Source organism: Arachis ipaensis, chromosome B2, assembly GCF_059453495.1.
Source record: "Arachis ipaensis isolate K30076 ecotype BB chromosome B2, ASM5945349v1, whole genome shotgun sequence".
NCBI classification, from domain to species: domain Eukaryota; kingdom Viridiplantae; phylum Streptophyta; class Magnoliopsida; order Fabales; family Fabaceae; genus Arachis; species Arachis ipaensis.
The window spans coordinates 9393088-9501828 of record NC_142437.1 but is presented as its reverse complement, the minus strand read 5'-3'; the positions used below and the strand labels follow the sequence as shown (position 1 = coordinate 9501828).

General features: G+C 33.0%; 8 protein-coding genes and 1 pseudogene across 9 annotated transcripts; 4 read left to right on the top strand and 5 right to left on the bottom strand.

The window, feature by feature from the left end:
* The first annotated feature begins 10231 nt into the window (after positions 1–10231).
* On the top strand, positions 10232–11149 carry LOC107626776 (uncharacterized). Its single transcript, XM_088505618.1, has one exon. It carries the CDS (start codon positions 10232–10234, stop codon positions 11147–11149), a length of 918 nt encoding a protein of 305 aa, XP_088361744.1.
* A 323-nt stretch (positions 11150–11472) lies between these two features.
* LOC148572993 (uncharacterized) lies at positions 11473–12000 on the top strand. Its single transcript, XM_088505617.1, has one exon. The coding sequence runs from the start codon at positions 11473–11475 to the stop codon at positions 11998–12000; it is 528 nt and encodes a 175-aa protein (XP_088361743.1).
* A 4294-nt stretch (positions 12001–16294) lies between these two features.
* On the bottom strand, positions 16295–17901 carry LOC107626775 (uncharacterized). The gene is made up of 5 exons (XM_016329677.1): positions 17698–17901; positions 17197–17412; positions 16983–17069; positions 16791–16891; positions 16295–16616 (listed from the first exon to the last, which is right to left on the bottom strand). The coding sequence occupies exons 1-5, from the start codon at positions 17899–17901 to the stop codon at positions 16295–16297; spliced, it is 930 nt and encodes a 309-aa protein (XP_016185163.1).
* A 406-nt stretch (positions 17902–18307) lies between these two features.
* LOC107626774 (uncharacterized) lies at positions 18308–20949 on the top strand. The gene is made up of 4 exons (XM_016329675.1): positions 18308–19617; positions 19734–20030; positions 20127–20223; positions 20323–20949. Exons 1-4 carry the CDS (start codon positions 18308–18310, stop codon positions 20947–20949), a joined length of 2331 nt encoding a protein of 776 aa, XP_016185161.1.
* Positions 20950–29989: 9040 nt separating this feature from the next.
* On the bottom strand, positions 29990–30840 carry LOC107626773 (uncharacterized). The gene has a single exon (XM_016329674.3). The coding sequence runs from the start codon at positions 30761–30763 to the stop codon at positions 30065–30067; it is 699 nt and encodes a 232-aa protein (XP_016185160.2). The 5' UTR covers positions 30764–30840; the 3' UTR covers positions 29990–30064.
* A 16284-nt stretch (positions 30841–47124) lies between these two features.
* On the bottom strand, positions 47125–50989 carry LOC107604856 (chaperone protein dnaJ A6). The gene is made up of 8 exons (XM_016306561.3): positions 50502–50989; positions 49568–49745; positions 49146–49314; positions 48912–49050; positions 48332–48465; positions 48108–48250; positions 47753–47951; positions 47125–47654 (listed from the first exon to the last, which is right to left on the bottom strand). Exons 2-8 carry the CDS (start codon positions 49721–49723, stop codon positions 47329–47331), a joined length of 1266 nt encoding a protein of 421 aa, XP_016162047.1. The 5' UTR covers positions 49724–49745; positions 50502–50989; the 3' UTR covers positions 47125–47328.
* Positions 50990–54230: 3241 nt separating this feature from the next.
* On the top strand, positions 54231–55484 carry LOC148572992 (uncharacterized). The gene has a single exon (XM_088505616.1). It carries the CDS (start codon positions 54231–54233, stop codon positions 55482–55484), a length of 1254 nt encoding a protein of 417 aa, XP_088361742.1.
* Positions 55485–62485: 7001 nt separating this feature from the next.
* Positions 62486–64125, bottom strand: LOC107624808 (hydroquinone glucosyltransferase pseudogene; annotated as a pseudogene). Its single transcript, XR_015905119.1, has one exon. The product of XR_015905119.1 is annotated as a hydroquinone glucosyltransferase pseudogene (transcript).
* Positions 64126–103725: 39600 nt separating this feature from the next.
* On the bottom strand, positions 103726–105621 carry LOC107628160 (hydroquinone glucosyltransferase). The gene has a single exon (XM_016330955.3). It carries the CDS (start codon positions 105583–105585, stop codon positions 104140–104142), a length of 1446 nt encoding a protein of 481 aa, XP_016186441.1. The 5' UTR covers positions 105586–105621; the 3' UTR covers positions 103726–104139.
* Positions 105622–108741: the final 3120 nt, after the last annotated feature.

Here is a 108741-nt window from a genome sequence, read left to right as displayed (position 1 = left end):
AAATGATAATGCGGGTTCTTTTCATTGGGAATGGTGATATATATCTCAAGGATAATGAACTAAAATTCCATAGCCATATGAATGAATTGAACACGATGAATCACGTGGTCATCACAGCATTATATCAATATTCGTAAGGAAAGGTTATTGCGTATCGTAGAATTCTCCACTTGCAAGATTTTCCTTTTCCTTTTGTTCTTTTTCTCTTGACTATTAAATACGAGAAAACATTTTTAATTGCAAATAAGTTGAACTTTGTAGAAAGTAATACCACTATCATAGCACTTTTCTAGTTTAGTAAGGAATTTAGGATGTTTTAGACCATCTCCAGTAAGAAACTCATTCCAGTTTTTATTTATGGTTCACCTGTCATATAAAGTAATTTCAGATCAGTTTTTGCGCCATAAACAGTAAATAAGAACTCAAAACATCTCTCTCTTCTCCATTAGAAAGAACTAACTTTAGTCTTTATTATGGTCCTACTTAATTAATAATTTAAAGTAATTAAAATTAATATAATTACTATTTTTTTACAATAATATTATTTAAATTTATAAATTCAAAAATAATTTATTATTAAAAAATATTAATATTAATTTATTAATAATAACAATAACATAATAACGACTAATTTTTAACGATTAATTTTGCAATGGCTAATTTTGTAATATGATTAATATTTTTAAATTTATAAATAAAAATAAATAATTCAAACAAAAATTATTTTATAATGTAAAAACGTTTAAATTTATTTTTTTATGTAAATAAATTTAATTAATTATAATTTAAATAATTAATATAAATTGTTAATTAAATAAAAATATAATTATTTAAATAATATTAATTATGATTTAATATAATTATTTAAATAATAATTAATTACTAATTATAATAAATATTATAATTAATAATTAATTAATTATTATTTAATTAATTATAATTTAATTATCATTTGCAATCACAAGTCCCTCTGACGAGGAATTCTTCTTCCTTCGATCCATGAGCAGAGACGTTACTCTCTTTCTCTCTAACAGTTGAGACTTTATTGTGTCAGAAAAAAAAATGGAACCTTGAAAAATTAATGCATTGGAGATGCTCTTAAGTCATATATATAGTACTAGTATATTTTTAACATTTTCACATATATACATTTTTCACAGTATTTTTGAGCAGGTCTAGCTTTAATTATAACATTTTACTATGCTTTTTTATTTGAATAATATTTTTACAATTTTATTGTTCAGATATCGTTGAGTTTTGACATATATACAGGCATATATTGTGATACAGAGCTGGAGCATCAGATGCAAAATCTGATGTTAACAATGCATGCAATTATCTGATGAGATTGATTGTATTGATTTGCAGCCGATCTTTTTGGATCCTACAAAGATTTAACAACTAATATATATCACAATAATGTTTACAAAAGAATAAAACATAAAAAAGCTTGAAAAATAAAGTATGGGCGAGTTATTTATTTATTTATTTAATGGTGTGTGTAATCCTCGATGAACCTGTGATGATTGAGAGGAATTGAAAGAAAGTGCCGAGAGCATTGATAAAGAACAAGAGAGAAGAACTGAAGTAAAACATTAGAGAAATGATTAAGTAAAGGATGATACACTGGTGAATTGACTGAGACTATTTAATAATGTAGCCACATTTCCTAATAGCTACCTAACTGTATTTGAGGTAGTTATAACAGATTAGGAAATCAGTTATAACAGAAACAATAGTTTAACCCAAATAGAAAAACGACTACAATTAACTCTATTCATCTAACACCCCTGAAACTAAGGTCAGGGTTTGTCACAGACCCTCACACTTTGTTTGGATAGATAGTGAAAAAAAAAATGAGAGAAAAATAAATAGAAAAAAAAAAGGTGAATTTTTTATGTTTTGTTTGAATAAAGAAAAAATAGATGAAAAGAAAATAGAATTTTTTTTTTTTTGGATAAAAAAAATAAAAAAAGAAAAAATCATAATAGAATAAAATTATTTTAATATCTTTATCTACATTATATGTAAATTAAAGTGTGTATTATATGTAAAATATTGGTGACTATAATAAATCTATCTTTATCATAAAATAAAGTATAAATATTTTATTTATTTATTTTTCATTATATTTTATAAATATTATAAAATATTACAATTTTATATATTTGATTTAAATTACTTATCTAATACATATAATATTTAAATGTGAATTTCTATTATAATAATATATTAAAATTAATTTTATATTAATAATTGTTAATAATAATATAACTAATGATATTATTGAAAGGGATAAGTATTGTTTTGATCCCTAAAGTTAAGGGTCAGAATCGAAATCGTTCTCAACATAATTTTTTATTTAGAATCATCCTTAATGTTTTATTTCATATTAAAATCGTCTTTTTTAATAAAATTTTTAATTTTATTACTAAATTACCCCTATTCTAATAAATAAAAAAAATTATAAAATAAAAAAAAACAAAAGAACGCGAGGGGGGAGGGAGGGGAAAAGGGGAAAGGCGCGAGGGGGGAGGAAAATGGGAAAGTGAGAGGGGGAGGGGGGGAGGGGGGACAGCGCCGGCGAAGCTTGGAGTCGCCGAAAGAAAGAAAAAAGGAGAGAGGGGCTGTGACGGGGGAGAAGAGAAGAGGGAAAGGAGATGCGCCGGCGCTACTAGGGCTCGCCGCCGCCGTCGCATCGTCATCGGGCTTTGGAGGGAGACCACGCCGCTGAGCTGTCGGGGAAGCGCCGGTGGTTCTGCTTCGGCTTCTGCATCTGCTCCTTCTTCTGCATCTGCATCTGCTTCTGATATGCTTTTGTATCTGCATCTGCTTCTTCTTCTGCATCTGCATTTTCTTTTGCTTCTGCATTTGCTTTCTGCTTCTGATTCTGCTTCTGATTCTGATTTTGTGTGTTGATTTTGTTGTTGAATTTGATGTTGTTGATTCTGAATTTGATGTTGTTGAATTGGGTACTTGTTGAATTTGATGTTGTTTTTGCTTTTGAATTTGATTCTGATTCTGATTATTAGTATTTGATGGGAGTAAGGGAGGTGGTGGTGGTGGAGTAAGGGAGATGCTGGTGGTGGTAACTGGTAAAGGTGTTGGTAATGGTAAAGGATATTTTTGTCAGTAAAAAGTTAAAAGGACAATTTTAATACGAAAAAAACGTTAAAGATGATTCTAAATCAAAAATTACGTTGGGAACGGTTTCGATTCTGACCCTCAACGTTAAGAATTAAAACAATACTTATCCCTTATTAAAAATACATAAAAAAAATTCCTTATCTTTTTCCTTATCAAAAATTTTTTTTAGTGAGTCCCACACAAACATTTTTCTTTCTTACTATTTTTTTTGATATCCAAACAAAAGAAAATGGATCTTTTCATCCATTTTCTTTTCACTTTTTTTTTTCTTTCTTTTCATTTTCTCTCAAACCAAACAATACCTTAATTTGCTTCTAAACTTATGAAAGAGATTTAGAGACAATAGTTTAGTTAGCATACCATCAATTTGATCTAATGTTGGAATATGAACAACATAAAAGAGCTTCTTAGCCACTAAAATCTAACAAAATGAAGATCAATCTCCACATATTTACACATACTGTGGAGAGTTGGATTAGCAACTAGTAGACACAAACTTTGATTATCGCAATAATAAGTCGTTGGTGAAACCAATTGTAGTATGTTAAGTTCCTTCAAAAGCTGCGGCAAGCCCATAATTTCAGTTTTGGGCAGTTGCAATTGACTTGTATTTTACCTTTGTAGTGCTACGACTGAGTTTTTGGTCTGTTTATTCTTCTTCTAAGATATCAAATTACTCTCAAGATACACACAAAATCTAATTATAAACTTCCTATCATTCAAGTTTCCAGCCCAGTTCGTATCTGCAAATGCAAAAAATCTGAAATCAGGCGACTTAGAAAACAACAAATCATAAAAAACTGTCTTTTAGATATCTCATTCTCTTTAACACTTTTTCAGTGTTGTAACGTTTGGACCGTGCATATATTGGGACGCTTTCCTAACAACAAAGGCCAAGTTAGGACAAGTGAATCTGCAGCTGACAATTTCAAGCTTGAAACATAGGAGTATACATTGGTGAAGCTTCCTAACTGCATTTGAGGCAGTTATAATAGATTATTAGGAAATTAGTTATAAAAAAAAACAAAATAGCTTAATCGGAATAAAAAAAATTATTACAACTAACTCTATTCATCTAACACTACTATTAAAAATAAATAAAAAATTTAATTATTCTGTTGGTATGTATAATTTCACTAAATTTATAATTAGATTTTTATATATATTTTTTAATTAAATTCTTAAACTATTTTAAATTTTTTAATTAAGTTCCTGCGTGCAAAAAATTTTTGGTTAATAGAATATTCTATTTTTAAATTAAAAATATCATGAGTAATTAGTAAATGAACTCCGCTAGGAAGACAATGAGAAATCTTAATAATGTGAACAATGAGCTTCGAATTTGGCCCAATACAAGAAAAAAAAGAAACCCAAACAATTATTTCAAAAAAGTAACCATCTCAATTCTAATTTACCAAAGGAATTCATCCAAACACTTTCTTCCCCCCAAACCGTCTGACACCCCCATCCTCTCATCAATCATCCCACCTTTCTGGTTGTTAGAAGTTCCCTCACCGGCCATCATCGTCCACCCCCTATAGCCCCTCCCCCGTCATCGTCGTGGAATCGTTATCAAACAACCATCCACGTAGTTATTAAAATAATCATCTGGCTACCTAGTGAAATGACCATCTATCATTGGTTAATTGTATATACTTAAACTGAATCAAACAAAATAACCATCCAATTAAAAATTAAAATAACCATCTACATACCTAATGAATTGAACATCCAGCACATTTGCGGGATAGATCGGAGAGAGTCGACGTCGACGTATCGACGCATGGAGACAAGGGAGGAGATCCGGCGACGGAGCAGCCACACAACGACAACTTTAGCTAGGCGAGATTGTAAATCTGTTCCGTGGGCTTCGAACCCAAACGCGCAGCGGCCAAAGATGGAAGAGGAGAAGGAGTTGAATCGGTGGGAGGAAGGGCGGCGCACAAACGGCACAATGGGAGGTGGCGGCCTGCGGTGCGGCCTGCACGGCCGGCGTGTTGGTGGGTTGCGCAAGGGACGCAATGTGCGCGAGGGACGCCGGCTGCCGGGGGGCTGCACTACCGCCGTGTTGGGAGGCTGCACGAATCACTCTTTGTGCGTGAAGGGAGTGCTCGGACATCCACGATGAACAGGGCAACTAGTGTTCCTAGCGGCGACGGACCGGTGAGAAGGGAAGAGACCGGACGACAAGAAGATTCTGAAGAAGTGAAATCACATACGGAGAAGGCGTTGCGATATATGTAAGTGCTATTGTTGTAAATCCTTATTTTTTTAAATTCAAAATGAAAAATTATTAAAAATTAATTAAATTAATTATCATTAAATCTTAATTTTTTTTACCCTTATTATACCGATTGTACACTAAATTTATTGTTTTCATATACTTTTCCTTTGTAAAGTTTCCAAAATTTGACCCTTTTCTCTTTTAAAATGACAAAATAACCCTGCCTCTTTACTCTCCTCCTTCTCACTCTTACTCCGCTGCCATTGTTACCCCTTCTTTACACCCTTTTCTTCCACCTCCAATATCATCACAACCACGCCCCATTTCCTCCCATGGACGCATCCTTCCACCGCCGCAAGGACAAGATCGTCGTCATTGTTAGTGCCAATGGCTCGGGCAAATCTCGTCTCACTCTCGCCCTTGCCTCCCTCTGCTTCTCCTTCTTCAAACTCATCAACTCTGACAAATTTGACATAAGCTGTTGGTTTTCCTTATTTTTTTTTCTTCTTTCAGTTATTAACCAAATTGACAATAACTGCTGGCTGAATTTTTACATCACTCGGTTCTTCATTTTTCAAGTTGTATGTCTTTCTTTTCTTTTTCTTTTTTCTCGGACTGTGCATTTCTCCTTTTGTATAAAGAGTTGCTACCATCAGATGAATCAGAAAGTGTAATCAATCATATCAAAAACACTAATGCGTAAAATTGGGTCTTGATTAGGGGTATTGGCATTGGTATGTTGCATTCCTTATTGGCACATAGATTTGTTTTATTAAACTTGTTTTTGATTTATTTTTGCTGTGAAGGTTATGTTATTTACTGAATGTGGCGTGTAGTGTAGCATTTTTTATTATTGTGTTTTGCTTATTAGCCAAACATTCCTGAAAATAGTTGGCTTGAATCCGTGTTTACAAGATATGAGAAAAAAATAGAGAAGGAAAAAAAGTTAGGGAGAAGTGAGGAGAGTTAGAACTCTATTGAAAATGAATGATTTGTAAAGAGTAAATGATGAGTATATTGATAAATTTATTTATTTTTAATTATTTTTATAAACTGTTAAGATAGAGCTAATTAAAAAAAAATTAATTCAAGAATCTAATTAAAAAAATATATATAAAAACTTAATTAAAAATTTGATTAAATTAGAAAGACCAAATTTGTTATAAAAAAAGGACTTAATTAAAAAAATTGGTTTAAGAACTTAATTTAAAAAATATATATAAAAACATAATTAAAATTTGATAAAATTATAAAAATCAATAAAATAATTAAACTTAAAAAAGAGATAAAAAATTTGAACAATAAAAATTTGATTATTCTTAACTATCTTGCCGCTTAGTAATAGAAATCAAATAAAAAATAAAAATATAAAAAATTAATCATTAATTAACTATTGAATATACGAAGTATTTATAAAAAAAAGTATTATTAATAATGTTTGATTATTTTGATATAAAATATTAATTATTTTGTTGAAAAATGTATGAAATAATATGTAGAGAAAATGATAAATAAGTTCCTGACCTTTTTTTCGCGGACATTTTCGTCTTCGAAAAATGAAAAATACATCCATGTCCCTGATCTCTGTAAAACGTAGACAAATTAATCCTTCCGTTGAATTCACTTTGTTGGACCCGACGGAAAACTCTGACATGACAAACGTGAAGTTGACCTGTCCGTGACGGAACGACACGTGGCTTTGAGTTTTTTGAAAACATGACATATTAGACCCAGACACGAAAACGATGTCGTTTCACTACCTCCTTCTCTATCTTCTTCATTTCCCAATTCCCAATTTCCACCCCCACATAAAAATCTCATTTCCTATCTCCTTCTCTCTCCATGGACCCATCCTTGATCCCTCCACCAGCAGGTCCAGCCACCAACACCCTCCCCATGCCAACCATGAACCATCCCCGCCACCGTGCCCTTCCTCCCCGAACAGATCATGCTCATTGCTTTATAAACACCTTTCAGGCCCCAAACATTTTCACAACAATAATAGCATCAATCCCAAACACAATAATGGCAAGCACCAGTACCATCTCCATGTTCCTTCTTTCCATAGTTCTGTTGATATGGGTGTCTTTTGTAGTATTTTCAGAGAAGTGCAGCCCACACGAAAAAAAAATCCTCCTCCAAGTGAAGTAAGAATTCGGCAACCCATCCATGCTCTCGTCCTGGAACGTTTTCATCGACTGCTGCACCAGCACCTGAGAAGGCATCGAATGCACCATCGAATGCGCCTGCATCTTAATTTTTGAAATGCCCTACCTAAAAGGCCAAATTCCTCCCCAAATCTCAAAGCCCTTTCTCCAGGAGCCGAACAACCACTCTCCTCTGCCGCCAGCCACCACTGGAACGAACGCTGCTCCAGCCACCCTCCCTACGCCAAGGTCAGCTCAATTTCGCTAATTCCTCAGAGCAAAACCCTGGGTTTGGTCCTCTAACAGTTTTGATATTGTTATTGTTGTTGTTGGTGACGCTACCGACCCTAACCCCTTTCCTTCTGGGTCCTCCAGGCCCAGGGGCCGCCCTCGTAAGGCCCAGGTTCAGCCCCAGCCCCAATCACAGCTCCCTCAGCTTGAGGCACACCCTCAGTCACAGCTGGCTGGAAATGTTAATGTTAATGCCCCTCAGCGGCAGTAGAATGCTGAGCCTGTGTGGGCCGCGCTAGGGCTTGCAGATGAGCCTGCGGTGCAGCCTGGCTCGGAGTTGAAGAAGAGGCTGGGTCGTCCGAAGAAGAATGAGGTTGCACCAGGGACTGCGGGGACGCAAACCCGAGCCTGAGTATTGTATAAGGGGGTTAAAGTGTGTTTAGAGGGAAGGTAATGAAACGGCGTCGTTTTTGTGTCTAGGGACTAATATATCCTGTTTTCAAAAGCTTAAAGCCACATGTCATTCTGTCACGGACATGTCAGTTTCACGTTTGCCATGTTAGAGTTTTTTGTTGAGTCTAACGGAATAAATTCAACGAAAGAATTAATTTATTCATATTTTATAGAAGTCAAAAATATAAATATATTTTTATTCTTTAATGACGAAAATGACTACAAAAAAAAATCAAGAATCTATTTATCTTTATATATAAGTAGGTAATGGTTTATTTAGAAAATTGCTTTTTCTATTTGCGGAACGTTATTGAGTAAATAAATGTACGGAATAAAATGAAATATTAGACCTATCATAATAATAAAGAAAGGTGTATATCATCGCCACTAATTAAAAACTATACCCTACTAATCCTATCTCAATGCTAAATTTTAGCTTCGATTGCAACATCTAGATGAACAAATATAATATTATATATTCCCTCACCCCGTTGAAGCATATCTTCCTCGATCAACATTTCATTGTGATTTGTGAAGTTTGATATGCATGTACTTGAGAACAAATAAAACCCCCAACACATGAATATATATACTTGCGACTTGCGACTATATTATGTGTACATTAAAATCAATCTTTAAATTTAATTATTAGTATAAAATATATATTAAAAAATAAATATATATTAAAAATAAATTAAATTACATATATATTTATTAAATATATTAGTGAGTAATTTGAGTGTATGATTAATATTTTTATTATACTTGTGCTACGGGTTACTGACTTACATATACTCTCAATGACTCAATGCAACTATATATATCGTCAATAATAATAAAAAAAAAATTAATTAACAGTTGAAGGCATGTGTCTCCGCCAATTTGGAGGAAATCCCTTTCAAATAATGTGTTGATTTCAGAAGTAATAATACAGTAATCAACAAGTCTAATAATGTTCCTTTCATACCTATTCACACTTTTTAAATTGGTTCAAATAATTAATAGTTCCTAGATTTGTCATATATTAGTCAATTATTATATCACCCATTCAATAATATCATCATTATGGTAGTTAATTACGTACTAGCTATAGTGTACTAGTAATATGTTTTGCTTTCATAATCATAATCATGTTCATACTCATACGAGAAAAAGAGTAGTATATAATTCCAATCAATAATTTGACCCCACAGGACCATTAATTTTAGAGCTCAATTGTCTGTCTTTAGTTTATGTCCGCTTCTTTGCAAGTTTAATTTTATTTTAGTACTAATTAATTATCCGAAAATGTTTGGTAACAAAAAAAAATCAGCCAAAATAATCATAATTTGCTTTGTTTAGTATTTATTAATTATTGTAATAATTAATTAATGCTAAATAAAGTAAATTTTAGCTGTTTTTTTTTGTCTACTTAACATTACCCTTAATTATCTGCAGGTTAATCTTAAACTCTAGCCTAGTTTTATTTATATATAGCTTATAATATTTCTCTATCGTATGACCCGAAAATATATAGTAAAATATAAATACCCTTTGTTTGTTAGCATGGCGATTATTTTTCTAATCAAATTAAAATTTATTATGACCGGAAAAGCTGGGATTAATCATCATTATCGTACTATGAATTCCCAATATCCCAAACTGACCTAGAAAACATAATGGCCAATGACAAAGCAATTCGTGTATGTTCAATTAAATCATTAATTGAATAATGTATAGATTCCATTACATTATATATAGGGCAATTTACGTTATTAAATTATTTCATCCTCAATATTACGTAAATGTATTGTTTTCAAATTCAATACGCAAATGCATTGTTTCACTATTTTATATAAATCGCTACTGACAGCAGCGGTTTATGTGTGTGAATGTGTGAGTGTAAACCGCTGCTGGCAGCAGCGGTTTACGTGTGTGTGTGAGTGTAAACCGCTATTGGCAGTAGCGGTTTACGTGTAGTGTGCTGAATGGGACTACCTATATAAACCATGGAGGGGCCAAATGTGGAGAGGTAGAGTGTTATTCACAAATGGATGGGGAGGATAGTTTTGTGGCTCTGGTTCACTGCTCTGGAAAAATTCAAAAGAGCAAAAGGCATGGTGTAAAATTCATAGATAGAGAACCGCTTAGTGTTTTTATCCGATCGTCGAATACGTTGGCAGAGATTAAGTTAAGCATATTACGGAAGCTCGGTACCTGTGGGACGAAGTGGGTAAAAAATTTATTTTACAAGATTCCCATTGCCGTTGTGTCAACTGGTGTGAGATATGAGACCTTCGTGATTGGGTCGGATGAAGACTTGCAGGTCTTGTTTCACTGTAGGCGTAGTTTTCCGGAGGTGAGGATACCTGAGCTGCTTGCGAAGTTGGAAGATGGTGTGGATAGCTCTGGGGCATCGGCACCTAATCCTCAGTCGACCCCAGCTGGTGGTGCATCAACATCGATGCCTGTGGTAGCAGCGGCAGTTCCGAATGCTGAGTCCGAATATGCTGGGGCTGTTCATGCATATATTGCTCCTGTTGTTCCTGATTTTGAATGCGATGCCGGACCGGATCGAGTTGAGAATGCACTGTTTGACGATGATTCGGATGCGGAGCCTGTCGATATTGGTGGGGACAGTGATGATGATATTCCAAGAGGTGGACGTTCAACCCATGGAGGTTCCGGTTCTGGAACACAAGAGTACCCTCCCCACCTCCCTTCTTTGAACTTGGAAGCCATCGGCCAACAGCAGAATGTAGATGCAACATTCGATGGGCAGGAGATGCATGATGGGACACCTATGACTGAATTTCAGATTGGCCAATCTTTCCAGAGTAAAGAGGAAGCCGTGTTGAGTGTAAAAGATTACAGTATTCGGCATGGAGTTGAGTACAAGGTTATGGAGTCCGACAACCTGAAATACAAGGGAGATGCAAGGAGTTTGGTAACGGGTGCACGTGGTTAATTCGGATAGTCATGCGGAAAAAGAAGAGCACATGGGAAGTTAGGAGGTACAACGGTCCGCACACGTGTATGGCCACATCGATATCAAGCGACCACAAGCAGCTTGATTATCATGTCATCTGTGCGAGAATCTATCCATTGGTTCGAGCTGATGCGTCGGTGTCGATTAAGGTGTTGCAAGAGGCAACAGAGGCGACTTATGGATTCAGGCCTAGTTATCGGAAGGTGTGGTTGGCGAAGCAGAAGGCAGTAGCGCAAATATATGGCGATTGGGGGGAGTCATATGCTGATCAGCCTCGGTAGATCCTTGGGGTCACATGCACGATGGAAGGTTCCGTTGCTCTACTGAAGACGTCCCCGGTTAGGGTGGGTGACCAAGTTGATGAAGATAGAGTCTACTTTCATCGGATGTTTTGGACATTCCCTCCGTGTATTGAGGCATTCCGCCACTGTAAGCCACTCGTAAGCATCGACGGAACACACCTCTATGGCAAGTATGGCGGGACATTGTTGTTGGCGATCGCTCAGGATGGTAACTCAAATATTTTGCCTGTTGCGTTTGCACTCGTGGAATGGGAAAATGCAGAGTCTTGGTCATACTTTCTTTCGAACCTTAGAAGGCATGTCACTCCACAGCAAGGTATTCTCGTGATCTCTGATAGACACAACGGCATCAAGGCTGCACTAGAGTCCCCTGATAGTGGTTGGCAACCTCCCCATGCTTATCGGGCATTTTGTATTCGGCATGTTGCTGCAAATTTTGCCCTCACTTTCAAGGGACAGGATGCGAGGAGGTGGCTGGTAAATGCCGTGTATGCGTCTCAGGACGCCACCTCTCAACGAACGCACTAACCAGTGGCTCATCCAACCAGAACCATTGGCTGTTTAGCCTGGCCAAATGGTACAATCCAGCCCTCTCTAAATACGGGATGATCCTTTCATGCATGGACATATTCTGTTGCCGTCTCACACTGTATATACACCTAGTGGGCTGCACAAAACAACAAAGAAATACAAAGTCCAATTAAATTCTCCTATCCTTAAAAAAATTCTCATATCTAACCGGATACAAATATCTTAAACCATCAACAAATTCTCCTATATAAAAAAAAAATTCCCTAGTCACGATAGGAAAAATAACAACACACATACTTTAATAAATAACAGCCAGAAATGTTAAAATATTATAAAACTTTAAAATTTAAAACTTCATATCATACAAATACCCTAACCAAACTAAAATAATTCACTAACATCAACTATCCCTAAACCCTAAACTAAACCAACACCATGTAGCATAACATTCATTGAAAGGATTTGAAATTCAGCTAATTAGTCATATTTATAACTTAACAAGAAAAACTCAAAATACTAAACCAAAACCAGTGAACTAACATCCTAGCATGCGAAGCCTAATTTCAAACTAGTGGGAACAATCTATAAATTCTAATTCGTCTACCTAACCTACCATTTTTCTGACTAACATATGCAAAGCCTAGAAAAAAATAAATGTTAACTAACCTCGTCACCAATAGAACCGGCAATATGCGCAACACCGTTCAGTCGGTACAGGGTCCTGCTTGCCATGATAACTCGCCAGAAGTCGCCGCTGAGATACCTCGGACCCGCTCACAACTTGCTCTGACCTCTCTCTAGAATTTTCTCTCTCTAAAAAACTCCACAAACCATCTAAATTCATAATCCGCGGCTACAACCACGGTTTATATAGGCAAAACACTACACGTAAACCGCTACTACCAGTAGCGGTTTACACTCACACACACACGTAAACCGCTGCTGGCAGCAGCGGTTTACACTCACACACTCACACACATAAACCGCGGTTGGTTGTAGCGGTTTATGCACACCTATATATATAAGGGCAGTAGCGGTTTATATAAAATAGTGAAACAATGCATTTGCGTAATATTGAGGGTGAAACAATTTAATAACGTAAATTGCCCTTATATATATATATTAGTAAAAATTCGTACCTAGTTGTCTTCATGTGAAATTGATATTCGAGAATCATTAGATAACAATCTAGTTAAATATGTTAAATTATCTAATAATTTTTTATTATCAATTTTACATAAAAACAACTGCATGTAAATTTTTACTTTATATTTTTTATAGTAAATTAATTATTAATTTTTTTAGTTAATATCAGTTAATTTTTTAAATTATTTTTATTCTAAATTTAAGTTTTTAATTATAAATTTTAAATTTTAAATTTTAAATTATAATTTTAAACTGTAAAATATTTAAAAAAACATAAAAATTAAAAGATAATTTTATAATAAGAAATTAATTAAAAGTTAATTTCTTATGCTTATTTATAAAATAAGATTCTTCCCAGTTTCTCTCTCTTTTCTCTCGTCTGCGCATAGGTGAGGTCATTTAGCACTTTTTATTTTAGTGGGTTTGAATAACTTAATTAATAGGAAAAAACAGTGCCCCAAATGCTCATTTTCACTTTCTTTTACATATTTTTTTTCTTTAGTTAGATGATGTTGTCGCCTTCTTTGGGTACCTACATGTGTGTCTATCCAGAATGATAAATTTCTTATAACTAATTATGATGCAAAAAAGTGATGCTATCTGGATCCTTCTGGGTATATAATTATATATGAACAACATGTTGTTGGTTTAAAATTTAAATACTATATATATTAAGCCAAGTGATAAGGACATAATTATGTCTACGAAGCATTTACTCTTTGTGTTATATATATATCTTTCCAACCAAAAGTTAAAGAAAAAATATTAATAATAAAAGAAAAAGAGAAACAATTAAAATTCTTTATTAGGTCATGCGCTTTCTATCAAATGCGTCAATCCTTTATCAAAGAGAATCTGAACAATATGACACATTCACAATATTACTTAGTTAATTACTTGGTTTCTGATGATTATGAGTGATTGATCTCATAATTGATAATGACATATAAGCTGTGTTTAGAAGAAAGAGTAGGACAGAGAAATAAAAACTAAAAAATTAAAATTAAAATATATCTTAATATTTTATTAAAAAAAAGAATTAAATTTAAAATTTGAAAAATTAGATGAAAATAATTTTAAAGATAAATGTCATTAAAATTTTAATTTGTGTCCAAAAAATTTTAGTTCTTTTCATTTTTATTTTTTAAAAATATTAAAAAAACCGAAATTTAATTTTTTGAAATCAAAATTTTAATTTTAATCTCTCACTCTTAAATACAATACTGAATTTTAATCACTCAATATCAATTCTAATCCCTGTTTCTAAATGCTACCATAGTAATCATACATTAGTTTGAAATTCTGAATAATTAACAATGTATTGATTAACTTCAAAAAGATTAGGTTATATAGGACATCATATATATAATAGTTGATTTGAAAGGCCAGTAATTATGGCATCGAAGATCAGAAAAATCCCTAGTTAAATATGGAATTTGGATGATGTATGTATGTATGTATATTATAGAAGATTAAAAACTTAAAATCCAATAAAAAGATGTTATATATCTAAAAGGTAATAATGGTATCTATTTATGAAGTACGGATATTTCGTTCAGTTGTTGTGCCTGCGTGTTAGACACATTTTGAACACATTTTGGACACGATACTTATCGACACTCGTTCGATACGCGTGTCTGTCGTGTCCAACTTACCGTGTCTTAATAAAAAAAATTCTTGTCAGATACACATAAATATCATCACGTGTCAACATATCCAGCCTTATTATTAACATGTATTATTGAAATAAGTTTAAAAATAATATATATTATTATTTATTAAAATAAAAAATATTTTAAATATTTTATATAATTAAAAAAATATTAAAAATGATTAAAAAATTATTTTATATTTTAATATCAATAAAAAATTAAAATACTATTATTATTTATCTAAAAAATATTTATTTTAAAATTTGTATATCTGCGTATTTCGTGTTGTGTTATGTTCTGTGTCTATGTATCATAAGTATCTATTGAGGGTCCAAATCAATTTTTCTGAAAAAGGAAGCTAAAAGTGTAAAACAATTTGCATTTTCAAAATATAAAAGATTATTTAATTTATAAAAAATTTACAAGGACATTAAGAAAAATAAAAAATGCTTTCTAACAAGTTGACATATCCAGATCCCCAAAACAAATGTTTTCATAGGGGACAAAAATCAACTAATAATATGCTAACAAAAAATTTTACATCCAAATAAAAGCTACACATCTGAAATTTATTCGGTATATTATTGACGAGCTTTTTATTATTTTTCAGAAAAAAAAAAAAAAAAGTTGATATGGATATATTCGATGTGCCTCCTCCTTTAAAACTGGCAACCATACTTACTATGCCACTTAGTCCACTTTGCAAGTGTCTCCCATGATGAACCATTTCACGAAACATAAATTACTTTTTGATATATTAAATATATAGAAATTACTTTTTCGAATAAAATGTTTTATTCGACTGCTGTTTTGTGAAAGAGACAATCCTCTGTTGGCATCATGAACGAGCATTTTTCCAAAGGATAACTTTGGTTCTTAATTTATTGAAAAATTGTTTAAGTGATTAATTTGTCGCTCACTTTCTCTTTTTTTTTTTCAATAAAACATTTTATTTGTCTGCAAAGAAAAAATGGGAGAAAAATCTTAAATTTAATCGGGCGCTACAACAAAAGCGCCACTTAGCGGCGGTTCCTAAAGCCGTTTAGTGGCGGTTTTACGAAACGCCGAAAGATGAGGCGCGGCTAAACGAATAGCGACAATTTTTTCCAACCGCTGGAATAACCGCCGCAGTATGCGGATGAAACAAGTTATCTCCCAATTTGTGGCGGTTTGTAATGCCAATGACCTGAAAACAGCGCAGTTTTGTGGTGGGTGATAATCGCCGCGAAATACTATTATTTTGCCTCTTTTAAAAAAATATGCTTATTAAACTTTAATTTTTTTTACTTTTCAATTAATTTAGAAAAATTACAACCAAGTAAAAGAGCTCAATTAACATAACAAACCAAATTAAATATGTGCAAACATAACATATATAATGGAATTATCTTAACATCATCCAAAATAAAGTAAGAATACTTAAGTTGAAGAAAATAAGCATAAAGCACTAAACCAACTAAAATGTAAAAGTATCTAAAAACATTGATTGAAATTCAAAATTTTTGTTGTGGGTCGTGATTGCCAGATGAAGATCCTGCATATGACGAGTCCGGTGTACCGCCCAAAAAAGCCAGCTCTGCAGCAACCTCAGTTGGCAAATTGCCTCCTTGCTGTTGGACTAGATATCCCAAGACCTTATGTATCGACTGTCTCTTTGCCTGCTCTTCTTCTAACTTAGCCGTCAATTCTGCAATCCTCCTCTCGTACTCTTCATTGGGCTCTGCATAACCCGACGGTTGTCCAGTAGTGTTACCAAAGACTTGGGTGGGACATGGTCCAGCACCTAGGGCACGAACTCGTCCTAGGTACTCCTTTCTGAGAACTTATGCTAGCGAATCATTTTGTGAAAGGTGCTTAGAGGATCCATCCTGCCTCTCAATATTCGCAATTGCTTCCTACAAATATACAACACATTGGACATGCATGAGTTAACAGTAGCACGATATATACAGTAAGCTAAGTTGCTTCAAATTTTCAATTATGACTTACACTAACAACACGCGCATCGGGATGGATATACGAGCATCTTTTTTCTTATGAGTCATGATAAACAACTCTCCTCTACCAACGTGCCTTCCTTGTTCTTTCTCCTATATCGTTGATATCGACACAATTTAGTAAACAACAACAACATACTTAGAAAGATTAATCAAAATCCTAATGCAAATAATGACTTATTACCACTTCGTCTTTTTTTCTTGCCAATGTTTTAGAGCCCCCAGTATGTGTGTAAAGTTGCTTACTCCGATTTAAAGCGTTCTGTTTACACTTTTTCAATGAACAAATAGCAGAACAAATGTAAATGAGAAAGAGATGTTGAATATAAAATGTAAGGGGAGTAATATGTATACACATGTATGTTTTTGTGGAAATAATTAAATATACCAAGGCTTACCTTTGTGTCTTCCTTCTGGCGATAGTCAATGAACTTTTTCCATTCATTTTCTTCTATTCCTTTCGGGTGATGCTTAAGATTTTCCTCATAAGTCCTTGTTTCTTTGTAATACCTATGATATAAGTGGTGCCTTGTATCCTTCCAGATCTTTCTTATCCTCTTCATAATATCGCGCTTTATTTTTCCTCCGGCATCGTCCTCAAACTGAAAGACCCGCTGCAATTAGTTGACATTGTCATTAACCAAGACCAACTAACAAGTATAAGACTGATAATTTGAAGAAATGCCACAACCATTACAGACTAACTTAAATTGTCAAAGTATGACACTCAGAAGAAGTACAAGCAGTCGCAATTACGTATAAATGAAAAGTGCTTAAATAATGATGTGAAAAACAAAATAAAAAAATTTTACCAACCATATAATTTACACATGCAAAAGACCTTACAAAAAAAAAATGAATACTAAAATTGATTAAATTTTAGAAGCTTAAAGTTGTACCTTAACCATGTCGTACGTATGTTCCTTCTTAGCTTTGCTCACATGCTTCCAACTGTCTAAGTGTATGGGGAACTGGGAATAATCCGCACCCAAACTCCCTAAGAAACCACTCAATAATCCTACTGCCTGACCAATCGGTTGCAGCTCTTTGTTAAATGGGAGTACTATCTTTGTATTGGAAGGGAGCGCTATAGCCTGCTTCATGCTCAGCCTAGAAACTTTTCTCACCAATAAAAAAATAAGAAACTTTTCCGAAGCCAGTGTATAAAGCCAGGAAGACAATAAGAAAGCTGGGTATTGAATACACCAAGATAGATGCTTGTCCAAATGATTGTATACTGTATCGAGGTGATGATGAGAACCTGACTAGGTGCAAGAAATGTGGGTGTTCAAGATGGAAGCAGAAGACTAAAAAGGGCTCTATTGTTAGGCTCAACGTACTAGTGAAGAGAAATGGAAAACCTATAGCAGCCAAGACTCTTCGTTACTTTTCCCTCATACCACGACTGTAGCGGTTATTCATGTGCAGCAAGACATCAAGTGATATGTTATGGCATAAACAGGCATCTAATAACGATGGTTTTCTTAGGCATCCAAGGGACGCTGAAGCATGGAAAAGTTTGATGCAAAGTATACTAATTTTTTGGCAGATCCGCGCAATGTTCGCCTAGCCTTGGCGAGCGATGGATTTAATCCCTTTGGGAATATGAGCACAAAGTACTCCATCTGGCCTGTGATTCTTATTCCGTATAATCAACCACCTTGGTTTTGCATGAAGCAGACATCTTTCATTCTATCCACGCTTATTCCTGGGCCGAAAATGCCAGGTAACGACATAGATGTTTATTTGCAGCCTTTGATAGATGAGTTAAAGCAATTATGGGATGGCGTTGAAACCTATGATGCCAAAGAGGGAAACACTTTCAAAATGTGTGCGGCACTGATGTGGACTATCAACGACTTTCCAGGATTAGGAAACCTATCTGGCTGGAATACGCACGGTGGGTTAGCATGTCCTACGTGTAAATTAGATGCTAAGCCACATCGGCTGAAAGATAGTCAAAAATGGTGTTTCATGGGCCATCGACGCTTTTTGAATCAGGGACACAAATATAGACTAGACCGGAATAGATTTGATGGGCAGGTTGAAGGTAGAGATCCACCAAAGAAGTTATCCGGAACAGATGTATTGAGGCAACAGTCTAATGTGCACATTTCATTTGGGAAGAGTTCAACTGTGACATCCAAAAAAAGACGCAATGGTCAGGATGCAGATGAAGATGACTCGCATTGGAAGAAGAAGAGTGTTTTCTTTGACCTCCCGTACTGGGAGGATCAGATGTTGCGTCATAACCTCGATATGATGCATATAGAAAAAAACGTGTGTGACAATGTGGTATTTACTATCTTAAACGATAGCGGCAAATCAAAAAACAATCGTAAAGCTCGCAAAGATTTACAATGCATGGGTATAAGGCCTAAATTATGGCCGGGGGAAGGTGGTAAATATTCTTCTCCAATATTTGCGATGTCGAATTCACAGAGGAATATATTCCTAAAGACTTTGCAGAATGTGGTCTTTCTAGATGGTTACTCTAGCAATGTTGCTCGTTGTGTTGATTTGCGACAGCGCAAGTTATCTGGGTCGAAAAGTCATGACTGTCATATTCTGATGGAACAATTACTCCTAATTTTGGTGAAGAATGCACTTCCGAGTCCGGTATCCAATGTGATTGCAAATTTGTCATCATTTTTTCGAGAACTTTGTGGGAAAGCCATAAACCCTATGCATCTTACTGAGCTTCGAAATCATGTTGTGCAAACTCTGTGTCAGATGAAAATGATTTTTTCTCCATCCTTCTTCACCGTCATGATTCACCTCACGGTGCATCTCGTTGATGGGTTACTCTTGGTGGACCAGTACATTATAGGTGGATGTATCTAATAGAAAGGTTAGCTTGTTGATAAACCCCTTTAGTACAGTCAGTTTAATTAATTGTGTATATACTGAGCGTTTTATTGTATCTATATAAAAGGTATTTGGGACATCTGAAGCAATATGTTCGTAATAGGGCACAACCAGAAGGTTCAATTGCAGAAGGTTATTTATCTGAGGAAATCCTGACTTTCTGTTCTAGGTATTTGGATAATATTGAGACTAGAATCAACCGACCACGGCGAGTTGATGTTCTTCATAATTCAGGGAAAAGTATGTTCCCAGCTATTGGAAAGGCATTAGGGGCTGTTTCGCATTTCAAACTCACTCCAATGGAAAAACATCAAGCTCATCGTCATGTGCTAGTCAACTGCGATGACGTGGTTCTGTTTGTTGTGTAAGTATATGCATGTATTTCTAAAACACCAATATAACTCTTTTGTCCGAGTGTCTAGTTGTAGTAATTTTCTTTTTTCCAACAAAGTACATTTAGGAAAAAGACAAAGCGAAGCTTGCGTCATCAGACAAGGTCGCAAGCTAAGATAGATAGTGTTGTCCATGCAGAATTTTCTCGGTGGTTCAAGCATGAGGTTGACAGAAAACTAACCTGACCAATTTGTTTTAAGCCTAGAATTAGTAATATATGAAAACCGATTTTAATATAAAGCATGAATGTTATGTGGTTCCAGGTTCCTATGGAAAGTACACTTCATTCGAAAGATCTGAAGTTGCTTGCGTGCGGTCCCATGAGTCAGGCAAGACGTTTTGGGACGTACAATGTTAACGGGTACAAGTTTAGAACTACCACAAAGAAAAACAGGATGAAAACACAAAATAGTGGAGTATATGTATCATCTAATACAAGAAGTTATGCAAGTATGCATGATAATAGAGTGGTTGTTGGTGGTGTTCCGTATTACGAAAAAATTGTAGACATAATTGAATTGAATTACAGCTGTTCCTTCACAGTGGTATTGTTCAAATGTGTTTGGGCTGATACCACTACCAGTAGAGACATCAAACAAGACCAGTTGGGGCTTACCAGCGTTAATTTCTCTCGTCCGATACACACTGGTAATCGTGAAGAAGATGAACCATACATATTGGCATCGGAAGCTCAGCTTGTATACTATATGGATGATGAAGTAGCCAAGGAATTGAGTGTTGTGGTTCATGTGAAACCAAGGGATTTGTATGACATGGGAGAAGAGAATGAAGAAGTTGAAGTTGGTTTTTCTCCACAGCCAGGGTTGAACATGTCAGCGGAAGGAGACATTGAAGATTTACTGTTGACGAGACGAGGGAGGAAGATATAGAAGACCTCATAGAAAATGCTTCAGAGAATTTCGATGATGTCGCGTAATGCTTGTATGAAGCATTTTAATGTAATTTAAAAATGATCTTTCTGTCATAAACTAAGTTAAATAAAGTCAGTGTTGTACGTCGTTTTTTTTGTTACAAATACTTGTGTAGTTTTTATTTGCAGTTAAATATTTATGTTATTGTGAATTCTCATGAGTAAAAGCAGACTTTTTGTTTCTTTCAACGATTTTAATACGGAAAAGTTAGTTTACGTTAAATCCTTATTCCTTCTACAGTTGTTGTTTTTCTTAAGGTTGCATTTTTGATAATCTTGCTATCTATTACGCAATATAATTTTACTAGTGTTACGTTTTGAAAATAATAGTGAACATAACATGACGGTGGAACAGGATCGATGAAAACTGAGGACTTTTCGTCATCCTCTGCAAGCACAACAATTGCTACAGAGCTTCTGTTTAAGAAAATTGCCCAAACTACTAACAAGGGTGATCGTAATTGTCAAAAATTTGTGTTTAGTTTTAATATTGTCTTAGCATATTGTAATTTGGTTTTTTTTTCTAAGTCAGTATTTAATAACTTCGGAGTTCTCAGTTTCTTCTATGAACACTCATTCTGTTATGTGCATGTTGATATTTTCAATCTTACCTGAATATTTTGGAGAAATAGTTCCTGACAGTTTAAATGGAGAAGAGTCTGATTCAGAAGACAATTTAGATTATATCTCTTCTGTCGCAGTCGACAGATCCACGCAGTTTGATCTGAATAAGGTTCTGGAAGAAGACGATGAAACTTTAGAAGACCAACAAGATAAACAAGATGATATATATGTTAAGAAAATGTGCTTTGATCTGAATAAAATGCCATGGTATGGAGATGAAATATCAGATCCTATAAAACGTGAAGCCCATAGATTCATAACATACAGAGTATTTTTCGCCAGGTCAATACGATGTTGGAGAGAAATTTTGATCTTTTATTATAACCATTACGCTGATTTCCTTAGTTTAATGATTTGGATCGCAGTTTTACATGTTTATTCTTGATTTATGTTTAGTAAGGCATAACTTCAAAGAGGCGTAACTTTGATTTATGCTCTCTATAACTTTATTTTAACTTTATAAATTCAGAGTTTGATTTTATTTTCTTCTTTTACATCCATGATTGAATGCAATTTTTAAATACCAATAACGTAATCAAGAAAATATTATTAGTAAATTTGTTCACGTGAGTTAACATATATAGTTTACAAGTAACTTGTGAATTTTTTTTCGTAAAACAGATGTAGAAAAAATGTTACGAGTTTAAGTAACAATGATTTAAACATATGTAGCTTCAGATAGTAGTCTTTACTTAACTAGATTATACCCAGATGGTTATTACTAGAGAGAACAATGCAATATGTGGTAATACACATCTTGCGCGGATTAAACGAAACCGCCACAAAATATAAAACATTAAATCACCCGGCGGACATATAGCAGCGGTTTTCAAAAAGACGCTGCGAAATGCAAACCTAATGGAAATATAGCGGCGGTTTGAAATAAACCGCCGCTAAATGTCGGCCTGATTGCAATCCCAACCCCTAACCACCGCAAATTGTCTTTTCGCGGCAGTTTAACATAACCGCCGCAAAATTTTTGCCGCTAAGTGACGCTTTTGTTGTAGTGGAGGTAAGGACTAAGGAGATAATTGGAATATTTTAAACTTAAATACTTATTTCACATTAAACATGGACCATAAATAAAGAGCATCATATATATGCTTTTCTTTTTTATACTCAGTATCGTATATGAAATTTTTGATACTATACATGCATTCATGAGTATATAGACATTAGAGATATAATTATTCATATATTTTTTATATTAATTTAAATATTTAAAAGAAGTAATATCATAATATATATAATATATATTGAAAAAAATTTCCTAATAAAAAAATTTAAATACAAATTTTAAAAAAATTCTTACAATAAAAATGTACAAAAATATAATCATTCATATATATATATATATATATATATACAACATATTATATTTGGGATGGCCATTATCATCTCTTAGCAAGTTGTATGAATTTTTTTAATTTAAACTTACTCAAGGTATATGTTGACCCAGAAAAATAACTAAAGACATATTGCTCATCATATAAATATATATATATATAAGTTTCAGTAGCAACATCGGATTTCTAGCTAACAACCAATCAAGAAGGAAGAAAGCTCGATTTCAATAGATCGGAGGCTAGGGCAAGGGCAAGGAAGGAGAAGGGAGGAGCTATGGCTAATCAGTCCATCCATCAAGCCTAGAGAAAGGAAGTATGCCAGTCGGCGAAAACATTAAAAGGGAATGGCGCTTCCAACGTTTAGATGTCGGAAGACCTTGACGTGAGTAGACCTTCTAAGATCCACCGCGTGACCTGTATGAACACAGCAAATTGACTCGCAGCTTCGAAAACAGGAAAGCGGAAACAAAGCTCAACAGAACTAGCCACACATCGACAGCTAACTCGATGATCTAGTGGCCAGTGCCAGAGAGTCGACTCGCTTTAGGTAGGAGTCCCCTGGCTTCCTTTCAGCGTTCACTTCCTTATCCCTATAAGTCGAGCTAGGGAAGGAAGTAGTGGGATAGAGTGAGTGAGAATTTCACTCCCAGGATAAGAGTCAGCTGTCCGGAGATCTTACCTGCATGTAAAATCCCATGCTATATATATATATATATATAATGCCTAAACATTTTGAATGGTCACGAGAATAATGCTTACATTCACAACAAAAAATTTCATGATTTAAAATTTCTTTTAAAATGATTCCAACCATTTCTAACTATGTACTTTAATAAACAAAGAAAATAATCAAAAAGAAAATCTCTAGAAAGAAAAAGGATGGTATATGTTAGAATATAATTAGAATCAATTATAATTATTTAACATATTTATATATTTATTATAAGATATTATGCTTTTATTACTTTAATTTTTCTAGCATCTATATATAGTCTTATATATTGTATTATTCTTAACCCACTCAATAATAGATAACCCTTTCTTCAGATTACTTTATTGTTTCTAACATGATATCAAGAGTATAGGTTTTTTTTTTCTCTATGGAAATTAGTTCATAGTCCTTTTGTTTTTTCTTTCGATAGTGTTCTTTGACCTTGATTTTTTATCCTTTTCCGACGCCTTAGTTCGTCACTGCCTTTACTACCGTCTTCGTCTCGTCGTCACGAGTTCAACGAGTCTAAAATCATTGCCAGCAATCACTGGACGTGCCTTCACGTGCTGCCTGAAGCTCGTTATTCGCTTTAGATTCTTTCTCCCTCCAAACGCCTCCAGCACCGTTGGATCCATACCCAAGATCAACGGTCTAGCAGTGTCTTACGTGTCACGCAACGGCATAACACACGGACCCATTTTCAACCCGTGTCCCTCTCGGCCCAGCCCGACCCGCCTCCAGACCCACGTGCCACATCCTCGCCACGTCAGCATTGACGTGTTTTCCTCCTCTAATTCGGCATTGCCATGTGTCCTCTTCTGCTGACATGGCTGCTGATGTGGCAGACTGTGGGACCCTTTCTAAGGTTTTTTTGGTGAGCTCTTTCCGATTCTTACCTACGTTTTATCGATTTCTATCCCGATTTTTCAGTTTCTTCTCTTTTTTGTCTTTGTTTCTGCTATTATGGAAAAATCATATATTTTTCAACCTACATACAGGAAGGATAAATTTTGCCGAAACTGTCATCATTTTGGTCACCTACTCCCAGACTGCCCCTCTGTTGAATGTCGAAAATGCAAGTAAAAAGAACATATTGGCTTCAATTTCCCAATATTATTTTGTCATTATTGCAAACTCTTGTGACATTTGATTACTACCTGTTTTACTCGCCCACCACGTCCTAATCAGACCAAGTATCATTCTCGTACCAACTTCTCTAAGACAGTGTCTGCTTTGCTGCTGCTACTGTTGCTACTAAATCTACCAATTCTACTTCTCTCAACCCATCTTCAGTCTCTCTATCTGCTATTGAGTTTCTTCTTAAGCAACTTCTCTCCTTTACTTGTAATACTCCTGCTGCTTTTTTCACTCCTCTAGGTAATTATAAATGGTATTTTGATTCTGGTTACTTTCATCACATATCTCATTTGCGTTATCTTTTCTCGACTTTCTCTACCACTACAAATGCACCTTCCGTCAACACTGTTGATGGTTCCCTCCTGCATGCGACACATAAAGGTTTTATTTCACAGTCAAATCTTAATCTCCCTGATACTTATTTTATTCCAAAATTAAACTTTAATCTTATTCCTGTTGGTCAACTTGTTAATCTCGGTTTTGATATCAATTTTTCTATTTCTGGTTGTCATGTGCAGGATCATCGGACAGGACAAATCATCGGGATTTGACATAAGGTCGAAAGGTTGTTTGAACTCGAGAACTTTCATATTCCTCCTATATCAAATCTCTGTATTGTTTCTTCTCCATCTACCATTCATTTGAGGCATCACTGTCTTGCCTACAGCTCCTTAGAAAAATTGCATCCTCTTGTGTCTAAGGGTGTTTTAGGTTAGGATAATAATGAGTCTTTTTATTGTATTTCTTCTCAAACTGCAAAACATCCAGCTTTATCTCTTTACAACAATCCGTCTCTTGCTTGCTCTCCTTTTGATCTTATCCACTCTGATATTTGGGGTCCCTCTCCTACCGCTTCTATGGGAAGGGTTAAATATTTGTAGTTTTTATTGATGATTATTCATGTTTTACTTGAGTTTATTTGATGACTAATTGCCATGAGTTGCCTTATATTTATATTAACTTTGCCACTATGATTAAAAATTTTTCAAAAGTTTTTTGACGCGATAATGCTATGGAATATCGTGACTCAAAACTTTTAAATTTTCTTGTTGAACAGGATACTTTGTCTGAGTTTTCTTACCCTAGTACGTCTCAACTAAATGGACGGGATGAATGCAAATACTGTCACATTCTTTACTCTGTTCATGCAATGCTTATTTCTTTTTCGTGTCCTGAGCGTACTTGGAGCGAAGCTGTTCTCACTGTTATCCATGTTATCAATAGACTTCCTTCTTCTATCCTTGGTAACCTTACTCTCTTTGAACGTCTTTATCATACTTCTCCAGATTGCAGTTCTCTTCGAATTTTTGGTTGTGTCTATTTTGTTCTTCTTCAGCCTCATGAACATAATAAACTTGAACCTCGAGCTCGCATGTGTTGTTTCCTTGGTTATGACACTGAACACAAGGATTATAGTTGTTGGGATCCTCTCTCTAGGCATATTCGTATATATTGTCATGTTGTATTCTGTGAGTATCACATGTTTTTTAGGTTCTCCTCATTTGAGTCAATTCCATCTACTCAGTCACCATTTTTCATTAACCCCAATGTTAATCTTTTTTCTAGTAATAATTCTACAGATTCTATCTCAAGTTATCCTTTCGAGCCTCCTACTCTTCTGCCTTCTTCATCTCCTGATGATCCAAGACTGGACGATGATTCTGCTCCTGCTGTCATACCTCCTCCCTCCAATCGTTCTTCTAGGGTATGAAATCTACCTCCTCATCTTCTTGATTTTCATTGTTTTTCTTTTACTCATTATCACCATGAACCTCAATCATTCCGAGAAGCCTCCACAAATCCAAATTCCGGGCAAGCAATGCAAACAAAAATTCAGGCACTTGAAAAAATACACACTTGGAATTTGGTTGATCCTCCTTTTGATCACGAAATTGTGGGTAGTAAATGGGTATACAAGATCAATACTCGCTCTGATGGTTCTATTGACCATTGTAAGGCACAATTGGTTGTTCAAGGATGTACGCAAGAGTATGGTATTGATTATAAAGAGGCTTTCGCTCCTGTTGCTTGTCTTACATCTGTTTGCACTCTCCTTGCCATTGCTACAGTAAAAAAATGGTCTCTTAGTCAGATGGATGCAAGGAATGCATTTCTTAATGAGAATTTAAAAAAGAAGGTCTATATGAAACTACCTCCGGGATATCTTTGTCCTTTTAGCAAAGTCTGTCTCCTTCGTAAGGCAATTTATGGTCTTAAGCAAACTTCTCGTGAATGGTTTGAAAAGTTCAACACCACTATATGCAATTTCGATTTCACTTGCAGCCCTCTTGGGAATGCTCTTTTTATTCGTAAAAGTGAACGTGAGATTGTTCTTCTACTTTTGTATGTTGATGACATGATCATTACTGGAAATGATGTTGATAGTATCTCTAATCTTAAATCATCCATTCACCACACTTTTAAGATGAAAGATTTTGATTCTCTCAATTATTTTCTTGGACTTGAAGTCATATCCTCAGATGACGGAATCTATCTCTTTCAAGCTAAGTATGCTTCTGATCTTCTTGTTCGTGCTGGAATTACAGATAGCCGCACTGAGTCTACTCCTCTTGAGCCTAATGTTCGGTTTACTCCTGTGGATGACACTGTTTTAGATAATCATACTCTTTATCGATAGTTAGTTGGAGGTCTCGTCTACTTGATTGTCACTCGACCAGACATCATCTATCTAGTTCATGTTCTTAACCAGTTCTTGTCAGCTTCTCGTACTACTCACTATGTTACCGTTCTTCGCATTCTTCGCTACATCAAAGGCACTTTGTTTCATGGTCTTCATTTTTCTGCTCATTTATCCTTAACCCTACAGGCATACTCAGATGCTGATTGGGCTGATGATCCCACTAATCGTCATTCTACTGCTGATTATTGTTTGTTTTTTTGTGACTCTCTCATTTTCTAGCAAGCCAAGAAACAAACGTTCACTGCTCGATCAAGCACCGAAGCTGAATATCATGCCCTCGCTGATACCACTGCTGAGGTTGTCTCGATTCATTGGCTTCTCGAAGACTTAGGTGCCCTTCAGTCATCCCCAACTGATGTTTATTATGACAACTGCAGTGCCATTTAGATTGCCCATAATGATATTTTTCATGAACGCACCAAACACATTGAGATTGATTATCATTTTGTCCGACAACGTCTTCTTATTGATGTTGTTTGTCTCATAGCTGTATGTTGGAACTCTATAAATTAGACTACTACTGATATCTTCACGAAGGTTCATCATCCTACTTATTTTCAAACTCTAGTGTTCAAACTCGAGATAGTATCTTTGGCTCCCACTTGAGTTTAAGAGGGATGTTAGAGTATAATTACGATCAATTAGTATCAATTATAATTATTTAACATATCTGTATATTTTTTATAAGATATTATGATTTTATTACTTTGATTCTTTTAACATCTATATATAATCTTATATATTATATTATTCTTAACCCATTCAATAATAAACAATCCTTTTTTTAGATTACTCTCTTATTTTTAACTTATATATTTGTTACAAATATTGAAAAAAATAGACTAAAGTAAAGAGTAATGACTTCAATTATAAAATTTTACCAAGATAATAATTTATACGACAATGTTAAGAAAAATTATTTTATTTAATATTTAATAAATTTTAATTATTTTTTATTAATTTATTTTGATTACCAAACATTTTGGTTTGTCGTAATACATCATCGTGTATTCAATGTTTATTGAATCGGCATATCGAAACCTAACATTGTAAAAACAATGTATCACATTTGGCTTTGACGACGTCAACGCATACTTTAATTTAAAATTTAATTACAAAATGATAGCAGCAAATCACCTCTATATGATTCTTATCGGTGTGCGCCGGCTAAAAATTAAAAATACATGAGCACCACCATTTTAAAGTAAGGTAGGGTATCGGAAAAGAAAAAAGTGAGATTCTTATAATATATATGTGACGTTCTATTTTAAAGTCTAGAAACATTTTTTCATGTTTATTTCATATTATGATTGATTAGCTTAGTTTATGTTAGTGGCTAATCATTAAACTAACATCACGCTTTAATCAGAGATAAAATGGATAATGATTCGGTAGCATATATAGAATTGACAAGTAAATTTTTAAAGGGCACCTCATCATCTTAGCTTCGTGAATTCTATATAATATTTGAAACGAAATAGAATAGTAAGTTACATATGCTCAAGCAGTATTAGATGTAAACCCAATCCAAAAAGTAAACATGGCCCGAAATTATTATGATATATATTTTCAATGGCACTTAGTTAGGAAGATAATAACTTAAAATTATTTTATTTTATTTAATATATATAATATTTATAGTTATATATTTATTATATTTAAAATTATTTAATTCTTTTAATAATAATTAAGAAATAAGATAACTTTAATTATTTTAGATTTATTTTTTATTATCTATTTTTTAAATATTTTTTTCTATTGGATGGTACAATGAATAAGAAACTTCTTTACATTTATGGAGTTGTAGTTTTGTAGATTTTATATAAATTTAAAAAATATTTCATTACCATGGTAAACCTTTTTTTTTCTCTTATGATATTATAATATTATAAAACTTGGGCTTTACATATATTCATATATAATGCATTCCTTAACGAAATAGTGACAATTCTGAAAAGTCTATTTATGATTGTCACTATTTATTATAATTTGTGACTATTTGTTATAATCTATTTTATTTGTATTCTAAAACACTAGAAATAATACTTTTTAAGATATTTTGTATTGCTAGAAATATATTATTGTTGGTATAAATGCTAAGTTACTAAGTCCAAAATAGTGACAAATCTAGAAAGTCTTCCCTACAAAGTTATTTTTAATAAAAAATAAAAAATTCATGAGAGAGAAAGAGAGAGATGGATGCTCGCCTAAGTAAGCTTGTTTGCTAATAACTATTTTGAATGATTTAAGAATTTATTTTTTAAAAAATTTAAATGAATAAAAAATATATAAATAATTAAATTAATTATTAATATAATATAACATATTAAAAATAAATTAAATTTAATATATATTTATAAATAAATATATAATAATTAATTTTACTGATTAATTTTAGTATGTAAATAATATTTTTTTGAATAATTATATCTTTGATGGATTTCATTTCTAGAACAAAATTGGACAACAGAACACAATAGAAAAAGAAAATCTAATTTTATTATTTATTTATTTAAATATAACAAGGTAAAAAAACCTAAGGTGCATGTAGGTATTAGTAGTTGTCGAAAGCGAAGAATAACAACGGATCCTCAATGCGGAACTGCCATGAAGATGAAGAAGACGATGAAGCATAGGAGCATAGTCCATCCTCATCAGCAGGAAAAAGATCTGGCAAGTCAAACAATGCGCCATCGTCATCACGTTCTTGTGATGAAGAAGAAGATGAAGAGGAGGAAGAAGAAGAAGGTGGTGGTTGATGAAACTGAAAGTCGGTGTCATTGGCGGCGATGGCAGCAGCAACCTGGATATCTTTAGGCGAAGTGGTTGCAGGGCGTGGAAGAAGAGATGCAAGTTGAGGGAAGTTGAGGAATGCGGAATCACCTTTGATCGCCAAGGCTGCCACGTCATGCGCTCTTGCCGCCATTTCGGCAGTTGGATACGTGCCTAACCATATTCTGTTTTTCTTTTTCGGTTGCCTTATTTCTGACACCCACTTCCCCCAGTTTCTCATCCTCACGCCCCTGTATGTCGCGTGCTTCTCACTCTCCCTACTACAACTACTACTGCTACTACTTCTCTCCCTCTTCTTCTTTGATTTTCCTCCTAATGGTTCTTCTTCTTCTGTTGATGAACTCGTCGTGCTTGTGTTGTTGTGTTCTACTTGATGAGGAGAAGGAGCATCATTACTACTGGTTTCCATGTTTTGATTTTGAAGATTATTAGAGATTGAGAGGGATAATGAGGCTTCCATGATGCCTTCGACTCTGATCTATATGTATAGATCGATATAGATCGATGTTTGTTTGGCTTTTTTTTCTTCTCAAAAGGAATACCATTTATACAAAGAGAGGGAGAGAGAGAGAGAGTGGGAAAAGAAAAAGATATAAAGAAAAAAAGAAAAAGAAAATAAAGAAGAAAAGAAAAAGGAATGCATATGTTATTGTAATTACCAAAGGATATGGGCTCCATTGAAAAAGAGACAACAGTGCTACATTCAGCTATTTTATTTCTTTCCCATGTGGCAATTTAATAAACTCAATAAAAATATCTTTATATAAAGATAATTAATTATATTAAATATATATTAAAATTAATTATTATATAAAATATATATTAAAATATAAAATGTATATTAAAAATAAATTAAATTATACATGTTTACATAAATATATAATTAATTAATTTTGATAATTAATTTTAATATATAATTAATATTTTTAAAATATAATAATTAAAAATTATTAAATAATTTAATATATTTAATTAAATTATTTAATATTTACGTAAAAACATCTTTAATCGAATAACTAATTATATTGGATGGTACTATTAACCTTTGTCCTTTGTGCTTTCGTCCCTAGTGTCTAAATTCTAACCATTATTCATATAATACATTATTTCCATTATTATTATTATTATTATTATCATATCCGTTCCGTTTCTATTTTCCATGTGTTTGCACAGTTTTCTCCTATTAAGAATGAACAACTCCTCATTGTGTGTTAGTTGATGTATAAGTGGTAGGCCCTTTAATTGGTAATATAATATATGTGAATTGATTTCAATCATGATTTTAATTACATGAATATAATGGTCTATGCATCATGATCTCTCTGACTTATATATATTTATCACACTCTTAGCTTGTGGCGGATCCAGCTAACCAGAGACCTGATAAATTCTTTTATTATTCGTCTAATACCAATACCTTCAACTTTATGTATGACTTATATAATGTATATAATATCTTCTTTTATTTATTTCTCTACCCTTGTTGGTTATGAATACATATATACCCTTTTAACTATAAAATATTCAATTATTAGTTAGCTTAGCATATATGTATAGATTACATTTAAAAAAGAAATTGAAAATGAAAGACAGATATTAAAAAATAAAAACTAAATTAAATTTATATATTATGTTTGTAATAAATCGAATTATGTCTAAATATTATTTTAATTTAAAATAAATATAAAAATTAAAAAATAGAATTAAAATTTAAAAAATATTATTAAAATTTTAATTTTCAATCTAAAAAATTTTAAATTCCTTTTAATTCTATTTTTTAAAGATATTAAAAAGACTAAAATTTTAATTTCAATTACTAACCACCAAACATAATAATAAATTTCAATCTTTCAATCTTAATTTTAGTTTCTAAAAACAAATACTACCATAATATCAATGCTCCCCTTCACCGAAAATTAAAAAACCATGAGCTCGTTGGTATGTCCTCTTCAACTTGACCAAATTGTATATATGTCTTAATTAACTAATTAATTAATATAATTAACCTACTGATCTGGCCTTCTGGTAGAGATAGTTCCAATTCCATATACATACACATAGACATACTTATTATTTAATTTAGGTACAGTTGTTATGCATGCGTAGCATAACCAATAGAATCAAGACTCTTGTCTTAGAATCTCTGGTTGAAATTAAATTCTTTCAAAAGAGGTATGCTTGGAGTTTCACCACTTGAGCCAACCCACGTGGCTTGGTTTTGGTACCAAGGGAAGAAGACAACAAATGCAACACACATTAATATCACTATTCCGTTCTAATAACTATAAAAACTCAAATTGTTCTAATCACGGTACAGCAACATGTATGTATCATATGCATATATCTCTATATAATTGTTAATAATAATTAATAATGTTTTTATTATTTAACTAAATATATGTGTGTATTATGCTGAAAGCCTACGAATAATATTGACAGAGCAAGGGTTTAGTTTGAGAGTGTTGAGAGGTGGATTTGCTTTCTAACACGAAACATGGCTGACATACACATGCTGCTGCTGCTGCACATGCTATTATTGTGGGCCAATCATTGCTCCAAGACCAGTTTTTATTCTCATATGGTCAACTATGATATGCGTTTAATCTCTTGATTTTTTTTTGTTACATTAAAAAATCGGTAATTATAAATAATTTATGTTAGTCAAATAATTAATTCACTCGTTCACTTAAGTAAATATTAAAAATTTAAATATCACATCGTATATATAATTATTTATTAGTCTATAATAAATTAAATTTTAAATAATAGAGGTTCAATATACAACAAACTAATCCTTAACTTACGACATATTATAAAAAAAATTAAAATATTAGTAATTACTCACATAAATTTGTCTTTATATGAAGACAATAAATAAAAATTATTATATGATTTAATATGTTTAGCTAAATTATTGTCTAACAATTTTTAATTATTATATTCAATAGTCATTTTAGAAAAAATGAAGGGTAAATTACTGAAATTGCACCCGAATAATTTATCACTTACAAAAATGCATCCGAATTTTATTATCAACAAAAATGTCTTTAAATAATTTAAAAACACGATAAAAATATCTAACATTAAATATGTATTTTTTCAAAAAAGCTTTAGAGATTCAATTTTGATGCGATTTTTTGTAAGCATAATTAAAAAAATAAGATATTTTTATTATTAAAATTTGGCGATTTTTCGCTAAGTATATATTTTTTTTGTGATTTTTAAAAATTATTATTGGTTGTTGACAAAAAACACCAAAAAAATATATACTTAGCGAAAAATCACCAAATTTTAAAGATAAAATATCTGATTTTTTTAATCATGTTTGCCAAAAATCATATAAAAATTTAATCTCTAAAGTAATTTTTTATAATACATATTTAATGTTTGGCATTTTTGTCCCATTTTAAAATTATTTGAGGATATTTTTGTCGATAACAAAATTATAACGTATTTTTGTCCGACAAAATTATTTGGGTGCATTTTGTGTGGTTTACCTAAAAATTAATGTATTTAAATCTATTTTACATCCAAATGTATTGAGTTTTTAATATATCAAAAATGAAAAAGATATTTTGTTTCTCATTATGCGTGTGTACCAAGAATTAAATTAGCGAGAAATCCATAATTAATGAGAAATTAGGTGGTGTGCTGGTAAAGAACTGTGGGAATTGAAGATGGACGGAGTATAAAGAACAAAATGCTAGGTGAAGATTTACCTAAATCAAAGTTTGTATATATGTACCTAATTAAAAATAATTTGGCTATGTGCAACAAAAGGGATAAGAAATGGGAAGGTGGAAGAATTTTAACTAAGCACAAGAAGTTAAGTAACTATGAAACGGCCTTTGACCATTTAATGGGGTAGGTTCAACAAGTGTATATCATTAACATAACTATAATTAATAAACGTGTGTGTGGATGGATAACTTCTAGTTTGTACTATATATGTTACTATGATTCCTTTTCGAGTTTAATTATTATGGAAGGTAGGGAAGGTAAATTCATGATCCTCTTATTAATTAATTGGTCCCCATTTTGGGTTCCATGCTACAATTAAGCTAAGGACTAAGGAGGAATAATATCCTATAATACCTTATTAATACCTAGCTAGCCACATTGATTTAACCTTAGCTCACATTAGGGATCAATCGACCTACATTTTAAAGAATTTCAATATCCAATTTATGATGATGATCTCATTTCATTTATGTCATCTTTAAAAGTACATCAAACTGAATGCTTTACTTGGTCGATCTTTTTGTTGTCATTATCTATATGCACTTTGTGTGGGTTCAACATGTATATTAGAGAAACATTATATATTGCATGTTTTCTTTGAAAACCTTACACTTCAAATAATCAAATTTAAGATTTTTAGAGGAAAGAAAGAAATGGAAGAGGGAAAATTTACAGCAATAATACATTCCCTTCGAGTTGATGGAAAAAAAAGGAACCGGTTATATTTTTAATATTTTTTCTAAAGTAAAAGTTTATTTTAAATTTGTTTAATTTTTATATAGATTTTTGTTTCTCATTTTATTTGTCTTATGTTATTTTTTCTCTTTTAGGTAGCGTTTGGTGGAGAGACAGAGATGGAAAGACTGAGACTGAGAGACAGAGACTAAGACACAGGAATTGAAATAAATTTCAGTATTTTGTTTGGTGCAAAATGGGAGACAGGAATTGAAACAAGAATGAAACTCTAATTTAATTTGCACAAAGGGTAAAATTGGAATTAATTAATTGAAATGAAAGTATTTTAGGTATAAAATGTTATTAAAGTTTCAGTCTCCATCTCTAAAAATTTTAGTCCCCTATATCCCTACTTTTTGGAGGTACTGAAATACTGAAATTTTAGAGACAGAGACAGAAATTTTAATATCAGTCTCTGAACTAACAAACACGATACTGAGTCTCAGTCTCTCAGTCTCTGTCTCAGTACCTCAAAACAAACGCTACCTTAGGATTTATCAAGGATTGAACTTTAAATCTTTTGGATATAAAGTTCTAATACCATGTCATGATACTATTTTTCTTAAAATTTAAAAAAAATTATATCTCTAACAGACTATAAAAAAATTAAAAAAATACAATTGTCCCTTTGTATAAAACCTTTTTTGGTTTTCCTTAAATAAAATTCAAAGTTCTCTTAATAATTTCAGTCTAATTATTAGTCCTTTTTTTTTAATTGAATCTTGTTTAATATTAATTTTTCCTAATATTTTTTTTTTTAATTTAGAAACAAAAATTATTTAGTCAAGTCAAACTCTTGAGGATACGTTAACACATATTAAATTTTTTTATATATATAATTATAAGTATATACTCAAATAGGTCCTAAAAAATTTTGCACCATATGTTTTTATTTTAAAAATTTGTATTATATTAAGGTTTTTGAAATTTATAAAAGTAAGGTATACAACTTTTTATTTAGATAAATCTTTAAAAATATATAACAAAAGAATATATATATATATATATTACTTTTAAAAAATTCAAAAATCTCAACATAATAATTTTTTTAGAAACAAAAACATTCAATGTGATATTTTTTAGGAACCTATTTAAATTATATTTTACTTATATATAATAATTTCCGCATTGTGAATCATCATCAATGGATTTAGCAAACAAGTAGGTGAGTTAAATCTGCACAAGATGCACGATGTAGAGATTTTCATATTTTATAATAATAGGAAACTTCTTTAATGATGCTTATACATAAGTAATATGAATTATGAAACTCTCCGCGTCCTAAAGATCTTCTAAGTAGTCATCGTACAACTAAACTTGCATTAATAATATTAGGATGTCTGTCCATTTCAAAATATCTATAAAAAGAAAGTATATATAGTGATTAAAATGATAAAGACATTTTTATATTGTACATATAACATTATATTAATTTAACTGCACAAAATTATTCTGTATAAATAAACACATATAATGAGTAAAATGACAAATAAATTTTTGACAGTTTACACTTTAGATAAATTAGTCTTAAAAAAAATTACATGTTATATATATTATATCAAAAATATATTAGGGATAAGTATTCAAATCAATAATCTTTCATTCATAAAAAAAAAGTCTTTAACCACTAAATCAACATCTTCAATTAAAAATTTAATATTTTTATTTATATAAAAATTAAATTTATTTAGTAATATATAAATACTAAACTATAATCCCAAAATCTCATCAGATTATTGAATATTGTATCTTTTTTTGACCCGTTGATAGTAGGATCGAATACCCGCGAATTGAAAATGGATAGGGTTAGGGTTAGCATATCATAAACTTACAAATAGGATATGGTTGAGTTTTAGTGAAAAAATCGACTTGCGAGTAAAATTAGGATTAGGTCTGAAGACTCTAAACTCTACCATACCCTACCTATTACCACTCCTAAATTACTAACACGAGCTGTATAATCATACAGTATTGTTTATCGAAGGAGTCAAATATAGTTTTAGTTCCTAATATTTGAGATAAATTTTAATTTTGTTCTTCACGTTTGAAACATTATATTTTTGTTCTAAACATTTTATGTCGTTTTATTTTAATTTTTTAGTCAAAATTTAAAAAATTCAAAAATATCATTTCCTCCGCTATTATTTTCTTTCAGGTAACTAACAAAAATTATAGTTATAGTAGTTATAGAGATGGTTCTAATGATTTAAGAGTGAAAATGACAGGAAAAAAATTAATAATAATAAAAAAAATAGTACTTTTGAATGGAAAAAAAAATTCATTTTATTCAAATAACTAAAATAAAAGAAATAAATTGTTTGGAATAAAAATTGAAAGTTCTAAATATTTGTGTTAGAGTATAATTAGGATCAATTAATATCAATTATAATTATTTAGCATATCTGTATATTTATTATAGGATATTACGCTTTTATTGTTTTGATTTTTCTAGCATCTATATATAACCTTATATATTCTATTATTGTGCAACCTACTCAATAATAGACAACCCTTTCTTCGATTACTCTCTTGTTTCTAATATGGTATTAAGAACATAGGTTATTTTTTTTCCATTGAAAAGCTCATAGTTCTTTGTTTTTCTTCTCCCGTCAATCTTTTGTCCTTGTTTTTGATCACCTTCCCGACATTTTTCTTCATCACCGACCATACCTCGTTGTTAGGAGTTCACAGAGCCTAGATGTGCTGCCCGTGCAGCTGCAAGATCGCTGTCTGCTTCCATCATTTTCCTTCTCATAGACGTATCCAGCATTGTTCAATCTTCAACAACGATCAACGGTCCAGCTTGTCCCATGTGTCGAGCCTCAAGCACCTCCCACCAACCCACGTTCAACCAGCATTTTGCCCGGCCCGCCCCGCTCGTTCACCCACGTGCCAAGTTACTATTGACGTGGCTTCACCCTCCGCTCAGACATCGCCACGTGTCATCCATCTGCTGACATGGCTGCTGATGTGGCAGACAGTGGGACCTATTCTAAGATTTTTTTAGTGAGCTTTTTTCGTTTTTGCTCTCCGTTTCTTCGATTTTTGATCTGATCTTCCAGTTTCTTCTCTCTTTCGTCTTTGTCTCTACTATTATAGAAAAATCGGATGTTTTTCAGCCTACAGACAAGAAGGGTAAATTTTTCTAAAATTGTCATCATTTTGGTCACCTACTCCCAGATTGTCCTTCTATTGAATGCCAAAAATACAAACAGAAAGGACACATTGTCTTCCATTGTCCAATATTATTTTGCCATTATTGCAAGCTCTCGGGACATTTGATTACTATCTGTCCTACTCACATTACATCCTGATCAGACCATGTATCATTTTTGTCCCAACTTCTTTAAGAATGTGTCTGCTTCTGCTGCTGCTGCTGCTACTAAATCTTTCAGCTCTATATCTTTCAACCCGTCTCCAGTCTCTTTATCTGATATTGTGTCTCTTCTTAAGCAACTTCTCTCCTTTTCTGGTAATACTCCTGCTACTTTTCTAATCCTCCAAGTAATTCTAAATGGTATTTTGATTTCGGTTGCTTTCATCATATGGCTGCTTTGTATCATCTTTTCTCGTTCTTATCTACCATTACAAATTCACCTTCGGTTAACACTGCTAATAGTTTCTTCTTGCATGCGACACATAAGGATTTTATTTCACAGTCAAATCTTCATCTCCCTGATACTTATTTTATTCCAAAATTAAAATTTAATTTTATTTATGTTGGTCAACTTGTTAATCTTGATTTTGATGTCAATTTTTTTATTTCTGATTGTCGTGTGCATGATCGTCGGACGGGACAAATCTTTAGGACTGGACGTAAGGTCGGAAGATTGTTTGAGCTCGAGAATCTTCATATTCCTCCTACATCAAATCTATGTGCTATTTTTTTCCATCTATCCTTCACTTATGGCATCACCGTCTTGCCCACAGCTCCTTAGAAAAATTGCGTCCTCTTGTGTCTAAGGGTGTTTTAGTTCAGGTTAATAATGAGTCTTTTGATTGCATTTATTGTCAAACTGCAAAACAACTAACTTTATCTTTTCACAATAATCAATCTCTTACTTGCTCTCCTTTTGATATTATCCACTTTGATATTTGGGGTCTCGCTCTCACCGCTTCTATGAGAGAGGCTCGATATTTTATGGTTTTTATTGATGATTATTCACGTTTTACTTGAGTTTATTTGATGACTAATTGCCATGAGTTGCCTCAGAATTATATTAATTTTGCCACTATGATTAAAACTCAGTTTTTCAAAGACATTAAAGTTTTTCGACGCGATAATGCTATGGAATGCCGTGACTCCAAACTTTTAAATTTTCTTGCTGAACATGGTACTTTGTCTGAGTTTTGTTGTCCTAGTATGTCTTAATTTGAATGCGAACACCATCACAATCTTGACTCTGTTCGTACAATGCTTATTTCTTCTTCGTGCCCTGAGCGTACTTGGGGGGAAGCTGTTCTCACTTTTATCCATGTTATCAATAGATTTTCTTCTTCTATCTTTGGTCACATTACTCTCTTTGAGCGTCTTTATCCTACTTCTCCATATTACAGCTCTTTTCGAGTTTTTGGTTGTATCTGTTTTGTTCTTCTTAATTCTCATGAACATAGTAAACTTAAACCTCGAGCTCGCATGTGTTGTTTCCTTAGTTGTGGCATTGAACACAAGGGTTATCATTGTTGGGATCTTATCTTCAGACATATTTGTATCTCTCGTCATATATTCTGAGAGCATCACATGTTTTCTAAGTTCTCCTCATTTGATTCTATTCCTTCTACTCAGTTACCGTTTTTTACTAACCCCAATGTATCTTTTTTTTTAGTGATAATTTTACAGGTTTATTTCAATTCACCCTCTCGAGCCTCCTACTCTTCCGCCTTCTTCATCTTCCAATGATTTCAGACCGGACGATGATCTTGCTCCTGCTGTCATGCCTCTTCCCTCCAATCGTTCTTCTAGGGTAAGAAATCTACCTCCTTATATTTTTTATTATCATTGATTTTTTACTATTCTTCATCACCATGAACATAAGTTGTTCCGAGAAGTCTCCACAAATTCAAATTGGCAACAAGCAATGCAGGAAGAAATCCAAGCACTTGAAAAAGCACACTTAGAACTTGGTTGATCCTCCTTTTGATCAAGACTCACTCTAATGGTTCTATTGACTGTTATAAGGCACGCTTTGTTGTTCAATGATGTACGCAAGAGTATGGTATTGATTATGAAGAGACCTTTGCTCCTATTGCTCGTTTCATATCTGTTTGCGCTCTCCTTGCCGTTGTTGCGGTCAGAAAATGGTCTCTCAATCAGATGGATGTGAAAAATGCATTTTTTAATAGGGATTTAAAAAATAATGTCTATATGAAACTATCCCCGGAATATTCTTGTTGTTCTAACAAAGTCTGTCTCCTTCATAAGGCACTTTATGGTCTTAAGCAACCTTCTCGTGAATGGTTTGAAAAGTTCAACAACACTATATGCAAAGCCCTCATCATGAGAATGCTCTCTTTATTCGTAAAAGTGAACATGGAGTTGTTCTTCTACTATTATATGTTGATGACATGATTTTTACTGGAGATGATGTTGATGATATCTCTGATCTTAAAGCATCCATTCACCACACTTTTAAGATAAAAGATCTTGATTCTCTCAGTTATTTTCTTGACCTTGAAGTCATATCCTCAGATGACGACATCTATCTCTCTCAAACTAATTATGCTTCTGATCTTCTTGCTCGAGCCGGAATTATAGATAGTGGCACTGAGTCTACTCCTCTTAAGGCTAATGTTTGGTTTACTCCTATGGATGACACTGTTTTGGATAATCCTACTCTTTATCGACTATTAGTTGAAGGTCTCGTCTACTTGACTATCACATGACCAGACATCGCCTATCCAGTTCTTGTGAGCTCCTCGTACTACTCATTATGTTGCAGTTCTTCGCATTCATGGTCTTTATTTTTTTGCCCATTCATCTTTAACCCTTCAAGCATACTCAGATGCTGATTGGATTGGTAATCCCACTGATCATCATTCTACTACTGGTTATTGTTTGTTTCTTGATGACTCTCTCATTTTCTGACGAGCCAAGAAACAAACGTTCACTGCTCGATCAAGCACTGAAGCTGAATACCATACTTTCGCTGACACCACTGCTAAGGTTGTTTCGATTTGTTGGCTTCTCGAAGACTTGGGTGCCCTGGCCCTCAATCATCCCCAACTGATGTTTATTGTGACAACCACAGTGCTATTTAGATTGCTCATAATGATGTTTTCATGAACGCACCAAACACATTGAGATTGATTGTCATTTTATATGGCAACGTCTCCTTGTTGATGCTGTTCGTCTTGTAGCTGTTGGGACTCTAGATCAGACTGTTGATATCTTCACGAAGGCTCATCATCCTATTCATTTTCGGACTCTAGTGTCCAAACTCAAAATGGTATTTTTAACTCCCACTTGAGTTTGAGGAGAGATGTTAGAGTATAATTAGGATCAATTGGCATTAATTATAATTATTTAGCATATTTGTATATTTATTATAGGATATTACGCTTTTATTGCTTTAATTCTTCTAGCAACTATATATAGCCTAATATATTGTATTATTGTGCAACTTACCCTTTTTCAGATTACTCTCTTGTTTCTAACCGTTGGGATGAAATTAAAATCTAACCAAAATATTAGAAACTAGAATAAAATTCTATTCTAATTGAATATATATATATATATATATAAAATTAAGGATTTTTAAATAAATAATATAATTATTTTATTTACCAAAATATATAATTTATAACATATTTACTAATTTATATCATATTGATTTATTTTGTTTACTGTGTAAATGAGATACATACATAATTATCTCGTTTACACTGTAAACAAGATATATGTATTATTATAAAAAAAAGTACGATTAAAATAATATCAATTTAATTTTTATTTTTAAATTAATCTAATTTTTAAAAGTTATATCTTAAAATTTATAAGACACAGAGACATACATATATATATAATATAAAGTATTTTTTAGATAAATTATAATGATATTTTGATATTTTATAGATATTAAAATATTAATTAATTTTTAAATTATTTTTATTATTTTATTTTATTATATAAAGTATTTAAAATATATTTTTATTTTAATAAATAATAATACATTCTATTTCTAAATTTATTCCAAGAATATATGTTAAGAATAAGTTTGGACACGCTGATACATGATAGTATTTAGGTGTGTCCAAACATGTGCGAAGAAGAATTTTTTATTTTTTATTAAGACAGGTTGAATACAGCAGACACGTGTGTTAGACGAGTGTCGATAAATGTCGTATTTAAAATATGTCCAATACCTGAATACGCTCAGCAAAATATCTGTACTTTGTAGATTAAGATCATTGCAACTACCTGAAAGAAGATAATATAAAAGAAAAGAATATTTTTTGAAGAAAAATTTTTAATTTTGATAAAATAATTAAAATAAAAAAATAAAAACTTTAAAATAAAAATAAATATTTTAAATATTAAAAATAAAATTAAAATTTAACTCAAATATTAAAGAGTGAAAACGTAACTTATCCTAAATTTTAAGTTTGTATAATTGTATATGTTAAAATAAAAAAAATTACCACCTTTCATTTTCTTATTCATTAATCAGTGATTCCTACTTTGTAAAACCATTATATTAATACTTATGCAATCACGTTGACCTTTTCTTGCACACTTTGAACATCTAAATTTAGGGGTAAACACGGGTAGCGAATATTTGATTACCCGTTCGAATTTGAACCAAATTAATTAAATTGATTTTGAAATCAATGGGTAATTGGGTCTAACTCGAATTAAACCGATAGTTATTTCTAATGATTGGTTCGGATATTGGTTCTAGAAGTATGGAATCCGAACCAACCCGTGAATCCGATCATATATTAATTAAATAAAAAAAATATTTTTATTACACTTTTGTATTTAACTTCTAATATATTTGGTATTTAATATGTTTGAATTTTAATGTGTTTAGTATTTAATATGTTTGAATTTTAATGTGTTTAGTTTTTACTTTTAATGTATTTGGTATTTAACATATTTTGATTATTTCTACTGATGTTACATGTTTATTGTACTTACTGAATTTTTAAGATAAAAATTTAGATTTTTTCATGAATTTTAAAGTCATCGAATACCCAATTATCCGAACCAAACCAATCCGTTTTTAATTGATTTGGTTTAATTTGAGTACATACACAAAAAAAACATAAATTTAAACCAAACCAAACCAATTATATTTTAATTAATTCGATTCTAATTTTTTCTTAAATCCAAACCAAACCGATCCGTACTCATCCTATCTAAATTTGATTATTCGCTTGGCCCAAACGCATCTAATCATCACAATCCTCCACAAAATTCTGATTTATATTATTTAACTCGTTTCTGATCCCATCTCCTAAATAATTTCCCCCTCTTTCAAAGTACGTACAAAAGACGCTCGTTATTAATTTGTTTTATTAGATGGATGTCTTTGATTTTACTTTCGTTTTTCTACGTACATAATAATTATGCTATTCCCACTATATATATAGAATACTTATTATATATGAATAATGTTACATATCCAATTTTTTATTAATTAATTTCAATTAAATAAATCTAATATAATAAAAATAATTTATAACTAATATTATTCTAAATCTTATTATTTAATTTTGTTAGATTTAATTTATAAAAAAATTTAGATGTATAACATTATTTTTTTAATTTAAATTTAATAAAAATTCTAAATAAGGCATTGGAATCCGAGAAATGCTTTCTTAAACTTTGCTTCATATGGAATTAACTCCTACTTTTTAGTAGTGTTGCAGCCCGCGTGGTGCACATGAAAAATAAAAAAGTAGTAAAACCAAATTTTGCAATGTTTATTTGTACAAGTATTAAAAATTAAAACAATATATAGCATATATAAAATCATATTTTTCTCTTTTCATTTCATCTTTTTCTTTTTAAACATTAAAAAAAAAAACACAAAACAGATCACAAACCAAACAAACCTTGAATTCTTTAATTTTTCAATATATTGAATTTTATAATACATTAAAATATTCAAACTTTCTACTTTAATTTAATTCTTTAAACTAATATTCTTAAGACACCTCTATTTATAATCGAAACATACATGTGTTAACAATGAAAATAAAAGTATGAACTATATTTTTCATTAGAATATTGTGGCACTATTCTCATGATTCTTGCACAAAAGCACCATTTATTAATTAATGTATAGATATTTTATTAAAAGTAGAAAAAAATAAAAAGCGCTCCTTTTTACATGTATTATGCATACACTAAAATGTTTGGAAATTATTTAAAATATGAACGATAATAATGTTAATAAAGACTATCGCCCATGGCAATATATATATATATATATATATATATATATATATATATATATATATATATATATATATATATATATATATATATATATATATTTCAACCCAATTATAATAGGAAAAATAGTCCAAAAAATAAGATTAATAATCAAATTCATTCTTGAAAGATCACCTATTTTTTAAATTAGTCTTTAAATATTTTTTTAGTCATATTAGTCCTTAAAAGATAAAACGTAAATCAAATTGATCATTTTGTTAGTTAGATGATAACGTGTCATTTTTTAAAAAATAAGTAATTTTTCAGCAACAAATTTGACTATTAACTCTAAAAAATATCCTACAACTCATTACACTATTTTCTTAGGCATTATGATCACGAATGACACAACGAATTATAAGATATTATAAACAAAATACCCAGGACAACTCATATTAATATACGTCTATCGGTCTATAGAATTTTGGTTATGCCAATCGTTATTTTCCAATACTTGCTTCAAACATTTCATTGCCATAAATACTTAATTTTTCTTTTAAATTATCACGCTCTCATACAATTTCATCCATTATTAATCCAATCTAATAGTGAATGAAATGTATGAGAGTTAATATATAATAATGTCTGATATTTCATGTATATATTCATAAGATAATTAATTACTGCCTGATATTTAGATAAGGTGGGATACTCGAACCACAATTCACCCAATAAAAATGCATAATTTACTTAGTAAATCAAATCAATATGATTTTATATCTTTGCATAGGTATCTTTATATATATAAATCGAAAAAGGCTTATTTGATTTAGTATGATTTTATTTTTGTTTTATTTTTTTAAATAAATCGAATTAGGAGAATTTGATTTAATATTTTATATAATAATTCGATTTTAGTTAATTCGATTTATATAAAAATGTTTTAAGATAAAATATGTAACTAATTCTAATTTTAGACATCTGCTTAATTTTTAATTCCATTTATTTTATTAAAATAAATCATCCTAAAAATAATATTTAAGATACAAAAAACTATTTAACTATTTTTAATAATATTTGTATATTTTTTATATACTAATTCGTCACGGATCTAAACTCCATTTAAAGGTTGTCGCTGATAAATAGGTTACTGCATGCACAAAACGGAATTCTAACTCCCCGATACTTAATTAAACGAGTTAGTGAGCTAACCACTAGACCAACTCCATTTGATTACATATGGTTATCATTTATTTATTCTTTTCTCCAAATGTATTCTATAAACTTGCTAGTTGCTATTCCACATTTACGCTGAAAGTGATGCGAACCAAAATATCTGTAAAAGATATAATTAATAAGCAGTAGTCATCAATATGACATTAGAAAAATATGACATTAGCTCCGCACATCTCGTTTATTTCTTTCACAGTGAGCAGGTTATTGCTGAAATGGTGCCTGTTTCAATGGCCGAAGTCATCAAACTTGGTTTGTAATAGTTTCAATTTCGTATTAGCTCTATAAAATGATTGATTAAGTAGATTATATGAGAGGATTTTTCTTCCTCTTACATATTGTAGCCTTGTAGGCTACTTAATTATGTAAAGTTAAATATGAATAATGAAAGTGGTATTACTCCCATAATATGGCGATAGTTTTTATCAACGCTTTCAAATTAACCAATTAATTTCACTTATTATATTTGTTTTAGATTTTTAGAAACGATTCTTAATTTTTTTTTCTTTTAATTGATATCATAAAATGTGCTCTCTCATTATATACGTGGGAGAAAAAAACATATAAGCGATATTGTATGGTAAAAAAATCATTTAACCACATCACTTAAAAGAAAAAAAAAATTGAAAAGACGTATTTCCCTAATTTTCTTATCTCTTATTTTTATAATGTGTTGTTATTATTACTATTATCATTATTAGAATTTAATTTTGATACACTAATAATATAAAATATTTTACAAAAACTTCCCGTTATATTTGTTTCTTTGGATGAAAATTCATAGTTATTGACTTATTTTTTTGGGGCTGTATATTTAACTTATTCTTCTGGAATTTAACGCAGGCTTAGGGTTCATCTACAGGGCTTGAAGGATACAACGGGCCACGCACTTAATGAAATATCATAATTATTATTACCCAACATTGAATGATCCATACATGGGCTTTAAGAGCTTGTGTTGGAAACCGATGAACTAAAATTTATTCAATAATCCCTACCAAAAAAAAAAAAAAATTTTTTCAATAATTAGAAAATTTTTTTTTCTTTGAAAGAAAAAAAAGTAATTTAAATTCCCTTGAGAGTTTTAATTTTCGCTTTTTTTTGTTTATAAATTAGACCAAAAAGAATTTAATTTTGAAATCAACTCTCACACTAAACAAATTTAATGTCAAATGTAAAAAATATCCATATTTACAATTGATTATTCTAATTTTATCCAACACCTATTTAGTCCTCCTTTTTCTCCTTGTAAAAAAAAAATATATAAATTTATTCCAAACTAAAAAATTGAATTCTAATGTGTTAAAATCATTCTAAATTATAAAATTAAGTTTAATAAATTCCATTCTTTAAAAAAATAAAATTCCTTTTCAAATTCAAATAGTTTCCAAACCGTCTCTAAATAATTGGTCCTTAGGATGACCAAAATGGTCTTATAAGTTTTGTTTAAATTTTCATGAAAATTAAAGAAAGCTTTTATTGCAAGAGAAAATAACACAATTAATAAATTTGGTTTCAAACACTAAGACAGGAAATTTTCATTTTGCCAAAAGCCGTCGTCATGTGATGTTCCAAGTTCCAACCTCCCCACACCCCCACACCCTTTTTCTCCCCATTCTCTCCCCCCTTGTTTTTCTGTCTCTTTTTCCATCCGGAAAATCACAGATAATTCCAAGAACCACTGGACCACTGTGAAGAAGAAATGCAACCAGGAACTGAAAACACCATTGCACAATAGCACGAAGGGATGTTTAATTTTGATATACTAAATATTACAAACAAAATCTAAATAAACCGTGGCAATCTTCTATGAGCTGTTGTGAATCAAATAACACCAAGCGGAGCCTACGGGTAAAAACTGGGATGCAGCAATAACTGCATTATGAAAACAGAAAGTAACCATGCAAGATGAAAAATAGGCAATAGCATGAACTGCACTACTGTTGAGCACATTGCACTCGAGGCATGGATTGCTCATCATCATCATCATCATATGCCTCGTGGTAGTGCTGTTGCTGCTTTCTTCTCATCTCATCCTTCATGTTGACATCATGTAACGTGGTCTCCTCACACTCATCCAGCTCCATATCTGTCAACTGCTTGCTGGATTTCTGAGGTAATATCGTCTCTAATAATCGGCATTGGTCAGGGGAAAGGAACCCTGAGTCTGGAAAATCCACATTGAACTTGATGTAAAGACGACCCTTCATGAAGGGCCTATTGTGTTGTGGCATTCCCTCATCATTTATGGCTTTTTGTTGGCCTACATTGCAGATTTTATAAGTTATTTGTGAATCAAAACTACATTCATAGAATGAAATTCCAGTGAAGCACAATCCCAAAATTATCTATAGATAGTACCTGGTTTGATGACTTCTCCAGGGTTGGATTTGATCAATAGTTGTCTCCCATCAAGATGGGTGACAGCAAACTGGAAGCCACAAAGAGCCTCGGTCAAGTTGAGACTGTGCTCAATATAGAGGTCATCATGCTCTCGTTTGAATCGTGGGTGCTCCTTCACTTGTAAGACAAACACAATGTCTCCTGTGATTGTGTCAGGCTGCAAAAGGTCCGCATACATTAATTTAAAAAACACCCATGGAGTGGACTATGATGATTAACTTTAGCCAATCTTACAAAGAATTAACATAGTATACAACTATACATAAGTAAAAGATAACGATATGCTTAATTCTGAACTGTAATTTCTACCTACCGCTTCATCAGCTTGACCTTCAAACACAATCTTCTGGCCCTGTTGCATCCCCTTCTCAACATGCACCTCAAGCACCTTCTTTTCTTGGGAGACCTTGTTTCCCTTGCACTGAGTGCATCTATCTCTCTCGCTAATGACCTCGCCTGCATGAATTGACAGATAAGGTATAGGAAGGTACAGCAAAAATCAAGTTAATGGAAAAAGTAAAATGAAGCTTCCATTACCACTTCCCCTGCATTCAGGACAGATGTGTTGCATTTGTTGAATCATGCCCAGTCCAATCTGCCTTGTTGTAATCTTCATACCAGTGCCTTGGCATCCATAACACCTACCAGCATTTCCACTTTTGGAACCCTTCCTGATTTATCAAAAATTGAAAGACAAATAATTGTCATCACTTATTAGCTATATGCCTTAGTATCAGTGAAATAAATAAAAAATATGAAGTAACTAAACCTAAATAAGAGTTCAATAAGTGTAAACAGCTTGACCACAACACAAAGGCTGTATGATAAATGTCTCTAGCATACTTTACCTAGTTTATCATGGTGGGATCAAATATTTAAGAGCTAGTCATTATGTAAGCAATAGAAAAATGATTTTTCACATGAATTGGATAAATAATTGAGTCAACGTCACCCAAGTAGATAATCATAACATTACAACAAAAGAAAACATGCACATGGTAAATTCTACAACAGAAATTTATTTATGGGAAAGAGAACAGAGAAATTATTCAAATGCGAAATTTAAGAGGGTATGATACAATGACATGAGGCACACAACATCAGTACAAGTGCATACCCTTTACATTTCGGGCACAATACATTTCTAGAAAGAGATAGTTTCTTTGTTGTGCCATTATAAACATCCTCCAAGGAAACCTTTAGAGAATGCACAACATCTTCACCATGCTTTTGTCTTCTACCTCGTGAGCTACCACCTATTAAGAGATATAGTAACAGTGAGCTTATCGGTGTTTACACATTAAAGATTTACAGATTAAAACAATAACTATTGTAAAAATGAACATCTTACCACCAAAGCTAGCTCCACCAAAAAATGATTCAAAAATATCAAATGGGTTATGGAATGAGCTTCCTCCTCCTCCCATTCCTTCCTTAAGGGCATCTTCACCATATTGATCATACAGTTCTCTCTTCTCCGGATCACTTAAAACTTCATAAGCTTGACCTAGCTCCTTGAACTGAAATAAGAACCGTATATTTTAGTATGAAACCAAAATAAATACAATGACAATGACAAAATCCACAATAGGTAATTTTTCAATGATTGAAATTTCAATCACAAAGGCTTCCACAAAATAATAAGTGAACAAGAAAAGGACTATAAATTGAAAATTTTAGCATGCTCAAGTTATCTGCTGATCTGCTTGAAAGAGAGATTAGGAACCTTGCTGTTAATACATGCCCTGGCATTAACAATACCAAGAGGCTTACCTTCTCAGGATCTCCACCTTTATCTGGATGATTCTTCATTGCAGCCTTTCTATAGGCCTTCTTGATTTCATCTTCATTAGCGTTTTTTGAAACACCGAGAACATCATAATATTTGGTGTTATCGCTGCTGCTCCTTCTTGCTCCACGCCCAAACATGATTGATGCACCTCAAAAGGCACTACACACACCCCCCAAAAAAACGAGGAATGAACGACAAGGTAAAAGTCAATAATGAAAATCTTCATATCATATATACATGCTGCACAGCAGTTCACTTTATCTTCTCTATAAATTTCACATTTACACGAGACACTAAGGAAAAACACCAATACACCTAAAACTGTAGCATGCATAGGTAGCATATTTTACTAACAGTTTTCATGGAACAAAAACTAACCGGCCCAATATCAATTAAGGAAATTCAATTCAAAACCGTCATAGCAGACTCTCAACCCACACGCTGAAATAAGACTGCCTTCTCAAATTCTTACTATCTGCGCAGTCAATTGACTCTAGAAACATCGACTGACGATTCCATAATAACGTATTCCTTTACCAGGGATCAAAGAGAGAATTTTTGTTTCCAATACCAAAAAGGGGAAAAGAAAAAGTAGTAACATTTAATCGAGAAATTGATCTAAGATGAACTAAAAACTGCATCACAAAGTTATCAAAACCTCGAAAGGAAAATTCATAGAAAAAAAAATTGATCGAAAAAGCCAACGCAAAGGTAAGAAAGTTCTCCCAGAAAGAGTTGACTGAAAGAGCTAAAGCTGGAAATTCGCAGAAAAAAAAGCCAAATGATAGGATCAATTTTCCAGTGGAGAGAACTCCACGATCGAAAGGCACAACAGAATTGGAACAGCGGACTGGATAGATCTATAAACCCTAGAAATCAAAGTAGAATTAATTGATAGATAGAGAGAGAACATACAGAACGGGAATTCGTTCGTGGCGGGTGTAACCGCTGCAGCTGGCGGTGGTTCTTGTTCGGGGGACAAAGAGAAACCCTCGAATCGAAGGAAAGAGAGAGTCTTCCTCTTTCTCTCTCTCTTAGTAGATAGCTTTAGCAGCAGTGGCAGTAACAGGTAGAGGTAGGAAGGGAAAGAGGAAAGGAAGGGTAAGGAGGTGGAACCGGTTTTGTTGGAGAATGGAAATTGATATTTACAGTGATACCCCCGGTAGAGAGGTGAGGTGGACCAATAACGAAAGAGGCAAAGAGCATTGGGAAGGAGATGGAGGGAAAATACAAAAATGTACTTGTATTTGTGTGTTGGGATGGTGTTCGATGTCAATTGCGGTGCTCAACTTGCTTCAGCTTTTGCTTCGCAAGCGCCTTCTCTTCTTCTGCGAAGGTGTCAGTCAGTTTTTTTTTTTGTTTTGGTCCCGCTAAGTGAGTTTCACTTGGTCGCCCTTGGCGGCGCTATTTTGGGCTTCATTAAACAATCCATGTAGTTGAGATAATGATCACAAGAGTCCATATTATCCCTTATCTCATTAGTCAGTTGTACGTAAGTTGTAATATGGGCCTTTTTTTGGTTGACATCAATCAATTCAGACCTAACAAAAATCAAGCTAATTCATAATAGTTTGACTCTACAAAAAATATGATAATTAATAAAATAAAAATGTATAAATTTTTGTGTGAAATTAATAATTAAAATTATTAAATAATTTAATATATTTTATTAAATTATTATTTAATAATTTTTAATTATTAATTTTATATTAATATAACTGCATATGGATGGTTACTCATTAATAAACATGATTTGGAGTTTTATGACTACGGTCAACAAAATAATAAAAAAAAGATAAGTACTGTTTTGATCTCTAAAGTTTAGGGCTAGAATCGAAATCGTCCCTCTTCTAATTTTAGATTTAAAATCATCCTTAATATTTTTTTTTTGTATTAAAATCGTCATTTTTATTAAAATTTTTAATTTAATTTCTAAACTACCCCTATTCCTATTTTAATAATAAAAGTTATAAAAAAAAAAAAAACAAAACCCGTGTTTGGGGAAGGGGGGAAGAAAACGCGTGGGTGGGGGGGTATACGAAGGTGCAGGGGCAGGGGCAGGGGAGGGGAAGGGAAGGGGGGAGGGGGATGGCGCCAGGGAGGGAGCAGTTCGCTGCTGCTCGCGTTGCTTCCGTCAGACCCTGTCGCCGTCGTTCGTGCTTCAGTCGCCGCCACCATCGCGTCGTTTGCATCGTGCCATCGTGAGTATAACCACGAAGAGAGATGGATCGCGAGTGAGGGGGTCACGGGCTTGGAGCCGCCGCGCCTTCATCACCACTGCGTCCTCGCCGCGCTGCCGCCGTCGTCCTCACCACGCTACCGGGGGTGGAGAGAGAAAGAAGGGGGAAGAAACAGGGAGGTCGCCGCCATGACCTCCTCGCCATCGTCGGCTTCCGCTTCGCTGCTGGTCGCCGCCTCGCCGCTGCTGCTCGCCGCCTCTGCTTCTTGCTTCGATTTCTGTTTCTGCTTCGTCTTATGCTTCTTCTGCTTCTTGATTTGTTGAATCTTTGATTTGTTGAATCATTGTTGGTTTTGAGTTGTTGGTTTTCTTGATTTCTGAATTTCTTGATTTCTGAATTGTTGTTTGCTGTTGATCTTGTTTGTTGTTTGCTGTGGTAGTGGTGGTGGTGGTGGTGGTGTTGGTGTTGGTGGTGCTGTGGTCGTGTTGGTATTGGTTGTAGCGATGACGATGGCGGTGGCGGTGGTGTTGGTGTTGGTGTTGGTGGTGGTGGTGGTGATGGTGGAGGAGGTAATTGTGTTGGTATTGATGAGGGTATTTTTGTCCAAAAAAATTATAAGGACGATTTTAATAAAAAAAACATTAAGGATGATTTTAAATTCAAAATTAGAAGAGGGACAATTTCGATTCTGGCCCTAAACTTTAGAGACCAAAACAGTATTTACCCCTAAAAAAAGTTTTCTTTTTTATTTCTAACAGTCTATAGAAAATAGACTATAGCTTTTATTACTTTTACAAAATAATAATTGTTTAATTTATAAAAAAAATGTTTAAAGGTTTGCATAAATTTTTTTATCCATTATTTTTAGTCATTATTCCGAACCTGATTTTCGAGTTCTAAATTAGAGCAACTACGAACTCAGTTATTCGAACTGAACCATCAATTCGTCTCAATAGCCACAAACTCCGAAGTAACATTTAAATTCAAGTACTTCACTTATCTTAACCAATAAGATAAGATAAGTTAATAATATAAACTATATAAAGGGAGTTACGAGTTTTTTCAGGTACGTTACACACTTCTAATTCTCACACACACCTTTAAGATCCATTCTGACTTGAACGTCAGAGTGTTTTTGCACGCAGGGACGGATCCAAATATATTGTCAGGAGAGGCCAATAACATATATAATATTAAAAATTATGCAAAAAATTATATAATGTAAGATGTATTACAAAAATATACCGATAGAGAATATATTTTAAAGTACAAAAAATATGTGTATACTTTTTACTAACGAAGTGGTCGATTCATTGTATCATAAAATTTATCGATAATAGAATCTGTGTCAAAATTTTCAACAATTTTCTTCTTAATATAATTAAGAGACAATTAGTAAGAAATTCATCTTTCATTTTATTTCTAAGTTATTTTTCACAATATTCATAGCTAAAAAAACCTCTCAATTGTAACAGTTGAAATAGAGAGAATTAATACAAAATGAATCAAGAAGGATGGTCACAAGAAGAAAAAAATCAACTTTATGCGATATAAAAAATTTTATTTAATTAAAAAATATTAGTAATAATATATTTTTCAGATTTTTTTAATATTGTTACTTACTTTTTAGATATTAAAAATCATTTATATTCAGGTTGGACTTGATTTTTATTTATACTAGACTAAATACTAAATAAATTTTTAAAAAAATTAAATCATACTTAATAACTTATTACTATTAATTTTTTTTTAAAAAAAAGCTGGGTACGAGGCCTCCACTAGCCCCCGTATGTCTGTCCTTATTTGCAGGTAGCACCCCCGCCGCTCCAGAAGTTCGATCCTGTCACCCCCTTGACCAACCAGTCTTTGATCCATCTCACAACCCGTACCAACAACTTCTTGCATAGTTATCAATTTAATTTTTTTAGTTTAGTAATCCAACAATATATTTTTAATTTACACTTTTAAACATTAATGACTAACTGTTGGTTAAAAATAATAAATTCTATTGGTCCTCTAATAACCTTTCTCATTTATAAATTATTAATATTTTTAAGGGTAAAATGCATATTTAAACTAAATGGAGTCCAAAATTATACAATTCACCCAAAAGAAGAAACGTTACATGGATCTCCCAAAAAGACATTTTTAAATAAATCGAATGAGTCCCATTCGAATTACCCATTCCAACACTAATTCGAATCTCACCAATTTGATTTACGCATGCATGGAATGTCCTATTAAATCGAATCACATTTATTCGAATTATGCACGCAAGGAGGTGCCTAGTAATTCGAAACAACCTGTTTCGATTTACACATAGAACTGTCCTCATATAATTCGAATTTGACTGATTCGAATTACCAAGAACATGTAAATCGAACAAGGTAAATTCGATTTACTTAGGCCCCAACGTATATAAATATGATGTGAACGTGAATTTCTCCAATGAGAGTGAAACACAATGGCTAGTGATGATAGGTTTTTAGTATTGGTGCACTACAGAGGGTTGATTAAGAAAAAAACACGCTCTGAAATTAAGTTTACTGATAAGAATTTCCTCAGTATTTTTCTGAAACCTACAACGAGTTTCGTTGAGTTCCTGAATTCATTAACCCAAAAACTGGGGTTGCAAGGCGTGAAACAGGTTGAGAAGTTTTTCTATCGCATTCCAATTTCAGTTTCGCGAGATGATATGAAATACGATTCGTTTGTCATAGGGAGTGATGATGATTTGGAGGTTCTGTTCCATTGTCATCGGCAGTTTTCCGAGGTGAGGACCCCTGAGCTGTTGGCCAAACGTGTAGATGTGGTCTCTAACTCAGGAGGTTCAAACCGGAATCCCCAAGCTCCAACAACGGCAACCTGTTCTAGTTTGAGGCTTGTTGGTGCCTCTTCATCCGTACCTATGATTGCACCTCAGGTAATGGTGGTTGTCTCCCCGTCTTTCACAGCTGATCTAAACCGCAGTGGTGACAGAGAAGTTGGTATTATTGATACGGCGCCGGTTTCATTACAGGGTAGGACACCGGACATAGAGGAAGTACCGCGGGATGATGATGACGAAGATGATGTGGAGCCGGACATCATTGCCGATGATAGCGGTGATGACATAGCAGCGAGTAATCCAGCTGGGGCTGGCGGAGTGTCTAGCTCAGGGACTCAGCAGTACCCCCTGCACTTTTCAACTTTGGACTTGGATACCATGAGACAGCAGGGGGTTCCTGGCGAACCTGTTGGATTTGGTGCCAGAGATACACAGGGTACAGGAGGTCTAGCGGAGTTTCAGGTTGGTCAACAGTTTCAGAACAAAAGAGAAGTCGTGTTAAGCGTGAAGACCTATAGCATCCGACGCAAGGTTCAGTACAAAGTGCTGGAGTCTGAATATCGCAAGTACTTTGGAAAGCGTAAGGAATTTGGCAAGGGGAGCACATGGTTGATTAGGATCAGTCTCCGCCAGCATAGAGGTATTTGGGAGGTAAAACGGTACAATAGACCTCATACTTGTCTGGCCACGTCGATATCGAGCAATCACAGGAATCTTGATTATCATGTCATCTCGGCCTTCATACTGCCAATGGATAGAGCCGATGCAACCGTGTGTATCAAGGTACTGCTGAATGCGACAGAGGCACATTTCGAGTTTAGACTGACTTATAGGAGGTTTTGGTTGGCTAAGCAGAAGACCGTGACACGAATTTACGGAGATTGGGATTAGTCATAAATGAGTTTTCCCGATGGGTCCTAGATGTGCAAATGACGATGCCTGGTAGTGTTGCAGTGTCGAGGACGAGTCCTGTGTGAGTGGGTAGGCAAGTGGACTAGTCGCAAGCCTATTTTCACCGGCTTTTTTGGACATTCCCACCATGTAGGAGTGTACATGGGCCAGGTCACACCGGGTTTGGCCTAACCCAAATCCGACCCGAAATATATACTGGGTCTAAGTTTTAGACCCTAACCCGACCCTAGACCCGATGAAACCTACACACTTTCGGACCGGGTGAAAACCAGGTAAAAACCGAGTGAAAACCGGGTCTTTAGCATGTAAAAATCTCCAAATCTCCAACCATTATTTCACAATTCACATAGTAATATTATTTAATAACACCAAATAGTTAAGTCACATACAAATAACACAAAACATTATGCTAAATCAGAACACAACACTAACAGGACGAACAAAACACTAATAGGAAGAATAATAAAGACTTAATCAAAACACTAATAGAAAGAACAAAATCAGAACACAACACTAACAAGAACTCAGGAAGAACAAAACACTAACAGGAAGAATAATAAAGACTTAATCAAAATACTAACAGGAAGAACAAAATCAGAACAAAATACTAACAGGAAGAACAAAACACTAACAGGAAGAATAATAAAGACAATAAAAACACTAACAGGAAGAACAAAATCAGAACACAACACTAAGAGGAACTCGGGAAGAACAAAACACTAACAGGAAGAATAACAATGACTTAATAAAAACACTAACAGGAAGAACAAAATCAGAACAAAATACTAACAGAAAGATCAATAAAGACTTAATTAGAACAATAATCAAAATTCTTAATAAAAAATTCCAAATTTCCAATAATCAAAACCCTAATCATATATTTCAATAACCAAAATTTCTAATTAGAAATTCCAATAATCAAAACCCTAAATCCCTAATCATAACTTCCAATAGTCAAATCACTAATCAGAAATTCTAATAACCAAATACCTAATCAGAAATTCAAAACAAAACTTATTTACCTGAACTGAACTTGAGCAGGGGCTAGAGAAAAGAAAAAGAAGACTAGCGGCAGAAGCAATCGTTGTCGCCATCATCGTTCAGGCCTTGAGGGTCAGAGAAGCTCCGTCGCTGTTTGCAGTTGTCGTCGTCATCGTCGAGAGACGTCGTCACTGGAGGCTGAGAAGAAAAGCACCACCGTCGTGACTCCAAGGATGGGGATCGGTGACTGGCGCCGTCTAGTGGTTATTGAGAGACAGAGAGAGAGATAGCTGAGAGGGAAAAAGTTCGACACTGGTGAGAGGCATAGAGAGAGCTGCGACGGAAAGGCTAGCGGCGGTGCCATCAGAGCCTGAGGGGAAGGGTTGAGAGGGGACTGAGATCTGAGGGTGGCACTGTGGCAGGCTCAAGATGCGTGGAAGAGGGCTTGTGAGGCATAGAGGCAGTGAACTGAGTAAAGCTTGCATGAAGTGAATGCGTGCCCCCTAGCTTGAGTAGAGAAAATTAAAAACTATGATCCCCCATCGGGCCGGGCCGAGTGACCTAAGCTATGGCCTGGTCCCGGTTTCATCCCCCCCACTTGGTTTCATTTTTTTTCCCCGGGTTAGCCCCGGGCCACTTCGGGTCTGGGCCAACATGTCCTAAAAACCTTCGGTCCCGGGCCGGATCTTCAGGCCGGACCAGGCCTTGTACACCCCTACCACCATGTATTGAGGCATTTCGGCATTGCAAGCCATTGCTTAGTATTGACGGGACCCACCTGTACGGCAAATACGGGGGTATGTTGCTCGGTGCGATTGCCCAAGACAGAAACTCCAACATCCTGCCGGTTGCATTTGCACTTGTGGAGGGTGAGAATGCTGAGTTGTGGTCATTTTTTCTATCCCTCCTCCGCCAGTACGTGACTCCGCAGCCGGGTATTCTGGTGATATCAGATTAGCACAACGGTATCAAAGCGGCACTTAAGGCTCCCAATGGAGGTTGGCTACCACCTGCTGCATACCGTGCATTCTGTATTCGACATGTGGCAACAAATTTTGCCCTGAATTTTAAGGGCAAGGATGCACATAGGCTTCTGGTGAATACGACACATGCCAAGATTGAGGTTGAATTTGATTACTGCTTTGATATTCTACGAACTGAAGACCTTGCCATGTGTGATTGGGCTAACATGATTGAGTATGCAATGTGGACTCAGCATTGGGATGAGGGTAGGAGATTCAGACATATGACGACGAATATCTCTGAGTGTGTGAATTCGATACTGAAGGGAATGAGGAACCTTCCATTTTGTTCACTGGTGAAGTCCACGTACGGGAGGTTGGCTGAGCTATTTGTTCGCAAGGGGAGAGAGGTAGAGGCCCAGCTGAGAATTGGACAGTAGTTTAGTCAACATCTGGTGAAGGCTATAGAGGCTAATCTGAAGACGTCAAGGTGTTTCATAGTGACTTTGTATGATAGGGATAATTCTAAGTTTCATTGTTGCCGAGACCACGCCTACTGGGTCGTTCTCACTTGGTAGTTACAGAGTGTCACTCAGGGCACAGATATTTGATTGCGGATACTTTCAGATACTTCATTATCCATGTTGTCATGCCTTAGCTTGTTGTGCACATTCCCGTCTCACTTGGCATCCTTATGTGCATCATGTGTATCGCCTTAACTCGGTGTTCAATACGTATCGGATGGGATTCACCCCTCCGGTCCCTGAGGGGTTTTTTGCCACCGTATGATGGACCGACAGTCATACCAGATCCCTCCAAGAGGCGTGCGACTGAAGGGCGTCCCAGGACCACCAGGATTTGGACCACCATAGACGAGGCTTACCCAAACAGACTCAATAGATGTGGACTGTGCAAACAGCCAGGACACACACATAGGACGTGTCCACAGGGCGGTGTCACCACAGGTACCGGAGTCGATGTCCAGTCATTAGTTTCATATTTGCAGTTAAGTATGTTAACATTTCCTATGAGTCAGCTTTATTGAGTTTATGCATTGTACTGTCTAGTATGTTCCATTGTATTGGCACGACGGGCTTGGGTCTGGCACAACGTCAAACCGAATGACATGATGATGATCTACCCGGTTGTCCCAATGGAGGTGCCAAAACTGCAAGTTGTATGTGAATCACCGATCACCACCTCTGTCATCCTTTGACATCAAGAAACCAATGTCTAGTGCGATTCGTGGTTGAGACTGTACTCCACCAAATTACGGTAGCACCCGATCTACCTGGTGTCACTCTATGACAGCAAAATATATCAACGCTGTCACGGACTTCCATAATACCATATGCCGAGGCTCCAATATTAATATCTCTGGATGCACCACCTGAACTACATCATGAGAACTATACGGCATCCAAATGAACTGTGAATAGAAATTGTTATCAAATGTCGTCATTAAATATACAGTGTTGCCAATCTAGGAGAGATTTGAACTATTTAAAGTGGTTGAAATACGCACTTCCTCAACCTGTAAGAGATCTATCCTGAGCCTCCAACTCGCAATTCGAGGTCCCTTCTCGCTCGCTGTAGGATTGTGACCTGACCACCTGCAACCCGAACACAGGTTATCACTAAATAAAACTAACACCAAATAATTGTGACAAACATAGCATTTGAATAGAATACTACCTTGAGGCCAAAGGCCAGCCGAACATATCATATCCACCGAGTCTAAATTCAGAGAATCGCCAGAAGATCCATGTCTGAAGCAGCTGTAACGGTCCGGCTAACTTCACAACGTTTCTGTTTGTCACGCGACACAGGCACCGATATAATCATGACAGAGCAGCTGATTCCCAACTATACCCACCCATGTTCTCAAGCCTGGCTACGTATAGTAGCCACCGAATGTGAATGCGAGTATCGGACTTGTCGCCAAATAGCTGGGTCCCCAACAGCATCATGATATAGGCCCGGGCATACCTCCTAACAATGGCCTCATCGGCACCATCAAGAAGCTCTCTGAAAATGACCTGAAACTAACTGCATCTCACTACGAACTTGTCGATGCAGTTCACAGGAAGCAAAACATCCAGCAGCTTCTCAAACCACGCCCAAACTGGGCAACCACCCTCGATGTATCGCTTAAAATCTGTCAGGCAACCACTGACATAATGTCCATCGATCGGTATCCCTAACTGGTACGCCACATCCTGCAGTGTAATCGTGCACTCTCCGAACGGCATATGAAACGTGTGCGTCTTTGGACGCCATCGCTCGACGAATGCACTAACCAGTGGCTCATCCAACCTAAACCAAGTCTCGTTCAACCTCACACGATGGTATAAACCGGCCATCTGCAACTACGGAACGATCCTCTCGTCTAGGCGCATACCCTGCTGCCGTTGCATGCTCGTGATACATCGGTAGGGCTGCATAAAGAATGTAGCAAATTGTCTCTCAGCTCAGAACATATTTATATAACATTATCAACTAATGCATATCTTAATCCAAAGAATACAACTTGTATACAACCAAATAATATTGCGCGTTCAAATACAAAATAACATCATATATGCATCAAACTCGGCCTAATAAAAAAATTAGCTAGAGTATTAACATAAAAATTTACTTCAATGACTACATTTCATGTTAACAAAAAAAATCTTACTCTAAATAAGTTTCACCCTCCATTATCTTTACTACTCAAACTCTTCTACTTATTTGTAATTACTATCCAAATTAAAAATAAAAATTGCTCCGTCGAACCTCTAGAAACTAATAAATCACTAATATAACCAATCTATCTAACTTAACAATTGTAAATAATGACTAGCGTTATAAAAAACAAAAATATAAAATATAAAAGTAACACATTAAATCCTATTTTCTAAAAAAAAAAGTGTGTACTAAGCTCTTCATTGATGACGATAAAGCCGATCCGAGTTATCCCCCATCAGCGGAATATGATGTTGAACACTTTCTTGAAGTTTTAGGAAAGAGTTTTCTCTGGGATTATTTTGGTGGGGTATGGGTTTGGAATTTTAATTCGAATGAGTTCAATTCGAACTCTATTTATAGGAAAAACATTAATAATTCAAATGAGTCCAATTCGAATTACCTTGAGCTGCTCGTTAGTAGTAATTGGACTCAATCCGCTTCGAACTATACCATGGGTAAATCGAAACGGCCTATTTCTAATTACCAAAACTATGGGTAATTTGAATTGGTGTGATTCGAATTAGTGAGGATAATGTGCATGCATAATTCGAATCCATGTGATTCGATTTACTAGGCCATTTCATGCATGCATAAATCAACTAGGTTAGATTCGATTTGCATCTTTTTATAGTAATTCAAATTGACCTGATTCGAATTAGTGTTAGAATAGATAATTCGAATGAGACTCATTCGATTTATATAAAAATATCTTTTTTGGAGATCCATATAACTTTTTTTTAACGGATTGTGTAATTTTAAACTCCATTTAATTTAAATATGCATTTCATCCTATTTTTAATCACTCTTTTGAGTATCAATGTTTCATTAACAATAATGGAACATAAACCCAAAAAACAATAAAATCTTATATTTTTATTATAAATATAAACCCTAATAATCCCCATTTAAAATAATGGTTTATTCTCGTTATATATACATATAGTAGTATAAATGTAAATATATTATTGAATTGACGATATGCTATATTTGTATAGTAAATAATTTGAAGTCCATTTATACATCAATGCTACTATTATTAGATTAAATAATAGTTATATTTATCCTTTATTAATCTTTTTTTTGTTTTACTATTGATATTAAAAAATTATGTAAGTCGTGGACACCACTTTTGATATGAAATAATAAATAATATTTTTTTTATATTTATCATGAATGATGATAAGAGAAGGGTAAATATGGACGTAAGTTGTTGAGCACGTACAGCCACCCAACATTTTATATCCTCATCATGCGCATAACAACATAATACATATGGCCATGCTAAGGATGCTATTCTTATCAAAATGAAAGCTATTGTCACTCTGTTATATGTTGAAGCCTGTATAGGCGTGGCCCTGGCCACTATCTCTCTGATGCGACACCACATGATGGAGGAAGTAAATATTAGTAATAATAATTATTAGTTAATTACACAACACAGTCACACAAGTTTCACTGGAAACGCTTAGCATATATATATATATATATATATATATATATATATATATATATTACTTTGATTAGTAATTGTGACTCTGATGAAATAATTTGATTGATTGGGGAAGGATAACACATTGACTTTGAGAGTTCACATTCTAAACGTATATAATATTCTAACAATATTCTATAAGTATTGAGAGTTCACATTCAAGAGTGTTTGAAAAGTCTAAAACATTCTACAATTATTATATTTTGAGGAATGTTAGGCTCAGTAACTTTTGGGATTTATAGTTATCAAATAGTTATTAATAAAATTTTTAATGATGTGAGATTAACGTGAGATTTTATCCAATAACTCACTTTTCTTTGTTGGTTATATGCTGGCCAGAATTTGATAGACTTTTCCTTATAGATATTGTATATCAGAAGGATTTCACTTTTGTTCTCATATAGTGATATAAATAAGAAGGTAAATGATAAATCTTAGATTTGATCACTATAAATTATCTTAACAAGGTTATGATGATCCCCACCAATTATTCTAATAAGGTAGGGTTAATTTGGGTTATTATCTCCCAAATATTATTCATTGTAAAATTAAATTTCACCAATTTTAAAAGTTTTTTTTATTTATATATACTAATTAATGAAAATTCGGGTTAATTTTATGTAAAGTTAATAGTTAAAAATTGATAAATAATTTGATAAATTTAATTAAATTATTATCTAATTGCTCTCAACTATCAATTTCACATCAAATCTACCCACGCATAATTGTAATATTATTTTTTTTAAAGAACAAAAAAAACTCATTCCTAATAACTTAGCTATTTGACTCAACATTATTGATAATATACAAAGAACAAAAATTATATCAATAAGCTTTATTTGTTACCACATCTGATGAAGCAACTATTTTTTTGTCAACATGCATGAAACTTTGGCACTTAAACAGTTAAACGTTCTTGTTCAGCAATTCATGTGCAAGACTCGAGAGTGCCTTGGTAGAAGAGCCATTTTCACTGAGTGCAGCAGCAGCAGCATAACTCAACTCTTGAATCCTCTTTCTCATTTCCAACCCTTCTTCATTACCGTGGTCCATGATTCTCTTCACAACTTTGGCAATTTCTTCTCTGTTCACAACCCCATCCTCTTCACCCTGTGGCCTCGCTGCAACTCTGAGCACATCCGTGAGCAGAATTGCATTCATTCTCTGCTCAGCAAACAATGGCCATGCAATCATGGGAACACCATGAACAATGCTCTCAAGCGTTGAGTTCCAACCACAATGACTCAAGAACCCACCAGTGGAGCCATGAGCAAGGATCTCAATTTGTGGTGCCCATGATGGAACCACTAGGCCTTGTTCTTTGGTTCTCTCCACAAAACCCGGTGGCAAGTATTGAATTGGATCCTCCTTTTGTCCAATAACATAACCGGAATTCGGAATCTTGTTTGGGACTCTCACTACCCACAAAAATTTGTGTCCACTCAATTCCAATCCGAATGCTATCTCATTCACTTGCTCCTGAGAGAGTGTTCCACCACTTCCGAAACATATATACAACACAGATTTCAATGGCTGATGGTTCAACCATGCAACACATTCATGAATCTTTTCATCTTGGTTTTGATTAGGTTGAGCAACGATGGGTCCAACCGCATAAACAGAACAAGAAGAAGAACCGTTGTGTAAAGCTCGCAAGGCCTCTGGTTCTAAATCATTGAAGGTATTCACTATGATTCTATCAACCAAAGAGGCTTTCTGGCACACACTGAGAAATAGTGTGTAGATTTCACCTGATCGACAAAACAGAAGCGGATCTGGAAGGTCCTTCACCTTAAAAGAAGCATAATCACAACCAGGAACAGCCACTCTTCGTTCCAAGTCAAGAAACTCGGGTTCGGATTCAAATTCGGAGGAGAAGCTTTCATCAAACTTTGGAAAGGAAAGAACGAAGGAGAGTGTTGCAGCGCCAGAGGCAAATGCAAGGTAGGAAGAGACGTTGAACTCTTTAGCGAGATGAAGTGCTTCGAGGGAGAACGCGTCAAGAACTAAAGCAACAAGGTTAGTTCGAGAACTCAATGAAGCTAATGCGTCTTTGAGAGAGGGAAGAGTGTGGCGAACGGTAAGGATCATCTGGGGAACGGGGTGGTCGGTCTGAAGATGAAGGTCTTGAATGTTGACCGGAGGGAGAAAAGTGAAGTCAATGTTTGAAGGGAGAGTGTTGATGATGGCGATGGTGGAAGGAGAAGGAGGACCAAGAGTGGGAATAAGGAAGGTGACATGGAAATCATCTCTGTGATGAAGAAGAAAACGCTTTGCAAACTCAAGAAGTGGTATGAGATGGCCATGTCCTGGGCATGGAACCATAGCAATGCATGTTTTCTTCTTCATCTCCATCTCCAACTCCATATTGATGGAACTCGCATTTATATGCGCCGCACATATAAATTATAAGAAGCGGTTGTGATTTGTCTGGGTGTTAGAGAAGTTCAGGCGCGAGGATCATAGGTAAAATAGGAAAGTGAGAGTTAAAATAGAAAAAATGTTTATTATTTTTTGTTAGGTGAAAATTCAAGTCAAGTCGACTTAAAGTTGATATATGAGTTTTCATCTAACAACTCTTAGATATCAACTTTACATATCAACTTTACGTGAAGTCGACTGCACCTGAGTTTCTACCTTTTTGTTATTATTTACTCATCAATTTAATTTTTAATTTAATTTATTTAGTCTAATAATTTAATAAAATATTTTAGAGTAAAGTATTGTTTTTGTCCCCAACGTTTGGGATAAATCCTATTTGTGTCCCTAACGTTTAAATTGTCATATTTGTATCCCTAACATTTGTAAAAGTGATTCAATGTTATCCTACCATCAATTACACATTATGAGCGCTTTAGTTTGAGTTTTAAAAATATCTTCTTGAAGTTAGAATACAAATGTCTGAGATAGAATCGATAATTCATTCCGAAAAATAACTCATCAAAAGTTGAAACTAATTCCTACAACATTTATATAATTCACTTTTCTAGGGACATAATTGAATCTAAACACAAATAGTGGGTATAATATTAAAATCGAACACATCTAAGTGAGACCTAAGTAAGAATGAATACATTCAAACGAGAATAATTGAAAAATATAATCTGATTTGTTAGTATAATTGATAGTAGGATAACATTGAATCACTTTTATAAACGTTAAAGATACAAATAGGACGGTTTAAACGTTAGGGACACAAATAGGACTTATCCCAAATATTAAGGATAAAAATAATACTTTATAAAATTTTATCTCATATTTTTAAATATTAATAATTAATTAATGACCAAAAATAATAAATTTTGATTATCTCTTAATATTTTTCATTAAAAAATATAAGCATGTTAAGTAAATTATTTAAGAATTTTGATGCCAAGAAATTTTCATACGATTGGTAATTAAATATATTAAATTATCAAAAAGAGAAATTAATGTTATTAGGATTAATATTTTTTAATAATATTAATGCATATTTTAAGTTAATATTTTATTTTTAAAAAAAAATTCAGAAGCTAATAATTTTTATTTATATTGACCAAAACTTTTAGTCTGCAATCTAATATTCTTAGTTTAGCAGTTTAATACTATATTTATAGTCAATATTTTTAATTATTACTTGTTAGTTAAAAATAAAGTTGTGTTGATTCTGTAGTAATGTTTTTATTTTTATACTATTAGAATTTAGACTTTAAAATTTAAGTAAGATTTAGAATTTAGTATAAAAGTATTTTTATTTAAAAATTATTGATTAAAGATTATAAATTTTATTGATCATGCAAAATTAATATTTATATAATTAATTATCTATTTGAACTATTTAAATGATTTCATTACATATTTAAGTATTTTTGTCAACCAAATTTAATTAAATTGGTTCAAATTCAATAAAAACTATTCACACAATGTGTATATAAATTACATATTTTTTCTTCGCGTATTTCTTCTTACTCGTCATTCTTGTAAGGTATCAGTGCCTAACTCTAAGAGAAGAACAAGAGTAGTAGAACATGGAACAAGAAGAGAGAATTGAAGAAGAGAGAAGGGTTTCAGTGATTTGGTAAAAGTGAATTGAACTATTACAAACACTTTGTGACTAACAGCTGGCTATATATATTGAGCCTAATGACAGCTAACTTGTAACTAATCTAATTGAGAAAGAGTGTAACTAACTCTGTTAACTCAGCTTAGCTTAACTAATTCAGTTTTAGCTTAACTATTACTCTATCATGCACTCTACTATCTGATTCTATTATTTTGCTCAACACTTATTCCATCATGCACTCTATTACTAAGGCTTCTAAGATTTCTCTGCCATATGCAGAATGCCTTCATTACTAGGCATGTTTAGCTCATGAATTGTTTCTGCTGCTCCTTCAGCAGTGGCATTGCACGACAGATTTGGCTCAACATTTAACCTTGCTCTAGCACTGTCAAACGATCCAGAGGCAATTGCCTTTGTAAGAATGTCTGCCAACTGAACAGACCCCAGAATATGACTGACTTGCACTAATTTCTTTGTGACATAATCCCTCACAAAGTGAAGATCGATTTCAAAGTGTTTAGACTTTGAATATAGAATGGGATTGGATGCCAAAAGCACAGCACTCAAGTTATCACAGTATATTATAGGAGTGGAAACTATGACCCTTAACTCGCTTAGTAGGTTCTTGATCCAAATTAGTTCTGCAACTAGATCCGCCATAGCTCTGTATTCAGCCACTGTGCTTGACCTGGCTACCACAGACTGCTTCTTAGATAACTAAGAAACTAAATTCCTTCCTAAGAAAACACACATACCACCAGTCGACTTTCTGTCATTAGGGTCTCTCCCCTAGTCTGAATCACAATAGGCTGTGATATTCAAAGAGTCATTCCTGCGGAGATGTAAGCCATATTTTATTGTGCCACTCACATACATGAGGATTCTTTTTACTAGTTTCCAATGAGACTCCAACGGGTCCTGCATGAACTGAGAGATTTTGCTTACAGCATAAGCAAGCTTTGGTCTTGTAACTGTAAGATACTGAAGACTGCCTACCACTGAATGATAAAGTGCTGGTTCATCAAACTTATCACCACCAAACTAAAAGAATTTTAGTGATGATGGAAGAGGTGTTCTACAAGGTTTGCAGCCCATCATGCCTGCCTTACCTAGTAAATCATTAATATATTTCTCTTGGCTGAGTAATAGTCCTCCACCCTTAGTCTTGCTAACTTGAATGCCTAGAAAGTAATGAAGGTCCCCCGTATCTTTGAGTGCAAACTTGCAATTCACTTGATTCACCACAGTAGTCATAGCATTGGTTGAGCTTCCAGTGATGATCACATCATCTACATACACAAGAACAAAAGTGGAGATATTGGCATCAAATTTGGTGAAGACTGAAACATCAGAGGATATGGCAGAGAATCCAAGTTAATGCAGAGCTGTAGACATCTTATGATACCAGGCCCTCGAAGCCTGTTTCAAACCGTACAACGCCTTGGTAAGTTTGGAGACCAACTTTCCATCACCTTGCACATAGTCCTGTGGTTGTCACATATACACATCCTCAAGCAACTCTCCATGCAAAAATGTATTATTTACATCCAATTGTCAAATTGACCAATTGTTTGCTAATGCAAGTGTCAAGACTAATTTTATTGAAGTTGGTTTAACTACTGGGTTGTAGGTCTCAGTAAAATCAAATCCAATTCTCTGAGAGAAGCCTTGGGCAACCAGCCTGGTCTTGTACTTCTAGAGTGTGCCATCAGAGTTGTACTTAACTCTAAAGACCCACTTGCTTCCAATAGCTTATCGGTCCTTTGGTAGAGCTACAAGCTGCCATGTCTTGTTCTTTAGCAGTGCTTGATATTCATTATCCATGGCTTCCTTCCATTTCGGGTGAACTATAGCCTCTTTCATTGATCGTTGCTCAACTGCAGCATGATAAGCTTTCGGTCGAAGACTGCCAAACTTACTTTGTGTGATCATAGGGTGTATGTTTTGGGTGTGGGCACTGGGCGCAGGTTAACAACTAGGGAGAACAATTTCTAGGGCTGAAATGGGCATGGGATAGGTGTGGCTGAGGGTGCTCGCTGAGAGATGATGAGTGGAGATGCCATAGGGGATTGGGGATGGGGATGAAGCTGAGGGTGGTTGGCAGCGGACAGAGGGTTGGGTGGTATTTATGGAAAATGGAGAATAGTGTTGAGAAGAGTGTTGAGAAGCTGTCGAATGATCTGTGACATGTGATGGAGGTAGGGGTCTTGGTGAGCAGTGAATGTCTTGAAGGGAAATTACATCTCATTGAACACAACAGTAGTGACACCCACGAGATGATTTCCAGTTTTGAAGGGAAATTGCATCTAATTGAACACAACATTTCGTGTGATCACCACTTTGCCTTTTGGTGTGAGACACTTGTACCCTTTATGAGCAGTACCATATCCTAAAAACACACAGGGTGCTGACCGAAATTCAAGCTTGTGACGATTGAACGGCCGCAGATGGGAAAAGTAAAGATAGCCAAACACCCGTAGACAGTTATAGTCTGGCTTCTTACGAAGTAGCTTCTCTGCTGGATGATGCGTGAGCATCTTTTCTCTATTTTCTATTTATTTTAGATATAAATTTATTGAGTTTTAATTAGATTTTAATGTTACAAGCCTATTTGGATGCTACTTTGAGTCGCTTTAGTGTTTTAATTATTTCAGGTGAAGTTTGGATCGGTTTGGCAGAGTTTGTGTGCAAGAAAAGAGAAGAGTTTGGAGTCTGCCAAGCTGGTGCTAAACGCGGACCTGGGCGTTTAGCGCCAACAAGCCAGCAACGAGTGGACGCTCTCTACCATTAGGGGCGTTAAACGCCAAGCCTGGCGTTTAGCGCCAGGAAGTCAGAATCGAAAGGGGAGTTTCTGCCCTCTAGGGCGCTAAACGCCGAGTCTGGCGTTTAGCGCCAATGATGCAGATCATTCTTCACCAAAGGAGCATCTTTAGTTGGATTTGACTTTTAATTATTATATTCTTATTTGTTTTAAGTATTTCTAGTCCCAAACACAACCTTTTGAGCTTTAGTAATTATTAGTTTATTTTATTTTCAAATCAAATTAGGTTAGATATAAAAGGAAAAAGATTTTTCCCTTCGGGAGATCTCTTCTCTCTTCCTCATTCTGCATTTTCACACTTTTGAACCCTAGTTTTCTCTCTGAATCAGAAGCAACTAAACCTCCTTGGTTAAGGTTAGGAGCTCTGTTTATTTCCATGGATTGATACTATTGCCACTCTATTTTAATTAATATATTGATTTAATTTCAAGGATTACTTTCGTTCCTCATCTTATGAATCTGAGTGTATTAAAAAATAACTCTTATTCTACATGAATTCTTGTTAATTCTTAGAAAAGTTATCTCACTTGAATATTAGATTGAAAGTAAATTCCTCCTAAACTGCTAATTATTTGGATTTAACGGGATACGTGACATATAATCCTCTTATATTTGGGTAATTAGGGTTTATGTGGCTAAGAAACTAGAATTGAACGTAACCCTCTAATCTATATTAAGTGACCAAGAAATTGGCGGTTGATTAGGTTAGAAGAGACTAGATCACTAAGAAATTAGGGTTTAGTCAATTACAATTTGCCATGAAATGAATCTTACATGATTAAAATAGTTGGTAAGAAAATTTAATCCGGAAGAATAAATAACTCTGAAACCTTAACTGTTTTCTCACATTCATTTCACACTAATTCTACTGTTTGCGTTCTTACTTTCTGAAGTACTGTTTAATGCTTTTGAACCTCAATACATCATATTTTGCTTGCCTGACTAAGTAAGTCATTTGACTATTGTTGCTCAGTCCATCAATCCTTGTGGGATCGACCCTCACTCACTTGAGGTATTACTTGGTACGACCCGGTGCACTTGCCGGTTAGTTTGTGGTATTCTAAAATCCGCACCAAGTTTTTGGCGCCGTTGCCAGAGATTGACTATGATTGATAACTAACTGTTGTTTGATTGCTTAGATTATGCATTCTTAGTTTTATTTCTTATTTATTTTTGTCCTTTAAATTTTCGAAAATTTAGTTTTATTTTACTTAAAATTATTCTCTTAATTTCTGAAATTAAGTTTGGTGCTCCGATAGTTGTTCTATTTTTTCTAGTTATTTTCTTTTATAATTAGTTCAAATTTTACACTCCTTTTTTGCTCATTAGTTGTTTGAATTTTTTGTTTAATCTATTCAGTTGCTTTATTTTATTTCTGTTATACAGGTTACTTCACCAAGAATTCTCTTCATTCTAACGTAGAGATTCTCACTTTTCTTTGTTTTTTGTTTGTTTATGAGCAGAAATAGGAATAAAGAACCTCTTCTAGACTTTAATCCTGAGATTGAAAGAACCTTGAGAAGGCGTTTACAACAGGTTAGAGCTTACAAAGTTGGTGAAAATCTCAAGGACAACTTTGAAAAGGAAGCTGAAGAGTCCACTATGGAGCTCAACAACAACAATAATGCGATTAATGCCAATGTTGTTAATCCTCCTAATATGCCTGCACAACCTAGGAGAACACTTGACTCATACACTGCTCCTAGCCCTAATTTCTATGAGAATAGCATTATTGTACCCCCTGTTGCTGCCAACAATTTTGAGCTGAAGCCTTAGTTGATTTCTTTTGCGCAACAAAATTTCCAGCTTCACAGACTCTCGCAAGAAGACCCAAACCAGTTTATTTCTAATTTCTTGCAGATATGTGATACTGTGAAGACTAACGGAGTCCATCCTGATGTCTACAAGCTACTTCTCTTGCCATTTGCTGTAAGGAACAAAGCTAAGCAGTGGTTTGATACTCAACCCAAGGAGAGCTTGGATACTTGGGATAAGGTGGTCAACAGATTTCTGAGCAAGTTCTTTCTACCTCAGAAGCTGATTAAGTTGAGGACGGATGTTTAGACCTTCAGGCAGAGAGAGGGAGAGTCTCTCTATGAATCCTGGGAGAGGTACAAGTTGATACTCAGGAAATCCCTTCCTGATATGTTCTCAAACTGGATTCAGTTGCAAATTTTCTACGATGGAGTTTCTGAGACCGCCAGAATGTCTCTAGATAATTCTGCAGGCGGATCACTCTACATGAAAAAGACCCCTGAAGAGGCTATGGAGTTGATTGAAATGGTTGCTAATAACCAATACTTGTACTCTTCTGAGAGGATCTCTGTGAGGAAAGGAGTCATGGAATTGGATGCTTTGGATGTCATTCTTGCTCCGAACAAGGCCATGTCTCAACAAATCAATGCCATTACCCAGCACTTGAGTGGAATGCAAGTCTCAGCTGTTAATACTCAAGATACATCTTATGACATGAGTGGTAGCTTCCCTCAAGATGAGACTTATGATTATGCTCAATTTCTTCCTGAACAGGTCAATTACATGAGTAATTCCTCTAGACCCCCCAACAATGATCCTTTTTTTAAGATATAATCTGGGGTGGAGGAATCATCCTAATTTTAGTTGGGGAAATAAAGCATAAAGGCACCAGAATTTCAATAACAATCAGGGCCATCAGAACAGGTTCAATCAGAGTAGTTTCAACAATAACAATCCACGTTCTAATTCTCAGAAGTCCTCTAACTTGGAATCTATAGTTTCAGAGCTCTCCAAGAGTACTCTTAGTTTCATGCAGGAAACCAGAGCTTCACTTAAGAACTTGGAGGTTCAGATAGGTCAACTAGCCACAAAAGTTGCTGAAATTGATTAGAGGTCCACCAACACCCTTCCTAGTAATACAACTCCAAATCCAAGAGAGGAGTGCAAAGTTATCACCTTAGTAAGTGGACCAGTGGCAGGTGGGAAAGCACAAGTTATTGAAAAATCGGTTTAAAAAGAAGCTTTGGAGAAGACTGAGGATACTATAGTACATGCCCCTCCAAGGCACCTGGATAACCCCTTTCCGGTTGATCTTAAGCAATATCCAACGTTGCCTAAAGCACCTGAATACAAGCCAAAGATGCCATATCTTTAGAGGCTTCAAAAGGAGACCAAGGACAAACAGTTTTCAAAGCTCTTGGAAGTCTTCAGAAAGTTACAAATCAATATTCTTTTTGCTGAAATTTTGGAACAAATGCCTCTCTATGTCAAGTTCATGAAGGAATTGCTATCCAAGAAGAGGCCTTTAAAGGGAGATGAGATAGTGGTCTTGACCAAGGAATGTAGTGTCATAATTCAGAGTAATTCGCCAAGGAAGATGCCTGATCCAGGGAGCTTTCAAATACCATGTATCATTGAAAACACAACCTTTGAGAAAGCCTTATGTGATATAAAAGCAAGCATAAATTTAATGCCTTTGTCTGTGATAAAAAAAAAGCTATAAATCAAAGAGGAACAACCAACAAGGATAGCATTACAAATGACAGATAAATCTTTGAAGCATGCACATGGAATAGTGGAGAATATCTTGGTCAAGGTGGGTAAGTTCTTCCTCCAAACGGATTTTGTAATTCTTGACATGGAAAAGGATGAAAACGCCTCTATAATCTTAGGAAGACCATTCCTAGCCACTGGGAGAACTCTGATTGATGTGGAAGAAGGTGAATTGATGCTGAAGGTGCATGAGGAGCATTTGATCTTCAAGGTTTTTAAACACATACATCCCTCAGGTGAAGAAGGCAATTGCATGAAGATTGATTTTACTGATCCAAATCTCTAAGAATCCCCTGATGATGTAGAATAGAGTTTGCAGATCAAACCTCCCTTGGTGGGAATCAATACCATTCTCCCTGACATCAAACCTAAGTTTGGTGTTGGGCGTCTGTCATCCACCAAGGAGGAAGTTTCCAAGAAGAAAGTACCCGGGGGATGGAAATAAAAAGATCCCCACTGAAGGTTTCTCTCCAGGGTTGAAGGTGGTGTTAGCTCATAATCCAGTGTTACCTCATATAGTGAATAAAATCCTCTCTCTTGAGCATATTGAGGTACTTCATGGGAACACAGGGAAAAGATTCACAGTGAGAGGGGAGGAGTTGAAGCACTATGATCAATCTCCACCTTAGCAACAATCAATCGTCAAGCTAGTAACGTTAAAGAAGCGCTTTTTGGGAGGCAACCCAACCCTCAGTATCCTTTGCTTTTGTGTTCATTTTAATTTTCATTTATTTAAGATTTTTATTCATAGTTTTTCTTGGTTTATCTATGTTTGTGGTCATGCAAGGTGTTCGAAATAGGAACAGAAGAAATATAAAGAAAGAACGAAGCACCCTGGAGAGGAGTTCATTCGGGTGCTCTGGCACTAAATGCCAAGCTGGGCATTCAGCGCCAGAAATGGCATAAAAAGTGGAGTTGCTTCTGTTTGCTTGGTGCTAAACGCCAGGAGCGGCCTTTAGCGCCCAAGATGGCACAATTTTTAAAAGCTTTCTATTTGGCTAGCGCTAAACGTGGACCCAGCCCTCGTCCCTCAAAGAAATAATTTTTTTACTGCTTCTTGCCCTTATATCACTCCCTTCTTTCTTTTGCAATATTTTTTGTTTTTACTCATCCGTGCGCTTCTTATGTTCCTCCCCATTTTCAGTTTTTCTTTACTTGGAGACAAGCAACAATTCAAGTTTGGTATTGCTGCAGAGCGAGCTCTCTGTTTATATTATCATCAATGGCACCAAAGGGAGGTGAATCATCTTCACGAAAGAGCACAGCCTGAAGAGTGAGATGGTCACCAGAACAACTGAGGTAGTTGAGTTTCTTTTCGTTCTTACCACCCTTCTTGTTCTTATTTTATTATTTCCTGTTCTCGGTTGCTTATTTTTTGTCCTTTGCATGATTTTCAATATTTTTAGTCTTTTAGTTTTAGTCAGTTTGTTTAGTTATTTTTATTTCTATTAAAAAAATGGCAAATGGCATCTCATGTACCGCTCACTGAGATTGAATTTAAAAAGAAAAAGAAGAGAAAAGTGGTGTGAGGACTTGAAATAAATATATATATATATATATATATATATATATATATATATATGTTGAGTTGTCTTGTTTACTTTGATGTGGTGGTACTATCTGTGATTCTAAATGTATGACATGAATAGTACATAATTGATGTTGAAGTTAAGAATGTTAATTCTTGAGGTACAGGAACTTAGAAAAGTATTATGGATTCTCTGAATTAAATAAAAGAAAAAAAATTTAATCCTTAAAGCAAAACAAACAGCAAAAGAAAAAGAATATAAAAAGCAAGGTCCAAGGCTCTGAGCATCAATGGCTAAGAAGGTCAAATATGATTAAAAGCTCAAAGAGTTGTTTTTCTAGCCATATGCTTGTGGTGTAAATGTGTCAAGTAATCCTTGAGACAGAGCACTAAGAGTTGAGGCCAAGTGCAATTACAGAGTATGCTAAAGGCTCTGAGCACCACTGACTGGGAGAAACTAAAAGAAAAAAAAAATTAGAACTCAAAGAGTTCCCTTATTAAGTGCTTGTGGTGTTTTTGTGTCAAGTTAAGCTTGAGACAAAATATTAAGAGTCACGGCTAGACTCAAGGTACAAAACACCAAAGAAAAGATAAGAAAAAAGCTGTGTTCAAGGATTAATTAGAGCTTAAAGAGGAAGAGAATCTATAATAACATCTGAGTTCTAGTTCTAAGGGACATTGACATTTCTCAGCTTCAAAGGATAGTGAGATGCTGAAACTATTCAGGATCACGATATCATTAACCCCACTCAATAATTGGGCAAGAGCTTAAATAAACACTCAAGCCTTAAGCAATGTCTCTTCTCAATCCTGTATTGTTTTTAGTTACTTGAGGACAAGCAACAGTTCAAGTTTCATGTTGTGATGTGTGAGCATCTTTTCTCTATTTTCTATTTATTTTAGATATAAATTTATTGAGTTTTAATTATATTTTAGTGTTAGAAGCCTATTTGGATGCTACTTTCAGTCGCTTTAGTGTTTTAATTATTTCAGGTGAAGTTTGGATCGGTTTAACAGTGTTCATGTGCAAGAAAAGAGAAGAGTTTGGAGTCTGCTAAGCTGGTGCTAAACGCGGACCTGAGCGTTTAGCACCAGCAAGCCAGCAACGAGTGGAAGCTTTCTGCCATTGGGGGCACTAAATGCCAAGCCTGGCGTTTAGCGCTGTAAAATCATAATCGAAAGGGGAGTTTTTGCCCTCTAGGGCGCTAAACGCCGAGTCTGGCGTTTAGCGCCAATGATTCGGATCATTCTTCACCAAAGGAGCATCTTTAGTTGGATTTGACTTTTAATTATTATATTCTTATTTATTTTAAGTATTTCTAGTCCCAAACACAATCTTTTGGGCTTTAGTAATTATTAGTTTATTTTATTTTCAAATCAAATTATGTTAGATATAAAAGAGAAAAGATTTCTCCCTTCGGGGGATCTCTTCTCTCTTCCTCATTTCGCACTTTTACACTTTTGAACCCTAGTTTTTTCTTTGAGTAATGAGCAACTAAACCTCCTTGGTTAAGGTTAGGAGCTCTGTTTATTTCCATTGATTGCTACTATTGCCACTCTATTTTAATTAATGTATTGATTTAATTTCAAGGATTACTTTCGTTCCTCATCTTATGAATATGAGTGTATTGGAAAATAACTCTTATTCTACATGAAATTCTTGTTGATTCTTGGAAAAGTTATCTCACTTGAATATTAGCTTGAGACTAAATTCCTCCTAAACTGCTAATTACTTGGACTTAACGGGATACATGACATATAATCCTCTTATATTTGGGTAATTAAGCTTTTTGTGGTTAATAAACTAGAATTGAACCTAACCCTCTAATCTATATTAAGTGACCAAGAAATTGGCGGTTGATTAGGTTAGAGGAGACTAGATCACTAAGAAATTAGGGTTTAGCCAATTACAGTTTGCCATGAAATGAATCTTACATGATTAAAATAGTTGGTAAGAAAATTTAATCCGGAAGAATAAATAACTCCGAAATCTTAACTATTTTCTCACATACATTTCACACCAATTCTACTGTTTGCGTTCTTACTTTCTGAAGTACTGTTTAATGCTTTTGAACCTCAAAACATCATATTCTGCTTGCCTGACTAAGTAAGTCATTCGACTATTGTTGCTCATTCCATCAATCCTTGTGGGATCGACCCTCACTCACCTGAGGTATTACTTGGTACAACCTGGCATACTTGCCGGTTAGTTTGTGGTATTCTAAAATCCACACCACTGGAGACGTGTTTCCCAATGTTGGTGTTGGTAGAACATTGATGAGTTGAGCTGCAGTAAGGAAAGCGTCACCTCATATCGCATTGGCACTCCAAAACCAGCCATTAGTGTCATCGTCATCTCTACTACATGCCTGTGTTTGCGCTCTGCAGCTCCATTCTGTTGATGGATGTGAGGGCATGAAAATATGTGCCTGATCCCTTGTGATTGTAACTCCTTTGACAAACTAGCATACTCAGTAGCATTATCAGACTGAAATAATTTAATTTTTGTACCAAAATTGCAATTCAACAATCTTTTGGAAATTAAAAAAAAAAACTAATTTAAGTTGTGACCATGCTCTAATTAGATAAAGCCAAGTGAATTTTGAGAAAGCATCGATAAAATTGACAAAATAGAAGTTTTTATTCAAATCTGGCATAGGGGCAGGATTCCATATGTTTGAATACACTAATTCTAATGGTGACTGATACACTGTGTTTGAAATTGGAAATAGTAATTGGTGTAACTTGCCTATGCTACAAGCTGTACAAGACTCTTTATTCTCAACAAATGACAAATTACAATCTTTCAAGACTACACTAACTACTTTATTTACTGCATGCCCTAACCTTGCATGCCACAAGAGAAATTACTCAATTGTGGACATGATAGAGTTGTAAGCAGTTAGAGTTATTGAAGGAGAGAATTTGACAAATTTATACATTCCCTTATCAACTTCACCCTGTAGAATCAACTCTTTGCTTTCTTGTGATTTGACACAATAACCAAGAGCATTAATCTCAAAAAGCATATTATTATCACAACAGAATTGATACACACTCAAAAGATTTTTGGTTATTTCAGGCACATGTAGCAGTTTTTGCAACAAGAACTTCCTAGAACTCAAATCAGTTTTAAAAATGGAATTTCCTATAGAAGTGATTTGCAAACCTGTTTCGTTTCCCACAATTACTTGTTCTGACCCCTCATAGCTTTTACTGTTCATCACATTTTGAGGATTTGGAGTCATATGGTGTGTAGCACCACTATTCGGATACCAATTTTGATTATAACTAGTGGGTGGTGTTTCTAAAGCACTCAAGTGAGCATGTGGCTGTGACCGGGCTTCTGTATGCTCATAACCTGGTCTTGAATTCTGGATTTCATTCCCACATGACAAATCATACCTGAACCAGCATCTGCAAGCTATGTGGCCAACCTTATCACATAGCTGGCAAACTGATCTGCTACTTCCACCATCATATCGTCTTTTATTTTGATTGCCACTGTTAAATCTTCTATCATTGTCATAGAATCCTCCATCAAATCTTATATAAGAACTTCTTTCATTGCTGGAGAAACCACCTCTCATCGTTCTTCTACCTCATCCTCTGAAATCATCCCTGAAATGCCCTCGACCTCCATAATTATTTGAATGCTGAGCTACATTCGCTTGAATCAACAAATCTGACCTCCTGAATCTTTTTATCATACTTTCATGTGCAAGAAGCAAAGATTCTAACTTTCCGATCGAGCACTAGACTATTGTAAAACTACAGCTGTAATCAATGGTCCATATTCCTCCGTTAGGCCATTGAGTATGGCACTGACATGGTCACTTTCCCTGACTGGTTCTCCAACTGAGGCTAATGTATCTATTGTTTCTTTAATTTCTAACACAGCTACTGGCAAAAATTTTAATGCTACTTAGTTTGTTCTTTAATTGCAGAATTCTTGCTCTAATTTGTGACCAAAGTGATCTTCTAACCTTCTCCATACCTGATATGTGTATAAGAAACCTACCATTCAAGTAGTGAAAGGCTTCGTCATTGATGCCAACAACCAAGATTTAAGCAGAGCATCTTGCCGCTTCCACCTCGCAAATTCTGGATTCTTTTCTCATGAAGTTGTGTGCTGAGCTGGAATATCTTCTCCTGTGATGTGTGCTAACAGATCGTGTCCTTCGATTGTCAATTCTGCTTTTTATTGGAGAAAGTTGTCTTCATCATGTTTCATCAAAATCGGTGAGGACGTGAAGTTAGGTTGGTGCTGAACATGAGCTTCAATGATTCTTGTGTTTACCTCCATGACGATTGAACAAATCACAGCTCTGATACCATGTAAGATATCAGTGCCTAACCGAAAGAGAAGAACAAGAATAGTAGAACAGAAAACAAGAAGAGAGAATTGAATAAGAAAAAGAGAGAAAGTTTCACTAATTTGGTAAAGGTGAATTGAACTATTACAACACACTTTTGTAACTAACAGTTGGCTATATATATTGAGCCTAATAACAGCTAGCTTGTAATTAATCTAACTGAGAGAATATAACTAACTTTGATGACTCAGCTTGGCTTAACTAATTCAGTTTTAGCTTAACTATTAATCTATCAATTCTTTTTATTATTGTTGGTATTGTTGCGTTTTTTTATTTCTCCTTCTCATCTTCTTCCTTCTTCTAGTATTGTTGCGTTTTTTTTTTCACTAATATTTTGAAAAAATGTAAGAAAATATATGTATAAATATATATGTGCTTCCATTGAAAAATTATATTTGCCTCTATTTAAAAAATAATTATTAAATTGTGTTAAAATATTTATTATATATATATTTTTTAACTTTTAGAATGAAATTTTGATACATTGTTAGTATAAAATTGTACATGTGTATCCAATTATATAATACTATATTATAAAAAATAACTATCTTGATTGCGTGATCATCTAAAAAAAAGGCATAATTGAATAATTGTGTAAAATATTTTACACTATCAGTACATCAAAATTAAACTCTAATTTTTATCTAAAAGTATAAGATAAAAATATATATTAAATTAATTTAATAAAAAACAAAATATTATTGTAGTGTTATTCAATTAATAAATTTATTTAGTTGAAGTTTATATCCTTGAATTTTTTTTAACTCAACTTTAATATTTATAAGTAAATTAAAGAATTTTGTACTAAACACGTATTTTGATAATTAGTTTTTAAACAGAAATTGAATTAAAATTCAATTGAAACAATAACACATTTTGTACTTTTATTTATTTAAGTAACTAACTTTATTATTACGATTATTTGAAATTAATTTTTGTTCTTTCTTTTATTAAATGATTGAATAATTATTAAGTAATTTATAAAATATACCATGAGGATATGAGAGATTTGGTGTATAATTTTTTCCTAATATATAATATATCGTACATAATTCATAAAAAATATGTTTTATTTTTATTATTGATTAAAAATAATCTATTTATCATCTTAATTAATCTCATTTATTATTATATATTTATTTTATAAAAAGGTGAATTAATAATCATATTTTTTCATGATATTATTTAATATAATAAAAAATTAATTAATATTTAATATTTTATTTTATTTATTTTTACTTACTTTAATATGTTTATAAATTTTTTTTATTATTGTTATATGCTGCATATTTGTTTTTATTGTCTAAAATTTTTGAATCCATCACTATTTGTACGTGAATAAAAGTTATCTGACAATATAATATAGAGGTGAGCTTTAAAATTGAAAGATGAAATGCATAAAGCATTGTGCAACAGAAGTTCATTTGAAAAAGAAATTTATATGTCATTTATAATTAAATAATATATTTTTGTTATTATTTAATTAATTTTATAATATCAAATTAAAAATAATAACAATAATAATAATAATAATAATAATAATAATAATAAATTATTAAAAAAAAGAAAAAATCACACAAAAAAAGAAAGAGAAGAAGAATATATTAAACATATGTAAATTTAATTTAGTTAAATTTGGCTAAAAAAGTTTTGACTATGTAATGTGTCTGTTGTTTAAACATTATGCTCTCATTTTATTTTTAGATATAATCTTTAAAAAAGTATAAGGAGATATTAATATTAGTATACAATGTATACAATAGAGATAAAATTAAAATTTAAATCAATTAATAATTAATTTAATTAATTTTTAATAATTTTAAATTTTAAATTTTGAAAACATAAAAATTTGGTCACGAAAAGTTACGTATTCTTTTATTTTATACGTATGAAGAACGTGGTGCAATTTCTTTTTCTCTGTTTCTCTCCGTCTCTGTGCGGCCTTATCTGAGCCGTTCAAACCAAGAGGTCCCGGCCAAAAGTTCCAACGCCAGCAAAAATTAAGGAAATGGGATCTGCAAAAGAGAACAGAAGCGATGCGTTGTTCCCCAGCAGCAGAAGTATTGGTGTCTATGGAAGGAGTGTGATGCGTTGTAATTTTTTTTTTTTTGTATTATGCTAAATTTAAAATTTATTATACACATTGTCAAAATTTTTCATTGTCTTTCTAGCGAAATCAAAAATTAATAGTTAAATATTTAAAAGTTAAAATTCGTAAAATAAATTGCAATGATTTTTCATCATTCTATATTTAAAATGTACGCCAAGCAATTTTATATTTATTATATTATATTATATCATATATAAATTTTTAATTAAAATGATAGATTTTTGTTTATTTCTATTTTTTTTTCTTCTTAGATTGTTAAGGTTCACAAATATTGCAGACAAAATATGTAAGGAATTTGGCTACGGCACTCTTCCACATTCTAGACTCGAGAGTGACTTTACATGGGAATATATTGGAATATCTTTTCCGTATGTCGTAATCAATTTGAATTAAAAAGCTTGCTTTGATAAAAAAAAATGTGTTCGTATTTTTAAAAGTATTTAAAGATGAGTTTTTTATTAAGTCGATTTATATCTATTAAAATTAAAAGATTTAATATAATTTTAAGGATAAATAATATGATTAAATAAAGGATCCATCTAGTGTACAGATGCATTTTGGTACAGATTTACAGATTTTTGTTTTTATTTGGTTTAAAAGCGTATCACTAAAAGTGTTGCTTAAAGAGAAAGTGTTACTCTTAATCGTTAACTTGGCTCTGATACCAATTTTTAACTCTTTTATGTTTATAATGTGTATAGATTTGAAGATGTTGAAAATTTTTATTATTACTAGTATTTATAATTCTGATTTCATTTTTATAGTTTTTTAATCTTGTTTTAGTTTATAATATTCTTTTTTGCATGGATTATTGTTTATAAAATCTTTTATCTGTTTGTCTTTTTCTTTAATATATTTTTTCAAATCTTCAAAAACTTCTTTTATTTCTACACTTTCCGTTGTTTCTAAATATCTTTTTAATTTTTCAACCTCATTCTCCATTTTTTCTTTTAACAGCTTTAATTCTTTTAAGTCATAATATGGTTTTCTAGGCATTTATAAATTTTTTAAGTTTAACTCCAACTTGTTTATATTTATTCTTATTTCTATCCTTTTTATTATAAGGTCATCAATTTCGATCTGAAGATTATTTAATTCCTTTTTATACTCCTTTATTTTACTTTTTAATTTTTTCGCTCTTTTTCTTTTTATTTTATTTTCTGGTCTTTCAATCTTTGTATGCTTCATTATTTATTTTAGAATTTCTGCAAATTCTATCATTGCTTCATCACTTTTTTCTAGAGATTCTATTAATTTTTCTAACTCTTCAACTTCTCTTTTTAACTTGTTATAGATTATTTTTAGAGCTTTAAATGCTCTTTGATTTATTTCAGAGAACTGCAAATAATTCAAACGATTTTCTCTTTCAAAGAGCTCTTGTTTCTTATCTTGATAAGTTACATATATTTCTTCTTTATTTATTGTCATAATTTAGTATTTAGGGTTTCATTTAATTTTTCGACCTTTTTTGTTAATTCTTTTATTTCAGAATCTTCTTCTTTAATCTTTAACTTAGATAAACTTAAGGGACTATTAATTTTAGATTCTCTTATTTGAAAATTTGATGAAATCAATTTTCCTGATGGTTCTTTTAGTAATAGAACTGAGTTTTCAATAGCTTTATATTTTGGTATTTCTGTTTTTACAATTTTCTGAAATAATTCATCGACATAAATTCTTTCTCTGTTTTTAAATATTATACTATGATGGCTATTTGTTAAAGCATAATTTATTGCATATGTAATTGAAAATGGTTCATCATCTTGTTCCATTAGATTCTTTCTATGAAATTTATAAGCCAAACTTACAGATCTTCCAAGATTTTCAGTTGATAAAGGTATAGCATATCCAAGATGGGCATTAAATTTAACATTTACGTTTGCCAAATTTCCATGAACAATTCCAATTATTTGATCTATTGGGTCATCAGTAATTCTTTTGTCACAGATTGCTAAACTTATTGGTGAATTAATTCCTTTCATATATGTAGATTTAATTAAGACTTGTATAGTACTAATATGAATCCATCCAATTTTAGATCTTTTTTGTTGATCCTTAATTTTCTCAATCTGTTTACTCAATTCTTCATTATTTATCAAAGCTATTTCAAGTTCTCCATTGGCAGATTTTATTTTTATAGGAGCTTCAAGTTGAATTTTTCCATAGTATATTATATTTTTTCTGTTAAAAATTTCTTTTAAAAGATTTTGTTTATTAAAATTTTCATTTGATTTGAAATTTAATTCTGTTTTTAGAACAACCTGCTTTTCATTATCTAATAAAGCAGTTAATCTATAATAATCAGATTCTTCTGTTAATTCTAAACTTTCTAAATAATTCATAATTGAAAGACTAGAATGAAGATGTACCTTTCTGGAGAAAAACTTCCTTTATTCAGTATATTTTACATAAGGAGTTTTTATCTCCAGAGGGGAGATTGTAGATACTAACTCCAGAGGGGAGTTTAGAACTATTTTTCCCTAAGGGGATTCTTCCTCAGACTATAGAATCGCCTCGGCAGCTTCCTCCTTGCTCTCCTAGCATATGAGTACTCTTAGCCTCCTGCTTCCTATTGTCTGATGCCTTTACAATTGCCTAAGCAGCCTATTTATAATAGTTGGGTTTGATGGACAATTCCCATCCTTACCCTTCTTATGACGTCATTGCTTACGTCATTGTTTGTTCTCTTTCACCAGCTACATTGTTGGTGCTCTATGACCTAAGTGCTTACGTCACTATGCAATAATGTTGAGAGATGCTTCAGATGTGCTGTCCTCTTCTTTTATCATGTGACCGTCAGATGTATTGTCTTCTTCCTTCATCATGTGAGTTGATTCCGTTTCATTATTGCTTTCTTCAGATAACTCTGAGGCACATAGCTGGCACTTGTGGTCTTCTCTGTCTTTTATCAAATAGCAGAGATTCCTCTTTATCCCTTCAGGGAGTTTTTCTAAAAGTCCAGATAAGTTGTAGAATGCTGATTCAAATTCTACTAAGAGTCTCATCTCTCTTTCTTCAATTTCATTTCTTTTACTGGACACAAGCAGAGTATTTCTACTTTTATAATTAATCCTTGTGTGAGATTCCTTCGTTATTTTTTGAGTTCTTTCAAAGACCCTTGCTAATGTGCTGGCTAGCCTTCCTTCATGACTGTAAATTGTTAAATCTTGAATTTGATCAATTGGTTGAAAATTTTCTGGGAAGACGGACATGAATATTACTTGGTGTGCTGGAACCAAGCATTCTTCTTCTTCATTAAAAATAGGTTGACTGTTTGTAAATTTTAGGGATATATCCCTTGGATTTACATTGTCAATCATATTTTTAAATCTCTTTACTGCATCAACGAATCCTGCAGGAAACTCACTAATAATTTTTAGATCATTAAAAATTAAGATTGTATCAATTAATCCATACTGGAAAAACTGATAGGTGTCAGATGGGGAAGCATCTGAAAATATAACCAGCTTTGTTAGCTGTTCTTTGGCAATAGGATAATATCCCAAAATTGCCCTTTTTTCTTCAGTCCAATTCAGAACTATGTTAAGGGTTTCTCTGAGATTAGATCTACAGACCCTTTTCTTTTCCTTGATTTCAGCCCTTGTAGGAATGTTTCTTATTATCCCTGTTCTCTGGGATTGAATTAGAGCTTTATCTGCTCTTTTTAGGGTTTGCTCTGGATGGAGAGCTTCATATTCCTTGAAGGATTTCTTTGCCTCTTCCAGTGTTAGGAACCCTCCTTTATGAATTATCTTTGACTGGTGTGTGAATGGTGCTGCTTTTTCCCAGGCATCATATACTCCTTTCATGGGGCCATTATAAATTACATAATATTTTTTATCTTGGGTGGATTTTTTAATGATTTCAGCAATTGTTTTATTTTCTGAAATTTTTTCTTCACCTGATTTGTCCACCATGCTTAGCTGGCTGAACTCTGATGTTTCTGCTTGTTGTGTTGATTTCATTGCTTCGATGGCCTTCTTGAGGGATTGGATCTGTGTCCTTATTTGCTGACAATGCTTGCATTTTTCGAGCTCTTGCTCATATTTTTGAATTTCTTGATCTAATGCGCTGTAGACGAACTCCATTCTCTTGTTAATGTATCTGCAATAACATTTTTGTCACCCTTAATATATTCAATTTTTATTGGATATTGTAACAAAAATAATTGCCATCTTATCAATCGTCCATGATTATAATCAACTTTTAAATTATATCGTATGAAACCTGTTAGGTAGCTTGAATCTGTCCTTAATGTAAATTCTCTTGGTAGTAAATCAATTTTCCATTTCTTAAGAGATTTAATTGCTGCTAGAGTTTTCTTTTCATGAGTGGTATATCTCTGTTCTGTTGGAGTAAAAGTCCCTGAAATATACCTGCAAAGTAATTCCTTTAGGGAATCTTTAGAATCTAGTGATTCTTTTTCTTGTTCCAAACTTTTTATAGCTTTCTTAGCTTTTAGACATCCTGACCAGGTTATGTCTGAAGCATCTGTTTCTACTATTAAGTAGTCATTTTCTTCTGGAATATAAAGTTCTGGAAGTTTTTCACATAATTCTTTAATCCTTTGAATTTGCATACTATCTTTTTCATCCCATTTCCATTCTTTTTTAGTACTTATTTTTGGAAATAAGCTTTTAGTGTATTCTGTTATATTCTTTAAAAATCCTTGATCAGAAATATAATTTATACATCCTAAAAATCTTTGTAATTGTTTTCTATCTTCTATTTTATTAGGAAATAAATTTACCTTTTCTAGGACATTTGGTTGAAGTTTTAGCTTTCCTTGAGTAGATAGAATTAATCCAAGAAACTCTATTTCTTGTTTTGCTATTCTTGCTTTCTTTTTGCTAAGAACTAATCCTTTTTCTTTACATCTTTCTAAAACTATTAATAATTTTTGAAGATGATCTTCTCTATCTTGTTTTGTAAAAAATAGTATATCATCAATATACACTAAAACAAATTCATTTAACTCTTTTAGATTTTCTTCCATAAATCTTTGGTAAATACCTGGGGCTTGTTTTAATCCGAATGGTAATACATTCCATTCATAGAGTAACACACTTGTTGATTCTTTTGTTGGGCAAGTAAAAGCAGTTAATTTCTTTGTTTCTTCGTCTAAACGAAGCTGCCAATATCCTGATTTTGCATCAAGAGATGAAAACCAAGTTGCTCCTTTGATTTTTTCTAAAATAGAATCTTTTCTTGGAAGTTTATGAGCATCACCAATAGTTGCTTCATTCAACTTCTTATAGTTAATAACCATTCTTTGTTTTTCCCTTTTAATTTCATTATTGTTTTCGACATAAAAGGCTGGAGCCGCATGAGGACTTTTACTTAATCTTATAATTCCTTTTTCCAAAAGATCTCTACATTCTAATGAAAACTCTTCTCTATCTCTTGCGGAATAAGGAATTTTATTTGGAACATTTATCTCTTTTGTAGGATCTTTTAATTTAATACTTACTAATTCGTTATTTGTATTTTTAACATCTAAAGGATTTTCAGCACAAATTTCATCCAAAAGTTCTTCTATCTTTATTTCAAGACTATTTTTTGGGATATTTATCTGAAAGTATAAATTTAAATAACATGTCTCTAATATAGAAAATATTTTAAATTTTAAGATCTTATCTATAGTGGTAGTTGGTATTTTTATACGTTTTGATTTTTGATTTATTGAAGAATCGTGTGGTGCTTTTAAAACTATATATATTAATTCTTGAATGAATGGATGATATAGCTTTAAAAAATTATTTCTTATGATAAAATCCATTCCAGAGTCTAACATATATATAGATGGAACAATGAACCTATAATTTTGAATAAAAATTTCAACCATCTCTGCTTTTTGGTTAATTTTATGTATTGATTTGTCAGCTATTCTAACTCTTAATGGTTTCTTTAATTTTTTCCAATCAAGTTTTATGTTTGAACTAGCAAAGCATTGCGTTGCTCCAGAATCTATGAAAGCATTTATAAACTTTTCTGTTATTTTTATAGTAATAAATGTAGCATTATTACTCAGTCTCTGAGTCTGTTTCTGAGACATATTCAAAAATATAGTCTAAGTTATCATCAGATTCTTCTAATGGTTCCATGAAACAGGACTTAGCAATTTCTATTTGTTTAGTAAGATCCTTTTTATCCTTCTTTTTCGGACATTCATTTGCATAGTGTCCTTCTTCTTGGCAATACCAACACTTACAATTTTTTTTTTATTCGGGCAATAATCACTTTTTTGTCTTTTGTTTTTATTGTTATTTCTTTTTCTAAAATACCTCTTTTTTCTCCAGTTTGGATAGTATTTTCTTTTTCTAAATTGATATTTTCATTTTCTTTGAAAATTTTTATTAAGACCATATTTTTGAGGTATCTCTTCATTATCCTCACAGCAAATTCTAATTATATTTGCAAATCTTTTTTGAGTTGCTTCTTGCATACAACGTTCTTTTATTTCCTCTCTTATTGCAGAGGTTGCTCCACCAAAATTATTTTCAATTGTTCCTCTATTTATTTCTCTTATAAATCTTCCCATAATAAATTCATTAGCAGGATATGGAAGTTTTGTTATATACATACTAAGATAATGATTTTTATCTTCTTATTTTAATTTGTAATAATGTATTCTATATTCACATATATAAGACTCCACATTACATAGATCATATATTTGAATGTTAGCTAAATGATTTTTTGCTTCTTGATATTCTTTATTATAGACTTCTTGTTTATGATCTATAATATTTTTTCCAAAAAATTCTTTATATAGAATCATCATTATATATAATATCTTATCATAAGCTGTTGTTTTTGTTGCTAATTCTTCTATTATTTGGTTTTCTATTGATGTCATATAATCTCTTATAGCTCCTTTAGTATGAAACCCTATGTAATTCCAAATATCTCTTCCAGATAATTCATTAAGTTTTGGATTAGTAAAGGCTTCTAATAAGAAGGAATTCAACCAGTTTTCGAAGATTTCTTTTTCATTCTTTTTACAGTCTAAATCGAGCATTCTTTCTCCTTCCATTTCCTGGATTTTAGGAACGTATTTTGATGGTGTTTTTGTATATTTTGAATCTTTATTTATAAATCCTTTTTTAAAAGCATAATTATCAAAACCTGTTTCCCATTTAAATTGAGATTGATTATCCCTAGATGTTCCAGCTTCATTTTTTACTTGTATTGGAATTGCTGGTTCTTCGTCACTTGAATAATCTAGGATGTGTTCTTCATTTTCTATATTTTCAGAATTTACTAATTCTTCTTCTATCTGAAATCCCTGTTCCATAATATTATTTTCTTGAGCCATTTTTAATTGTTTAAAAAGCATTGTAACTTCTTCTAATTTTTCTTCAATATTCATAATTTTAGTGGTGGTTTTACTTTTAAATCTGTTATGTTGATTATATTTTGAAATTTTTCTTCTTTGGGATTTTCTTTTTCCTTATTTCTTTGAAATTTTATAGATACTAATATTTCTTCAAGCATATCTACTATAGAATTTAATTGTGGGTTAAAAGTATGATAAAGATGTGGGAAATCATTTCCATGGTAACATTTCTTAGAAATTCCGTGTGAAAAATAAGTTTTTTCAGGTTTTTGAAGTCCTTCAATAAAACTTATAGTAAAATAAAGATTTTGAGAAAAATCATTTTGTATTGATTTTAAGAATTCGGTGTCATTACAGTTAACATTAGTTAAAATCATTAATTTTTGATCTATTAATTTTGATAACTTAATTATTTCTTCTCTTAAATTTTCTAATTTACTTTTTTCCATTAGGTGACGTTTTTCTTTGTGAAGAGCTACGGTTTTAAGTGAAAAGTGTGGCTTTAGAAAATGTGGTTTAAGTAAACAAATCTTTAAATTTATACAGATTTAGATCTGTACCATATAATTTTCTTTAAATAAAATAGGATTTACGTATAACATTATGTAAAGACTAAATCGTTATAAGTTAGTCACACACAAAAATTATTACAAATTGTAAGAGAGATTGATAAAGTAAAAACTACTACTATAAGTCATAACAGTTTATAAAAAAAATAATTAAAAACATAAATAGTGATGAGTGGTGATAACTTATGTTCCAAATGTTATTCTCAAAAAAAATAAAAACATAAATCTTTTTGTATGTAATAAAGGGCAGAGGTATTGGGAGCATAACAACAATAAATAAAAAAGAATGGAGACTGGAGAGGTTAGCAAGAAAAAGAGAAAAAAACAAGGAACGTAAAGGTGAACGGTGGAACTGAATCATTGAAAATACAGTATCATGTACAAGCTATAACTAATTAGGTTACATTATCATTAATCATTTTTTAATTAAGCATGATAGTCACGTGATATCCGTCTTCAAGCTGGGAGTATAGAGATTCAATAATTCCAGCTTGCTACTACATGAGTTGAAGGAAATTGGAGATAAAATTTTGATAAGAATGTCTGTCGTTTGTTCAGTTGTCTTGACGGGCAGTAATTTTATCATTCTTTTTTGAGTCTTGTCCTGATCAAATGATAGTCTACTTCCAAATACTTTGCCTTTTATGGAAGACAGGATTCGCAGCTATGTGAAGAGCAGATTGATTGTCGTAAAAGAGACTAAAAAGTGTCTTATGCTCAGCCTGGAGTTCTTTGAGAAGATATAGCAGTCATTGTCCTTCTCTAGTTGCCTGGCTCATTGTCTTGTATTCTACTTCTGATGGAGAACATGAGACACTAGTTTACTTCCTGCTGTGCCAACATACAAGAGTTCCACCCAAAAAATAATAATAATCAGTTACAGATCTTCTAATATCTGGGCAAATTGTCCAGTCCGAATCAACAAACCCTGTGAGTTTCAAGTTATTGTCTTTGGCAAAAAACAACCCTGAACTCGAATTACCCTTGAGATACCGAAGCACATGGAGACCTGCTTGAAAATGTTGATCAGTGGGACAGTTGAGACATTGGCTCAAATATCCTACAGCATACGAAATATCTGGTCGAGTGTTGGTGAGATATAACAACCTACCAACTAGCTTCCTGTACCGTAGTGAATCACTCAGCTTCGTCCCTAAATTCTTGGAGAGGACAACTGAATATTGCATAGGAGTGCTTGCTGGCTTGGCCCCCAACATACCAAATTCTTCTAAAAGGTCTAATGTGTACTTGCGTTGGCAAATTACCAACCCTTTTGAATTATGAGCAAATTCTAGTCTTAAAAAGTACTTCAATCTACCGATATCCTTGATTTTAAACTTTTCATCCAAGACCCTTTTTACATTGCTGATTTCTTCCATGTCATTCTCAGAAAGGATGAAGTCGTCTACATAAACCAGAATTGCTGTAAATCCATTCTCGATGGCTTTAGTAAAAAGAGAATAATCATGTTTTGACTTTGTATCACTCCACTCAACTTCAAATTCCACATTCTACTTGCTTGTTTTAGCCCATGTAAGGATCGTTCTAACTTGCACACTTTTCCTTTTGGAGCATCAAGACCCGATGGTGCTCGCATGTAAACTTATTCGAGTAAGTATCCATGTAAGAACGCTGTGTTGACATCCAGTTGATGAAGAAACCAGTTTCTGCTCATGAAAACAGCAAGTAACATTCGTAGAGTGTTCATCCTTACTACGGGGCTGAACGTGTCAAGAAAATCAAAGCCAGGCCTCTGAGTGAATTCCTATGCAACTAATCGCGCTTTATAGCGCTCTACTGTGCTATCGGGATTTTACTTTGTCTTGAAGACCCACTTACAGCCAATGGGTCTCTTCCCAACCAGTAAATCAACTAGATGCCAAGTTCTATTGTTCTCAAGAGCCAAAATTTCATCTTGAATGGCTATTCTCCAACATTCGTGCACCACAGCCTCTTGATAGGATTTTGGTTCGGGGTTGGATGAGAGATGTAGTGCAAAACGTTTATGATTTTACGAAAGAGCATCATAATCTACTGCCTCAGAAAGTGGATACCTATGTGTGGTTGGCACTTGGGCTTTGGTGGATGTAGCCATGAGCATGCAATGATAATCCTACAAATAAGAAGGGGGTCTTCTCTCTCTGGTGGTCCTTCTCGATGCTATATGTGTGTGTGGTGTAATTTCAGCCAGTTGTATATTTTCTGAATGTGCTAAAGATGTTTGTGAATCTTATGTATCATGCATTGTTGTGCCTGAAGTGCGTGAGGCATTGCTTTGTGCTTGTGTAGGGGAAGGCATGGGATGTTCCATGATAACGTGTGGAATATGTGTGGGAGTGTGTGAAATATGTTATGGCTCAAAATCTATTGTGAATAAATCAAGGTTAATAATGTTGTGAGATGGTATGCATGTGTGTAATGCATGTTAGGAGCTTGAATGATTGTCGCTGGACTTGTATGGAAAATGAAGCTCATAAAATTGTACATGTCTTGAAATAAAAAGTTCTCTAGAATTCAAGTCAAATAGAATGTATCTTTTGGTTCTTTGTTTAAATCCCAAAAATATACATTTTTTAGCTCTGTTATCTAATTTTCTTCGATTAGCAGGTAAAGTGGAAGTATAAGCTAAACATCCAAACATCTTCAAATTTTTCAGATCAGGTAATTCATGAAACAAGATTTGAAAGGAAGATTTTTCATGCAATTTCTTACTAGGCATTCAATTGATAAGATGGACAGCATGGCTAACAACAAAATGCCAAAAAATTTTAGGAATATTAGATTGAAATATGAGGGCTCTAGCTGTGTTGAGAATAATTTGGTGTTTTCTCTCCACAACACCATTTTATTGTGGAAAATGTTTGGTAACCAAAAAATATTAGCCAAAAACAGCCATAACTTTCATTATTTAGCATTCATTAATTGTTGTGACAATTAATGAATGCTAAATAAGGAAAGTTCCGGCTGTTTTTTTTTGTTTACCTAGCATTACCCTTTATTGTGGAGTCTCAACACAACTAGTTTGATGTTGTATGCCTTTGGAATAAAAAAAGGTTTTAAGGCGATAACACAACTAGTCTTCTTATTCATTTTATAGTTTTTCCAAATTGAGTTAGAATCAAATTAACAAAAAATTGTAAGAGGGAACTTGCCTCTGATTTGAGTTTAAAAAAAAATATCCATGTAAATTTACTTTTTTCATCTACAATGGTAAGAAAATACTTATAACTATTAATAGAAGGAGTAGAAATGGGTCCTTATATATCCACGTGAACAAGATCAAAGCAACATTTTATTTCTATAACACTATCAATAAAAGGCAATTTCTTTTGTGTTGAAAAATGGCAAGAATCACATGGTATAATGCTGTTTTTACAATGAACAAATGGGTGCAGTTTCTGAATGTTATGCATCCTTTCTTGTGCCATGTGTCCTAGTCTAAAATGTCACAAAATTTTTTTATTATCTAATCCATGTGCTATGTCTATTTGTGCTATGTGTGATATGACTTGAGTGGGAGGAGAAACTAATTTCTGATTTGTAGGCAATTTGAGTATGTAAAGTCATTAATCCACCTCAGCTGTGTCAATCATCTTTCAGGTATTCAAGCTCTGAGTCTCACACCTTGAGTCAGTTATAAAACACTTACAATACAAATTTTTAGTTAATTTTAAAATTAAAATGAGATTAAAATTGAATGATGGAATATACAATACATTGGTGAGAAATAAGTCTTTCGTGAAAAAAATGGTGCCAATGATCTGTGTTATAATTTGCGAGCCATTGAAAAATTTAACTAAAATAGGATTGATGTGTCTATAACTTGCAAAATTTGATATGGTGTGAGTAACATGGTCAGTGGCTCCTGTGTCCACAATCCAAGATTTTGAAAAAAAAAAATTTCATTGTAAACAAGTAAGAAATATGTGTACTCATTAACAAAGCATAAAAGCTACCTAAGATATTGGAAGGATTGATTGAGTGAGGAGCTGGGTTGACACCTTGAGGCTGGGTATCTTCTTGTTGGAGGATAGACATAAGGAGTTGTCTTTGTTCAAGATAATGTCACTGTAGAGCTAGTTGGATCTGCCAGTTGAGGTGAGTTTGGATTGCTATTGTCATCACATTTCTTTTCTGCACCCATGTTGATGCGAGTGCTTCTAGGTTGTTGCTAGGGGTGGCAAGCGGAGAAGCCCACCCCGCCCTGCCTAATGAGGCGGTCCTAAAATCTCACCCCGCCGGCCCGCCCTGCTTAACAACGGGCTGGCGGACTGGCGGGTCAAGCCCGCTAAATCTCTTTTTTTTATTTGTTTTACTATTAAGTATTAAATAATATAAATTACCAAAAAAAAAAGTATTAAATAATATATATAATTTCACAACTATAGTCTTTATAAAAGTATTATAATTTCTGAAGATATAAAAAAATTATAATTTCTAAATTAACAAATATTAAAGTCTTTATAATTATAAATATGTAATAAACTTAGTCATAAACCAAGTTTTTTTAAACAAAATAATAAAATCAATATTTTCCAAAGTAAAATACATATTGTCCAAAATATATAATTAAACATCGACAAATTTAGAACATAATCAATCAAACATAAAACATAATCCAAAACACTAAATTAGAACATCTTTGAAAAAATTCTAAGCCCGGTGGAGAATCCCACCCCGCCCCACCAAAGCCCACGATTTAAGCGGCTTAGGCGGGCTTTTAATGTGTGGCGGTCTCAATTTTTCAGCCCGACCGTCTTTTTTGACGGATTACGCGGGCCGGCCTGGCGGGTTTAGACCCGTTTGCCACCTCTAGTTGTTGCTTCATATGGGGAGGGTACCCTTGCTTTTGGTAGCAAACATTCACCAAGTGCCCAACCTTATTGCAAAATGAGCAGATTTTAGGATAGCCTCTACCAAAACTACCTCAACCCCTCCCTCTATTGCTTCTTCCAGATCCACCCCTACCAGGCTACCACGAGAATTGAATTTTGAATTTTCGTCACGATTAACGAAGAGGTTTAGCAAGCATGACTTGAGATGAGGTTTAGCAAGCATGACTTGAGAACGAACATTGTGGTATTGCTCATTAAGCCCCCTAAAGAATCAAACAATATAGGTCTCTTTTTTCTAAATTCGAAACTTTTTCAGCCTACAAACACACGTGGATTCACATGCTACACAAAGAGAAATAGATTTGAAAATTTCAATTTCTTCCCAAATAGCTTTCAATTTTTTAAAGTAATCAGTGATGCTTGAAACTTCCTACTTCAAAGAGAACAATTTTTCTTCCAATTCTGCAATCTTGAAGATGTCACCTTGATAATAACGATGCCTCAAATCATTCCAGATATCCACAGCTATATCATTCCAAATGACACTTCTTGAAATTTCATTACGCAAGGATTGAAGAATCCATGCCACGACAAAGGTATCATACTTGTCCCATGTTGAAAAATTGGGATCATCTACACTAGCACTACAAGAAAAACACCGCTTTCTGGGGTGATTCCTATTCGGCCGTTGCCTATTCTCAAAGGCTACGCTTTTCTGAACCAAGGGCTATGCTTTTGGTGTTTGGGAATAGGGTGCGCTTTTCAAGTGATGCTATCCAGGACCAAAGGCTACGCTTTTCAGTTTCCATTTTTACCAGAATAGGCTACGCTTTTCAGCGCTACTGCATCACCTGTAAAGCGTAGCCACATTGTATACAATGGCTACTATTTATAAGTGTAGCCTTAGGTCCTTCCTTTTTTTTTTTGTATACCATAGCTACTGTATATAAGTGTAGCCTTAGGTCCCTCATTGTTTTTTTTATTTTCTATATATATATATATATATATAATTTTTTTCTAAAACCTAATATTTAATAATATAATTATATAATCCTATATTTTTAATTAAATTAGTGAAATATTATAAAATAAAAATAAATACATAATAATACTATGTAATATTCTTTAAATAATAAAAATTATCCTTAAACAAGATTTAGGTTGCCATAATAAATTAGCAACCATAAAATCTTCTATTTGAAAATAATACAAATTATTTCTCTAAAAATAAAATTTATTTCTCTAAAAATAAATTACTTCAAATTAGCAACCATAAAATCTTCTATCTGGGAATAATACAAATTAGCAGCCATCATTCTAGCTAGTAAACAACATCCCTTGTCACTTCAAGAGTCACTTTGATTACCCGCTCATTTATTCCTATGTTCTTCATTTATCGTGGAAGTAGCTCATTCCTGTTCTCATCTCATCTTGTGGTGTTGGAGGAGTTCTCCTAATTTCGTCCATTCGAAATGCAGCTTAAATCTACACAAACAAAAGTTACATAAGAAGCTTATCAGAGATATAATTTTCTGCAGAACAACTTCAAACATAGATGATTAATAAAAATGCTTCACCATGTGAGAAAATGAATCTTGGAATTACTTTAGTTGTCTTTGTTTCTTTTTTTAATTCTTCAATTATAATAAGCTCCACTATAAGTGTTGAGCTCTTTCTTTCTTTCAAAAAGAAAAAACCTTAGAATTATAAAGAATGAAGCACTTGATACCATTGTCTATATTCTTGGTTGAATAAATATCTTAGGAGTATATTTTCAGTACTTTAAGTACACAAATTAAGAAAGAAAAAGAAATCACCAAATTTGCTTTCTAGTTTGCATTACTGAAATGTACTTGTCCTGTTCTAGTGAAAAAGATCAGATAGCATATGAATTACCAATTTACTTTAAGTGCAAAAATTGTAATTTCATATCTAAAGGTGCGAAAATTGAATTACCAACTTACCTCCTACTGCAAAGCCTCATCAAGCTCTTGCTTATCATCAGGAGTGATGTCTTTGGCGTACAGCTGAGATAAACAATTCCAGATCCTAAAGAAAGCATTAAAATTTAATTTTAACCATTCTAAGTAATTAAAAATGTTGTTCCCTTAAGGTTCAGATGCAACATTCAAAAGTTGTTACATTGGTTTAACAGAGAACTTGGCTATGGCTTCAGAACAACAAGCACCACAAAGATCTGAAACCATTTGTGCTGCCCTGACTTAGAATTTTAGGAACATGAAGCTCAAATCAAAACACATGGAATTAGTTAATAGATAGAGTGAAGAGGAGGTACCTGTCACAAATTTGAACCTATTCCATCATGGATGCCATTCTTTGTTGATCAGCTTCTAGAAGTGATTCCAAACCAGCTAACATGCTCTTATCCATGATTCAACCAGGGATTTTGGAAAAGAAACTCAAACCCAAGGAACGAAATTGAAACCAGTTAACTAACAATAATATAGGATGAAACTAAAGACTAAAAAGAAATAGAAAGCAAACAAAACATAACTAAAGATGAAGTAGAAATTTGTGCAGAAGATGAAACTAAATACCACAATTTATCACTATTTCACTATCATGTCAAGTATACACTAAGAGAAGAATAATGGACTATGAATATAAAAGGAATAAAAGCAAGTACAAAAATCATTATTTCTCTCTCTGCAGAACCTCTGCTGCTTTGATGAGACTTTAATCTGCCAAAAAAAATTGTCAGCATAACAAACTCAATGTTAAAAAAAATACCACATCAAAAGCAGAATTTTAAATGACTGAGTCTGTCAACAAGAAATTGTCAGATAAAAAGCCAATGATCAGAAAGATGCCACATCAAAATAGAACTAGTTCTAGTATTCAATCAATGTATATGTGCACCATCAAAGTCACTGATGATTCCTTGTCAGTGAACAACAATGCTTAGATATTTAATACATAAATTCCTCCATAAACCTTGGATCAAATAACAGCTAATATATCTGTATGAATTAATGTACCAATATTCTGTAGCAATATTAATTACCTATATGAGATTCATCATGTTAACAGAAAGGATACTAATAACATCAAAATCATGTGACTGCAAACACTTAAAGAGCCTTTGCAGAAAGAAAAATAAGTCAGTTTAAAAACAAAAAATATTCATGATCATGCATGCACATTGCACAATAACTAAAGATCACCTGATTAGTAATGACAATAAGAATAAGAATAGTCATCTACACCCACATTTAGATCCTTCTGCAACTCACACCTGATTAGTAAGGCTACAAAGATATCACAGGAATAAGTTCCAGGCTTCTTTAGTTTTCAGATGAATTCCTAGTTTATATGATTAAGGAGAATTTAAATTGGTTATCAAATTTCCATGTAAAATACCCAAAGCAAAGAAAACATAACAAAAAAAAAACATCAGAGAGGAATATAGCTTCAAGCTAGAAATTGAAAGCAACCACTATATTCAAGGAATGCGTATGAACCAAGACATAAATCAAAATATTTCAGTGTGAAATCTGTTCTTTTCACTAATTTTTTCTTAAGATGCTAAACTAGTTGAAAACTTAAAATTTGAACCTAAAACCCCCCAAAAATTCACAGAACCAATTGAAAATTGATACATACTTTCTCTATCTTAATTAGCCGTTGCAGTTCATCATCACTATCAAAACCATACCCACTTTCGAACTGAAAAGTAAGAGCGAGTTAGAGAATGAGCAAGAAAGGGATGATACAGAACAAAGAATGTTTACGTGGTGACAGAGGATACAACGATGGTGATGAGCGGCGACGCAACGGCTTAGCGACAGAGCACGACGGCGGCGAGACATCCCTTCGAGCTCCTCGGTGGCAGCACAGCAGCCCAACAGTGGTAGAACGGCGATGGCAACAAGCCCTAGCAGCGGCGGTGGAGCTTCAGTGGCGACGGAGCACCCCCTTCTTCTCTCCTTCATCACATTCTCTCTCTCTCTCTCTCTCTCTCTCTCTCTCTCTCTCTCTCTCTCTCTCTCTCTCTCTCTCTGGCGCTCGACAATGACGGCAGCAGAGCCCTAGCCGGCGTCGTCCTTTCCTTCCTTCCCTCTCTTCTCTTCTTCTTCCCGTTCTCCCCCTTTTGGATTTCTTCCCTCTTTCGTGTGTGTATGGAGTGAGGATGAGGGTGTATGTCGCGTGAGTGAGGGTGACTGGGTGAGGGCAAATTTTTGCTAAGTGAGGGTGACTGGGTGACTGGGTGTGTTGTGTGCGAAAGGGTTGGCGAAGGTGAGGGTTATGCGTGAAGGTGATGAGAATGGCGAAAGGGTGTGCTTCTGGAAGGAAGAGGGTTTGTTGAGCGCGAAGTGGGTTGTGCGTGTGTTCTTCTGGAGGGAATTGAAAGGGGAACGAAAAATTCACTAAGTGTTAGGATTTGCCCTACATAGATTAGGCATCATTTTAAAATACACTCAAAATATAATAAATAAGTTACTCTTTAAAAGCGTTCGCTTTGATACGAAAAGTGAATCCATAGATATCAACCTACGGCTACGCTTTATAAGTGATTTCTATAATACCTAAAGCTACACTTTTTAAATGATGTCACAATTGTGTATCTTTTTCTCTTATAACAAGGCAACACGGAGAAAAGTGTAGCTACGCTTTTCAAATGTAGCTTAAAAAAAGTGTGGCTGAATGGGTATTTTTCTTGTAGTGTAGGTTTCGGTAATGTGCCATCCACAAATCTAAGTTTATTTTTAGATTTTAGCAGAATTAACATCGCTCTGGATCATTCATTGTAGTTCTTGGTATCTAATTTCACAGAAATAATTGAAACCCCAGGATTTTCGCTTGGATGAAGAAAGAATACACTTGAGGGATCAAAAAGAGGACTCACACTGTTGCAATTCAATTACGACTGCAAGTGCGTAAGTTGATTGAGGAAATGAGATAGAGTGTGAACATCAAACCCTAGAGAAGCACCGACGCTGAAAACGGAGTCTGCCATGGAGTTACCACGAAATTGAACAAATCTAAATCTTATCTTTACCTACTCGTTGATCGGAGTCACTATCTTGCACAATTGCAAGAAAATGAGGCAATGCACTTTCATCAAATTCTATTGAGTGAGTTGTGTAAAGGAAAGAGAAGAGAGGGGGAGAAAGGCTCACCGCACCATGATAAAGAACAGAGGCATTAGGAGCATAGCAACAATGAATAAAAGAGGATGGAGAGGTTAGCAAGAAGAAGAGAAAAAAAATAGGGCACGCAAAGGTGAGGATGGAGAGGTTAGCAAGAAGAAGAGAAAAAAACAGGGCACGCAAAGGTGAACAACGGAACTGAATCATTAAAAACATAGTACCAATATATATATAAGCTATAACTAATTAGGTTACATTACCACTAATCACTTTCTAATTAAGCATGATAGTCATGTAATAGTATGATTTATGTATTTTTTTCGTCTATTTTTTACCACAAAATCTAAACGTAGTTTTTTTTATAATTATATATTTATTTCAATTTATTTATCTTATGAAATCTTAATATATATTTTATCTTTGTATTGACGTATTTTTTATATTATAAAAAATAATTATTTTATTTATAAGAGATGATAACATCATTTATATTTTAATAATATTATTCTTTTTTACAAATTCATACAAAATATAATGGTTTTAAATTTTGTAAAATCATCTAGGGCGCCCTTGACTCTAAGAAGTTGATTATATTTTATTGTTATAAGTATAACACCCATAATATGATTATTTATGATGTGTTCAAGAGTCTAAGATAGATATGGGATTTGGCATGGTCACTCTTGCTTTATAATGTTTGTTGTGTGATGTGATTAAGTCCTTATTCTAAGATGTCTATATTTGAAAGGGATATATAAGTGAGAAAAAAAGAATTTAACTTTATACTATAATAAAATATACACAAAAATTATACATAAAAATAACATTTAAAGATTACTTCTTATATTTAAAACCGTATAGTTTTTTATTGGTTGATTTTCTGTAAGGTTAGGCTGCATTATCAAATTCTGATAAATTGCACAAACCTGTTGTTCCAAGGATTTGCCTTTCATTTGTTATTTAATCAACGAAGTCATTCATTTCTGAAAAAGTACATATATAGATATTTTCGTACTTTTTTATTCATCTGTTTTTGTGATAATGCGTGTGGATTATATGAGTCTTTGACAAAAATATCTTTTGAGAAATTTTAAATAAAGAGAATTTTCTGTGGATATTTTTAATAAGAAGCTAAGAGAAACGATAGGTATATATATATGGTCGAAAGAATATTATATGCATTGTTTTTTTATGTAATTTTTTGTATATTTTTATTTTTGTACTAAATTTAATCAATCAAAATGGAAAATATATATATATATATATCACTTTTATCTTCTGGTGTACTATACTAAGATGTTGAGTAGCTATGAATTGAACAAGCTAAGTCATTCATTTATTCGATGGTCGGACAGGTAGTTGAAGCATTATAATGCATATGTGAAGTCCATGTCATTAGGGATAGTAACACTACTCAAATTTATCGGTATTTATTTTGGTGCGGGAAGGGATCTTTAGGAGGGTTTAGGTGATATACTCGTCTGGTATATTTATAATATATAAAATATATAGTTTTAGAAAAATGCTACTTATACAATAAAATTTAATTTTTATTCAACTTTTAAATTTGATATTTTATTATTTTAATTTTTTAATTAATCATATTTCTTATTTTTAAGGAATCACTCTTATTTTTAATATATATTTATCACCGTAAAATTTATAATTATTTACAATGCATTGATTTTTTGCAAATCAAACCATAAAATTTTCAACAACTTTTTGTTTACTAATTTTTAAAAAATTAATGAAGTTTTCAAAATCAATTAAACTCACTTCAATTATCTTTTATTTAAAATATTTAAAATTTATATCAAAAATACATCTAAAATTAAATAAATAACATAAATACATTCAAAATTATGTATTAACACATCTAAATTAATGTCATTGTAGTTCTAAATTACATATTGAACACAGCAAAAATTAAACTCCAATACACATCCAAAATTATAAGAATGCACTCTAAATATTTTATCAACACATCCAAAATTTATGTAAAAAAAACTTTTATATATACAGAATAATAAAAAAAGCAATGGTATCAGATAATGCGCAAAAAAACTCTATAAACAGAAACCCATCCTAACCTTAAACACGTTTTCGACACGGATAAACGGCGAGCTGATGCGGACGAACGGCGACGAGGAGGAGGAAGACATATTAAAGACGTGAGAAAATAATCAAAATATAACTCAATGAGAGTTATGAAGCAAAAACTTATTGAGTGCACAATAAAATTGAGTTGCTAGTGTGTATATATTTTAAAAAATTATATTATTCTTTTTCTATGTAGCACAGAGAATTAGATAAAAATAGATCACCAGAAAAAAGATGAAAAAAATTATATTTTGTGACTAGAAAAAACAAGGTAGAAATCATATATACGGTGAAAAATTTATCAGAAAAAGAAATATTAAGAAAAAAGTGCGCCGAGAAACTCTCGCAAGCACAGACCCTCCCTCGGATCCCAATATTTTCATTGTCATCGCTTCCAATTCAAAGCCTTCACCGGCCAAATTGAAGAACCCCCTGCCTCCAAGACCTTCTTTTTTCAATCCACTGAAGAGTAAGCTCAGCGCCGATGCTTTTGCTGACAATTCGGTCCCCATCGGATCCTCCGATTTCGGCGTTAGGGTACTAGTGCGCTTCTGGTAATTATGATGTGCGATGAATATAACTGCTCTGCTTCTTTCAGGATTTTGTATGGTATTAATTAATAATTAGATGGTTTAAGATTTATTTTAAAATTTTAAAATCAAAATTTTGAATTTTAACTGATTTGATTTTTGGATGTGTATTTAAATTATAATATATTAATAATTAAATATATTAAATTTGAAATAGAAATTTAAAATTGAAATTTCAGTTTTATTTAGTTTGTATTTTGAATGTGTATTTAATTTTAAAAAGATATTAAATCTATTTATAATTTTTAGATGTATTTGTTTTACTTTTTTTTTTAATTACTGTAATAAAAAGCTGAATATTGTACAACTTTTAAAGGATACCTAGTTGAATTGATAATTTTAATATATAACATATATAATATATATAAAATAATTAATAATATTATATTATTTTTAAATTTTAATTTTTATTTTAATTTATATTATGTATGTGATAAAGATTATATAAATTTTAAAATTTAATTTTATTTATTGAATTTTAATAATTATAGCAGTAGACCGAGTACCTGCAGAGACGAATTAGAGTTCAATTTTTTACTACCTGGGGTAGGAGCGAGACGGATTATGTGCGGATTATTATAGAGTAAGACGGGATCGGATAGGACGAAAATTCGCCTCTAGCCACCTCGTTGTTACCTCTATATGTGATGTGAGACCAACGATCACGTGAAACTCGATAAAGTAGAACGAAAATGAGATTTCAATGGAAACATCTAGTTAGTTGTTTAGACTCTAGAGTGGTATTTGAAAAGGAAACTGAGACTGGAAGATATAGGTTGTAGTGTATTTGGTGTAAAATATAATGGAATGAGTTATATCTCAATATCATATTTAATTTAAGATAAACATGATAAGAAGTAGATTTAGAATTTAAAAAGTTAAATAAAAGTATTTTTGAAAAGAAATATTATAGAAGTTTTAGTTTTCATCTCTACAAATTTTAGTCTCCTATGTCTTTATTTTTTAAAAATATTAAAGAGACTGAAATTTGTATCCCAAAATTAAAATTTTAGTTCACTACAACAAAAACGTCATTTAGCGGCGGTTCCTAGAGCCGTTTAGCGGCGGTTTTGAACCGCCGTAAAATATTTTGCGGCGGTTCCTGGAAACGCCGGAAGATAGGGCGCGGCAAAACGGATTGCGGCGGTTTTAGTCAACCGCTGGAATAACCGCCACAAAATATAATTTGGGAATAACCGCCGCAGTATATTAAGGAAAATTGCTATTTCCTAATTTGCGGCAGTTAAAAACCGCCGCTAAATGTCGGACAGGAAGAAAAAGTTTATAGTTTTGCGGCGGTTTCAAAACCGCCGCCAAATTCAAATTTTTCATTAAAATTTTAGATTTTCTATTATTTTGCCTATTTTGACAAAGAATGTTTATTAAACTTTAATTTTTTTTATATCCATGATTGAATGCAATTTTTAAATGCCAATAACGTAATCAAGAAATCTTAGTGGTAAATTTGTTCACATGAGTTAACATATAAAGGTTACAAGTAACTTGTGAATTTTTTATCGTAAAACGAATGTAGAAAAAGTGTTACGAGTTTAAGTAACAATGATTTAAACATATGTAGCTTCAGATAGTAGTCTTCACTTAACTAGATTATACCCAAATGGTTATTTCTAAAGAGAACAATGCAATATGTGGTAACACTCATTTTGCGGCGGTTTAAACGTAACCGCCGCAAAATGCCTAACAAGAAGTCACCGGCGGACATATCGCGGCTAGGGGTGTCCGCGGATCGGATCGGATCGGATATGGCCGAAAATTCGATCCGATCCGCACAATTTCCATCGGATCGGATATAATATCCGCACTTTTTAGTGCCAGATCCGATCCGCACATTTGCGGATCGGATCGGATCGGATATGTCTGCATAATTAAACCTTCTCTTTTTAATCATATTTCTATGTAAAAAAATTCGATAAAAATATTTCTTTCATACTTTTAAACTTATTTATTCCTAAAATATTTTTAATCAAACTCTCTCTAAATAACAAAAATAAAATAATACAATATATGAATAATAATTACTAACTAAAACATACAAACAAGTAAATATAATACCAAACATATATATATATTATTTATTTTTTAATTATTATAGTGCGGATCTGCGGATCCGTGGATCGGATACGCGGATGTAGAGCAGATATCCGCGATCCGATCCGCAAAGGGTGCGGATCCGATCCGATCAATTTGCGGATCGGATCGTATCCGCAATTTTCGGATCGGATGCGGATATTTACCGCGGATCTGCGAATATGATCCGATCCATGGACACCCCTAATCGCGGCGATTTTCGAAAAGACGCCACGAAATGCAAACCGGACCGGCAATATAGCTGCAGTTTGAAAAAACCCGCCGCTAAATGTAAACCTGACAGTAATATAGCGGCGGTTTTGACAAAACCGCCGCTAAATATCGGCCTGATTGCAGCCCCAACCTCTAACCGCCGCTATATGTGCCGCAGTTTGTCTTTTCGCGGCAATTTCACAAAACCACCGCAAAATAACCGTCGCTATCTTAAGAAATTGTTGTAGTGATTTTAGTCTCTCATCACCAAATACAATATTCAATCTCAATTTTTAATGTTAGACTCAGTTTTAAAAAACAAATACAACCTAGATGTCATTTTTATTTGATCTTGAATCAATGCATGCCTTGTGAACGTTAATGAAAGAAAAATATTCTCTGTATATTAAAAAGTAAAAACTAGTTGTTAAATTAATTATTATATATTTATGTATTTATATATATGTATATATTTTGAAATTAAAAATTACTCAAATTTATTATAGTATAATAACAATCATATTATTTATACACAAAATATTAATTATTAAATTAGTTTTTTTATATAAAATATATATTAAAATATAAAATATATATTAAAAATAAATTAAATAATACATAATTTATATATAAATATATAATAATTAATTTTCTCTTTCTATATATATGTAATATTTTATAATAATTATATTTGTAATAAATAAATAATTAAATTTATTTATAATAATATAATAATTTTTTATAAAATATTAAGCATATATTTATATATTATATAATGGTTAATTGATAACTGAATTTTTGTGATCTAGCATTATTGTAATAGAAGATATTATTAAATCATTAAGCTAAGATTCGGTTCAAACTAATAATGGAAATTACATAAGCAACATCTTTAATTTAAAGTTCATAATGAAGTATGGTTGAAGTAGTGTCACCCATCCAAATATTAACTAAAAGATATCATTTTCGATCAGAAACTGAATATCAAATATAGCATAACAAACGCATAGATTATTACTATTGATAGAAAGAAGAGTAGCATGCCACATATAATACGTAGAAATGTATATGCAGTTATTTTTATATAAAATTATTAGTTAAAAATTATTAGATAACTTAATATATTTAACTAAATTATTATTTAACCATTTTTAATTATCAATTTCATATAAAAATAACTGCAAATAAATATCCGGCATATAAACGTACACCACAAGCACAGAAATTAAGCAATGCTCTTCAGGCGCCATTTTTGCGCAAGGCTAGAGAGTGCCATGTAGGAGGAGCCATTGTGTTTGATTGCAAGAGAAGCCTCATCACTCAACTCTCTTGTTCTCTTACGCACTTCCAACCCTTCATCGCTTTCCATGATCCTCTTTATAACCTTAACAACTTGGTCTCTTGTTACTATGCCATTTTCATCAGCATCACCTTGCTCTGGCCTCAGTGCCACCTTGAGCAAATCTGTGAACAATGTCGCATTCATTCTCTGCTCTGCAAACAGTGGCCATGCAATAATTGGCACACCATGGATGATGCTCTCCATTGCCGAGCTCCAACCACAATGGCTCAAGAAAGCACCGGTGGAGCCATGAGCAAGGATCTCAATTTGTGGGGCCCATGATGGAACCACCAAGCCTTGACCTTTGGTCCTGTTCAAGAATCCTGAAGGCAAATACTCTACTGGGTCATCATTTTTTGTTACAAGATAACCAGATCCAGAGATTTTGCTTGGGGGTCTTAGAACCCACAAGAATCTATGGCCACTTAACTCTAAGCCATGTGCAATCTCATTGAGTTGTTCATGAGAGATTGTTCCACCACTCCCAAAGCATATATAAATCACTGACTTTGGTGGTTGATTCTCCAACCATCTCACGCACTCTAACTTGTTCGCTTCATTGCTTGACTCGGTTTGAATAATGGGTCCAATGGGATAAACAAAAGGACCAGTCTTCTCTTTTTGTATGGCTGCTATGGTGTCTCCTTCTAAAGAATTGAAGCTATTCAAAATGACAACATCAACAAGAGACAGGGCTTTGCATACATCGAGATAGGATTTGTAGACCTCACTTGATGTTGGAAAGTGAATAAGATCAGGAAGATCCTTCACCTGAAAAGAAACAGAACAACCTGAAACTTTCACAGGTTTAGTTAAGTCTAGAAATTCATCATTTCCATTATTATTACTCTCTTTGTCAAGCATTGGAAAAGAAAGTGAGAAAGAGAGTGAGGTAGCTCCTGCAGAGTAGAGAACGCAAGAGAAGATGTTGAATTCTTGAGCAAGAAGGAGCGAGTCGATTGAGAAAAAGTGTGAAACCAAAGCGACAAGGGTAGTGCGAGAAGAAAGCGAGGTAAGTGCTTTGCGGAGAGAGGGAAGAGAGAGTTGAACGATGAGCTTCATTCGTGGAATGGGGTGAGTAGGAGGGTTGTGAAGGTGGTCCATGGTGACGGAAGGGAGAAAGGTGAAGTCCATGTTTGAAGGTAGAGCGTTGAGGATGGCTATGGTGGAAGAAGAAGGAGGGCCCTGTGTTGGAACAAGGATTGTGACATGGAAGAACACACCATTATTGTTATTATGAAGAAGGAATCGCTTTGCAAACTCAATGAATGGAATCAAATGGCCATGGCCAGGGCACGGAACCATTGCAATGCATACCTTCTTTTCCATACTCACTCGATCACACAGCTACTATGTTATTATGTTCTTCATAGACAAGTCACACTCTCTATTTATATACACTCTAAACTTTAATGGGGTAGGTTCATAATTTTGTTTCTAGAAACATTTGAAGTTGCTTGATACCATAAAGTAGTAATATTTTTTAGGTGAGTTCTATGATGTTTTTGTTATGGTGTTAAATTGTCTTTTTTTTTTTTTTTTTTTGAGTCATCAAAAAATTTGTCTAATTTTTTTTAAGTAAAAAATAAAATGTTTAAAATAAAAAATAAATTATGTAAAATTTATTAAATATTATTTATTTATTTTTTTAATAACTTAGATATAAAGTGATAGACACCATAGTATTCACCTATTTTTTATAGAAAAATAAAAATTTATTATTTTTAATACTCCGTTAATTATCAATATTTAAAAGTTTGAACTAAAATATATTATTAGATTACTAAACTAAAAGGATTGGAGAATTGAATTGATGGATAAAAATAATGGTAAAAAAAATAAATTTTGATAATTCTTTAGTATTTATTTTTTATATCTATATTTTTAAAAAATATATTCGTGTGAAAATAATATTTAATAAATTTATATTTCTTAAATGGTTTAGCGGTTTTTAGTTATAATATCTTGTAATTATTTTTATATAAAAATATTTTCATATAAATAGTAAAAACTAACAAAAGGGTAGTATGCATGCATGTCAATTGTTATATTTGAAAAGGTATAACTTTATAAATATCATCTTCTCATTTATCAAGTTATAATACATTACTATGAAATTTATTAATCCACCTTTATTATTAATTAGAATCTTAAACTAACTTTCTAACTTGAAATTTTTTCTTTTTTTTTAAGATAAAACACATTATTTGAAAATTTTATTAGAATACTTTTTAATAAATTTGTTTTTGTTCTATATTAATAAGTTTTATTTTTTAACAAATATCCTAATGGTATTCTTCTAAATAAATATAAAGACCAATATTATTATAATTTTTAGTAATTTATACTTTTATATATTTTAAAAAAAAGGATATATCCTTTTAATTATCTTCTCAATTTATATAAAGTAAATATAAATTATTTAATATATAATGGAAATCAATTGTTTTTCTTTAGAAAAAAAAGAAAAAATTTTTCTCTTATAACACCATTTAATGATTTAAATATACGAATATTCCCACCGCCTCAACCCGATTAGCTAGGGTGAGTACATATAAAAATATACAAAGTTATAAATTAAAATTTAGCCAAATAAATACATATATATTTTATTATTTATTTATATACATATTTTATTGTTATATGTTAAATTTTACTTAATTTAAATTAAATAGTGACAAGTATATTTGGAAAAAATGAATATTCAACATAACAGATTAAAGAACAAATTTTTAATACTTGCAAATAAGAGTATAACGAATTGGGTAATATCAAAGAGAAATGATATATACTTGAATTACTCTCTTTTATACAAATTTTTTATGGTAAAAAAATAACATTTTTATCTTCTTTATTTTTTATCCATTACTTTCAATATTAAAAACAAATAATATAGAAAAATATATAAAAAGAAGTTGTTCATATATCATTAATCAACATTAAAACTTGCCATTACATCTCTAATTAGATAAAAATTTATTTATAATTATTTTTATGTAAGGTTAATAATTAAAAATTATTAGTTGTTAATTTAGTTAAATTTATTAATTTTATATAAAAACAAATGCAGATAAATGTTTAATCTCTAATTAATATCCGCTGAATGACATGTTGATTTTGGCAAATCCATTACCTTTCTCGGTCTTCATTTATTTATCTGTAGAAGTCCTCATCATGGCCTCATTTATTATTTATCTATGCGTCATGGCGAATGGAGAGCCACTAACTTCACCTAACTTTTGTTGCATCAACGTCCTCAACGAGTGGAACGAAATGGCCATGGCAAGGGCATGGAACCATTGCAATGCATACCTTCTTTCCTATGCTCGATCAACATCTAGACTGGATGGCAAAGCGGGCCGGCTCGTCCTAACCTGCCCTGCTCCGCTTAGGCCCGTTCTATAAATCGGGCGGATCGATTCGCCCCACCTACTAAAATGGGTTCAAAATGCTAGCCCGTCCTGCTTTATGGTGAATTGGTGGGTTAGTGGGTTAGCCCGCTTAACTCTTTTTTTTTTTTTAAATAAAATTCATTAAAATTAACCAAAAAATAATAATTAAAAAATTAAATATAAATAAAAAATAGTCAAATTATAATATAATTTTTTTACTATTTTTTTTAAAATTTTTTAACTTCAACAAATTGTTCAAAATAATATTTGTCAATAGAATCATCTTTATTTTAAAAAATAAGTCACATAATTTGAGCATATATACGAAATTGTAAAATAAAATAAATAAAGTTAATAACTAAAAGAGGAATAAAAACAAAAAATGAAAAAAAGTGTTTAAAAATTCTATAATTATTAATTTTATAATAGTAATCACTCTTTTTATTTAATAAAAAAAAGAAAAATAAAAATCTTCAAGCTCGGCAGACCGGCCCGCCAAAACCCGTCAATTTGGCGATGCGAATTTGGCAGATTTTTTAATTTGGCGGCTCCAAATCCTATCCCGACCCGCCTTTTTTAGCGGATTTTACCACGTACCCGCTTTTTTTTTTATAAAAGATGACTTTTATAGTTTTACCACGTACCCGATCTCTTTAAAGAGGTCGCACACGGTGAAAGAAATTCGGATAAACGCTTACAAGTAACTGTCTCTCCGAATATCTTCTACTATTTTTATCTTCTTAAAAGATAAATTTTAACAAATTCTCAAGATAAAAGGAACAGATATTCACTAATAAAGGTGGAACTACTCCAACAAAAGTAGTTATCACCTCTACTATAAATACACCGACACTCTTCAGGTATATTCATGTTATAATCTATTAAAACCTACCTAAATCCCTTACTAATTTAAGTATCGGAATCTCTTACAGATACCACTCCTACCTTCTCACGAGAAATTCGGACGACGACACTTCAACATTGGAACAAATCGGACGCTACTCTACAAGAAGTTTGGACCTCATGTCGAAACCCAAATTAACATTTCAAGTATGGGACTATGGGTAATGCTAGGAAGACAAAAAAACAGCCA

Bases quoted from the DNA above. Each gene is read 5' to 3' on its own strand.
- LOC107626776 (XM_088505618.1), top strand. From the start codon at position 10,232: ATGGATGGGGAGGATAGTTTTGTGGCTCTGGTTCACTGCTCTGGAAAA.
- LOC148572993 (XM_088505617.1), top strand. From the start codon at position 11,473: ATGGAAGGTTCCGTTGCTCTACTGAAGACGTCCCCGGTTAGGGTGGGT.
- LOC107626775 (XM_016329677.1), bottom strand. From the start codon at position 17,901: ATGAAGCAGGCTATAGCGCTCCCTTCCAATACAAAGATAGTACTCCCA. The intron at 17,070-17,196 runs GTAAGCCTTGGT...TCATTGAAAAAG, and splicing joins GCCAGAAGGAAGACACAAAG to TGTAAACAGAACGCTTTAAA. The intron at 16,617-16,790 runs GTAAGTCATAAT...ATAAGTTCTCAG, and splicing joins CCGATGCGCGTGTTGTTAGT to AAAGGAGTACCTAGGACGAG.
- LOC107626774 (XM_016329675.1), top strand. From the start codon at position 18,308: ATGGAAAAGTTTGATGCAAAGTATACTAATTTTTTGGCAGATCCGCGC. The intron at 19,618-19,733 runs GTACATTATAGG...TCTATATAAAAG, and splicing joins GGGTTACTCTTGGTGGACCA to GTATTTGGGACATCTGAAGC. The intron at 20,224-20,322 runs GTTGACAGAAAA...ATGTGGTTCCAG, and splicing joins CTCGGTGGTTCAAGCATGAG to GTTCCTATGGAAAGTACACT.
- LOC107626773 (XM_016329674.3), bottom strand. From the start codon at position 30,763: ATGGAAGCCTCATTATCCCTCTCAATCTCTAATAATCTTCAAAATCAA.
- LOC107604856 (XM_016306561.3), bottom strand. From the start codon at position 49,723: ATGTTTGGGCGTGGAGCAAGAAGGAGCAGCAGCGATAACACCAAATAT. The intron at 49,315-49,567 runs GTAAGCCTCTTG...TTCTTATTTCAG, and splicing joins AAGGTGGAGATCCTGAGAAG to TTCAAGGAGCTAGGTCAAGC. The intron at 47,655-47,752 runs GTACTATCTATA...TCTGCAATGTAG, and splicing joins TGGAGAAGTCATCAAACCAG to GCCAACAAAAAGCCATAAAT.
- LOC148572992 (XM_088505616.1), top strand. From the start codon at position 54,231: ATGGCTAGTGATGATAGGTTTTTAGTATTGGTGCACTACAGAGGGTTG.
- LOC107628160 (XM_016330955.3), bottom strand. From the start codon at position 105,585: ATGGAAAAGAAGGTATGCATTGCAATGGTTCCGTGCCCTGGCCATGGC.